Source organism: Macrobrachium rosenbergii, chromosome 6, assembly GCF_040412425.1.
Source record: "Macrobrachium rosenbergii isolate ZJJX-2024 chromosome 6, ASM4041242v1, whole genome shotgun sequence".
NCBI classification, from domain to species: domain Eukaryota; kingdom Metazoa; phylum Arthropoda; class Malacostraca; order Decapoda; family Palaemonidae; genus Macrobrachium; species Macrobrachium rosenbergii.
This window is the reverse complement of record NC_089746.1, coordinates 42,250,261-42,351,632: the sequence shown is the minus strand read 5'-3', so window position 1 is coordinate 42,351,632 and position 101,372 is coordinate 42,250,261. Positions and strand designations below refer to the sequence as shown.

Sequence of the window (101,372 nt, the reverse complement as noted above, 5' to 3'; positions counted from 1 at the left end):
TGGTGATATATTTCTATATTTAAGTCTCCTTTTAATAGGCAGCTAATGAACTAAATTGGGGTGGGAATGACACCCTCTGGAGGCTTATTCATATTAAGTTGGCTGCCTTGTTGATTAAATCTTGTGACTTCCGTCAGTACTAATTTGGTTGATTTTTATGAAGTTTGTCAAAATAACCTAATTTTGTGATGGCGTAATAAGTACAACTAATTTTAAATTATCCATATTTACAGTGTTCATTTGTGACGGGTACATTTTCTTTAAGCAGACCGGTTTTCTGGCAAGGCATTGGTTCTTTCAAGGTGTTAAAAAAATGCTGACGGTTCCCCACTGTTTACGTTATTATCAATGTATATGACAAGTTATACATTGTTCACTATGATTTTATGGCTTGTGTATTTCCTTTATGCTTAACCGCTGGGTTTATACCTAGACATTTTCTCAGGGGCCGGATGGTCATGTTGTGTAGGCAGCTGTTATAAACTTTCCATGGTTTATCATAAAAATTCATGACCATTTTCTTCAGTATTATGCTATTGCTCCCAATAGAAAATGGACTATAGCTCGTTTTTTTTTTTAAGGATAACCTCACAATTTTTAAGTTTTTGCATAATCAGTCTGACAGACTGGATCTGTTTAGACTGATTTCAGACTATACGTTTTCCATTAAATAAATCTGTCAGCGAGTTCTTATTTTTCCTACTAATCCACTTACTTACAAAGTATGCCGCTTTTTAATGTCAGTTTTAGCTTTTGGTGTATTTCTCAATAGAATATTTTTGTGCGCGTGTGTATAGTAAGCTAGTCGCATTTCTCACTCTCTTAATTATTACTCGTAATCTACTGTGTTTTTCCTTAATGAAGAGAGATTTACAATACTCTTGCCTGAGCTGTTAAAAATGCCTACGTCAAGTAAATTAATCCCTTTGAGTATGCACATTTAAATTCATCAATAGTGTGAAATAAAAGTTTTTTACAATTTCTTGCTCTATGGAGTGCTTTGAAAAACTGGTGCTTTGAACTTGTAGCATTTCAAAATTCAAATTTCTAAACACTAAATTCTGATCAACAGAGCTAACATAACTATACCGTAGTTACATTTGGTGGGTGACAAGTGGTTTTCTCAACGTGCTAAGGCCACTGACTGTTAGGCCTAAGCCATAGTCCCTGAACCAGGCCATGCAAACATCTTCACTGCAAGTTGGTTTGTTAGATTAATAGGAAAATACATTCCTTTGCATTTATTCTTTAGCTTGCTCTCTGCTTTTGTAATTCCATATTTCAATCATTACTTTTCATGTGGACCTGATGTGGCAATACTGGAGAGATTTCTTTGCTTATCCAGTGAACTAGTTTCATCATGTAGACTTATTGCTAGAATTTCTAGACCACTGTGTCAAGTTTTGTATGTTAAAAATATTTCTGATGTAAATATTGTTAGATTTACTGCTTCCTTTTTCTCTGTTGAGCAAATACAAATAAGATCATTCAGCGCTGAATGGAGAGCCGAGAGTAAAATTTTACAAAGGTGTAACAATTGCTAGAAAAGGGTGGAAAGTACGATGGAAAGAACAAGAATGGAAGTACAGTAAAAGGAATGAAAGGGGTTGCAGCAGCTAGGGGCCAAGGGGCTTTTCTTTGTAGATTTCAATGCAAAAATTTAAGCCTTTGTTACTGAAATCATATAAACTTGATAAAATTCCTATAAAAAATTATCTTTCAAATAAATACCATACAAGACATATCTTTGCGTCTGATTTGTATATTATTCCTCTCTTCTTGACTATTGATAGAAAACTGTAACCATCCTTAAGGTACCATATGTATTCTCATCCCTATACAGTAAGCCATTCCATGCTGTCACCAAAAATTTGCCTTCATGTTTTACTAATAAAAAATCCAGATATCCTAGACAACTGCCGTGAAGACCCAGTTTTCCCATAAGTGTATTTTGTTTAAGAAGAGATAGATAGGTGTCCCTTCTTCCCAACCTGTACCTTCATATTTTCTTTCCTCAACTGTACTTTTTCAGTTGAGCTGAAATTACGTAAAATGGCACCTGTTCTAAAATGCTGGTTTTCTTAAACAGCCTTTATTTAACCCAAATGAATGTTTGTTTAATATGAACGGTTACAAATACTACAACAACGAACACATTTATGAGTAAACATTAATGATGTACTTACCTTTTCACAAACTTTACCTTGTACTGTATTGCCTTGAGGAAGAGGTGTCACATTGACAAGAGAAGATACTAAGATTTAAAGAATTAAAATGTCTTAATTGCATGTCTGTCCTGTCCCCTTTTTTCGCAGCAATCCATAAACTATTGGCTGGTTACAATAATATATCACAAACACAACTGTTCAACAAAGTATGCACAAAGTACTGTAAAGTATGCAACATATTCGATAAATAATAGATAATAAACACCATGGTTAAATAAAAGAAATGCACCTAGACTACTGTATACCTATGTTCATCCACTAGGCCAGGATAGGCTACCCCCAACCCAAAGGTAATCTTCCTATTTTTATTTTTTTACAGCAAGACCCTCTTTCTGTTGTATGTACACACTAAATCATTAAAAGCCCATTCACAAAGAAATAAGACTTTTTTTTTTTTTTTCCCAACCAATGCAATAATGTTAAGGAATTGTTCTGGGCAAATTATCTGTATCATGGCAGCTTCCAGCCAAAAGAACAAAGCTCAAAATTACCTTAGACAGACAATCAGTAAGGTAAAAATACAAGCACGTATTTATTAAGCATCTGATGACTCAAAATATAAAACTGAAGATTACAGTTCGTTTTGTATATGTAGGGTACTTATCCCTTACTCGAGTCTACCCTACCACAAAATTTTACAACTGGTGCAAGTACTGCTACATCCCATTTATATAAGAGAGTGCAACCCAAACTGAATTCAACATGGCAAAGCCTACTGTCTTTCAGCAAAGAGACGTACCAACGAAGCAATTTTTTTATGGTACACAGTACATACTATCACTTGCAGCTCAATACAATAAATACATTTTCACTTAAAATTCCTCCATGCAGTCATGTTAAAGAAGTGTATTAAGTGACACATTCATAACCATTGTTCATTAACTGAAGGACAGCAACTATATACAAAAAAAAAATAATGCAATACAGTAATATGTTTGTTCTCCACCACCTATTCCTCCTCAGCAGACTGTGAAGGCACATGACTAGGAGCAAGAGTGACTTTAGTCAGTCTCGAGGAATCCTGAGTTCAGTGTCTGATATGGAAGATTTCCTGGCAATGGTTGAAAAATGACAAAATTTTAAAGCAACTGGTAGTAAACCAAGCCTTTGAAGTAGTACCAAATCACATAACCCTATTCTCATCCAACAAAGAAAGTATAGCCGTTTGGCTACAAAAGGGTCACTCAACACCATAAATTGAATGAACCATGAAATTTAGGCTATAAAGCCAAGCACTGGGGCACTTTCAGCCTATCAGTGCTTAAGACAGCAAAAAGAGGGAGTTAAGAGTAGTTGGACTGCAATGCAGAGATCCAGATAATAAATGAGATGTACAAGGATCTAAAGGTGAAACTGAGTGAGAAGCCCACTAGTAAGAAATACTTTGAAGTTGGGCAGCATGATGGAAAAACAGAAGCAGAAATGGACATTTAGGTAAACACTAAGAAGTAGGTGTGGTCAGGGACCGAAGGGATGCTGCAGACACAATAAACTGGACAGTTTTGTAATAGGTAGAAGACAGAATACTGTACTGTGATTTATTATTTATGAAAATTTAGCCACAAAGACAAGAGCTGAGGTACATCCCACCATTTAGTGCTTAAGGCAATGAAGAGAGGGTGGTGGATTGGTTGGACAGCAAGGTGGAAAAAAGAAACCAGGAATGGACGTAAAGTGAAAGGCTAAAAAGTGGGTGCAGCTAGGGGCTACAGGGATTCTGCAAACAACCTATAGTAATGCCTACAGTGCACTATACTTGAGGTGCACTGATGGAACTAACTCCCTATGGGAGGCAGCATGTAGTTTATTGTATTTACTTGCCACTGATAATACTTTGTCAAATTTCAACCCATAATACCAGAGGGTATTACACAGGAAGTAATACTGCATTTGGTAGTTATGAAATTCAAGCCTGTTGGACCTGACAAAAGTCTGGCATCTTAAGGGTACAATGTGACTGAAGCAATAAAATTACCACTAGATAGTTTATCTGGACCACAAAAATAAAATTGTAAGTACAATGGAGAAATACTTAAATCTAAAATTCAAGGAGAAATAAACAACGATTAATCTTGAAAACTCTATTCACAATAAAAATGACAAAATAATTTAGCAGGCTTGTTTAAACAATTGATCCACAGGAGAAGGGTGGCTAATGAAAGTATATTTTTACGCAGGATTAACTGAGCAGAGCCATTTATTCACATGCCCAATAAAATTTGCAATCTGTAATATATTTTATTTTATAAAAAATTAATGTCTAAAACATTAACATTCCTTAGGCTGCAAGAATAACACTATGCCTGCAAATAAACAACCTCTTTTCACAAGTATGTCAGGCAGCACATTCCATTATGAAGTGGTTTAATCAAACCACAAAGGAAAACAACATATGGGAATTGAAGGTTAATGCCAATTTCCTGTACAGGCTGTATACCTTTTATCCGAGAATGAATGACATACAGTACTTATTGTTTGTTATTATTATTTTGGCATATATAATATTCTTAAATGATCAACAACCTGGTACAGTACTGTATTCTCAAATCTTACAAGTGAGTTCCAATGCTGCTCTCCAAAGAAATCATGAACAGCAGGTGAATTTTGGAGGCAAGGGGACACCTAATAGTACGATGGACATACTCTTAAATTATGAATCTCTCTGGTAATCCTGTCAAGGTATATCCTCCTGCTTTGTTTTCACTTTCTGCTAACCAGAGTAAGATCAGTGGAGCTCCAAAAAAACCAAGCACCAGTGAACTAGTGAGGAGCAGTCCATACTGATAGACTCATTAGGCCAAAAAAAAAAAAAAAAAAAAAAAAAAAAAAAAAAATCTACGGTAATAGGGAAGAGTAGTGGGTGATTACTTACAAACATCTCTGATTACACAAATCTACAGTCTTTGCCATTTAATTGTACATTACAGATTTCCAATACTGTATGGCTCAATAGGGCAATGGTTCAAAGGTTTATATATTCACAAATGGAAGTACAGTATTGAAAAGAAATATGCAATTTTGTACAGAAGAAATTTCAAATTTATGATGAAATTCAAATAAAACCTGTCTCCAGTATCATAAAAAAAATATGTACAGTGTACTGGCATTATAATTTAAGAAATACAAAGCTAACTCTAAGTGGCTACCACCTACTTTTGGCATAAGACTGAGAAGCTACAAAACAGTGCTATTTTTTAGCATCCTTGCAAGTTATAATTTTATTTAAGACTACTGAGCCATTTAAATTGTTGTTTACCTAAATAATTGACCTCCAAAAATGATGCAAGCCCAAGCCCTAGTCAGCAAATTGATTTTTAAAGTTACAGGGAATCTTATATAATGAATTTTCATTTAAACTTTCTGACGTTTTCACAAAACCAATGGGTCACACCTCAAGACACTATTAGAGTTCCCTTGAAAGATTTGTTCTCAAATGAGGAAAAAATTGAAGGAAAGTAAAGTAAGAAGAGACCACAGGGAATGAATGGGCAGCAAAAGGCTAAGAGCAATGAAGTTAGAGTTGACGAGACATTGCAAAGAACCTTTAGAACCATCTAATAAGTGCCTTGTATAAAACACTTTTCAAGTGGTAGCCCACATGAGGATTTCTTCTATGTTACATACAGAGAAGATTCTAAGAGGGTACAGTAATTTTGAAAGCAATCAAGAAAGAACCACCTCTTCCAACATGATGCAACACTTGTTCCTTGCCTAAACAACCTGACTGTAAAAAGGAAACTTTGATGCTGTAACTGATTATTGATACTCTTCAACTGACAGCTTGGAATATACACTATTGGTTTATGGTGAGACATCTTGAAATTCAAGACCTTTTCGTTCAAAAGCTTTAGTTGCCCACAGAAACTCACACACCAGAAGTATTACCTTACCACACATATCTAAAACGAAGTAAAATTCTGGCATAAAATATATATAGGCAACCACTTTGCAATAATGGGAATGTAGTAAGAGAGCAAGTGGCAAGGCTCTTGTGAAGTGGGGAGAGACTGCTGGCTTGCAGGTAAATAAGAGAATATCATCAACAAACTAAGCAAAATTCTGGAAACATGTATTAGGACAGTAATTTTCCATAGATCAGAGGTTTTGAAAAGATGTGACAACAAAATGCCAAGTATATCACAAATTAGGAAGTTGCTATGAGATGTGATGCACACAGAACTGAAAATGGACTGAGATGGCTCAAGCATTAACCTTTACAGGCTGGGCTAAAATATATATTAAGCACACCCCTAGACCACGCAAACTTTAAGGTTGGCCAATTTAAGAAAAAACACATCAATGGAAAGAGGATGAAATGCAAATGCACATGGGAAGTCGAAAGTGAATATTTCCAACCCTGTGTGGGGCCTGTTTTCCAAGACACTCATAAAAATATGATAATTTTTTCTAATAATCTTTTTTATTTTATTTTGTAACATTATAATTACAGCTCACACAATGTCATAACAGATAAGAACTAAAATCAGTAACAAATTCTACGTATACAGTATACCTTTTTGTAAGAAATACATGTTTTTTCTAATATTTCTTTGCACTTTATTTTGTAAAATTACAATTATAGCTGACATACTATCATAAAAGATAAGAACTAAAACCAACAACAATCCATGGGTATATTTGTGATAAAATAAATAAAAAGATGTCCTGGGATAGGGAGGTGCAGTACATTCCCCCCTGAAATCTCAAGTCATACTGATCCACCTCTACCCTGTACTTAGCTACTAGAGTTGCCGTAAGAGTTACCGTAAGTCAGTTATGGCCCATTGACGTGATATGAAAATTTCCCCCGCAAAATTTGTTAAAAATGTATGGTGCATAACATTAAGTCTAACCTGAGGCAGTCTGCTCCCCACTCTAGAGCAATTACAGTATTATGCCTCACAAGATCATGTCTGTCCAGTAAGGGTTAAAGAAAAGGAGGGAGGAGGAAATAGCCAGAGAAGTAGCAGACAAGAAAGTACCATGAAGATAAGGAGGAAGTCCTAGAAAAATCACAGAGAAGGCAAATAGGTGACAATTTGGAGGGAGGATCTAAGCGTGGAGAAATCTCAATTCATGAAAACCTGACAGGAAACCTTAATGACAAAGACGATTTATATACACACCTGCTGTTCTACTGTCACCTTTGGGAATGTTCGTTTTTCATGTAAAGATGATTCTAAGGTTACAAGCCATACCCTAGCTCCTGTATCATCAAAGCTAAACAACACAGGACTTGTCATTAACATATACAGAATTAACGAGAAGTAAAAAAATTCTGTTCAGTCGCATAAAACTGCTTATAAATATCAATTTGAAAATAAAAAAAAACTATTGTCTCTCTCTACTTCACTTCAATCTCACAGATTATTTTCTTCTCATTGTTGAAAAGTTCTGAATATTAAACAACATGATTACTGAGCTATTTCTTATTTAACAGATAAAGCAGTTTAATGTAGCACCCTAATTTACATGTCTATTTAATAAAAATGCCTTGATACGTTGTGCTGTTGAAACTGATAAACTATTTACAGAACAAGTAAGAAATGACAGGAAAAAATCAGAATGAAAATCATTTGTTAATATTATGCATGAAAAACAATGTTTACAAAAATCAAGATATGTATTTACACTGAAAAACTTCTATGGTTTTCCATGAAATTTAACCTTTCCGGTGTAGGTACCAATTTACATTTTTAAATCCATTTTTAAAACTGAATTCAGAACAAAATTGCATTCATAAAGTTTTATATGTAAATAACTTTAGGTTATACAGTAAAACCATAAAATATGATTCCAACAATGAACAATGACTTAGTATTGCAAGGATGGAAGATTTGACACAAAGCAATCCAAAAATTTAACATATAAACAAAACTTCCTTCTTTTATTTGGAAATCACACCCAATTTATGGGAATACAGTAAAAACAATGGGTCAGATTCATTGAACCAATAACAGTTACTGTATTTCCAAAATATAAAGTGTGATAACAAGAAAATATGTTTTTCTAACCACTCCTAATTGTTTGAAGGTGAAAAATATGAAGCCATGAACTGTAGGGTCTGTTTTTTATGCATGTCCCCTTCCCTTAAGTATAATTAAGGAACTTAGAAAAAAAAACTCACTTTGCTAAACATGAACACTGAGTATCATTACTTACTGTATTGCATGTCAATTATCTCATTAGTAAACTGTGCCTTCCTTCAAATATCTCTGTTCAGGATTGGCTTCTCATAGCAAAATAGCAACATTTTATGTATATGGTATTAATTTCATTATCACATTCACTGAAATCTACCATACCTGACTCCTTTAAGGTTGGTGGATGCCGCTTCCTAAGTAATTACAAGAAATCTACAAAATACTCCAGGAATGAAGCTAAGCGAGACAGTTTTCAGGAATTTATTGCTGATACAAGCAATACTGAGGGCATTCTCAAGGTAGTGAGTGATACAATGAAAAATTAAGTTATTATTGAATAGTTTAGTCAGACTACCAAGCCACTGGAAGGGTTTGCTTATCAAAGGCCTTGTTTTATATGAAAATAGCAAAAGGCAAAAGAAACTCCAAATTATGCTAAGTCCTATAAGAGAATTTGCATCAGCACCTTACTGGAATATGCTCAACCTGCTACAGTGCTTGTAATAATATCACAGAACTTCAGGAACAGAGAATATGGCCACTCCAGTTCAGACTGAGAGAAAGGATTGGTCATACTCAATGAATAATATTTTGACCGCCATTAAAAAACTTCAATAAAAAAATTTTTATATAAGAACATAATATTACTTAAAAGGAGCACCATGAATAAAAGATTATTCACATTCACTACACCTCTGTCACAGTACCAGATGTGAATCATACATGAAATTTTTCAAAACTGCTTTGATAACCCATAAAGATAAGGTTATTACTGCTATACAGCCCTAACACGTACTGACGAGAATTAAGTCTTAAAATTACCAGACAAATCAGTCCTAAAAAGTTACGTGAATCAGACCAAACTGAGTTTTACCTGAGGGCACACTTCATGTTTAGCAAAAGAGCTCTTCTTTCCATGTTTCTGTACTTTACTTTAGCAGTTATCCTGAATATTTGATTAACAGACTAATGGATGGCATCCTTTGCTCTGAAAGCTAACACAGACAAGCAGTTTTCTCAGTGAAGGAAATGAAATTTCATTAGTTTTGACACAAAACAGACCTTCATGAAATAATAACCTACATTTTGAGTATAATAATACTGCATCCCTTGCATGACTAAAGGCCTCTCTTTGCAAGTACCAGTTTATGCATGAACAAACTACTTGAATGAATTCTGAAGTCTTCTAAAAAAGTGAATTACCTTTGGTTTACACTATAAACCAGTTCTATATATATACACACACACACACACACACACACACATATATATATATATATATATATATATATATATATATATATATATATATATATATATATATATATATATATATATATATATATATATATATATATATATATATATATATATATATATATATATATACATACACAGGCAGTCCCCAGTGATCGGAGGGGGTCTGTTTTGACAGTGTGACGATAAGCGAAAATTGCTGATAACCAAAAATCGGCGATTTTTGGTGCTTATCGATGCCGATAACTGGTGATTGGCAGCTCTGATTATCGGTGTCGATAAGCAGAAATCGGCACCAAAATCGCTGATTTTTGTCGCTAGAAAAGTGCTGTAAAACCGGATCGCTGATAACCAGGGACTGCCTGTGTGTGTGTGTGTGCTTGTGTATGCACATATATATATATATATATATATATATATATATATATATATATATATATATATATATATATATATATATACACACACACAATTGAATTCTTCATCAGCTCAGAAAGACAGGAGTAAAATATGAGAGGAATACAATACATAATTCAATGACTAGTCAGACACCTCAGATTTTAGTCATAATAAAATTCGTAAGTTATAAAAACAATTACTTTACAAACATCACTGATATAAAAGGCCTAATAAAGTCTAAAGATTCTTTTTTTAAAAAAAGTACCTTAAGTACACTACAAAATAAAACAAATACTTCTTGCTTTTCCTAAAATGGCACAGTGAAGCAAGAAAATGACTGCACAAACTTGAGCAAGCACAGATGATGTAGTGTAAATGCACTGGTATCTAAAAAACACACTGTATAATTTATAAAACAAATATATAAAAATAGAGTACACAAACCTATCAATATTTTACTTTTAAACATTTTTTCTTTTCTTTAGAAACTGACTATCACCTGCATGCTTCAAATCAAAAGCAACGGAACACAATAAAATGAATCCATTCCATATGCAGGAGTTTATAAAGATCTCACTTGGAAAAACTCCAGCCTACCTTGCTCCAAATCTTACATTTATCCCTATTTAAAAATATACAACACTATACAATATAAACCGAGTGAAATTCCTATCTTACCTGTTCCTCACATGATTGGGTCAGTTCTGACATATTCTTTGGGGAAATATCCCATCTGGAAAGAAAGATAAAACCAAAGCACTCTGAGACTACAGTAAAAAGATTTACGCAAATACAAAATTCACACAAAAAGTAGGATGCACTTATTACGTACCTATATCCACCTTGCCAATCACCAGGGAAGAAAGAATATTTCAATTGCCAATTCCCACAATTAGGAAGTCAAGGAAAAGAAAAAGGGGGGAATGAGAGCAAAGTAAATTACTATTGTTATCATTCACAATTACAACACAGTCACTCAGTATCCATAAGTCAAACAGGGACCTCCTTTTCAAGATGTTATGATACCAAATCTATGTCTTGGTTTGAACTGTGAGAACCACTATAACGCTACTGTGTGCTTCAACTGTATTTAATTTCTTGTCAACATACCAAGCCTGTCACTAATCCATTACAAGAGATCTTACCAGTGCTAGATTCATATCTATGAGAATTTTTATGATAGATCTACTCGACCTGCAGTTTTGGCTGCTTTATCTGCATTATGTTTAATGGAAGACTTCACTTGTTTTAAGCAATAATCTACACTCAGTTTAACTGGCCCTAATTAAGAAGCATTTAAGGCAAAGTGAAAATAAACAGTTAGTGATTGAGATCAGTTACCTAATTATATCATACATACTGGACTGTTAATATTCTCACAAGTATTTATGTATGTGCTGTGTATACAATGTCATGTGAACTATAAGCAATTAAGAGTGCTTTGTGCTTTTGAGTACTGCAGGCATTAATAATACCAAGGTTTTCAAAACAATAAAAAAATGTATGGTACAGTCCTATTAAACAACTCAGGCACATATCTAGAAGACAAGTCTGTAAGTAATGTAACTAGATCAAACCTACCAATTCCAATAAATAACTGACACACCTATCATTATAATACAAAAATGGTGGGATCTGTTGAACAATGAAATATAACATTAAACCCACAATAAGGCTGCGGCAGTCATCAATAGAAAAAGGAAGAATTGTACAAGTGGTACGAGCCTATCTGAGAACTGGGCACATTTGCTGAATACAAGGTTACTTAATGGCCCACTCCTCATGTGCTAGGGTCTCTTTGTTGAAAATGCAATGCAACACTGATGATAAAACATATTCTGTATGAATTTCCAAATTTAAATAGACTAAGTAATTTTGTCATGTTCTTAAAACATTTACAGTCTACACAATTACTGTATGAAGTTTTTATGAAGCTGTAATCTATCTGATAAAATCTGGCAAGTCTACTTAATTCCTGTTATAATTACAAATCCTGTAAGACAGCCCAGTAAGATTAAGATTCTTATTTTGGTTGTCCTAGTAACTTACTTTTTTATAACTATAAAACATTAAAGTAAAAACATTACTGTAAATGTAACCATATACAAATTCAAAACTCACCCTATTGCCAATACGGCCTTTCCACCAACCCCGGCTTTCCCCCTCTCTGCTTAAGATTATGACACGCTCACCCTCCATTAGCGATAAGTAAGTACGACTGCTTCCTTCGTATGGATACTGAACAGTAGCTGTGTCATAAATTGGACGGCGCAGAACACAATCCAGCCTGTATATACAAACAAACATGACAAATTTTAAATAAATTTGTATTTTTCATAACTAACAAACCTTCAGTCTTAACATAGGAATAAATTCTCTGGAGCCAGCTGGAGTCCAGTTAATAATTACACAAGGAATTTGGCGTTAGCCAAAAGGGAAGAAGGAGGAAGCTACATGATCTGCTTTACCCCCGCTATGCATCATCATACCAGTTTCTCTCTGAACTGCCTTCATAGCAAGACGGTTTGGTTCAGAACCCATCTTTCGCAAGAAGCCGGTTATTTCACAGGATTTCAAATCTACAGGTGAACACCTTGAAAATTTAAATAATGTGAAGTACTCTGAAAAGGAAAGGTTAGTTTGTTACAGAACTTAAGAACTTTGTTACATTTCAATCCATGCTTAAGAATGGCGAATGTTCTATTATCCCAAGTCCATCCTTTACAGTATTCTTACATGTACAACCACATGTGCAATGTACAGATCTCTTCTCTCATCTTCATATGGTTGCTTGAGTACCTTTTGATGTTATTTGTTTAATATGCTGAAGGATTCTTTCCTGGATAAGACATATACACCCATAATGACAATTGATACATTTCTTTCTTTAAATCTTTGGCTGAAAACGCTTATGAATAGTCATACACTATGATCCCAAAAGGGCTCTGAAGGGAAATCAGCCTGCAGAGAAAGACAAGTTTTAGGAATAGTGATATATAAATAAATATAGAGGAATGGAAAATAAGACTGATATACAAGAATTCCGGGGACATCAGCATAGAGAAGGAATGAATTTGCTCCTCGTTTAAACATTTGGTCAGAAGATTCCACAACTACACTAGACAAACTATTGCACATTTTAGTTGTAGCAAATTTAAAACTCACAGCAAATTAAATAGTATTAAAACCGATACTAGAAAATAACACATGGCCAGCAAAATGCTACTGTACAGTGCTGCAGAAAAAAAATGTTCCTAACTTTCTATGGAATGCAACATATTTAGATAACTAGAAAACTGATAAATATTCAGATGTGTGGACTCATGAAGGAAGAATGTCAATTACAATGATGGCTCTTAAACCATGGTGCTTTACTACTAGTAGTACAGTCTGTCGTACATATGCCCTAAAACACTGGCAGTGAACATATACCTATATTATTATATATTATAAATTACTGACTTCTGGGCAAAAAGTCATGGCTCGGCCTATAACACGTATACACAGTTATTTCTTGCTGACTTTGTTAAGCGTTCAGACACTTTTTTTATATTTACCTGAAATTGCTCTGAAAGCGAGAAAGTTCATAACAGTACTGGTGAGCATTCGGTACATACCCGATGAAACTCTCAGAAAGCGGAGAATAACTGTGAAAGTTGATGAGGTCTGGAATGCTACTGAAATAGTGTGCCTCACTGAGGAAAAAATGGTTACTTTCCATTATGTAGTGGACTTTCATATGCTTAGTCTCGCCATTTGCCCTGAAAAAAAAAAAAAAAAGAAATATGCTTAGTCTCGTCATTTGCCCTGAAAAAAAATAAAAGAAATAAAGATGAAAAATTCTTTTAAAGCTAAAAAATAATTTAAATTCAGGCATTCAGGCAATGATAATCCTAATTCATATTTGTGGGTTTACTAAATCCAGGAAATTTTGAATAACTGCAAGAAAATAAAAGCAAAATTTTGAAAAAACTTGTATATTTCATAGATGCAAATCTCTCATCTTTACTTGTGTGTAATCAAGCAATAAAAGCAGAAAATCTGAAAAAATGCTACTTAAACCAGGCACCATGAATGAGGTAATAATTCTGTGTTGTAATAAATGCCCAAAACAAAAGGCAAGACGGTTGGCAAAAATGTGAAATATCCAGAGTGTGAGAGGTCCTATATATGCATCCCAAATCCATCCAACTTGTACATCCAAGGAACTGATATGATACTGACCCAAAGATAAAATGCCCTGACCACTGATCAGTCTTAAATAAAGAGAAAATGGAACCCACTTACCTTAAGGACAACACTGGCTTTCTGTGACGGTCTGACCATCGAAGAAGAAAGGTTTCTTCTTCAGCTTTTGATAAAAGATGCTCAGCGTTGTCGCGAGACATTCTGTCGGCCCACCACGGGTATTCCAAGAGGAGATTCAAGTACCCCGGATACTATGAGATGTTGAAGATAAATAAAAAGTAAATTAGCAAACGAAATAGCTAATCTGTGCATGCTGAAAATATGACATTTTTATGATAAAATAAAGTTTTATATATACAGCCGACCCTTGTTAAGCCTGACCTCATTAGCCTGGACATCGGATAAGATGGACACCGAAGAGGGTCAGCTGATTGAAAATTCGTAATGTTCGACCACAATTTAAGATAGCTACTGTTCCTCTGCTTGTCGTGTACCGTTTTCCTTTTTATTTACCAAAGGTAAATAAAAAATTTTCATTTCTATTTTTATTTTATATATATATATACTGTTTTGTATTTATACTGTACTGAACTGAAATGCTTTTAACTTGTAACCAATTTAACTTACGCACGGTATGTGCCATCATTAAGAAATGCTATTGTCTGGAACGGTTGGAAGCATTGTAGCCAATCACTGAGCATTAACAGTTTTACCCATCTGCTGCCCGACTGGTAGCTACAGTACAATGCTTTGTATGTTTTGTAGGAAAGAAAAGACATGACAAAGGTAAACTTTATGAAGACAAAAGCCGAGTTACTGAACAATACTTGTGTTTATGTAGCAAATGACAGAGAGAGAGAGAGAGAGAGAGAGAGAGAGAGAGAGAGAGAGAGAGAGAGAGAGAGAGAGAGAATTGTGCCAGTTCCCCCTATGCAGCGTAATTCTATCCTCGAGAGATCAAAGAGAAGAATTTTGTTTTATATGTATGTCAACGCAGCTTTCGTAAATATCTTCCGAAGGAAAGAAAATTTATATTTTGTTGCTGAAGAATCTCTGAACCAACAATTTTGCACTCAAAGTAATAAGAAGGAATTCATTCTATTTTTCATGTAACCAGTAAAATACATACACTACTAAAAACTAAGTTTTGTATTCAAAATACATGCACTTATGTCATCGTCAGCTTCTCTAAGCAAAAGTTCTTTCTCAGATAGAATACAGCTAAAACCTAATTGGCTGGCTGGTTGCCATGGAGATCTGCTAGCCAATGACAGCCCTCTACTTCTGTTCTATTTATAGACATGTCGTGACCACACTAAGTTTGAACGTTGCCATGATCGTGATTATTTGACTGCTGATGGCAAAAATTACTCAATAATTTGCTTTACATAATTATTTCTTCATGAAAACATGAATTCAACAATAATTTCAACTTTATTATAGTGGTATGAAAAATCCCACAACAGTCTGTTGTGGTGAAGCGTCATCACTTGCGAATCCTATTCCCGGACCGTCCTCAGATTTACGACTGCAAACTGATAACGACGTCAGTAACAATAAAGAAACAACCCTCTCCAAGATCGATATGATAAAATGTATTTTATAGTCTTACTTATCGTTAAAATTTACAAGTTGAATTACAATCATTTTGATCTTGTATACTTTTGCATTTTAAATGCTTTTCTTAAAAACAAAATGTGTTGGTGAACTTATGGTCTTAATTGTCCCACTATTTCATTACTGATGATCTTAATCATCTCACATTTATTTAACAGTACATTAATATAGATAATAATAAACTATAATGAATAAATAACTAAATTAAAAAAACATGAAAAAACAAAAAATCTTTCTCTTCATTTTGGAGACTCTACTTCATTTTGCTTACCAATTATGCGTTTATGTCTCGGCCTAGGCATCTACATATGCGGCTGAATTCTATCATTTTGATCATGTTTTATTCTTCATTTTTCATATTTTACCATGAGCTTTAATTCAAACATTTCTACATTGGTTTATTATTCATACCTTTTATAAAAATAATGAAATACAGTATATTTATAAGTATATAAATATATATCTCGCCGGTGAAAGCGGACTTTTGGCTAAGACGGAAACCCTGGCCCCCCAATTAGTCCGTCTTAACGAGGGTTGACTATACTTACCAAGTAATATAGTTATTAGTTTCTAACTATCGCGGCAGCTTAAATTTGAAATTCGTGGTAGCATTCTACTGTTTTGGTGTAAGTCACTTGCCCTGCCTACTTTCGGGGAAGGATAGGTACAACACAGCTGAGGAGCCCAATTCGTTTGTGCCCTATGTCCATGAGAGGGAAAGAGGGAGGACTCTGATCATGTAGTTACTTGGTAAGTATATATAAAACTTTATTTTATCATAAAAATGTCCTTTTTATATAAATAACTTACCAAGTAACTACATAGCTGACTCCCACACTGACAGGAGGTGGGATACATGGACATACAGTAAACCTCCCGTATTTGCGGTCTAACGATTCACGGACTCATGTATTCACGGATTTCTCTGTGGAACATATCTATCCATCATTAGCAGAAAATTCACCCATTTGCGGTATTATTCACTGAGAAATATTCACTAATTACTGTATTTTCATCTCCTTGTCATGACTAAAAGCACTTTTTGTGATAAAACTATTAAAATACTCAGGTAATGCTCGAGTTGTGATAATTCACATTATCATAATTCGATTTTGCAATGCGGTAAGCAATTAATACTGATAAACAAAATTGTTTATAAAATATTTTTAAATTTCACGCGGGCACAGGCAGCAGCATAATCAGGCAGTGAGAGAGACCAAATTACAATAGACAACTTTTCCTCCATCTCTTTATCTCATCTTCTAGTTAAAAAAGTAAAAGAGAATGATAAAAGTATTGTTAGTAACGTTATACTCTTGCGTAAATGTGTACAGCCATAAACAACCAACCGAAAACTGTTGTTTTGCTTATAACCGAATCGGATAACAACAGCTGTTTACCTGGTATTTCAACCATCGTACAGTAATAAACAATTACTGTATTGTAGCTTATAGCACAAATGATGTTAAGTTGAATAGGACTGACATATTTTTACATTATACCCTTATTCGGTATGGATAAAAGATTGTCAAGGAAATATACTGCTAAAATTTAAGCTGCAAGTTGTAGCTGAAGCTGAGAAAACAATGTTCAAGCTGCTAATGACAATACTGTAAATTATCGTGCATCGGCAACATGGATGAAACTCGATCGTAATTAAAATTGGAGAGTAAGTATTTTAATCAAAACTTCTGGGCATGAAAGAACACATTACTGTTATCTTTACGCCGATAAATGATAAAAGCTCGTATTATGATGAAATAAAGTGAAAATAGTGAATGGAATCTTGAATTTTTTTTTTACACAAAACAAACATCCCCAATCGGCCATCATCATCTATTAACGAAAAAAACAGATAAATTAATTTCACAATGAGACGTATTTTAGTTACATTTCGACTTAAAAACACTTCGTATAACAAGAAATAACCTTGCCCCATATAAATAAAGTATCTAGAGATTCATTTACGCTAACCAGAAGCAAGAAAGCACTCTGAACTGAATTAAATACGGCAAATTATCATAAGTATCTTTGCATGAGCCTCCAGAATTAGCGGATATTAATAATTACTATACCATGTATGTACAGAATATACTTTATAGTGTAGGCTAGGCTACCATATATGTATACAGTAATACCTCGAACTTGCGCGATTCGAGTTGCACGAATTCACAGACACACAAATTTTTTTATTGGAACCTAACTAATGGTCATACACGAGTTTTTCACAGACACGCGAACATTTCCGTACACTGAGAAACCCAGCAAAAGTGTTTAATTTTTTTATGTAATTTATAGGTTTTCAAGCTTTTATGGTGCATGTAAACAGGTATGTTTATTTGTATGATAAACAAACTTTTTAAGTAATAATATGTACTAATTCTCAAATATTAATAAGATTAATAAAATTAAATAATAATAATAATAATAATAATAATAATAATAATAATAATAATAAAACTGTAATACAAAATTTGTATTATCTTGAACAAAAATTCTTCCCTCATCTTTTGTAAGAAGGTGGAAGGCAAAAGCTGTCAGACATGTCATTTAACATGACAAGAATGAGAGTGTTGCTAATCAGTGGTCAAATTTTTCTTGTAATTCTCTCTCTCTCTCTCTGTCCGTAATAATTCATAAACAATTTCACTCTCTTAAGTAAGGACAACTGTTATCTCTCTCTCTCTCTCTCGTTCGAAGTTAGCCAACCTACGTATTACAGCACTGTTTCTCTGTATGTCTTTAACTGTACAGTAGATAATTTTGAATTGATCTAATTTTACCTGTACCGTTTACAAACTGTAAATGCGCAATTCTAAAACATAGAGAGACAGAGCATTTCAGAACAAAGAGAAAGTGACAGAATAAAAAAAGTTTGTAAAAACAGGGTTGAGAAGACTTCTAAAAATAGACTGGTGGAATGGGGGAGAGAGTCACACTATATTCTTAAGTCAACCACTTATTTCTTTTTTTAAGGGTAATGTATTAAGCTAACTCTCTCTCTCTCTCTCCGTAATACTGTAATTCATAAATAATATAACTTGACATTTCAAGTAAGGACAATCTCTCTCTCTCTCTCTCTCTCTCTCTCGTGTTATTCTCTCAGTCTCCGTAATAACTGATAAATAATTTCACTCTCTTAAGTAAGGACAACCCTTGAACCAGGCGATTTTTTACCGTTCGTGTTGGTTCTCTCTCTCTCTCTCTCTCTCTCTCTCTCTCTCTCTCTCTCTCTCTCTCTCTCTCTCTCTCTCTCTCTCTCTCTCTCTCTCTCATAGTTAGCGCTCACACATTTTTACAACTTATTAATTCTCTGTACATCTTTACCTGTACAGTAGATAGTTTAAATTGATCTAATTTGACCTGTATCGTCTATGAAGTTTAAATGCACTAGTGTTGCAAATACGTTCTAAAACACAGAGACATAATAACTGAGAGTTGTATTAGTCAAAATATAAAACATTGTTTGTTCACGAAAAAGCATTTCAGAACAAAGAGAAAGAGACGCAGAATAAAAAAGTTGCTAAAAAGAGGTTGAGATGATTCTAAAAATAGATTGGTTGGAAGGGGAGAGAGAGAAAAATCTCTTACAACTCTCAATTTTTATGTAAACCATTTATTTCTCTTTTTTTAAGGGCAATGTATTAAGCTAACTTTTAAATGAAATTACAGTAACTTTAATTCCATTTAAAAGTTAACTTAATAATTTGGGAGCATGATTAGGGTCATATTTAGTGTTTAAACTTTAGAAATAAGCATTTATTAGCATTTCTAGAGACCATGCCAAACTTACGCGAAAATTCACCCTGCGCGAGGGGTTCTGGAACCTAACCTCGTGTAAGTTCGAAGTATGACTGTACTTCTTCTTTTAACGTGCTTTTTTCCAATTTTTGTATGGGGTAAGCACGATGCCTTCTTTTGAAGGACTTTGATTTGGCTTTGGGGTAGACCCTGGTCTCAATCGCTGCCCTGCCTGACATCTCTTAGACCCCGGTAGCGCATGTACAGTACATGTCTTATACCAGTCACCAGCGCCCTTCCTCCCAGCAGCGAGAAGTTACCATATATGTATACATCGTACCGAATACCCTAGTATAGGCTAGGCTATGTCCGAGATACGTTTCGGTATTTATGTTTTTTCCAACAAACGATGGTTTTTTTGGAACCTAACCCCATCGTAAGTAGGATAATACCTATATAAGCATTTTTAGTTTGTTTTGTGTCTGTCTGAACTATCAAAATAGGCAGTTCTATGTGTTTTTAGAAGGGTTCTAAGTATTCGCAGGTTTTAGCTATTTGCGGGGGTGTGTGGTACGCATCTCCCGCGAATACGGGGGGTTTACTGTATACTACTCAAAAACACTCAGTAATGGATAAGAATTTGGAATAGGAAAGTAGCTAGCATTGGTAAAAATGCTTGTTGTAACCTTACCTGGTGAGAGAGCTACAGCAGGACAACACTGCCTCTGGTCGGTGCTCATCTCGACCCGTAGTGGCATGGTGGTGAAGCCAAGTGGCGCCTCTACTTCAGTGGGTGCTTTGCAGCCAAGGAATACTCCGATGGCTGCTAAAGCATTATAATAAAAACAAGAAACCTTGCCCTGGGCGCAGTGCCACAAAAACAATCAGATAATTAAGTTACCCACACACCACATAAAATCAATTAAACAATACCCATCAATTAAAATACACAACAACTGGTGGGTACTCCAGGTACACAGTACGCCCAGGCTTCCCAAAACTCAAAATGTACCAAGGTGAGGAGAATGTGGAATAGAAGTAATACCTCCTATCCTTCCCCCAATACCATCCCAGCCACGGATAACGGACCTATGGTACTGCAGTTATCACATACTGTTTCTACATCACATAAATAAAAATGGGCAAACACTGACTTGCACCTCCAAAAGGTGGATCACACAATCATGGAAAGAGATAAGTTGCGTTTGAAGGCCAACAAAGTGGCTATTGTCCTAATCTTGTGGGCTTTGACATTACAAATAGGAAAGTCCTCTTCTGAAGTTTTCGGGTGAGACTCAAAGATTACATCCTCCAAGAAAAATACCAAAGCGTTCTTGGACTGGGGAGGGGAAGGATCCTTGACTGAGTACCAGAGGTTAGGAGATGTACCTCTGATTCTCTAGTTCTCTCAAGGTAATGTCTTAACTCTTACCAGACAAAAAGCTCTCTCTTGGTCCGCTGGTCCGAGGATGTCCGTCAACCTCTTGATCATGAACGAACGGGGCCAGGGATTGGAAGGAGTTTTGTTCTTCATTAAGAAACCCATAATGAATGAGCAGACTGCATCTTGCACAAAACCCACTTTCTTGTTCAAGGCCTGCAGTTCACTAATCCTCTTAGCCATAGCCACAGCTACCAGAAAGAGGGTCTTCCTAGTTAGATCCCTAAGGGATGAGGGTTGAAGAGGCTCCAATGGGGGGCCCAAACACCATCTTGGAACAACATCTAAATTCCGAGCTGTCTTCTCGTTTCAAAGTGTCTAAAGACTTAATCAGATCACTGATGTCTTTACCAGCAGACAAATCTAATCCTCTATGCCTAAATAATAAGTTTAGCATAGCTCTGTAGCTCTTGATTGTAAGTGTAACTAACCCTCAGAAGAGAAGAGAGTCAGCTATTTGCACTACAGAGGTAGAAAGAGAAGAGATGTCACGTCTTCTACATGACTTAGTCTGGTAGCCCTTAGAGGAAGACTGGCGTCTACACTTTGCAATCACCTCTGCACTGGTCTCGATAAGCCCTTCATTCTGACAAGCTTCCTGACAGTCTGAAGCCTGTCAGAGCAAGAGGGGATAATTCTTGGCGGAACCAATGAAAATGCAGTTGCCTGAGTAGACAGTTTCTGTGGCAGAAGTCTTGGGAAATGCACCAGTAGACTGAGAGGGCCGGAAACCACTCCTGCAGCCAAAGGGGAGCTACCAGGGTCATCGACATGTTATTGTGTGAGAGAAACTTGTTGATGACATCTCTCACCATACTGAACGGTAGGAAGGCGTATGCATCAAGGCTCGACCATTCCTGAGCACTGCATCCGTTGAGAGGGTCTGGGACTGGCGAAAAATACAAGGGAAGGTGATGATTCCTTGACAATGCAAACAGGTCTATCAACAGTTTTCCCCACCGTTTCTGCAGGTCGGTGCACACCTGCGGATTCAGTGTCCATTCCGTAGGTAGGACCTGTTTGCAACAACTTAATTTGTCCACAAGAACTTTTAATTTGTCCTGGATAAATTGTGACAATCTTGGTGTGATTGCCCTGTGCCCACAGGAGGAGATCCGATGCATCTGAGTATAAGGTGAGGTTGGAGCTCAGAGGATGCAGGGACTTCCCTTCTGAAAACCTTCCTTCTACGAGCCACCATCGAAGGTCCTCCATGATCTCGGGTGTGATCAGGGAAAACAAAAGAGTCTGGAAGTCTTCTTGCGCCAACTGGCCTTTAGGAAGAATTGCAACGCTCGTGTGGAGTCTCCCTAAAGGCATGAACTTCTCTATTTATGAGAGAGTGCCCAGCAAACTCATTCATTCATTGGCTGAGCATGAAGGGACAGAGAGGAAGTTTTGAACTGTCCCGAGGCAGGACTGGACTCTTTTCTCGGATGGAAAAGCCCGAAACCTCAGGGATTCAATCTTCATTCCGAAATAAAGAATTGACTGAGTCGGGACTAACTAAGACTTGTGCAAGTTGTTTAAAAGGTCCAACTCTTGGGCCAGGAGAATTGTCTTCTGAAGGTCACCCATGGATCTTTTTCTTGAGGGGGAGCATAGGAGCCAATCGTCTAGATATAGACAAGTGTTGATCCCCATGAGATGGAGCCACTTGAAAAAAAAAAAAAACTTGAGGAGCTGTAGAGCAGCCGAAGCAAAGGGCCCGAAATTGGAAGACTGTCCTGGAACACAAACCTTAGATACTTCCTGGAGTTCAGAAGAGAGGAAGTCGGTGATTTCTGGAGGACGCGAACAAATCTATCATTGGTTTCTCCCAGAGCTTCCACAGATCCAGACAAACCAACAGGTCTAATGTCCATTCTGTGGAGAGGATCTGTCTTTGATGACTCAATTCATCCGCGAGAATGTTGTCTTCCCAGAATAAAATGCGTTGTCACTCAAGTTTCATTCTGGTGCAACCGAAGAAGTATGTCCCTTGACGCTTCATACAGGGAGAAAGATTGGGTTCCTCTTTGTTTCTTGATGTACGCCAGTCCCGCTGTGTTGTCTGAATGCACTGCTACTGTCCTCCCCTGTATTTCTGAAAGAAAGCACTGTAGGCCCAGAAATACTGCCTGTAATTCCTTTACGCTGATGTGCCAGTTTTGCTCTTCCTGGGACCAGGTTCTTGACACTTCTTTTAACCCCAAAAGAGCTCCCCAACCTACGTTCGTCGCATCTGAAAAGAACTCTAGGCTGGGGATCTGATGATGAAGAGATTTCCTTTCTGATAGTCTCTCCCTGGAATTCCACCACAAAGATCCTCCTTGATTTCCATTGTTATCGGGAAAACAAACATGTCCGGAGACTTTTTCCCTGTTCCAGCTGGCTCTGAGGAAGAACTGGAGAGGTCTCAGGTGAAGTCTTTCCAGAGTACAGTAACAGATTGTTCCATGGATGAGAAGGTACCTAGAACTCATCCACTGATCGGCCGAGCAACAGTTTAGATTTGGAAATTCTTCTACTGTTTGGGGTAGACCAGATCATTCTAGAAACATAAGGTAATTGTACCACTGTTTAATCCAACTTGACCAACGCCAATCTTTGCTTTTACATTCATGGGTATCATGTCAAGTAGTAACACTACGGTTGCAGGCTTGATCAAGTTGTGGTTTTAGTGGTCTGTAATAGAAATGAGGTAACCTTTTTTGAATCTTGATTGCCGATTCCTAGGTGTTACAGAAATTCTTTCTTTGTTCATTGTCAGTGTATTTGGTTATGAACCCAGATAAATCATGCATTACCGTAATTTGTGGTTAGTTTGTAGTTTGTAGTAACGTAAGTTCAATAGCTTGGGTGTTTTTCTGTGTTAGAGTATTTTTTTTAGTAAAACTTTTAAAAATGAACTCGTGTTTGTGTAGCCACCACCTGTAGTGCTGGTTCGAAGTTGGAGTCTCTTTTACACTGTGTATTAGGCCCAGAACAGCAGGCAAGAGCCAGTAAAATGAGTTGTCGCCAAGAAATTTTCGAAAAGTGGTATGACATTATGGAAAAGTGGATGAAAAGCATTTCACTAATGCTGGGAAAATATTTTACTTGTCTGAAGTTTATGTAAGGTATGCTGATATCAATCTCAGCACTAATATTAAATTCTCAATCATTATAAATGCAGAAACACCCATATAATGCTGAAACAAAAATTCCATGTGGATCTACATAATGTGTTCTCATTTCCATGTAGGAAAATAACAAATGAATATTTTTGTGTGGTACAGTAGGATATGTTCTGTACCTATCGTCTCTACATATTCGTGCCTTACAAAAGATTCCCTACAATCCACGCAGAGGACAATCTACGTTTATACTGTAACTCGAAATGTGCGTACCACATCGTTCAATGGCCCTCTATCTATGAGTGGTGGAGGTGGGCAGCCCTGACAACGAGTAACTTCTCCAAGGCAATTTTTATGGACGATCATCTTGCAATTAGCACACTGATAACCCTGAGAAGAAAAAAGGTACAAATGAATAAGGATAAAAAAAAAAATACACAAAAGTAAAATGCAGCCTGAATAAATAAAAATGTCAGATTTCTTCTCTTCCACAATTTCTGTAACTTGAATTAACACTGGTGCATTCCAAAGGTTTTATGCCTCTTTTAGTGAAGCCATAAATACTGTGCATTTTTTATATCCTCTCTCGAGACAAACAAAAAAATTGCAAAACTTAATGAATATTCAAGTAAAAACTTCCGACTTCAACTGAATGCATGGTAACGAAACTGTTAATGTTTCCAATAATTTTATCTCTCATATCTAAAGAATTATTTCTGGATGGAAATTTGCTCCCAGCGTTGCAAAAACAATCACATTATATCAATCTACAAAAGCTGACCCTTACCTGAAAAATGGAGCCCTTGAGTAGTTTATTACACTTTTCACATCTAGTATTGGGTCTTGGGAATGTGGTGACAATAAATACATGATGTAACGATAAATTTTCTGGAGGATTCAGGAACTCTCTGAGAATGAGATTATTTACAGACGTCAGTATCATAATTACAGAAATATTCTGATGAAAGTTACATTCCAATAATCAACTGTAGATGTATGAAAATAACTGACAGGTTTTGAAATTTGAAAAGAAAATTTGGTGCTTAATCAAACCTTTACAAAAATGATTCTCAAGTATGTACTTAAAATATGATCATGAGGAAAACTTGACAAATTAAAACTAATAAAAGTAACAGTAGTGAGTACAGTAATTTTGAAAAATAAGTAGCCAAGGTCAGGCATTTCCAATAATGACTGAGCCTTAATTTTGTTGAAAAATGTGTTCAAAAGTTCTGATACGCCAAGTACCACATCAAAATAAATCTTTCTCGCAACAGACATCATCAAATATACATTGGCAAATATGCAAAGTGCTGTAGTAGGCCAACCATACACTAGGGCAATTAATTTGATTGTTTAAACTCACATGGCTTCACTAATACTCTTCATCCACTTCTCTTTAGCATCACTGTCTTTGGTGATGATGGTGTAGGCTGCCTTGTTCTCTCCCAAAACTAAATAAAAGCTATTCTGCTTGTTTTTTGTGATTCCGCCCCCACCAGTGACATTATTGTCGACCTTACAGCAGTCCAGGCTTACCCAGTCCTTGAAGACGTATTTTTCATCCTAGAAATGGAAAGTAAATGTATAACCATATTATTTGGTTTCATTACTGAAATCATTGGTTTTTCACCATTAAGTACATCAAATCACTGACAAATATTGTTGGTCACCAATGTTTATTCCAAATATTAGCAGCTATGATCTAACATTCATAATGTGCTACTTTGACAAACAATGCACAGATGAGAAACATATGATTCATAAAATAACTATTTCTTTAGTTATTACCATATCCAAACCTTCTGATTTTAGCATAAGAATTCAAGTTCCTAATACATGTTGTATCAAATTCTTATTGCTAAGCATATTAAAACTTCAACAAATGTTTTGTATCACAAAAAAATAACAAAGGAAGTAATATGTCTACAACAATTTAACTGCATTTGAAACATTTTTCTACAAAAATTCAGTTAAGAAACTGCAACTGAAAATAACATAGCATATGCAAAAACATCATGCATTGTTATTGTGCATACAAAAACATATATCACTAACACATTAAGAAATAACAAAATAATCTTTGCAAAATATAAATCGAATCGCTTCTACTTACAACTTGACTAGAAAATAGGTGTAAAATGTGATCCGAAAACAGGAAATAGGAATTTCAAGATTTAATAAAGTTGGTTATGTCCTGTGTGCCAATTCTTGCAGGCAAGCAGGCACAGAGTTGTGGTGATGGATATAAAACCCTTTGTATCTGTGCTTAGTTACTTATCCTTACCATAAATTTATTATTAATATTAGGAATTTTCAAGGGACGAAATAAAATTCAAGAGGTAACTATAGTTACATGAAATATAATCTATATATATTCTATATATTTTCCAATCCTTTAACATGACTATCATGATAATCCAAAATTACAATCGGAGTAGGTTCTCAATGACCATACCATGAAAAAATGAAAGTGGGAATACTTGGTAGGAAGAAGGAAACTCATTAAGAGTAGAGATAGATATGAATGGTGCAAAGGGCTTTATTGAATTACTAATAACCTTTCTAACACTGCTTATAATGGGCTGCACACAGTACAATATACATGGTTATCCAATTAAGTGAGTTGAAATATTAGGCAGACTCAGTTTGTACAATGGGACCATCTGTGTATTGTGTTTATTAAAGGTTCACCAGCCCAAAAGTCAGTTGGCAGAGGCAATTCCAACAAGTGAGTTCACATCATTGCTGTAGCTATTTTCAATCTCAAATGATTTTGATTTATGAAAGGTATGCTGGAACCCAACTCCCACCATATGCAGACGTGTCCGTGTTTTAAAAGAGACAAATGGAAAAGGAACAGGAGAAAAACAACTATTCTGAAAACGATAAACAATACACTGTTCTCAAGGACCTCAGAATTCAAGCAGTTTAGCAAAAAAATAGGCATTTATGAGTATTAATATCTGATACACCTACAACGTATATCCAGACCTTGAGATCATGAGCCTCTGTAGAACAGTTCCAAAGTTTTCAGTATAACAGAAGAAACTTTGGTGACTAAACTCTCTCCACTAACCTTCTACCTTTCATGCAAAACTAAATCTCAAATACAGGATATCCATTGTAATGGAAAACAGGTACAACAAAATAATAAGCAGCACTGCTAGAACCAATTAAAGTTCTTGCAATACTTGGAATAAAACTCAAGTTACAAATTTACCCCAAGAAGCTTGTCCATAATCTGAGACAGACATGAAAGAAAGGTTGAAAATAATCATTCATATGTAATCTTAACTTAATATCTACTTACTTAAAAGTCTTAAAATGCCAATCTAGCCAAGTAAATGTGTCTGCAAACATTAATATACTGCATAGATGAAATAAGGGGCTTATTTAAACTATGATTATTTACATATAGTTCTCTTGATTATCTAAATTTAATCTAAATGGAAAACTACTGATTTCAGTATAATTATTAGGCAGATGTACAAGACTGATGTAAAGCCTTCACCTTCATTCCTACACACCAACAAAAAATTCTATTATTAGAGTCCACAATTAAAACGGACTGGTAAAAGTAGTACAGTCACATAATTTAGTAAAAATATACAAAAAATTCAAGGAGAAAAATCCACCAGTTCTATAAGCTTTTCACTGTTAATAAAACCTGAGAAAAAGTGTGTGCAGTCATCAGTTGAAGAATGAAAACAAGCTTATTGATTTTTCTCCACAGACAGTTCCTTAACCTTAAAGAAAATTGTACAAAAGAAGAACAAATTTACAAGGTGGTCATACCCACATGAGAACACAGGAATTAAACACTTCATAGTCATATGAACTCTCAATAACTTCAGTGTCTAGAAAGGTGATTTCACTCACTCTTCATGATGACTGGGACAAGCAAAGGTTGTTACTTATTACTGATAATGTGGATAACCAACTCTAAAAGAAGGGAGCCTTTGTCTTACGCATTAGCATGTCAATTTACCACCATCATATTTTTTTTTACTAGGTTTATAATTTAATGGGTTAGATGTCTGACAAGTCCTTTCAAGTATTTTTTTTCCCCCAAATTTTCCATTCTCTTCTATCTTATGCATTTCCCAACTAGTCTAATTCCTAATTTATAATGTTTGTCCTTAATTGCCTGGGCCTTTCCACCAAATTTGTTGGAATTAGAATATAAAACTTAGGTCAAAGGCCAAGCACTGGGACCTACGAGGTCATTCACAGCTGAAAGGGAAATGGTGAGTAACAGGGTGTTAAAGGTGTGACAGGAGAAAAACCTCGCAGCTGCAATGTGAAACAATTGTTGGGAGGGGGTAGAAATTAAGATGGAAGAGAGTGAATATGAATAAGGGTACAGTAAAAGGAAAAAAAGGGGTAGGGGCTGAAGGGATGCTGCAAAGAACCTTAAGAAAAGCCTACAGTGCACTAAGTAAGGTGCAGTGATGGCACTAACCCCCAACGGGGTTCCACAGATTGGCACCCTGTCACTTCCACACCCACTATTCATCTAGAGGATGGTGCTTCTCCTCCTCATCACACAGCAACACCATATGAACCTACCTCCAGTTTTTCAATATCACAAATCTATTCTACTGCCACATTTGATATATCAGGAAGGTAGGATAGGAGATCACCAAGCATGAATATAATTCTAAATGCATCATTCTGTGAAGTATAAATCCTTATTATGTTGATAAAGCATCAACAGAGGTAGAGATGTTTAACCAAAGGCAAAAACCCTGACTTGTAACAAGGCAGATGAAGATGATACTGCATGCTACTCCATCAGTGAATATGCTCTCTAGTAATATTCTCTGGCCCATGTAGGTAATGGATTGAAAAGCGAGTCTTTCACCCCTAAGTCCAGTACAAGAGCTTTTAAATTCCTTACCACAAGACAGTATAGAATAATGAAGATTGATACTGGAGGAGAAGATACATAAGTTCAATAAATATTTATTTCTGATACAGTGTTTCATATCTTCTGCAGTAAAGGAGAATGGAATTTACCATCAAAGCAAAACAAGGAGCACAGGCTAGGGATGCTTGCAAGACAAGGACACTGGGGTTTATAAACTGACTACACAATTAAAAAACCAACATGTGTATACAAAATTATTATTCAACATTAAAAAGCTAGGCCTTACACAGGTGAAATCATCTGATCATTACACAATGCTGATCAAGAAGAGTGACATGTAGGTAATCCCACGAAAACGTTTACCACTACCACCCAAAGAAAACCTGCTGGTAACACCAGCAGAAAAGAAGGTTTACGTGAGGCAGTAGGCTCCCTCCTCTTTATGTTTGAATTAACCACACAAACAGTAACTGCTCTTGGTAACCTCCACCTACCCACCAGTTTATCAACATTGAACAAGTTCTCTTTGTTTTTGGCACAAAAACCATAACTAAAATACTGGTTGTCTCAAATTATCTTATGACTATTTCTTTACAACTGATTTGTCTTGAACTATATTTTCTTGGACTGTCAATGTCGCGCAGTAAAAAAAAGGAAAAATCTTTATATTTCATAGCTGTACGAAACTGGACAATGGGACTTACTTTGATCCCTGACTTGCTCATGGAGTAACAGCTGCATACACCTAATAACTACAACCAAGTACACATGTGACTTAAAAATCACTTGGTATTTTGGCTTAGTTTTATAACATTAAGGTTATGGTGCAAGAACACCAGACAAGTGACAAAAACAAATGAGTGAATTTCAGACACGAGTACATAGTGCAAAACACCGTGGAAGATTAAATCTAAAAGACTGAGGCAATTAGGTCTCAACATGAGACAAAGCAATTTGGTTAAAGATGGCCATATATGATACAGGGTATTGAGTCATGTTCAGTTGGGTATAATCATTTAAAATGACTCCTATGTGAATGCAAAATAAAAAGAATATTGGACTACAAAATTCTCACTCCACTAAAGAAAAAAGTGACCCATTTTATGAGAGACACAAAGCACAAAATAACATTAGTAACTACAATAATTACAAGTTAAAGGAACACCTCCAACCATGATTTCTATTTTCTTATTGCAAAATACACTTTTTAAAATTGGTGACTTAAGAGATTTCTAAGCCAGTCAGTTGTGAATACAACTCTACAGCAATTTCAAAACTAACATAAATCAACAATACCACAGTCAGTCAATGTGAAGTAACCATATATAGTATTACTCTCCTGAAAAAACACTGAAAGCAAAACAGACTACATTGCACAACCCAACATAATACATGAATACAAGTTTACCAAGATATGAGGTCTACTCAAACCAACAATAGCTCCGCTATAAAACAATTTTACAGATTATCTCTTTATACATCCTTCCCATATCAAAGAGGAACGAACTCGTATGAAATACCTCTCATTTTATACAAAGGACAGTTAGGACAAATTCACAATACACAGTAACGATGAAAAAGAATGTACTCATTTTATACCTCTGTTGTAGAATCTCCCAACGACCATCTATTGGGATTATTATTTGCGAACAACTGCGATATTCTCTGCCAAAGAAGATGCTTATTACTTGAGATCACTGAGAGGACAGAGCACCATTTATTGCTTACAACATGAACCTTAAATTACAAATGTGAAACTGAACCATTTTACAATAACGTGTCAACTATTATCCCATAGCAAGTTGTTACTACAGAAAACATTCCTAGGATTGAAAGGCCTTTACACTTTCTCCAACATGTGATTATTAACAGAGAGACATCAACGGCACAAAATTTGATTAAATATTTCTTTGAAATACCAATGCCTTTTCTGTCATATCAACTACCTTCACATAGCATGTTAAAACAGAAAATACCGTTCTAGTAGCAAGATGAAAAATAGAACTGGAAAAACCCTTGAACCCTAATCTACCATAAACTGTATCTTCTTGACTGTAGCAAGCATGTCAAATACCAAAGATATAAAGACTGAATACAATTCTCTAGAGCAGATGAATAAACACTAATGAGATGGGAAAGAAAGCTGCATATAGGAACTGTCTTACCAAAGCTATACTGATGATCTAAAAGACGAGAGAGTTAGATTCAATGTGTTTACAGAATTGAGTGTCAAGTAGAGTTTTGATTACTTTGGTGGTCACGGACGTTAAGGCATCAGGACTGTAATTGGAATAGAATGACATCTTCCAATGGATGGGCTAAACAATTACATATTACTTAGTAAAAGGGTTAATGCATCCAACTCAATTATCTCACACTTTATGATTCAGGACACATTTGAAAAGACTGCCTTATGAACAGAATAGACTTATTTCAGAGCCATGCACAGACCTAGACATAATCTATTCTTTACTAAATTTACTGCTCCCTGCAAAGAAACAAAATTCATCAACTTTGGCCTTAAATCTTCAAAGATATGGACTAATGGGGTGGAGGAAAGTCTTTGCAAAGATTGATAATTGGCTAGTCTATTAAATCATAATCTCGCATTTTCCTGGAATAGGCACTTTTAAAATTTTAAGATGAATTTAAAACTTACTTATTTGCCTAATGTTTTTACCTTTTATTCACTATGGTTTAACAATGATACTTGACAGTAAGAAATCATGCTGACTATTTGTTACTTAAAGTTTGGCCCTGTACATTAGTTTTTCCTTACTTCTATCTTTATCCTTAATTACATTTTGTTTCTATATAAAAAAAACCCACACAAGTCTGGAATTTCATGAAATTAGGATCTTTTTAGATTTACTATCATGCAGGACAAGTCACTAGGTCACTCTGGTTAACCTTGTCTCTCCCACATTCAAACATACAGTATACAATATAAACGAAATAAAACTCTAGAAAACAGTAGATGAAAAGAACACATGGTCAAGAGAGTTGCTAACATCTAGTCCTCTTTAAGAAATGGTAGCAGATTTATTACAAGTTTAAAATGAGAAACAGTATAATTCTTCATGGTTTCCTAAATGTAATTGTAATTGGAACTTTTATCTTGGCAGTGGCAATGTGGACATTTGTAGTTATAAAGTGTCTTTTGTATAAATGTGAATTCTGTTAGCCAATATCATTCACTACCAATCATTCACTTAAAAGCAAGATTCTCTGTCGAAGAATATCAAATGATCTTTATTTTTATGAAATCCTACAGGTATTTAGAGCCGTTATTTTTCATCTCTATTAAATGAACGAGTTACCGCTGCTGATAATAAGCACGAACTACAGGAGACCTTGTAATGCAAAACAATAATCTACTAACCATCATCAGTATCTTGCAATCGACCTGAGCCACAATTTCCAAAATTCTGACTTTGTGAGCATAATGTGTTAACAGACAGCAATTTATACATTGGCAATCTGTACTGCCCAAGAGCAGCCATCACCTCTTATAGTTTTGTTGCAACTACAAAAGATGCCAAAAGGTTACTGTACCCATTTTACAATGAAATATGCATATTAACCTCAAGAAGTTTATGCTGCAAAAAATTAAAAATGAAACCACAGAATCATTTCTTAAGACCTTTACGGGGCTCACTCAATAGACTGTTCTTAGACAAGAACTGAATGCCCAAGCAAGGTAAAGATAAATTAGTTAGACAGTTAGCAGTGCCTCTCCAAGAAAAATATCACAAGCACCCCTCACATACAGAACACCACTAATGTGGTATTGTTTTTGCAATAGCATATGACTTTGTTAAATCATTATAAGAACTGAATAAGGGAAAATTCAACTAAATACCACAAATATTACTGCTGTACAGCTGTAGTGATCAATTTTACACTTAACCCTTAAACGCCTGTTGGACGTTTTAAACGTCGTCAAAAATTGTTTGTCGAATGCCGAGTGGACGTTGCAAACGTCGACTGAAAATGCTTTTTTTAAATATTCGCGGAAAAATAATTATAGGCCTAGTTTGCGGAAGATTTCAAATCACGCGCCTTGGCGGATGCTGGGAGTTCACGGATCCAGGTGTTGTGTTGTTTTTGAGCATCACCCAGACGCGCATGCGCGAATTCCCTCCTACGCACGCCAGATAGCATCAGCGTCGGGCCTTGCGGGATCGATATTTTGACGCAGACGTGTTTTGCAGAACTTTGGCGAGTGTTTGCGTACTCGTGCTGCAACAGGACGTTTGTAGATATGTCACAAAGGCGTCAGGACCATGAAAGGCGCATACTGCCTGTCGGAAGTGAGCGTGTGAGGCGAGTTTTAGACTGGGATGCTGGAGAAGGACCCAGCAACCAAAGTGAATTTTAACATTCGGTCAACTTTGACTCGACCGAAATGATCAAAAACGCATCCGTAAGCCATAATTATTACATTCGAGTAACAATCAATCATTTACCTTCATTTTTCAACAAACGGAAAGTCTCTAGCACAATATTTAGAATTTTGGTGAATTTTTGAAAAAAATTTTCCTCCGCTCCCGCACGCCTAACTCCGCTGAAAATCCTGTCATTTCTTGCGCTAGCTTGTATTAATTTTTTTCATTTTTTCATATTATTCGTTACATAAAGTGTTATACAACAAAATGTGCGCAATTTCATGTAGAATACAACAAAAATATATCATTCCTTTAGCTCACAGTTTTTAATATTTTCATTCACAATAACTGACAAAATTTTAACATTCGTCAACACTGACTTAAGCCATCATTCCAGTAACAATCAATCATTTACCTTCATTTTGCAACAAACGGAAAGTCTCTAGCACAATATTTAGAATTTTGGTGAATTTTGAAAAAAATTTTCTTGAAAATCCTGTCACTTCTTGCGTCAGCTTGCAGTAATTTTTTTGCCATTTCATATTATTCGTTACATAAAGTGTTATACATCAAAATGTGCGCAATTTCATGTAGAATACAACAAAAAATATATCATTCCTTTAGCTCTTAACAGTTTTTTAATATTTACATCGAAATCACGATAACTGACAAAATTTTAACATTCGGTCAACTTTGACTCGACCGAAAATGATCGAAAAACACATCCGTAAGCCATAATTATTACATTCCAGTAACAATCAATCATTTACCTTCATTTTGCAACAAACGGAAAGTCTCTAGCACAATATTTAGATTTTTGGTGAATTTTTGAAAAAATGGCTTCCTCCGCCGCTGAAATTCCGCTGAAAATCCTGTCATTTCCGTCAGCTAAACGAATTAGTTACATAATGTGTTATACATCAAAATGTGCGCAATTTCATTTAAATTTGTCATTTCTTTTAGCTCTGAAGCTTTCCGTGAAAACAATCAATTTTTTCATTTTGCCAAATTTCATTATTATTTTTGTTTTGAAAAAAAAAAATTTCATAACTCCGCTGAAAATCCTGTCACTTCTTGCGTTAATTTTTTGCCATTTCATATTATTCGTTACATAAAGTGTTATACATCAAAATGTGTGCAATTTCATGTAGAATACAACAAAAAATATATCATTCCTTTGGCTCTTAACAGTTTTTTAATATTTACATCAAAATCACGATAACTGACAAAATTTTAACATTCGGTCAACTTTGATTCAACCGAAATGATCGAAAAACACATCCGTAAGCCATAATTATTACATTTGAGTAACAATCAATCATTTACCTTCATTTTGCAACAAACGGAAAGTCTCTAGCACATTATTTAGATTTTTGGTGAATTTTTGAAAAAAAAAAAAAAATTCCTTCGCTCCGTGTGCGCGTACTCCGCTGAAAATCCTGTCATTTCTTGCGTCAGCTTGCCGTAATTTTTTCGCCGTTTCATATTAGTTACATAATGTGTTATACATCAAAATGTGCGCAATTTCATGTAGAATACAACAAAAAATGTCATTCCTTTAGCTCTTCACAGTTTTTTAATATTTTCGCCGAAATCACGATAACTGACAAAATTTTAACATTCGGTCAACTTTGATTTGACCGAAATGATCGAAAAATGCATCCGTAAGCCATAATTATTACATTCGAGTAACAATCAATCATTTACCTTCATTTTGCAACAAATGGAAAGTCTCTAGCACATTATTTAGATTTTTGGTGAATTTTTGAAAAAAATTTCCTTCATTTTCTCTCCATGAAAATCCTGTCATTTCTTGCGCTAGCTTTTTTTGATTTTTGGTGTTATACATCAAAATTTTTCATGTAAATACAACAAAACATATGTCATTCCTTTAGCTCTTCACAGTTTTTAATATTTTCGCCGAAATCACAATAACTGACAAAATTTTAACATTCGGTCAACACTGACTCGACCGAAATGATCGAAAACGATCCGACTAATTATTACTTTCAGAAAATCAATCATTTCCTTCATTTTGCAACAAACGGAAAGTCAGCACAATATGTAGAAATTTTTCACCTGTCATTTCATATTATTTTTTCACCGTTACATAAATAAAGTTTATACATCAAAATGTGCGCAATTCCATGTAGAATACAACAAAAAATATATCATTCCTTTAGCTCTTCACAGTTGTTTTATATTTACATCGAAATAACGATAAATAGAAAAAATCAACCTTCGGTCAACTTTAACTCGATCGAAATGGTTCAAAAATGCAATTGTAAGCTAAAAACTTACAGCCTAGTAATATTCAATCAATTTCCTTCATTTTGGCACAACTGGAAAGTCTCTAGCACAATATTTTGATTTTTGGTGAATTTTTGAAAAAAACTTTTTTACATCCGCTCATTTAATTCATGCATCATTTTGTGATAATATTTTCTCTGTGTTGCTTTAATCGTTTTACAATCTGTTATATACCAAAATCATCGCAATTTAGTGTACAATAGAACTAAAAAAATGTACTCATTAGCTTCAACCGTTTTCCTTACAGCGCGATTTGTATACAATTATATACGAGTTTTTTTTTTTCGCTGTCATATATTCCAATATTTATATATGATAATGATATCTTTTTTATTTCTGATGGTTGCATACTAAACTTCAGGCAATGAGAAAAAAGGAGCCAAAAATGAACTCTTAATCTTGAAAACTAAAGCGCTGTGATTTTTGAAAAAAACTTTTTTTCCGCTTCGGCGCTACCTCTCGGAGGCCGCCGGCATACGGGAGACGTTTTTGAAAATAGGGCTTCGGCGTTAAAGGGTTAAGAGAAATATTAAAAACTGTAAAATAATTACATAAATCAAACATTCCAAATATTTTTTTTACAAAACATTACGCAAAGAACACCAATGAACTCTCACCTGAACTCAAGGACTAATTTCAACTGGAAAGAAGTTTTTAGCTACACATTAAGTGTGCAGTCAGCCATTTGGAAAGACGAGGTAACAAAATAGTAAAATAATATCCACTAGCACCAAAGTCTGAGTGAATTTAGATATGCTGCTAGTTACAGCAAAATTAACAGCACCTAAAATGGCAACCCTTCATATAAAATTAAAATACCTGACCTGCCAACAGATGAAAATAAAAATTTTTGGTAAATGTGAAAAGAACCAATATTAACGACTACACTTACTTTCGTTTGCTTGCACATGATCATGACCTTGTCAAACACAAACACGTATCTGAAATAAGTAATTGTTCAATATATTAATGAATGGAAAGTTCTGCTAACAAATACAGAAATTAACAAATAACATGACAACATAATCACCACACATGATCGATCAGAACACAGTTGCTGAGAAAATCACAGATTGCATTTGAAATGTAGCCTACGAGTAGAGAGCTTTAATTACACATTTCTACTTGAGCTGGAAAATAAACTTGCCTTTTTTTAATTGGGTGTGGGTGACACTCAATTCTTATATCGCCGTCATGTCTGAGTTTTCCTAGGTCTTCCATGTTACTGATTTCTGAAGGCATGTCCATTATGCTGTTCTGTAAGTAATAAATTACCAAAATATGTTAGTTTCTAGATGATCTCCTGGCTTGTATCCTGAATTATGGATGTTGCTTAAAATATTAACTGCCAACTTTGTTGTACAAATGACAAAACTGTAATGATATTGAAAAGAAATTAGGCTTGAGGAATCAATTCATTTCACCCAATACAACACAGCCAAAACTGCAGAAAGAGCCATTGATATAACAAAGCCCTTAATAGCAATCTCAAGTGATTTCACATGAAGCTTACATTGCAAACGCATTCTCAGTCTTCAGACATACATTAATAGGATTACCTGAAGGTCCTTTATAATCTGCTTCATTTCACTATCCCTTTTCACTTCATTGATAAAATCAGACAAATCCATCATGGCTTCGTGGGCTCGTTGTAAGTTGTCATGATCGCTGTGGGTCTGAATGAAGAAAGTGACATAAAGTAAATTCAAGTAACTGATAATTGTTAACTAACAGTTCAACCAAACCACTGAATCAACATTATAACTCTCTGTGGCTGGGCAGAAGGGTTTGTTCTTGTTTTATAAATGACAACCCCGCTAAAAATGTTACAATTGCACAAACTGAAAATGTTGAAGATTCAGAAAATTGTTCTTTTTAGGATTTGTTTCCAAAACACACTTGTTGTGCAGTGAAAAATGAACAGACACATAAAAAATGTTCACTTGAGAACTGTTATGCATTCTGGGGGTGGGTCAAGTGGGGTTACTGTATTCATTAAATGTCTATGGGTATAACATTTATAACCAATTTGAAGCAGGATGATATTGTTCAAGCATGGATTTCTTGTCAGAAAGAACACCATCAAAATCCAAAAAGAAGTTTAATCTCTTTGAATTTGTATTTGATTTGTTATACCACAAAGCTTGACAATTACTAATGATGACGGGTTTTAAAAAAAGTAAAAAATCAGTGACATTTGAACTACACATTAGGAGTTGCTTTGGCTGCATTATCAAAACAAAATTTATGTTGGCTTTAAATAAAGAAGAAGAGTGACAATTCACCACCTTTAATTTGTACAGACATGTTCGGGGTGCACTTGGATGTACCAAAACAGATTCGCTATGAAGTGAACATAAGCTTTTCAACATTGTGTCTTAAGGCTAAGCCAAGAGCAAAGGACAATAAAACTGTCCATCTAATGCTCTTTTTTAGCATATGTCCTGAGAAAATGCAAAATAGGCAAATGAAGTAATAAGGTTGAGGCTTAACCACAATGGAAGCAATACAAATCAACCTTTTACAAAACTGTGTAGCAACCAGATTACCAATGAAATACTTTCCCTATGCTAAGTTATACATCAAAATGGAAGTATGTATGCAAAGGGAATGGCCATACTTGTACTTGTATCCATTTCTTTTGATACACTACCTTCCAGATTTATTTGTACACAAGAGACCTGAAATATTTTTTCTCCTTCATATGATATGCAGATACCATTTTTATATTATATTCTACATGACAAGTAAAAAATAATAATAAAAATAAAACCATAGTTGTTGGGAATTACCTGTGAAGTAGAGCGAATGAGCTCTCGTAACAAGAGGTGATACTTCAGAATTCTCTGAAGAGGAACGAGTAGGTATTCACGAAGCTGATGCTTCCCCTCCTTGACATTATTTTGCAATTCCTGTAATAAATCAAAGCCAACCATGTTAAAAAAATCCTATGGTCAAATGCAAAATTCGTCTTAATTCATTGATATAAACAGCAGCTAAGGCAATACCCTCAACGGAATACTACATGCAATCAACTAATTTACTCGCAATAAAGAATTTCCCATAACTCCATAACATACTACTTATTTTGGCATCCTATTTATCGTGCAACTAAATGTTTCCCTACACAAATACATACATATGCAAACTGCAATCAGTAACTCTAAATATGGCAAAAAATTTGAAAATAGCAAATTTCAACATCTGACTTTAAAAAGCATGTTTTGCAGTTAAGACTGAGGTAAATTTTAATATTTTTCTTGGCAGACAACAATTAATTACTGAATGTATGAAATTCTGTCTATAATAACATGTGAGAGTAATGTACCTCAATAACGCCTTCAATTTTCTGTTAGAGACCCCAGAACATTATACTGTTTGTATATACTTTACCTGAATTTTATTTTTGGCTGAATCATTATTATTCATTAGGTCCTCTAGTTCTTGCTGAGCAATGGAAAGATTGGCACAGTATTCACCATATATGAGTAATTCTTCTTGGTTCGTTAGGAAGACCTGAGATACACTATAATTTGCTGGGTTATTCTGGGCTTTTTTGAGGCCTTGGTGGAGTATTTTATGAATTCTGACCATTTTCTGTAACAAAAAATAAAAGAAAAACAATAGTGTTAAATATAATTTTCTTGGTAGAATAATTTAGCTTTCTGCAGTAAACCTGAAACTTTTTATCCTCTGACAATGGGAACAAACTATATATTGTTACTTACAGGTGTTCATTACAATGCGTTATAAATTAACATTTCCTGAGTAAGCCTAAGCTTTAATGGATGGTAATAAAAACAAAAGTATTACACATTATATAAAAAAGATCAAGTCAGGACTTACAATGTTAACAATTTAAATGTTCTGGATCTGTGGTATGAATTCTTCATTACAAATTACTACTGATATCAAAGAATATACTGTACACTGATCCCTTGACTACAGAAGATACAAAAAGGGGGTTCAAAGCCTTAAGTTAGAAAGGGGAACCAACTGATTATGTCGTAAAGATTTATATATTTAGGATCCTGCTACATTCCGTTTTATAAAGTATTCAATAAGGAACATGTTCTGAACTTGTAAATGAAACTTACGGGTATAGTACTGAATATCCTTTTACACTGTTCTTCTCCTATGACTTCTCTTAAAGGTCTATAAAACTGATTTGTGAGCATTTCTAGTGCATCTACATAATTATGTTCGGTTTCCACTAACTCTTCCAAGCACAAATCTCTTTTTTCTCGTGGTTTATTCACAGGGACGACCTGAAAACGCAACGATGTTATAAAGGTGTTACTTCAAGGTTTACATGTATTAGCTTTATTTCACAATATATCAAATGTTCACGTCTCAACTCAAGATATCAGAGATGAGGTAACTTATAAAAGCTGAAACATTGTGGGAAATAAAATACCCACAAACAGCATGCTTGGATACAGTCCAATTACTAGACTGTAGGATTAAAAAGCCAAGAATTGCCATAAGAAATACTGTAAATTTAAATAAAATTGAAAGAAAAAAGCAAAGCAAACAATAAAGGTATACAGTTTGCTAAACTGCAATGATTTCACTTGGAATGTTTTACTCTACTTCTAATGACTGAATAGGATACCACAAGGAGAAAGGCATGCATCAAAAATACTTCAGTTAACCATGCATTCTTAAGCCTAGCCCTCAAATTCTTATACAGAATGTGTGACATTTACATATATAAGAATAAGTGATCTTAACAGGGTAAGTAAATCCGCATTCATTTAAAACTTGAATACAACTGATTTAGTTTAGTTCCTTTAGTGTTCTCATCACAGGCCTGAAACTTTTCAGTCCACTTCAAGTCTGTGAACAACAGGTCTCTCAGTTGCTTCATTTACAATAAAATCTTCCACTTTGCTTTTCAGCATTTTGTTCTACATAATCTTCTATTTTTCTCGTATATACAATACAGTAGCACACCAAGATAACAGACTGTGGTATACTGTACCTCTAGATATATTGGTGCAAATTGGAAATACCAATTTGAGAGTTTTCGCCTCTGGATCGAGCACCGAACTGTTTTTTCAAATTACACGCCAAAAGGAATGCTGGGAGTTTGAGCGAGAGTGAAAGTACATCACCCAAGCTCTCGATGGGTCACTTGTTTGCCAGCATTCCTTGTGTTAACGCGTCTAACCTTCTATGTGCAGTATGTCGTGTTTTTTAGCTTTTTCGTGATTTATAGTGATTTGTGCAATGGCTCCTACCCAAGAAAAGAGTTTAAGCATCCAGGAAAAGCTGGATGCTACTGCAAAAGTAGAAAGAGGTTGGTCGCAGAAAAGTGTGGCTGAACTTTATGGTACCGGGGCACAGACAATGTCTGACATTAAAAAAGCTAAAGGTAAACTGACAGCATTTAAGAATAAAGACTATGATATTGAACATGGAGGGGACAAAGCTGGTGCTTCTTGAAAATCTATGAGGGTATCGAAAAACGACAAACTTGAAGAAATGGTACTGAGATGGTACATGCAGCAGCATACAGCAGGAGTCAGCATCGGTGCTGAACAGCTCATCAAGGCTGCCAAGAAACTGAGTGTTCATGCTGGACTAAAAGAATTCACAGCATCGACTGACTGGCCTTTTCACTTTAATGGAGGCATGGCATACGGCGAAAAGTAAAAGTGTCAGGAGAAACACTGTCTGCTGACGAAGATACTGCTGCAAACTTCCAAGAAAGGATTTGCCAGGTGATTGAGGATGAAGGCTTGCTGCTATCTCAACTTTACAACGCCGAGACTGGCCTTTATTTCAAGAAGATGCCTAATTATACATATGTTATGCAAGAAGAAAAGAGGGCAAAAGGCCACAAGATAAGCACAAGAAGAATTCCCATCCTTTGTTGTGCAAATGCTGATGGGATGCACCGACTCAAGTCTTTGTGTGTCGGCAAGGCAAAATGGCCACAGTGCTTCCGAAACATTAACATGAATGACCTGCCCATTCTGTACGATTTTTCGAAGAATGCATGATTCACCATGTGTATCTTTTAGGCATTGGTTCTTCAATTATTTTATCCCTGAAGCCCATCGAGTATCAAATGAAGACCCTTAAGATTTCCTGGGACCGTGTTCATTCCCTGCTGATCCTTGATAATGCACCAGCTCATCCTGACATAAAAGAATTAGTCAGTGAAGATGACCAGGTTGATTGTCTTTTATTTCCTTTGATATAACTTCTTTGATCCATCTAATGGATCAAGCAATAATTGTGGCAGCAAAGAGACTCTATACCGAACTCTTCCTGAAGGAAGTGCTCTGTGTGACGGAGGTCACCGAAGAAACAAGAGGACAACAGACTCTTGCCAATATGAAGACTTTCAATCTTCACTCTGCTACCCATGATTGGGTAAAGGCGTGAAAGTATTTACTCTGCAAAATGGCTGGAATAAACTGCTGAAGAATGAAGATTCCATCTCCAATTTCCATGGGTTTGAGGACGATGTCATCCTCGACCAACTTTGAGCAGCAATTGAAGAGGAGTTACAGGTCGAGGATGTTGAAGAGTGGATGGAGGAAACAACAGCTGATTCAGGTTATGTGACACTAACAGAGGAAGAGATAGCTGAGCAGGTAATACATGAAGTGCTACTGCAGAAGGCAGCGACGATGACAATGAGGAAGAGCCATAGCGAAAGAAGGTACTGCTGGGTGAGATGGCTCAGTACCTGGAAGTATTAATGGGCTTTGTGGAGGACCTAACTGAGCCACACGTCTCCAGCCTCCGCTACCCCCTTCGTCAGCTACAAGATTTTGTGCTTGATCTACATCATAATGCTTTGAAAGAAAGCAGACAAGGATCAACACCTTTTTTAGGCCCAAGACACCGATGCCAAGTCCTGCTGCTACCATTTCCTCCACACCCCCAGCATCCACATCCTTAGCCTTGTCACTGACAATGCCGAACAAGAAGACTACTGTGAGGCCCTCCCTGAAACGCTTCAGGTACTCTGAGGGCAGTGATTCTGAATAAATTGCTGCCCTTCGCCTGCCACTAACACATGGGAACTTGTTCTTCGCCTGCCACTACCACATGGGAATTTGTCCTTCGCCTCCCACTACCGCAGAGACTTAAGATCTTCATTCCACTTCCAAAGTGGGTATAGCCATTATAAAACAGCCTAGGCCTAAGCTAATTTCATTACTGTATATACTCGCTTATCATGCGACTCAAGATATAAAATTAGTGTATGTAATACTCCCATATTAGTATCATATTATAAAATACAAACATAACAAATATGCATCTTTTCCATGGCTCTTTTAAAAAGTTATGCTTTACTTCACTGTATCCAGTAATATTGTATCTATCCATATTACTCTTGTGTCATGAAATACAAACATAGCGATCAATGTTTTGGTTTGAAATCAGCTGAGGGTGATTGCGTAAAAAATATCAACAGATTCCCTTTGCTATTTTCACTTGATTTCATCATATATTTAGAGATTTACGTAATTATCTTTTATCAGCGTGAAAACAACAGTAAAATGTGTTCTCTTCTTTCATGCCCTGTAGTTTTGATTAAAATACTTTCTGCAGTTTTATTTATGGTCGAGTTTGATGGCATATCGAAGTTTACAGGAATTTTATGTGTTGCCGACACACGATAATTTAGTCATCAGCAGCTTGAATATTGTTTTCTCAGCTTCAGCTACAACTTGCAGCTTAAATTTAGTATGATTTACTTCACTTTATCCAATAATATTGTATGTATCTCATATTACTCTTGTATTATACAAACATAGCACTCATCAGCTGAGGGGTCATTGTGTAAAAATATCAACAGATTCCCTTCGCTATTTTCACTTAATTTCATCATATGTTTATGAGCTTTACGTATTTATTGTTTATTGGCGTGGAAACAACAGTAAAATGTGTTCTTTCATGCCCTGTAGTTTTGATTAAAATACTTAGCTCCAATTTTTATTTACAGTGGAGTTTGATGGCATGTTAAAGTTTACGGGAATTTCATCCATGTTGCTGATGCACGATAACTTATTGTCATTAGTAGCTTGAACATTATTTTCTCAGCTTCAGTTACAACTTGCAGCTTGAATTTAGTAGTACGCATATATTTTCTTGCTGATCTTTTCTCCATAGCGAATACAGGTATAATGTAAAAATATATCAGTCCTATTCTATTTAACATCATTTGTAACGTAACTACAGTATATGGTAATTGTTTACAATACTAGAAGATGGGATAAATGGAGGGAAAGAGGTTAGTACAAGAGATAAATGATAAAATCATGAGTGTATACAGTAATTTTTATGTTACTTTACTCAAATATTTTCAATGTTTATTGTACAGCTAGGTAAAATTTGTTACTGTTACTGTTTCTTTATTAATTTACACTGCTTTGAACTCTAAAAATTATACTAAAGCTTTTACTGTCCTGCAGTTAACCCTTAAACGCCGAGCCTCTATTTACAAAATTGTCTCCCGTATGCCGGCGGCGTTCGGGAGTTAGCGCCGAAGTGGAAAAAAAGTTTTTTTTTAAAAATCACAGCACGCTTAGTTTTTAAGATTAAGAGTTCATTTTTGGCTCCTTTTTTTTTGTCATTGCCTGAAGTTTAGTATGCAACCATCAGAAATGAAAAAAAATATCATTATCATATAAATATTGAAATATATGACAGCGCAAAAAAAAATTTTCATATATAATTTTATACAAATCGCGCTGTGAGCAAAACGGTTAAAGCTAACGGGTTATTTTTTTTCTTTGTATTGTACACTAAATTGCGATGATTTTGGTATATAACAAATTGTAAAACGATCAAAGCAACACAGAGAAAATATTACCACAAAATGATGCATGAATTCGTAACGCGTGGACATAAAAAAATATTTTTTTTCAAAAATTCACCATAAATCGAAATATTGTGCTAGAGACTTCCCGTTTGTTGAAAAATGAAGCTAATTGATTGAATATTACGAGACTGTAAGTGTTTTAGCTTACAATTGCAGTTTTCAACCATTTCGGTCGAGTTAAAGTTGACCAAAAGTAGAATTTTTTCTATTTATCGTGATTTATATGAAAATATTTCAAAACTGATAAAAGCTACAACCATGAGTTATTTTCTATTGTATTGTACATGAAATTGCGCACATTTTCATATATAAAACTTTATGTAATGACTAATATAAAACGGTGCAAACATTACGACAACGTGACGAAAGAATTTCTGAGATGTTCGGCCGAGTTACCGCGCGGACGTAAGGAAAATATTTGTTTCAAAAATTCACCATAAATCGAAATATTGTGCTAGAGACTTCCAATTTACTGCAAAATGAAGGTAAATGATTGAATATTACTAGAATGTAAGTGTTTTAGCTTACAATTGCGTTTTTCGACCATTTCGGTCGAGTTAAATTTGACCGATGGTTGAAATTTTGGCAGTTATCGTGATTTATGTGAAAATATTTCAAAACTGATAAAAGCTACAACCATGAGCTATTTCCTGTTGTATTCTACATGAAATTGCGTACATTTTCATATATAAAAGTTTATGTAACGACTAATGTAAAACGATGCAAACATTACGACAACGTGACGAAAGAATTTCTGAGATGTTCGGCCGAGTTACTGCGCACAGAAGTAAGGAAAAAGTTTTTTTTTTTTCAGAAATTCACCATAAATCGAAATATTGTGCTAGAGACTTCCAGTTTGTTGCAAAATGAAGGTACATGATTGAATATTACTAGAATGTAAGAGTTTTAGCTTATAATTGCATTTTTTTACCATTTCGGTCGAGTTAAATTTGACTGAAGGTTGAAATTTTGGCAGTTATCGTGATCTATATGAAAATATTTCAAAACTGATAAAAGCTACAACCATGAGTTATTTTCTGTTGTATTCTACATGAAATTGCGTACATTTTCATATATAAAAGTTTATGTAACGACTAATGTAAAACGATGCAAACATTACGACAACGTGACGAAAGAATTTCTGAGATGTTCGGCCGAGTTACTGCGCGCAGAAGGAAAAAGTTTTTTTTTTTTCAGAAATTCACCATAAATCGAAATATTGTGCTAGAGACTTCCAGTTTGTTGCAAAATGAAGGTACATGATTGAACATTACTAGAATGTAAGAGTTTTAGCTTATAATTGCGTTTTTTTACCATTTCGGTCGAGTTAAATTTGACCGAAGGTTGAAATTTTGGCAGTTATCGTGATCTATATGAAAATATTTCAAAACTGATAAAAGCTACAACCATGAGTTATTTTCTGTTGTATTCTACATGAAATTGCGCACATTTCCATATATAAAACTTTATGTAACGACTAATATAAAACGGTGCAAACATTACGACAACGTGACGAAAGAATTTCTGGCGCGGACCGCAAGAAAAAGTTTTTTTCAAAAATTCACCATAAATTGAAATATTGTGCTAGAGACTTCCAATTTGTTGCAAAATGAAGGTAAATGATTGAATATTACTAGAATGTAAGAGTTTTAGCTTACAATTGCGTTTTTTGACCATTTCAGTCGAGTCAAAGTTGACCGAAGGTTGAAATTTTGGCAGTTATTGTGGTTTATATGAAAATATTTCCAAACTGATAAAAGCTACAACCATGGGTTGTATGTTGCTGTATTTTACATGAAATTGCACACATTTTCATATATAAAACTTTATGTAACGACTAATATAAAACAGTGCAAAACTTACGACAAAATGACGAAAGAATTTCTGAAATTTTCGGCAGAGTTACTGCGCAGGCGTAAGGAAAAAGTTTTTTTCAAAAATTCACCATAAATTGAAATATTGTGCTAGAGACTTCCAATTTGTTACAAAATGAAGGTAAATGATTGAATATTACTAGAATGTAAGAGTTTTAGCTTACAATTGCGTTTTTCGACCATTTCGGTCGAGTCAAAGTTGACCGAAGGTTTAAATTTTTTGTAGTTGACGTATGGTACGTCCACTCGGCACCCAACAGACAATTTTAGTCGACATATGATACGTCCAGTCGGCGTTTAAGGGTTAATATTAACAATAAAGCTTTTATCTTACTTTACGGGTGATGTTTGTTTATGTAAATAGTATACGCTTTATCTCAACAAAGAAACGAAATGGTACTATGAGACAAAACAACTACGCTTACATATAAAGGGGTAACTTAATTAGGTGCTAGTATACAATGAATTGGGTGTTTTGGGGGTGTATTTTTGTTTGAAATGATTTTAAACTGTTTTAGTATATTTTTGTTTTAACTATCAAATTAGACAGTGAACTCTTAAAATAAGCAGTTATAAGTGTTTTACAGTAGTTTAAGGGGTGCATGGTATAAATATAACTGTACTTTATAGTAAAAACACGCATTCACATATATATACAACGAAATATCAGTTTCTTTTGTAGCGGGGTAGGCTTGGATGCTTTAATCCACTATCTCGGTGAGCTACTGTACATGCAAATGCTCATGCCTATGCTTTGTAGAGAAGCACAGTTACTACAGTTCTTGTAAACAATTTTACTGTTTACTCAAAAGATTATCTTCCCAATTAGTTTCAGTTGATTGCCACTTATTTTTTCTGGTCTTTCCTTACTGCTGCTAAGGAATCAGAAATGATTTACTGTAAATTCTTAAAGTTTAAGTAATGCATAGGATTAATATGGGAATCTTATCACACTGTATATGCCATATAACTGTAAAATCTAAAAGGGCACAAGAAAACTTACAAGCATACAATAGTACTTACCATTTACATATTGTATGTTTGCCCTGTTAACATTGATAAAGCAATAAAGGATGTGTACAATCTACAAATTGCTAATGAAAGTTTTACTATTATAATTTGTTTGCCTCTTGAAAGTAAAGTGCCTAACTAAACAGTAAACAACTTTTTAATGAAGTGTCTACTACCTTACACAACAAAAAGTGCATTTATGGGACCCAACATAATTCTTAACTGAATGGATAAACCCAACATACATATGAGAGAGAGAGAGAGAGAGAGAGAGAGAGAGAGAGAGAGAGAGAGAGAGAGAGAGAGAGAGAGAGAGAGAGAGAGAGAGAGAAACTATGCCACAGAGATGGAATGACATGAAATTAATCTGAATAAAAAACTTCTAGTGTCATCCTGTTAACCATGATAGTAGTTGCTTATTGAAGATTATTCTAAGAAAAAAATAACACAAAAACTTTTATCTTTCTTATTACGAATATGAAAACTACAAGCGTAGCTGACATATACAGCTCCATGTTATGTAATGTACGATAACTAGCTGTGAGTAAAATTGTGAAATGAGGCATTCAACAAGTATCAAACATTTCATTTCAGGAATGCCTACCGTGCTTAAAGCAAACACAGTTAAAATAAAAAGCTTACTAATACTGTAAATCTGCATGATTTACCCCATCATTAAACACTGATTACCCCTGACATCCTGAGAATTTGAATAACATGACCAACCTGTTGTAATGCCCTGGTGTTTCCTATGTTTTTCCTAAGTTTTTATTACCTAATATTTTTGTTTTAACACATATTTTGTTTTTCAAATCTGATTTTCATTTTAAAATTTGATTTGTATAAATTTTGGATGTTTTGTACATTCTGTTGCATTAAGGGCGTCCTGTTCTCAGCCAAGCTTTCCTTTCCTTGCCGGGATCAGCATGATCATCTTTGAGGAAAAAAGAGTTTTCCTTATTTAGATTGTAAAGCACAGTACCTTCTCTCATAAGGACACTTTACTTTGTCTGTGGGGCAGAATTTGCAAATGGATTTTAAGGATGCAGTTGAGGGATGGCTCTTGATCTTACTGGAAGTGTTCATGGATGCACTGAGTAAATCCTGAACTGGATGATGGTGCAGGAGTTTTATAACTTTTTATAGCTTATTGTTCAACACAAGATGGAATTACTAGCGGGGAATTTTCATGTGAGAATTTCAGCACACTGTTTTTGTGAAAGTACTGTACTAGTGGTTTTTCTTTCACAACTAAAAGAGTTGAGAACAGGGAAAAGAAATAAAGTGATTTAGTAGTAAGTGAATCATTATTCTATGAGGGACAGAAAAAAAACATTATAAATTTTTAAATGTAGACCCAATAAGAATTATTTGAATAACTATATGGTATAATTGTATTTATTTGTAAGCTATGTGCTATTTTTGTATTTAAAAAGATTTGAATTCTTTTAGCTAGTTTCAATACACTGTATACCCCTTGTGAATATTTGGAAATAATTTACACTGAATCCTTAAGAAAAAAGCTAAAGATGGATAAAAAAAAAAAAAAAATTAAATGTCAATCAGTTGTTATGGGGCTACAGAGAAGCCAGTTAAGACCTTTAGACCATAAAAAGATTCAAGTCTGATCCTAGGCAGAAGAAAATCTCATTCTTACCAAACCATATCAGTGGCAAGTATAATCCTTAAGCAGACTGTCATCAAAAGTAACTATGAAATAATCATTTATAAATGAGGGAAGTATGATTCACATTGGACACCCCATAACTATCTTCCTAACCGGTCTTCTTTACTTGTACGAGGCAAACGAGTAATAAATAAGAAAAAGCACTTGTGAGGTTTTTATAGGGGGGCAAAATAAAGAAGCAAAAGCACACTACAAGCCAAGTATACCTGCACTAACTGTATTTCATCAATAATTTCGCTGTAATAGCTCTCTTCGCCCCACTATAAAGGAAAAACATGCAATTATTACTATCTTACACATACAGAAAGGTATTATAATGAAAAACAATACATAGAAGAAACCTTCAACTCATGCTGGTCCAGAAAAGTCCAAAATATAAGCATGCAAACTATACTTTACAAAAAATGCCATACACATATACAAATATAGAACTAATGTACAAACAACACACTTTAACAGTGAAAAGTTTCCTATCAATGACCATCTAGCAACACTAAACACTTACGACTTCTCCCATGAACAAGTACACGATATCCTAGAAAGTAGGATTAAACCACTCTACATCATGAGTCTAGGTTCTTCATTGGCTTCAAAATACAATGTATGCTCTCTTTTCCTTTTAATTTTATTCTCTGTCCTTCAACATTAATCTATACTATGGTATAAATCCAGGAAAATAAGAGGTGCTTAGACTAAGCCACGATGACCTGAACAATTATATTTGCTTTCTTCAAATGGCATCTTTCCCCAATGTTTCAAAATGCAGCATCTTTGCTACTGATCCCAAGAGATATTTTAATTTTGATTTAAGAATTAAAAACCTTTTATTACAGTATACCAAAATTGTGGTGAACTTGGGGATACTGGTAAAAGATATATATGATTAAAGGGTAGGAAAAACTTGTTATAAAAGCATAGTACTTTACATAAATCAAAGTTTCCTTTAAACAGTTTTCCATACCAATTAGGCTATCTATCAATTAAGAAAGTTCACATGCCTCAGTGCCTTGCCTTTATTCTTATTTCTCACTCAAACAACCAATCAATCTCCTATTCACTGTAACTTACCATGTCAAACTGAAGGCATCCAATGCTACAGCGTAGTCCTTCTTATATAATTTTTTCTTCCAGTAATACATACTAACAGAGTTACAGTACAAAACAAACAAGAACCAAACTAAACTTGGAAGAATAACTATACAGAACAAAACCACTATACCAACAATGAAGAGATGAAAAGATAAAGGTGTATCAATAAAGAGAGAGAGAGAGAGAGAGAGAGAGAGAGAGAGAGAGAGAGAGAGAGAGAGAGAGAGAGAGAGAGAGAGAGAGAGAGAGAGAGAGAGAGAGAGAGAGATAAAAAAATATAAAAAAATATATCCTTCAATGACTTCCTAAGAACACGAACAACTAAAAGAAACCTTCTAAATGAGGAATACCAACAGTAAAAAAAGAATGATCTTGAGAAGCAACCAAAAGTCTAAGAAGAGTGCGCTGGTCAACGGGAGTAAGAATAAGGTAGAAATTAGATCTACTAGAATATATTTTCTTGAATGAAGTCAGTACATTCATATCTGGCACTTTGTGGCACCAAAATCTTGGCCAAATCACTGCTTTTTTTCTCATTAAACTGTTATGTGGTTTCAATGACATTTAAGTTTCAACACTCTTTCTACCCTCTGCAATTTGAATCTGATAAGAGATCTGAAAGACATAATTCACCTAAACACAAGGAAACTCATCAATTGAACTGCCTTTGATTTAATACTATCTAGGAGATAAGACACAAAACACAGCAACTCAGAAGATGAGAGCAATGTTCCATATGAAGAAATGAGCTAATGACATCTGAATAACAAAATTGTTAGAGGAAACCCAACAATATTTTTTAGAGGAAATTCTATAATATTTTTATAACACATTTTTGATAGCGTAGTTGCCTGTTTTGTCCTCAAAGTGTTACCTTCCATGGGTCTGCCAGAGCTCCATGGTGACCAAACTAATATTAAAGAATTCTCTTTTGGTTGGCCTCGTGGCCAGGTATTGTGTTGTAATGATAAACACTATAACACATGATGGAGTATGTAATGGACTCATAGATAAGAGGGCTCTTTCCCTTATCTTACAGTGAAGCTGTACCCTGCTCTTTCCTTCCCCAAAACTTGCGAGAAGAGGAAGTGATTAATGCATATGTGCAGTCCACCATATTGTCGACAACGGACTGGCGCAGAAGAGCAGAAAACAATTGCTTTCTGTGGTCACTTTGGATCAGTTTCATTTGTCAGTGCTCCATATTTCATAAAGGAATCACCTATAAAAGCAAGTTAAGTGCCTAGTTTTAAGTTCCAGTTAGAGTTTTAGTTTTAAACTTTTTGGAATTAATAGTTACTGTAACTTGCGCCTAGTTTTAAGTTCCAGTTAGAGTTTTAGTTTTAAACTTTTTGGAATTAATAGTTACTGTAAGTTGTGTGTGAAAGCCAAAAACTCGGCTTTTTTTGCTAACACATGGCCAGTGCTTCGTCATAATCACTTACTGTTAGTTGTGAAAAGTGCATATTATTTAAAAAATGTGTCATTTCAATTAGATGTTTTAACTAAATGAAATATTCGAAAATTTATCATTAATATAGAAAATCTGTTCAGATTATATGATATCTACAATAATCTAGGCAGTAGCCTAGATCAGATTGAGAATAATTTAGACTGGCTTAATAGATGTTGCCTGTACCCTAGGATCACATATCCTTAAGTGTGAACTAAATAACCTAGATTTGGTAGTAACGTAAATTAGGATAACCTTTTAAGAAATATCATATTATGGGCCTAAACAGTAGCCTAACTTAGGCCAAGGACCCTAGGATTAGACAATATTCTGGGCAAAATAAAATGGTAGCTTAGCAGCAAGGCTACATATTAGTAAAATTTTTCTTTTTATATATAGCCTATACACTTAAGTGTGATCTAAATAATCCAGATCAGGCAGTACCTTATATTAGGTTAAGTGATAACCCTCTACGAAACATACCATTATTGGATTAAGTGTTAGCCTAGACCAGGTAGCCTAGGGCTAGATGAAACATTAATCCTGGCTAGATTAAATGGTAGCTTAGCATTAAGGCTACATACTAAGGTAAATTTGTTTTATGTAACCCAGACCTTTAAGTGTGAATTAAATAACCTGGATTATCCAGCAGCCTAGATTAGTGTAATTTGGGCTACAGAAAATGGTAGCCTAGCTATAAGGTTACACACTAGTGAATTTGTTTTATAAAGGCAATAACCTATACAGTACTGTATTAGGTTAAGTGAGAACATTTTCAAGACCCCTTATTATTAGACAGTACTGTACTAAGTTGAGCAAGAACATTTTTAAAACATCTTATCATTAGCCTAAGTAGTATCTTAGACAAGGAAGCCTAGGATTAGATAAAACAATATCCTGGGCTGGACAAAATAGTAACCAAGCTATAAGGCTACATATCAGTGAGTTTCTGTTTTACATAGCCTATACATTTAAGGGTGATCTAAATAATCTGTATTAGGCAATACCCTATACTAAGTTAAGTGAGAAAATTTTAAGAAATATCCTATTATTGGCCTAACTAGTAGTTTAGACCTAATAGCCTAGGATTAGATATAAACAGTAACCTAGGCTAAATTAAATGTAACCTTTACAGCTCGGTAGCCTATTTGTAAGGCTACATATTAGTGGAGTGTTATGTAACCTGTATCCTTAAAGGTGATATAAACCTAGTCCAGGCAGTGGCCTAACTAGATTAAATAGGAATCCTTTTAAGGAATATCCTATTATTAGCCTAAACAGTAGTTTAGATTAAACAGAGCAGTGGCCAAATATTAGATAAAAGTGTAATCTCGGCCAGATAAACCAGTAAACCAGATTATAAGGTAGTTTTTTTCCCATGTAGTTTATATCCTTAAGTGTGATTTAAATAAGCCTAAACTAGGCAGTGGCCTAGAATAGGTTAAGCGAGAACCCTCTAAGAAATCCTCTATTCTTAGCCAAACGTAGATTATGCTGGAAACATTAACCTAAGCCATATAAAACAGTACCCTGGGTTAGGTAAACAAATTAGTTTATAACAGTTAGCCAGAATGGCAAGGCATTCAAAAAACTAAATTTCACATAGCCCTTGCAAAGGCCTAACAATGTATAGTAATACAGCTATATACTCGTGTTAAAATTAACCTAAATCTTAGAGTGTTTAAGCTAATATAGATATTCAACACATATAACAATTTGGTAAATAAAATATTACAGCTACACACTTGCAATCAAGTTAGCTGTAATATCGAATATACTATCTCTATAAAGATTAAAGACAATTAGTACTAACAACTAGTTTACAATAAAAACTTGTTTTATATCATTAGAGGGCTGCCATTATGCAGGACCCTCAGCTCAAATGTTCCGCAGCAAATTGCTTGGTTCATTTTTTGCCAATGGGTAGAGGCCATAGCCCCTGCCATTAGCCTAGTCCTTGAAACAAACACCAGATATGTGCAAAATTTGTAGTATTCTCCTGGCAGCAAGTTTTCAAGACAAAACAGCTCGTTTTAAGGTGTCTCAATGGGTCCTAGGGTTCAGTAGGGATGAGGAAGGGGGAGATTATATCTTTCAGGCAGAACTCCAGCAGCAGATATGTAACCCTTTTCAGAACAAGATCTATGTTTGGGCCAAAACCCAGTAACATCAGTCCTCAGTACCTCCCAGGTTAACCCTGTAGAGAAAACAGAGGAATCTTTACGTGGGGGTGATATCCTTACTAATGAACATGAAGTGGACACTGCCACTGAAATGGCCCTGCTGAACCCAGAAGGATCAGGGACACAAATATCAGCTAATCATGGGGGAAACTTTCCAGAAGGAAACCTATCCCCCATGCAGCTATCAGGTGCTGAAGAGGATCTTTCCCCGAAAGGGAAGACTGTACTAAGATCCACCTAACTGAAATTACTATATTCTCGGAGGGGTAGAGTAACTCACCTAGAACTTCTGGCCTTGGTTAACAAGCAGCTACAGTTTAGTTGTTGAAACTCAGTCACATCGCACAAACTCCCCCAAAAGGGATACACGGTTTGCGATATTTGATCAATTCTGTAAGGAAATTATGGGTAACATCAAAGATGTCCTTGACACAGAATGGCAATATATAAGGGACATAATACATGATTCCGAAAGGGAAATTAGATCAGTCCTGTACACCCCAAAGTATAAGAGTACTGCATCCTGTAACCGAAAAGTGAGAGCGGATACATTAAACCCTCCATATTCGCGGGGGATGTGTACCGCACCCCCACGCAAATAGCTATACCCTGCAAATACTTAAAATCCCTCTAAAAACACTTAGAACTGCCTATTTTGATAGTTTAAACACAAAAAAAACCCTCTAAAAATGCTTATACCTGAGTATTTTAATACTTTTATCACAAAAGTGCATTTAGTCATGAAGATGATATGAAAATACAGTAATTCGTGAATATTTCTCTGAAAAATACCGCAAATGGGCGAATTTTCTGCGAATAATGGGTAGATACGTTCCACAGAGAAATCCGCGAATACTTGAGTCTGTGAATAGTGACCCCGCGAATACGAGGGGTTTACTGTACAGTCTCTGTCCAAACCAGGTCTGTTGCTAGAATTCTGACTAGAAACAACAAAATGGCCAGTTTGGATTACAAAACTTCATATCAAAACATAATAGGGGCTCCAATATTCACCCCTGATGATACTACTGTTAATCCTTGATGAGATGCCTCAATGTGCATTTTCTCTCCCGATGGTAAGTATCTAATTAATGAGAAAAAACCATAATCAAAGTTATATGTGTAGAATTTAGAGACAGGGCAGCATTCCCTAATACAGAATGGTGCCTGGTACCACCTTCAGCAGACATTGACAAACCACTAAAAGAAATGGTTCTCTTACCTGTGTCTATAGCATTTAAAGCTATAGAAGACACCCTTTACCAAGTCAACGGAAAATGGATAAGACCCAAACTGCTCACCGAGTAGCCCAGCCTTCTGTCCCTTCACTTTTAAAATAATTAATCATGTGAAGGCAGATTTTCAGAATATTGCAGTGACTAGAAAATGAGAGGCAATGGCAGAATTAAAGCTATTTGCCACGGTCATCCCAGTCTCGGATAATTCCACCAAGGAAGGGGCAACACTTCAACTCCTTTTTGAAAGGAAAAAGATCCCTCTAGATGTAGCCACTCAACAGTTTGGGACCCCTGAGAAAAATCTCAGAGGGGACAGTCTCGGCAGAATTTCTTGCTAGGATCTGCCTCCTTAGTATTATATCCTCTACCACCTTGCTGGAAGTTGCCACCAAAAGGCTTCCAGAAGATTCCAGAACAATTTTTGCTGTTGTGACCAAAAGTCTTATGAGAAACCTGTGGGAAGCATTTAGTGACTTTCTAGAATGGCGCATGAAAGCGTGAATGGAAACACTGGAGGACTCTAGCAAGTCACTCCCCAATGTCACTTCATTATAACATTCTAACCCTTTCTGCAAGGACCTGTCTGAGGAGTCTGTTGTGGCTCAATTAGTAAGCTGGCCAACAGAACTGTACAGTGTACACTCTCCTGGGAAAAGGGAAATTCATGAAACAAAAAACCCAAAACTTCTCTTCACCCAACCCAAAAAAGGCCCGCTATGAACAAAAATCATATAAGCCTTCAGTCACCCCCCAAAAGTTTTCCTCAAAAACAGGTAGGAGGTCAAAGGGACAACTTCCTAAAAAGGGACAACAACAACAGCAAGGACATCCCTTTCACAGGGGCCAAAGACACTCCTATAGGGGAAAAGGAAAAGGGCAAAGGAAGAGGAAGAGGTGGATCCCAATAGGAACTGGACGGTCCGGGGTCGACTTCGACGACACCACAGCATTATTTTCAATGGGCTGGGGTAGAAATGGTCTCATTACCCCCTTTCTTGAAAGGGGTTCCTCCAAAAACCATACCCCTCTCTGGAAGATTACACGCAGCAGGCCCTGTTAAAGGGAACCATGGAGAAACACATGTATATTCGCCAGCAAGCACGTCTCCTCAGTGATCCCAAAAAGGATTCCTCTGAATGAAGAGTGATCCTCGATCTACCAATACTGAACAAGCACATTGTTTGCCAAAGGTTTCAGATGACTACCGTTGCCAAAGTACATTCAATCATTCGACAAGGGACCTGGACAGCTTCTATAGATCTGAAAGATGCATACTGGCATGTCCCTAGGGTTCAGGATAGGGAAAGATACGTACAGGTTCAAAGTCATGCCCTTTGGGCTAAACATTGCCCCCCCCAAAAAGGATTTTGATAAAATTAGCACCAGTAGTGGTTTGAGAACCACACAAGAAGGAATACAACTAATAGCCTACCTAGACAATTGGTTAATCTGGGGGCCCACAAGAAGAGAGTGCTTGAGAAACCTAAGAGCAGTGGTCAACAGACTCAAGTCAAAAGGTTTTCTATTACAGTAATTGGAAAAAATCCCGCTTCACGCCCAGCAGACGTTTTCAGTGGCTGGCACCGTGTTGGGATTCTCTCTATGGCCAGCTGTCTCTCTCCATTAATACTCTAAACAGAATAAGGAAAGACCTCAAAACGTTTCTTGCGCAGCCCAGAGTTTCCCGACGGCAATTAGAATGTATGATGGGCCTGGTGCAGTTCGCATCATTAATACAATATATCCAATACTCAGATTAAAAAATGTAAACAAATTCAGGCTATCACATGCAAGAAAAAAGATGCAAGACCGACCTCATCAAAAGAATCAAAGAGTTCGGGAGATATTTCAGCCTTGGACCTGGAGGAGTCTCTGGCAAAACAGGTAACCCTGACTCCTCAGTCTGTACGAGTGACAATACATATAGATGCCTCGTTGACAGGTTGGGGAGAACATTGGGAGGATTGCCAGGTGGCAGGGAGGTGGTCAACTACTCTGAAGCATTATCATATCAATTTTGTCTCTCAAAAAACTCAAACCTCCAAAAGGGACACATTTTGTTGGTTCTAGACAACATGACTGCAATGTTCTGCATCAAGAGATTGGGATCACGTTCGTCTCCTCTCAGTATGTTAATGCTAGCCATCCTTCGGATGGCACGAGCAATGAAGTGGCACTTGCCTGCAATTCATCTCACAGGGTCTCTCAATGTAATAGCAGACTCTATATCAAGGAAAAAAACAGAGTCAATAGAGTGGATGTTGGACAACCACTCCTTTCAAACAATAGCCAACAAACTTCCACAACTGGAAGTGGACCTGTTGGCCACGTACGAGAATCACAAACTTCCAGTGAGCGTGTCTCCGAACTTGGACAATCAAGCAACAGCAAGAGATGCCTTCCTACAAGACTGGAATAAATGGAAGACAATATACCTTTTTCCTCCACTGTCCCAGATTTCGAACCTTCAAACGAACAGCTTATTTAATAGCCCCAAATCGGCCAAACAGGCATTGGTTCCTATTACTCCAACAATGGGCAAAGAGATCAATTCCAATACCGTCCACTGTTCTATCCCAGACAGTAGGAGTGAAAGTCGTCTAAGCATCTTCCTTTCAGAGACGAGACCTTCATGTGTGGATTTTTGAAATATTGTCTAACATGAAAATAACTCACCCAACATTGCTAGGTACCTGGTGCAAAAACTATGGACACCATCTATCTGACCATACCAATCTGTATGGAAAATATAATTAGATTATATCCATGCTGAGAACCCAGTTGAGATTTCTATGGAAACACTTTTAAATTTTCTCATATACCTTTTTGAAGACAAATGCCTTGCTCTTACAACAATCATGGCATAAAAGGAAGCATTAATGGAACCCTTGCTTTATGGATTCTGGATTGACTCTAGTATAGAAATTGTCACTTCCCTTCCCCGGACTTTCGCATTACAAAGACCTGCTCCTGACAAGTTTCCAATGGTCCTTGAATAAAGTGCTTAGGTTTCGGTCAACCCCTCAATTCAGCGGACCCAATACAACCAAAATCACATTCTGCAAATGGTGATCTTGATTGCTCTAGCACCAGGAGCTCATATTAGTGAATTGGGCTCTCTTAGATGGGGGTGATACATCACTCAAACAGCTGACTATCAGTTATTATTGTCCCCTGACCCATCACTCTTAAACAAGAATGAGAATCCTTCAAGAAGAAAACCTATTTTAATAAGAAAACTCAATTTAGCTTACAAGACATGATGCCTGGTTCAAGCGCTTACGGTGTACCAAGAGGTTATAGCAAACATCCCAGAGGGTCCTATTTTCCTACACCCTAGCACAAACAAACCACTCTCTCTAATAGGGCTGAGAATAATTTTAGTGCCCCCTCATTAAAAGGCAAATCCACACTCCTTTCCTAGGTCACATGATATTAGGAAAGTAAGTTACGTTGTTGGCCTTCTTCAGAAATCTCTTTCAAAGAATCTCCGAATTCACAAGGTGGTCATCAGAAACAGTAATCTTAAAATATTATAGCCAGAAGCTCATACAAATTTGACTACACTGTGTATCAGTAGGTGGTATGGTTAGTCCTGACCCCATAGGTGCTACAGTGGAAAACCAGGGGTCTTCTTTATGGGTGGTTATGCTAACTATTCCTGGGGAAAGGTGTGACAATGCTGCAACAAAATCCAGTATGCTTAGGTAAGTAACTGTAGAACCATATCCTAAAACATAAGTTCGTGTTTAGTTTCTTGTTCTTTGTTACCAAAACCTGAGGGGTATTTGGAATAAAGAATGGGCCTGGAAACTTGTGGCTTGACCTGAGAGCAGAAATGTTTTTTTTTTGGGTTGTTTGGATTAAAATTTGAGAGCTTAAGCCATTTCATCACCTGTCAATTTCTTTTTAACGCTCCTTGAAGACGATACAAGTGACAACGCTATCAAAAATAAGATTTTGATGTAGGAATAACCCATTTTTGGTAGTCGCTGTTGAGTCCTTAAAACCCACCCACTTCCCTGACAAAAAGGCATGGAATTTGGGCGAGGGATCATCTTGCATTGACCAACAGAAAGTAATGGTTTCTTGGTCTTCCGTGTCAGTCTGTTGTTGACAACATGGTGGACTGTACATGCACAATAATCACTTCCTCTTCTTGCAGGTTTTGGCGAAGGAAAGAACTAAGGTACAGCTTCGCTCTACAATAAGGAAAGAGCCCTATTATCTTCGAGTCCATTGCACACCCCATCATGTGTTATAGTGTTTATCATTGCGACACAATACCTAGCCACGAGACCAACTAACAGAGAATATTTTGACATTAGTTTGGTCACCATGGAGCTCTGAGAGACCCATGGAAGGTATTCAATTGACGACTCAACAGTGACTACCAGAACTAGGTTTTCCTACGTTAAAACCCGTCTTTTAGTATGTATTACTTTTTGCAGTATGTCATGAAGAGGAAAATCATAAATGTGTGGTAAAAAAACAAAGGAGAGCAAAAGAGTCAATATAATTGTAAAAATTAAAAGACAGCAAAAGAGCCAATACAATCACATTGAAATAAAAGATGCATGAAAGAAACTACACTTCTCCACACAAGAAAAGTGATGACAATACCATTTGTAAGCTTGCAAAATCCAAATCACTTCACATCTGTACTGAATAACCCTACATCAATGTACTTAATTTATGTCATTTGTGATTCACTGTGATCTTACCCTATCTAAATCTTGGTTCTTATAGTACCTTAAAAACAATGGTTCCCAAATTTTTTGTAACTACTTCAATTTGTAATACTGTGCATTAATTTAAAATTAAGTTTTAAATGTATGCAATATGGCACATTTAAAAATTTCCTTGAGTAGTACAGTATAAAGGAAACTAACTGCTTAAGGCATTAGAAGGGGGGAGATGAGAAAACCAAAACTTACTCTCTTAACAGCACTAACATCCATTCTGATTACATACCCGAGTATATAAGAACAACCTAAGAGATGTACCTAGACATGAGGCCATACCTGCTGTTGGTGTGATGGCCCAAGCCTGAGTTCTGTGTATATCTCCTCTCTGAAACAGTACGCCTCCTTTTCATTCCAGTAAGTGTTCTCGTCATCATCTCGCCCACTGCACAGCAGAGCAAAACATCAATAAAGGCAAACAAAACTAACGACAACAAATAAGAGGGACCATATGGTAAAAGTAATGATGTTTGTATTCACACGACAGTGCAATACAGTAAATAAACTAGTGAGAAATTTAACTGTACACAAAAATATACAACGCAATTTACAAAAAAGCAAAAGTACTGTAAATGTTCAGCCCCAAGTAACATGAAGTTACAAACTAACAGAACAAGTATGACACATGCACGTACATAAAAGTTTTATATTTACTGTACTGTATTTTACATCTGCACTTGAGAGCATCTGACTAGTACTCAAAATGAAACAATTAAAAAAAGTAAAGATTTTTCTTTTACTTTTACCATATTGAACATCAATCAAGACAGTCCAAAATTACATGCAGATACCGTATTAAGCAAGCCAACCCATATTTAGTTAATTAAATGTACAAAGGCTAGTTTTTCAATGATCCTTTAATCTTATCATTCCATAATAATCAGACAAGACCTGAATAGAAGCAAAACCTCTTCACTCACCAGAGCTCATAACCATTTTCCACAGGTGAAGAATATACTGAATTAGTTTGACTTTCCTTTTTAAGATAATCATTTAAAAACATGAAAATCCCATATAAGAATTGTAACTTATATCAAGATGACCAATAACATATATAAAAGTATATACCTGTATATATATATATATATATATATATATATATATATATATATATATATATATATATATATATATATATATATATATATATATATATATATATATATAAAAATCTGGCACCTTGTAAAGACTGAATTTCATAGCATGTAAAAACAGGCTAATGGATTTCAAATTCCATCATCCTTCTTTTGTTTGATTAAAAAATAACAAAGCCAAATAAGGCATTGACAACCATAAAATGATGTACTGGAACCAGTGAGTGAAAAAGGTCTGCCATTATCTAAAGAAAATAAAACTATATCTGATTATGCAAAGTTTCCATACTGAGCAGTAAAGAAAAAATCAGTACAGAACTCATTAAAGTTTACTACATAATTGCACAAAACACTGTCACAAAAATAATCTAAGGTAACATACTAAAGTCAGCAAATAAATTAACACAAACTTGGAGAAAATTACCATACTCATAATAGATAAAACCACTAGGAAATTGATTACTGTACCAACATAAAGGATTAAATCTTTAAAACCTGTAATACACATACAAAGCACATACCAAATAATTTATAATTAGTTACACAAAAATCTATTTGCATTAAAGAAACCAAAGTCATGATTACATACCACAAAATTCATAAAAATGACACCATGTTACTGTTTTTGGAATATGCAAATATTTATCATTACCCAAGAACAGCCTAATACTACAAAAAAAAAAAAAAAAAAAAAAAAAAAAAAAAAAAAAAAAAAAAAAAACCCATAGAACACTCGTGCGCCGAGTCAGACCTGCAATTTTTCTCAAAAACCCATAGAACAAGGATTTGCTGAGAGCAGAAATATACCTTATCTTGTAATGCCAACCAATTAACCCTTAAACGCCGAGCCTCTATTTACAAAAGGCGTTCGGGAGTTACCGCCGAAGCGGAAAAAAAGTTTTTTCAAAAAATCACAGCACGCTTAGTTTTTAAGATTAAGAGTTCATTTTTGGCTCCTTTTTTTGTCATTGCCTGAAGTTTAGTATGCAACCATCAGATATGAAAAAAATATTATCATATATAAATACTGGAATATATGACAGCGCAAAAAAAAAAATTTCATATATAATTGTATACAAATCGTGCTGTGAGCAAAACTGTTAAAGCTAATGAGTTATTTTTTTTCGTTGTATTGTACACTAAATTGCGATGATTTTGGTATATAATAAATTGTAAAATGATTAAAGCAACACAGAGAAAATATTATCACAAAATGATGCACAAATTTGTAATGCGCGGACGTAAAAAGTTTTTTTTCTAAAATTCACCATAAATCGAAAGATTGTGCTAGAGACTTCCCGTTTGTTGCAAAATGAAGGTAATTGATTGAACATTACTAGACTGTAAGTGTTTTAGCTTACAATTGCATTTTTCGACCATTTTGGTCGAGTTAAAGTTGACCGAAGGTTGAATTTTTTCTATTTATCGTGATTTATATGAAAATATTTCAAAACTGATAAAAGTTACAACCCTGAGTTATTTTTTGTTGTATTCTACATGATATTGCGCAAATTTTCAAGCATAACACTTTATGTAAGGCCTAATATAAAACGGTGCGAAAATTACGACAAGGTGACCAAAGAAATTCTGAGATTTTCGGCCGAGTTACCACACGGACGTAAGGGAAAAGTTTTTTTCAAAAATTCACCATAAACTGAAATATTGTGCTAGAGACTTCCAATTTGTTGCAAAATGAAGGTAAATGATTGAATATTACTAGAATGTAAGAGTTTTAGCTTACAATTGCGTTTTTCTACCATGTCGGTCGAGTCAAAGTTGACCGAAGGTTGAAATTTTGGCACTTATTGTGATTTATATGAAAATATTTCAAACCTGATAAAAGCTACAACCATGGGTTGCTTTTTGTTGTATTTTACATGAAATTGCACAATTTTCATATATAAAACTTTATGTAAAGGCTAATATAAAACGGTGCAAAAATTACGACAAAGTATCGAAAGAATTTCTGAGATTTTCAGCCGAGTTACCATTCGGACATAAGGAAAAAGTTTTTTTCAAAAATTCACCATAAATCGAAATATTGTGCTAGAGACTTCCACTTTGTTGCAAAATGAAGATAAATGACTGAATATTACTAGAATATAAGTTTTAGCTTACAATTGCGTTTTTCAACCATTTCGGTCGAGTTAAAGTTGACCAAACGTTGAAATTTTGCCACTTATCGTGATTTATATGAAAATATTTCAAAACTTATAAAAGCTACAACTATGGTTTTTTTTGTTGTGTTCTACATGAAATTGCACACATTTTCATATATAAAACTTTATGTAACAGCTAATATAAAACTGTGCAAAAATTATGACAAAGTGACGAAAGAATTTCTGAGATGCGTCGCTGATGCTTTCTAGTGGGAGAAGAAAGAAATTCATGCATGTGCAGCTGGATCACGCTTGTAAACAAAACAACAGCGTGATCCGTGAACTCCCAGCATCCCTCAAGGCGCGTGATTTAAAATTTTTCGCAAACTAGGCCTACAAGTATTTTTCCGTGAATATTTAAAAAAACTTTTTGTAGTCGACGTACCGTACGTCCACTTGGCACCCGACAGACAATTTAAGTTGACGTACAATACGTCCAGTCGGCGTTAAAGGGTTAAGAAACCCCAGGTATTTCATTTAGAACAATAACTGAAATTTTCCTGTATTGTGAATACACACAAAATCACAGTACAGTAGGTAATGCTGCTTTTAACCAATTTTCTCTTAGCCATGCCTAGCGAATCTAGGCTGGTCTAAGCTAAGTCGAGAGGTTGCACAGCCTAAGCCATCAAAGCTAGGCAAGACAGAGTTGGAGAAGTATTTTTTGTGACTAATTTGGTATGAAATGACAGTAATAAGTTACTATGTACATAATATAAAAATAAAGGATACAAAATTTACTGCACTTCATGTAATTTTAACTGTAGGATGTTTAAGGAACACGTAGGTAATTTTCTAATCACTCCCCAAAAAAGTTAAAACTACCAAACCAACCAGAAAAAGTTTCCATGGGTTTCCTGATACTGAGAGCACATGAATCATACAATTTATTTTACATAGTAGCCTGGCATTCTGATATAAAGAATATCATATATGACAAACACTTTTTGTATATATGTTACACAAATTTTTGTCCATCTAGTCTCCTAGCTGAATCATGAAAAAATCTATATTCTTTTATCAACACAAAGGGAAAATCTTTGAAGTCCAACAAAATACCATACTTTACTACCAACACACAAAGTTCTCTTTGCACCACGTAAATAAAATGACTAAGGAATTATCAGTAACAGGGAAAATCTTTGAAGTCCAACAAAATACCATACTTTACTACCAACACACAAAGTTCTCTTGTACCACATAAATAAAATGACTAAAGAATTATCAGTAACTTCCATGTACAGTAACAATTATGCTTTCCACTATAAAATGACCAGACAACACATAAAACGAAGAAAAGCAAATAACGTCGTCAATACATTCTTAATACAATAGACTGGAATTTTAAACAAAATATTACCATTCCAAGATACACATGTACTAAAAACAAGATTCTACAAAATCAAAGCGTGTTTAGCCATGCATGCAGTCAAAACACCCACATGAAAACAGTAAACACATACACTCACGCCCAACATAAAAAACAAATACATGAAAAGCAACACAAAAAAGTAAAACGAATTAGCATACATTCCCCATCATACAATAAAATGTACCTCCTTGGGTTTGAGTGTCACATAACAGAGAGATTCATAAACAGCCTCCTCAGAATTATGCCTCCTACGAAGAGGAAAACCCAAAGCCGTGTGATCACTTCCATATCGGACTACGTCATTTTCATTAGAAGCCATGGGCGATGCATTTGAAGTCTCCACATTGTGACTGTTTTATGAAACAAATTGTAATGTCCTCCACGAACAGAAACCATATTATTGCATATATAAAGTACATACCATTCCACTACCAACAAAGACATACAACAGTTTTTTATTTTAGTAACATATACTGTAAACTTACTGGTAATATACATACACTGAGATAGGAAAATCTGACTAAAATGACAAGAATACGGTCATCAAATAATAAAAAACTGCTAAACCAAAGGGAACACAATAAGAAAACAAGGACTGTGGAAGTATAACTTTCATAAAAAATATACAAACAAGTTTTAAAAATAGTAATTTTTAAAGTGCACGCCCACCCTTCATTTACAATAACCCATAGTCACTGACTTCCCAAATCCTGGACATATCATTTCTTAATCAAAAGATCATCTTGTGGCTGGGTGGCCATCACAGGACACAAGCCCCAGGGGATCCTGGGTTCCAGTGTTCATGTAGTCTTGGTTATAGCTGTGAGCAATCAATGGGTCAGGAGGTAGGACATTTGATGTAAAAGGGTTTAAATTGATTTTGTTTTAAAAAATACATTTGTATCATAGTAAATCCACCATTTACACTGGATAAAATTATAATTGAAGCAAGAGGAACAAGATGCTTTATAAAACCCATAGAACACCTGACTGGAGCCAATGATTTAATTTCAGGCTCATGAGATTGACATTAGTGAGGAAACCAAAGCTCCAAAGTGAACAAGGAGTTATAAAAGAGAGATTGAAACTCTGCAACAGACATTACATTATGAGTTTGTAAACACAAGATAATACAGATCTTGAAGAAATAAAATGATGCACTATACAGAACTGTGCTACTATCAGGTTGAGGCAAAAAGTATCTGACTATCCTTGCCTTGAAGGATGACATCCCAAAAAGAGTGGAGGACTAAACAGATCAAGATACTGAATGACTATGACCATTTCAAATTGAAGCAGGGAGAAGATTAAATTCTGCTAGATTCAGTGTTAGTGTAGGTAACAGTCTCTTGTTCATACTGCTGCATAGGCATCTCCAAACTAAAAGATTCCAATCTCTAGTTCTGTATGACTTTTAATGAGTTGGTTCCTGCCATCACATTTCAACAGGCACTATAGTTCCCACTGAGCAACAAACGAATATTAGCAAAGAATGGGGCAGCACTAATGAGTCTAACACTGGTTAACTGTTAACTTATAATGGGCCAGAATTCATAAAATCCAAGATGACAAAGTAAGCAGGTATAAACTCCATCAGTCGGAGACAGAGTCTACACCAGAAAAAGTTGATATCTTACAAATTACTCTCCAGGAAAAGCATGAGTGAAATAGCAGAATATAATAATGAAGAAATTAATAGTTGCATGATGAAAGTATTTACTGTAATAATAAAAAAAAAACTCAGCTATGACCACAATCAGAGCTTACGGTCACAATGTACGTACATCAAAAAGTGAGGTTATTAAATATCTGAAACTTAGGGTCCATAAGGGTGCATATGTGGTAACATCCATCCAGCCAGCAGATGAAGATCTTTTGAAATGAGAATGTTGCATATCAGATTCATGGCGACAAGAGTGAGAGCTAAAGTAAATCATGGGGTTTGTTGTGAAACAAGAAAAGACTCACCAATATTAAATACATCATTACTGTTCATAAAAGATACAAGTAGGATAATATATCCCATTTAAAAAAATATAAACTAAAGGCATGCAATATACCTCATGATGATTAAATCCTTGAGAAAAAATTCTGAAATACTTGAAATCTAATTTTATAACATCTTTAATTAAAATTGCACAACACTCTTCCCACAATGGACAGCTAAACCTAAACTAGACATATGACAATTCTACGTTAGAATTTACAACCAACGATTCATTAAAAAATTCAAAAGCCTAAAACATAAAGGTATTGTTTTGAAGGCCGAGTGGTCATTTTAAGAAATTATACAGTAAAAAAAAAAAAAGTTGAAACTCTACCTTCTTGCCTAAAAAATTTGTTCTTGAAGAAGAACTGAAAATTGACAACGTAAGTTGAATAAGTCAGACAACTAAGTGGGAAGGGAACAAAGTATATGGATAAAATGTCATGGTCAGAAAGCAAAACAGTTGGGGGTTGCAAGGCTGCAGAAAAATACTGAACTAAAGCAACTCAACTTTTAAATCACGATTAGAATTTTATTTTTTACTTATGCAGCATACGCAGTCCAAGATGGACAAGAAGTGAGTGCAAAATGACTTTTAACATCAAAGTGGTGATTTGTGATGGGAGAGACCTTGGGCTCCACACTAGAGATGTAACAAGTCTCCTTTGCCAAGCACTCATCCTTTAACTCTATCCAAGATGCAGAGATGCATATCAATCTAAAGGGCTGAAATGAGGAACTCTGTCTCAGACCTACTGCCAGAAACGGGAACATTTAGTCCCAACAGTTGCTCACATGAAAGCCATAGGTGATTTTGACATGTAATACAAGGACCAATTCCAAGTATGGGAGGTCTTATGTATCATTCAGTAACTAAAACCAAGCATTTAAGTATATATAATTATAAGAGAATTTATAACAAAAAATCCTAAATCTACGGGAAACATGACAAAATACAAACTCCTATTTAATACTTCATAGAAAATATATTGTCCACAGTAAACACCACAACATAAATTGGAAAAATGACTCTCCAACTAAGAATAAAGTTTTGGAGGATTATCAGTATGGTTCCTGCACACACACAAAAAATATCAAATTGAAAACAAAATTCTGGAGTAGTATGGTTCCTGCAAACACAAAATAAAAAGGCATAATTTTCAAATAAATAAGAACACAATGAATATTTCCTCCAAGATGCAATACTCACTTCATAATATCTCTTGGTAGTTCTGAATAGATGTCATCATCATCTCTGCCATCTTGCTCTGCTGGAAAGCCTCTGGAATTGAGAAAATAAAAAGCATATAGTGTATACCATGAGAAGACAAATGCAGGGTCTTTTATAAATACATTACAGTATAGCATATATAATGATAAACTAATTGTATATTTAAAGAAATTTGTCTATTTTCATGGCTTTTCAAGATTGCAGTCCCAGCTGTTTAGGAAATTCTTCAGTAATTTATATTATTTATGAGAACTTGCTACAAATTTGATACACAAAGGTTAAGTGTAATCCACACCAACACATTAACAATTACAAAAACTGACAGATAATTTGGATAAAAAGGATATACAATTCAAATTCCGTTGTCCTAATAATCAAACTGGATAGTTACCTACAAGCACAAACTAGAATCACTGTGGCAATATCTTCAATTTGAAATGAAGATTGCATTAATTCTAAATTGAAGACTGTATCAGTTCTATGTTTGATAGAATCTAGCTGTTTCATTAAATTTTGGCTGCTCTGTCAAGTATCACAATTTCCTTTACTCCTACAGAGGCAGAGCTCCAACACATTTCAGAACAAATATACTGATTGTACAACATGAAATGAATACAGTTTGAGGTGGCTCTAAAGGGCTTCAAATAAAGAATAAAAGAGTTTGAAGAATATGAAATTTCACTTACTCTACTTCAAGTCGCTGTGCCTTTGCAGATTTACTTAGCCTTGATAGAGTATGGAGTACCTGAAAAAGATAAAAATGACATTTTTATGATAAAGTTTTATATATACTTACCCAGTAACTACTTAACTAAGAGTTTCTACTCGAACGGCAGTTAGAATTCTGAATTCCGCGGTAGCGATTCTTTTGTTTTGTGTAGGTGACTATGCCCCACCCACTTTCGGGGCAAGACAGAGTAACAACATCACCACCACAACAATTTGTTTATGCAATCAAAGAGTCCATGTGCGGGGAAGAGGGTGGGCTCCATCCGTAATTACTGGGCAAGTATATATAAAACTTAATTTTATCATAAAAATGTCATTTTTATATTTGTAACTTACCCAGTAATTACTTAGCTGCTTCCACACTAAAACGTGGAGGGGAATCATGGACAAAAGCTTATGTGACTGATAATGAGATTATTGTTGTTCCTTACTTGGTGAGAGAGCTGCTGCAGGTAGCTACTGCCTCTGGTTGGCGCTCATCTCAACCTGTAGTGGCGTGGTGGGACACTTCGCAGCAAAGGAGTACTCCGAAGGCTGACGAAGTATAAAACCAAGCTTTGCGACGAAGGTGTACACCGAAGGCTGACAAATCATACATAATTGCCCCTGCCCTGGGTACAGTACCACAAAAAATAATACACCACAAAACAAAGTCACCTACACCATAATTTAAAAAATATAAATGATTAAAAGATAAAAAACAAGACCACTACCCAACACTAGAACTGGTGGGCACTCCAGGTACTTACTACCCTCCCAGGCTCCCCAAGAACTCAACACCATGTTCAAGGCGAAGAGAAAAGGAAAGGAAGGGACACTTCCTACATTTCCTCACCTATCACTACGCCAGCTAAGGACACAGGTCCCAGGGTACTGCATTTATCATAAACCGTCTCGATGTCCCACAAATAGTGATAGTGCATCGCGGACACTGACTTACATTTCCAGTAAGTTGCCTCAAAGATCACAGAACTGCTCTTACATCATGAGCTTTAACTTTCAATAGCGATAAGTCAGTCTCCGCTAACTGCGAGTGTGCCTCAATCATGAGATCTCTCAAGAAAAAAGAAATTGCATTCTAAGACAGGGGTCCGGAGGGAATCTTCACTGATCACCAAAGATTACCAAACTGACCCTAATCTTCTCCGTCCAATGTAAATACTGTAGTATCTGAGGGCATGTACTGGGCACAGCTCTCTCTCCTCCTCTTCCATGCCTAGAATATCCATTAAGCTTTTGATAGCAAAAGAAAGGGGCCAGGAATGTGATGGGTTGTAATTTTTTGCTAAGAATCCTAGCAAAAAGGAGCAAACTGCATTCCCTTCTGAAATACTGATCTTTTGTCTATTGCCTGAAGCTCACCTACTCTCTTAGCTGTTGCTAAGGCAACTAGAAAGAGTGTTTTCTGAGTCAGATCAGTTAGAGAGGAAGAATGGATAGGTACAAAATGAGGGTCAGAAAGCCACCTCAGAACTACATCAAGATTCCAAGAGAAGGCCTCCTTTTTCTTAGAATTAGAGATATTGAAGGATTTAACCAGGTCGGACAAGTCTTGATTATTCGAGATGTCTAGACCTCTATGGCGAAAAACAGAGCTCAGCATCGCTCTGTAACCCTTAATTGTTGAAACAGATAACCCCTTAAATGGTCTCAAATAGAGACGGAAATCTGCTACCTGAGCGACAGATGTTTCAGAGTTTCTTCTACGACAACTTCTAAAAAGTGCCCACTTGGCCTGGTAGAAATTATTGGAGGAGTTGCGTCTATATTTCGCGATGTCTATCTAGAAAATGCTTTCGCTCTCATGAATTTGTGCAGTTGAAATCCTGTCAGGGCCAGAGAAGATAGACCTTGATGAAGCTTCCTGACTTGGGGTTGTCTGAGAAGACTTGGAATCTTGGGAAGGACCCTTGGAAAATCTATGAGGAGATCAATCAGGTCCGGGAACCACTCCTTCTGTGGCCAGAAGGGAGCCAAGAGAGTCATCCTTACATTGTGGTGTGAGCGAAACTTCCTTACCACTTCTTGAATCATTCCGAACGGAGGGAAAGCGTAAAGATCCAGGTTGGACCAATCCAGGATCATTGAATCTGTCGCCCAAGCTAGAGGGTCCGGAAAAGGGGGGAGCAGAACAGAGGAAGGCAGTGATTCCAGGAAGTTGCGAATAGATCTATGGTTGGTTGACCCCATAAATTCCAAAGGCTGGAACACATGTGAAGATCTGTTGTCCATTCTGTGATCAGAATTTGTTTGTGGCGGCTCAACTCGTCTACCAGGACATTGCACTTGCCCTGTATGAACCGGGTGACTAACTGAGTCTGATTCCAATCCGCCCAGCACAGCAGGTCTCTCACTACTTCGCAGAGCGAAAAAGAGTGGTCCCCCCTTGATGTTTGATATATGCTAGGGCTGTGGCATTGTCCGCATGTATCGCTATAGTCTTGTGAACCTGCATTGCGAAGTGTTGCAGACCCAGATGTATTACCTTTAACTCTCTTACATTCATATGAAGTCTTTTCTCCTTACAGGACCACCTCCCGGAGACTTCCAGATTCCCGAGGAGCACTCCCCAACCTAGCTCCGACGTGTTGGAAAAGAAGTCTAGGTCGGGGCTCACCGGAAAAGAGAGATTTCCCTTCCGAAAGTCTTTCTGCGGTAGATCCTCCTTTATCTCCGGGGCTATCGGAAAGAAGTGGTGGTCCTGATGCACCTTCCAATCCCAGCAAGCTCTTAAATAGAATTGGAGTGGTCTCATGTGTAGTCTCCCCAGTCTTACAAATTGCTCCAGAGAAGCCATCGTCCCTAAGAGACTCATCCACTGGGTGGCAGAGCAAGAGGGAAGAAAGAGGAAGAGGTTTACCTTTCTCAGGCAGTCTTCTAATCTCTTGAGTGATGGAGAAGCCGGAAAACTCAGAGAGTCTATCAGAACTCCCAAATAAAGAATTTTCTGAGTGGGGTTCATTTGAGATTTCTTGAAATTCATTAACAGTCCCAATTCCTGGGTTAAAGGAAGTCTTCTGCAAGTCCTCCATGCAAAGTTTCTCCATGGTCAAATGAATAAGCCAATCATCTAAATATAGTGCGATACTCACTCCCGCTAGATGTAGCCAACCCGCCAAAGGAGCCAACACTCGAGTGAAAACTTGTGCTCGAAACTGATAGATCTGGTCCTCGAAAATGAATTGGAGGTATTTCCTTGAGTCCAGGTGAATCAGAATATGGAAATAAGGTCTTGCATGTCTTGGGAGATCATCCAATCTCCCTGCCAGATGGAAGTAAGAACCGAATGGATGTCATGTTGAATTTTGTTTTCTCTAAGAAGACGTTCAACGCACTTACCTTGAGCACTGGTTCAAACCCCCTAAAGCCTTGGGCATACTAGAAGGCGATTGTAAAAAACCCTTCGAGTCTACCTTCTTTATGACTTCTATGGCTTCCTTGCTCAGAAGAGAGGACATTTCCTTTGACAGGGCCGAATATCTCCCTGATCCTATGGAGTAAGCCGTCAATACACTGGGAGTGTTGGTCAATGGTGGATTCTCCCTGAAGGGGATGGAGTATCCCTCCTTTAAAACTTTCACAACCCACTGATCCGCTCCTCTTTGCTCCATCTCTCCCAGAAGAGACAAAGCCTGGCCCTCACCAGAGCATGGAGGACTGAATGCTCACTTGCGAGAGGCTGACTTGGAAGAAGATTTCTTGATTGCACAGGGCACAAATCTAACTAATCCTTGGAACCTGGAGCGGGGTCTCTGATTCCCTCCATGAAAAGGCTTTGGGTGAAGAGGAGATGAGGGTTTAGCTGAGAAAGCAGACCAGTCCCTCTGGCATTTCGTTGACTGGGTCAGTAAATCTTGAGTCGATTTCTTATGCAGGCTCGATGCAATCTTGCTTACGGTGGATTGTGGGAACAAATGTTCCTTGTCCAGAGGGGAAAAAAGGAGAATGATTTCTGTGGGGCCATAACGCCCTTCGATGTGAAAAAGACCCAAAGTTCACGCTTCTTGAGAACGCCCATGGCATAAAGGGCAGCTAATTCCTGTGAGCCATCTCTAACAGCTTTATCTGTGCAGGAGAGGAAATTAAACAGGTCTGAAGATTCATCACACAAAAAAGCTGGATCTTGAAGCTTCTTGGTAACTGCTCCCACACACCAGTTGAGAACACTCAACACCTTGAAGGAACTTGAACAAACTCTTCAAAAGATGGTCTATCTCCTGGGTGGAAAAGATGATCTTGGCCGAAGCGAGAGCCAACCTACATCCCGTGTCGATGAGCGCAGAGAAGTCCCCCTGGGAGGAGGCAGCCACTCCCAGGGAAGGAGGTTTTCCCGTCGCATAAGACAAGTACCGCATATGTGCAAGACAAGAGGGTGGAATGCTAAAAACGCCTTCGCCTGATCTCTCTTCTCGGAAAGCCAGTTCTCTACCTGGCGTAGAGCTTTCTTTGATGAAGAAGAGAGAACCATCTTGGGAAGTCTTGTCGAATCTACAGGCTGATTACTCATCAAGAGAGACAAAACTGGTGAGGAAGGAGCAGCTGGTGTAAAAAAATAAGGGAACTGCTGCAGAAGGAACTTGAGGAATGCCGCATATGGCGTAGAAGACAAGTCCTGATCCCCTTCCCCATCTTCAGAAGAGATCATAGACAAAACCAGGTCTAATTCAGGAGCTGCCTGCACTGCAAGTTTCTGTAAAAATTGAAGGATATTATCCAACTGACATTCCAAAGGCGCAAGAGCTGGGTCCAACGCAGGAGAAGGGTTATCAGAAGATACAGGGCACTTGGAGTCTTAAGGGGGCTCAAGCGCTAGAGGAAGCTCGGAAGCTTTGGGGCACTCCGACGAAATAGGGCATCTGGTAGCCTCAGGGCACCTGGCTGCTGCAGGGCGCTTGGCTGCTTAAGGGCGCTTAGCTGCATCAGGGTGCCTGGCTGCTACAGGACGCCTGGCTGCTTCATGGCGCTCATCAATATGTTCCCCTATACAGGACACTCAGAAGGAACAGGACATTTATGCAAAGCTGGAGCTGCCCACTCGAAAGGTGCAGAGCTAAATCCTTGCTCCTAGCGCTGACGAGAGAAGTACTCCGGATGTCCCACTTCCTACATGAGGGCTGATGACTGAAGGAAGGCTCCATCACCCTTTTACAAGGAAGATTTGGGGACTGATCTTTACCTGAGAAACGTCTCTTAAGCAGGCAATATTCAACGGGGAAGCGACAAAAGTGGCTCTTACGAGACGAGGACTCCTCAGAGCTTGACGAAAGCCAATGCACTTCCGAGACGCCTTTCCAGTGGCTGTCTCTAGTTGCAATCTGGGATGCAACAGGTTGGACTGAGGGGACAACTGCCCATGGGCAGACCCCACTAACCTCCCTTAGGCTACTGGTAAGCCTCCTCCCAGGTAGTGGGGAGTATGGCAGGGACAGACACCTAGGAGAATCAGCAGGACGAGCAGCTGCCGCCTCCACTGACACTTCACCTTAGCACTTTTTTCAAACTTGTCCATCAGGACAAGCACTGAAGCTCCTAACTAGGCCACTGTACTCACTACCAGATTTAATTGCTGCTCAAATTTATTCTCAAGGTGGTTTAGGAGAATTAATTGATGCAGGTGGGGAAGGGTTAACAGTTGGAGAATTAACAGACATGTCAGCCATATCAGATTTAGGAGTCAAAGCCTGGCTAGCTAATTTCCCAGTAGCTTTAGCGGCTGCTTTCCTCTTCTGATCTCTTTCTAACTTAGCTAAATGTGAAGTTAAAGTTTTCCATTTCTGCTCCCCCCAATCCCTGCACTCATCACAAGTCAAATTAATCGAGCAAACTTAGCGGCTGCTTTCCTCTTCTGATCTCTTTCTAACTTAGCTAAATGTGAAGTTAAAGTTTTCCATTTCTGCTCTCCAAAATCCCTGCACTCATCACAAGTCAAATTAATCAAGCAAACTTGTCCTCTACAACTGGAACACAAAGTGTGAGAATCGTAACTCAATTTTGTTATCTGGATATTGCAGCCTTTACTGCAATACCGGAAACTAGACCTACTAGTGTTAGACATATCTAACTAACTGAAAAGGCAAAATCATGAAAAGACAATTCCAGAAAAGCCAATATCAAGAAAAAATGCAGAAAAGGCTACGCAAATACTTCACCAAGGAAGAAAATAACGAATCCAAAATTCTAAGCTGCTATAACAACACCAGGTGCTGACTCTACAAGCAGCAAAAACAAATTGTCATGTTGGCGATGTTGTTCCTCTGTCTTACCTTGAAAGTGGGCGGGGCATAGTCTCCTACACAAAACAAAAGAATTGCTACCGTGGAATTCAGAATTCTAACTACCGTTTTGTAGAAACTCTTAGCTAGGTAATTAGTGGGTAAGTTACATATGTAAAAACATTATCTAAATCAAACTACAGTACTTATAAACTGATATGAATGATATATCATATAAATGTATATATACAGTTCTGAGACATGCACCCATTTGAATTACATCCTGTTCTCAGGAACACAACATGGACATTATTTACATCTTTTATGACAAATGGCAGGTATAACAGGTAAACTATATGATAGTTACCACATGGGTAACGAAGACCTGCTGTCCCCATTCTTAAATACATTAAGAATTTCTTCTTTGCGAGAATGATAAACCATTACTTAATAAATGACTGCAATTCTTGTTAAAGCAACAATCTTACAGATAACAGCAAGAGTCTGTTCTTTGCAGGGATGTTAAACCACTACTTAATAAGCAAACAGTATTTCCTGTTCAAGCAATAATCCTGCTTATAACAGTTATAACTGCAATAAAGAATAAAGTAAAATTAGGTAAGAGACTTACAAACTTGAGAATAGGTATCAAAGCACTTCAAAATGTAATACTGTAATGGACTCACCTTTCCTATATCTGACAGCTCAAAGAGCATTGGAGGTTCAAACAAGTCCTCTTTATTAAGGTCAAACTTTCTTGTACATGTCTGTAGAAATATTCCAATGTTCTTCATACACAAGAACTGAAAAACAAAAACAGCAATCCATAAGTAAAAAGAAAATTTTTTTTTTTGTTCTTAATTCAAGAACTGCACGTGAAATGGTCTTAATTTCTGCTAAGTGGGAAAGTGAACATGTGACTAAATTATTTATCATAATCAATTCATCTTGGAAAACCCAACTACATAAAAACCTACTTGGTAAAATCTTTATAAAATGCTACAACATGGATGGCAGAGATTTTTTTTTCTTTCTGAAATTCACGTATGACAGTCTACCCTGATAAGCATGTTTGTGATATAAGACTGCTGATAAATGCAACAAGCACTCTTTAGTTTCCTCTGGTGAATATTTACAAACAAAGCTCTACCCTTAAAATGAAATGTCCTGTAGGCTACATAACAGCCTTGAATTACATAGTGTAAAGGAGATTCTGTGAAAATGAACACAGCTAATGCTGGAACAATGGAAGAAAAGTGTACACAGGTGGTGGAAATGTTGACAAGGAGAAAAATGTACTTTGCAATTTTGGAAGTTGGGCATAAAACAACAAGAACAAAAAAACAATCAGTACTGGCAGATTTCATTTTGCTAAGATAATTAGTTTACCAAGACTGCTGAGCCATTTCCTGTCTCCTGCCCCAAAAGACTAGGTTCTGAAATCATACAGTACATGTAGCTGAAAACTGAAGAATGGTAAAATTAAAGAAGTTGGAATCCTTGGTGAGAAAACAATAAGGGGAACTAATGAGCAAAGCAAAAGGCTGAAAGAGTGAGGATGGGGGTCAAGGAATGTTGCACAGAACCTCTGGCACCATCAAAAGTGTTCCATTCTAAGCAAAATGTCAGCATTAACCCTTTCAGAACATTAGTAACTTGAAAAAATACAAGTTCTCTTGAAATGGGGGAAAACAAAGTAACTTCTGCAAGCGTTTAAATGCTGTGAAAGAGACTGCCAAAATGAGATAAGGAGAACAATCATCTTGGTAAGGTAAAGACACAGATAATTTTAGTTAAGATGCAATTTCAGATGGAAAGGATACAGGGCAGAAAACAGAAAAGTCAGTGGATATCTAACCCCATAAAGTAAAAATCTGAAGAAAAAAAAAAAAAAAAAAAAGAAAAGAAGAAGAAAAGAAGAAAATTTCAAAACTTTTATTCATAAGATTTGTGACAATGATCCCAATATATTCATGCATATCAAGTTTTACTGCTCTGCTTTCTCTACTCTTCAACTGATACAGGGAGAAAAAATCACATAAAAGCTAACTACACGCAGAGAGATAACATGACAGGGGGATAAACATTTCACCTAAGTATGTATTACATTTTTGTTCTTGACATAAATATATATATGCAATGGCCAACAATTACTCAAACCAATAGAAAACGAAGCAAACAGTATAAAACATCAAAATATGTTAGACAAAAAATCACTGCCAAAATTAAAATGGATTACCAACAACTAAAAAAAGAATGGAGTCAGTAAACTGTCAAAACAAAGTGAACAACAGCAATCATACAATGTAAACATCATGCTGTAACTGTGTAAGAGCTAAAAATGCATCACAGACATAAAAAAAAATATTTATAGTACTAATCTCTTACAAGTAATTCGCAAGTTTTTTCACCTGTATATAAACAAACTCAAAAGACATACTGAATGTTTTACTGTGCCTCATAACAAGTTTTCAATATTTTCCAAATTCACCTGCGGTAAAAAAAAATAAAATATACCTAGTTTTATTTAAAAGGAAATTACTATTCATGATAAGCACATACTCATATAAAGGTTACTAGATTGCTAGGGAAGATTCCAAAGAATAAATCGTCCATACAGTACAAAGAGAAATAAGTAGCAAACAGCAACAGAGTCATATACTACAGTATAAAGATTAAAAACATGAATGAAGAAATCAGCAAAGGTTAATACAGTATTAGTTAAGACAATGTGCACATCGTTCCAATGTAACTTCTCGAGTATACCTTTAAAATTATGATCATCATTTATGATCATCAATGTTCATAATGTATAAATAATGTAACTAATAGTACAGTCATTCATTTTCCTGATTTGCTTTATAATTTACTGCATTACTGCAACTTTCTCACAGTCAAACATATCTAAAATTCTAGCCATAAACTTCTAAACCCAGTGAGCTTCATTTTAATCCGAACAGTGTCTAGCACTTAGGTAAGTGGTTTTAGCAGTGTAATAATATGGAAGTCAGTTTTATAAAAATGCCACTTTTACTATCAGTCACCATTAGAAAATGTTATAGACTTAAAGATTGTTACTAGGAATAGAATGGGCATCACAACAATTTCTAAAACTGATCATAGCCATTTGAAGAGTTTTTCAATCAAAGCAGAATGTCTGGCCATTTTGCAAACTTCTCTGTAATGTAATGTAAAGGCATCAGCTTTACATATACTGTACCATATGTTGTTTGTTGCTTGTCAGCTGAAATTAAATATTCAACTACAAACTTTTCTAAACAAGATATTTTTTGTTTTGAGATTTAGTTTCTATTAAGGCAGAAGAAACATCAACTGAAAGTCAAAATGAAATGTTACTGTGAATGACAAACAGCACACTGTCCCTAACAAGTGCTAAATCTGTAAACAAATTTCTTTCTGAATTTCAACTATTTGATGAAACTTTGTATAATTGCTGCAACTGAAAAACAAAGTAACACTCAATGACATTCATTCACTGATATGAGCAAATTTTACCTTGAAAAGAATGGTACATAAGGAAGTGTTGTTAAACAAGTGCAGTACAACAGTTTTGTCTTTCTGGTTGACTTCCTAAGCTGTCATCATTACCATGTGTTTTCATAATCCATCTCAAAGGAAGTACAGCAATCAACGCTGACAGTATTCAAGATTCTTATCAGCAGCCTTTGAACAACAGCTGCATTATTTACTAATTTACTTGTCATCTATTCAGTATGGTCTCCTTCCACCTAGCTAACTGTTCAACTTCTTTAACTAAACTTTTATACAATTTTCACATATGAATTATGTTTATATCCTCTGAACAAGCTCTGCAAGTTTAGAAAACAATTTTTTCAATAATAATATTAATACAGAATCCAAAAAATCAGCAGTAAGCAAACTATGTTTACAGAAAAAAGGATAAAAGCATGAGAAAAAATTATAAACAAAAGGGAAAAACATTTAAGCATCAGTAAGTAAAAAAGGGGGCAAGTCTCTACATTACAAAATAAACTACAGAGCAGACTGGATTTTAAAAAAATGGATGTGAGAGCACACAAGGACTAAACAAAAACCAAGGGAATACATTAAAAAAATAAATAAATAAAAATTGAAAAAAGAGGAGGGTACAATTCTCTGCTGACTATTGTAAAGATGTGTTCATTACAGTCAATGCAGAATATAAGGGAGACTGTGGGAAGGTGAAGCCAATATATATCAGTTCTTTGTTGTCAATTTAGAATTTACCTTTAATTCCCTCTGCTACCGAGTTTTAACATACTCCAATTATGGCTGTTATTAGTCTGATACACGCTAGCTCTGGAGGCTGCTCAGAAGTAGAAAAACAGAATAGAAGAGAAACTTATTCTTGTGAATCATATAGGTATGCAATAAAATTATATGCTTATGTTGTAATGGGACTTGTTAAAACAAAAGCAGAAAAGTCATGGTTTCCAAATTCTTAACCTTCAAAAACCTGTATTAACATTAACAATGTAACAAGATACCACAGACCTAACATTTTAGGCTTTGTAAAAACACTTGTTTAAAAGAAAACCATTTTTTAATAAAATGCTTTTCTTCCCTGATCTAAATTGCTCAGCCAATTAGAGAATTCTCATTAAAGTGCCAAACTGGCTGCTTCATATAGGCTAAATGACTTAGCTCACTCTGCACACCAGAAAGCGACATCACTTCTGTTGCTAAAAACTGGAAAGGAGTGGCAGTCAATTAATAGGGAGGAATTTTGGACAGAACAGTCAAAACTAAGATAAAAGGCAACTGCAGCAGCTAAACTTTAGTTGCATTACGAAAACTTACTTGAAACCTAGGCCGTATTGTTGTGTCTCATTATGTGAAACTATTTTCCATCACCAAATACTGTACTGCAGTACAGGCCAGCATGGGTGCGTTCCCACTTGTTAATGCACAGTATTTAAGGAAGTGGGTCTTAAATATTCAGTAAAATGAAAGCGTACACAATTGTGTGACTCAGGAATTATAAGTAATCATAAAATCCTACAGCTGACAAACATCTGACAAAAAGTTGTAGACACTTGTGAGAAACAACTCTTAATACAAGACAGTGAGAAAGTGGATAGCAAATTCCAGCTGTCCGCTTTTCATTTCAAGACCAACCCTAAAAGCTCATACATTCCTGGTCAATGGAAATTAACCTTTGCAAATGCAGTATTATCTTTGGTAGGCTTGAAAAATGTTCATGAAGAATGTGCACCCAAAAACCCTGAGGTGAAAAGTTACAATATTCACCTTGCTCTCATCTCTATATAATACCTGCAAGAAAGAAACAGTAGACGGCTAAGTGACATTATCAATGTGGCTTGGATGCTGCCTGTTTGTAACATCCACAGTAATGGCCAAATGCATCAAGCTCCATTCCAAGATGCAATTCACTTCTACAGAAAATCCCCAAAGCTCGGTGACTGTCCTCGCTAAATAAAATCATTAGGAACATCCTAAGCATTAGGTCTCATTAAACCATAATAACATGCTAAAACCTAACTTTGAGAGAGGTTCCCTCTAATAAGATACTGACAAACTGGCAAGGTAGTGTAGCCTACATGAAAAAAGAGACACTAGAGGGGTCATCAACAATATTCCTTAACAGCTGAAAGGAGATTCCTTTATTTAAAAAAAAAAAAAAAAAAAAAAAAAAAAAAAAACCTAAGATGGAGACAGCAGGCGGAAGTCATTCCTTTTTATGGTACCAATCACAGCTGATGACACACAGGGTCTGGTAGAGATAATGCACTAGTTTCTTACTGGTTGAAGAAGTGCTTTTGGCTGGATCCTGTATGGGATTCTTTTAAGACGACTTATATTTCATTAAAATACCACTGGTGAATTACATCAGGAACGTGGTTAACAAAACCTTGCCATTCAGAGTTGGACTTAGCAGACATGTGCAGTCTGAAGATGTTGGCTATTGTTTAACTGTTAAAGGACATAGATGGATCCTTAGTGTTAGCTGAATCCATAATTATGAAAGCATAGTTCAATAAGCAATTCAACACATCCCTCCTATGGACATAAAATGTGATGGTACACATGGGTAAGTGGGGAAATCCCTCTAGAGAATGTGTGTATCACTTACTTCACTAAGCAAACAAGGCAAAAATGGCAACTGGCCTTTCCATCAATGCTACAGAAAAAGGTTATGAAAATGAAAAAACTACAGTTTTACCCAAGAAAAAATAAAAAGTATGAATACTACTCTGAGTTACAATCTAAACTCATTCATCTTGTTGTCAAGTCTGACCATTAAATTACATTCAATGGACATTTCAACAACTTGCAAGAAAATTACTGAATAGTTTTTAAGTTTTAAATTATTCAATAAATAGTATCATAGAAACCACCATTTTTGCATCTGCCTTTTTACCAGACTGTCATTAGATGTAGAGCTTATAAGTACAGTATCCAAAAGTTCATGTTAAAGCAGATAATAATTAACTTGTGCTTTACATTGTTAATATCTAAACTCTTTACCAAGTGCTTTACTACTGTTAACTGGTAAACTTTTACCTGATGGCCATAATTACTCATGTCAATACTGTATTTTCATTTCTAATTTCATCAATTTGAACAATTTTCCATATATATATATATATATATATATATATATATATATATATATATATATATATATATATATATATATATATATATATATATATATATATATATATATATATATATATTTATCTTTGTGGCAAATGAAGTTACCAAAATATTGTAGCCAACTATGCACAATTATGACTAGCACCATATTTAGCATCAAGTCAAAAGTAATTTAATGTGGGCAACACCTTTGTAACTTTTTCAGAATGACAAATATTTGATAAGAACTGAATGTCAACATAAAAATCAAATGGTTCCATGTTGCAAGCAATTTTTATAAATGCTTCTTGTGACAACAACAGTCAACTTAATGTGTTATTCTCCAACTTGCCCTTCCTTAACCTGACCTAAAATAAGGTGCTGAGTTCTACCAGATCACAGAGGGTAGGAGGTAGGGAGTCTGGATCATCGTAACTTTGCCATGGGTTACGTCATAATTACAAAAAGGCCACTTAAAAGACCACTTACAATTCTCTAACATGTATGGCAACACACAAGAAGAAAAATTAATCATAATTTCTGCACAAAAACAGTACCCTTGTAGGGTAAACATGCATTTCTGATGCTAGTGGCATAGAAAATACAGTTGACCCCCAATTATTCACAGTTCAGGATTCGCAGATTCACTATTCATGAATTTTTCTGTGGAACATGACTCCAAGTAATTCGGGGAAAACTCGCCTATTTGCAGATTTTTTGTAGAGCATATGTATCTAAAATATTCACTATTATTTTCATCTTATGTTCGTGACTAAATACACTTTTCATGATAAAAAAATTATTTACTAATTTTCAAATATTAATGTTAATGCATACAACAAAATATCAATAAAATGTATTAAAAAAAAACATTTGCCAAATGATGCCCAAATTCCAGACACAAAGATCCTAGGAAAGAAAATGCAGCTTGGGAAGCTGAAATACCTAGGCGCAGTGCTACTTGACATGCTACTGGCTGGTGTTTGCATGCCAATCCAGGAGTGCCATTCATTTTCCTTGGTGCTGATCAGCTGTACAACCCGCCAGGGCTTTGTCTCATGGAGATGTGCTGCGGAAGCCCGCATCTCTGCCAGTTCACCACGTAGACCTCTGCTGTTAGAGTGTTTCACTGTGTATCTGGCAAAGAGCCTAAGAGCCAGAAGAAGGTCATGATGCTCCAGAAGGTAGCACTTCTGAAAATGTTGAAGGAAGGGAAAAGTTACGCCGCAGTAGCCCATTATTATGGCATGAATTAGAGTACTGTACTGTGCAGTACATCAAGAAGAAAGAGGTGGAGATAAGAAAGACCGTGGATGTTAGCCTCTGCAGTAGTGAGAAGACGGTTTCCACTGTGCGTGATAAGAGCACAGTGAGGATGGAGTCTCGAAAGCTCTACCAGCAGTTTCTGACTGTTATGGAAGGCGGCAACGTACAGGAAGCAGACTTCTCAGGCTTTGATGACCCCATCAAAGAAGAAGAGGACGAAGCAGGACCGTCAGCTCCTGAAGGTTTTCAGACCAGCAAGGGGTGGTTCCACTGTTTCCAGAAGTGGTTCCACCTAAAGTCTGTTTCTCTGCATGGGGAAAAGGTACTGGCAGACACAGAAGCGGCTGCGAAATATCCAGAGACCTTCAAGAATATCATCAGGGATAAGGGCTACTGTCCAGAACACGTGTTCAACATAGACAAGACTGGCTTGTTCTGGAAAAAAAATGTCTTCGCGGACATACCTCATGAAAGACGAAGTCAGAGCCCCTGGGTTAAGGCACAGAAGGATAGGGTTACCCTCATCATGCGCGGCAATGCTGCTGGCTTTATGCTGAAACCAGGCCTCATTTACAAGGCTGCAAACCCCAAGGCCCTAAAAAATAACAAGAACTTGCTGCCTGTGTTTTGGATGCACAATGCCAATGTCTGGATCACGAAAGTCCTTATGTCTAACTGGTTCATTCAGAGCTTCATCCCTCAAGTTAAGGATTACCTCAATGACTTGTGCATGTAGTTCAAGGTGTTGCTGATTATGGATAATGCTGGTGGCCACCCTCTGGACCTTCATTACGAGGAAGTCCAGCTCAAGTTCCTCCCTGCCAACACCACCTCTCTCCTCCAGCTTACAGACCAGGGCGTGATCTGTACCTTCAAGGCACTCTATACCCAGAATTCCCTTGAGCACTTTGTGAAGGCAATGGACACTGACAGTGAATTTACGCTGAACAAGTATGTATTGGCGTAAATTCATGACTGCCACGTCTGAGTGTCATCAGCCGATTGTTGAAGGGTATGAAGAAGGAGACCCTTAATGCATATTGGAAGAAGTTGTGGCCGGGGTAAGGACGCTTGGTGGAGAAGGCTTCAATGATTTCACTGAGGATGAAGTCGGCACCCTCACTGATGCCCACTCTGACCCTCTGCTGGGCCAGGATTTGGAAGAACTGACGAAGTCTGCCAGCGAAGAAGACATGACAGGTTCTGGGTACAGGAACAAGGAGGGCAGCCAGGAAGCTGCAGGAGATGACTGGGGCATGGGATCCTTATATGGAACTCTCCATAAAGTTTTCAAATGCCCTTGATGGGATTTTGGGGCCTATAATAAGCTCCTCATCAGCATGAAGCAGCAGCAACAGCAGCTGTCTATTACCATGTTTCTTGAGCTCATAAAGAAGGACCCTCCAAAGCCTCCCGAAGCCCCTGAAGAAGTACAATTGGTGGGAAGAGGCACCCCATAGGAAATGTAACTCCTCTGTTTTACTGTGCAGTCATATCTTCATCATTCATCGAACTGCACAGCTAAATCATCATCATTTCAATCAACATTTATCACTGGTGAGTACCCTTATGATTTACGTAATCTTAAAATCATTATTTTCTATATATTTTTAATGCATTTTTAAATAATTAGGTACAGTGCTTAACTGTTCCCTGTACTTAAGAATGTACCAATGTTATCCCTATCTACTGTTGTTAAAAAAAACGATATGGCTTGAATACTGTATGAATGAAAATGTGCATGACTGAATATAGGGGTAACTTGACTAGTTTTCACCTTGGTAAGACTAATACTTGTAGGAGTGTTCACGTGTAGTTGTAAGCCATATATTTTTAAGGGTAATGTTGTAAGATGACTGAAATTATATTACAGTATTTTAGGATGATAGTTTAAGGTATATGTGGTGTCTGAACTATTAAAATAGGCAGTTACAAGCATTTTTAGAGGGGGTCTCAAGTATTCACGAATTTCACCTATTCACGGCCGGTTGTGATCCCTAACCTCCCCGGAGTACTGGGGGTCTACTGTATGTTAAAATCCACTCCATAAGAAGAAATGATAATATAAAAACACAGGTGATTATGGGTGCTTTGTACAAGAATACCACAATAATCTACAGTTAAATACGATGGCACATTATTTGTTATCACGTCTATGAAATAACCATGCACAAAATCATGGATAAATTATATGTGGCCAACTGGTTAAAGTAAAATGTCCCATTATTGCACTGGTGTATGGCCAAAATGTCTCAAAATCATAGGAGAATATGTAGTTCATAAAAATCCACAGCAAACACAACAGCCTAGCCTGCAATTGTGAGGAAATCTATGGAAGGCTTCAGCTGATCTCTGACAAGGCCTAGCCTACAGCAGCACAGAAGGCACTAAACTATCTAAAGTCAGCCCAAAAACAGGAGTTGAAAGGAGTAGCTCAAAGCGAGCACAACTTAAATAACAATGGTAATTACATGAATAGGGCCTATATCCTGACCTAACCCAGGATGCTCTAGCCTACCTACCAGACCTTCAGATCTACAATATTTCTTACAACAGGTACAAGCTAGGGCACAGTATACTTCCTGGCCAATACAATATGCAATGATATTAACAGAGATACATCCTGGCCTAACATGGTGTCTCATCTTATGCAGCATATGATCCAATAATAAATCCTCATTCTATCATACAAAACTAACAGTTTGCAATTGGGTATATCTATGATTCAGCTGGAGGACCTAGCCTGCAGACTACTTAAACTATGCCTAACCTAATTTGCATTTCTAAAAACTACAGGAAGAACCTAAGATGCCTGTAAGCTAACTTGCTTCAATTTGCTCTTTGGCTACAATAGTTTTCTGTATATACCTTTGAAATATTTTTACGTTATGTTTTTCAGTGAGTTACTTTAAGACAGGCTCTGAACCTCACCTAGCATAAACTAACCCAGGCTGTGGTACTTAGACTGCCTAACCTATGCTACTACTACACAATACCTTAGGTTAGGCTAGCTTGCGGCACAGCCTAGCCTAGCCTAGCCCAGCAAATGGTCATATGCCATGATGTGAAAATTAGCCAAATCTTGTCTCTATTAGCAAAACAACAACCAGGGTTCCTCAGTTATGCTACAAGAGTTGTCCTCGACTGAGGGGGGGAATATCCTAGCTTACGGCAACGTATCCTACTGACCTGGCTGAATCCTGTCTCTATGAATGAAAGGAATGGGTATCCTATGATTATTCTACAGGAGTCGTGCTTGACAGAGGGGAACATAGCAGACATATCCTAGCTTATGATGACTTATTCTACTAACCTAGCCGAACCCTGTCTATGAACGAAACGATGACTGGGTATCCTATAGTTATCCTACAGGAATTGTCCCCCATGAGGACATATCCTAGCTTATGATGACATATCCTACTGACCTGGGCACTCAAGTGCTAGTTAGCCTATTCCTACAAGTCAACCTTAATCAAGGAAGGCATTCCTAATTACATCTGACCTAAGCATTCTAGGGGCGTTAGTTTACTCTACCAGACTCATCACTGTCCACGGGAGCACATCCTAAGACAGCACATGGCAATGTATCTTACTGACCTGGGCATTCTAGGGGTGCGGGTTTATTCCTACTGGAGTCGACCTTGATCAAGTGGGGCACATCCTAGGATGACATAGCTCACGATGGCATATCCTACTGACCTGGGTATTCTTGGGAGCTAGTTTATTCCTACAAGAGTAGAACTAAGCAAGAGCTCCACATTGGGTATTACTTTGGAAATGCTTTTTCCTATAGTATTTTGATTGCTTATTAAGAATTTACCATTATTTTTTGTCGGTCAACTGTAATTAACCCGTAATTAACCTCAGAAGTTGTACGCTGGCCATCCTGGAATGCTATCGTGCATGCGCAGTGTTATGGGGAGCTTTTGGTAAAATGAGGAGTTTCCTTCACAGCGAGGTACGGGGACAGAGCACCCCAACTAAGTAACGCAGCCTGCTAGGTTTGGTTAGTATAGTTCTTTTTATAATAGGTTTCCTTAGCCAATCCTTTCTTAAACATATGGCTCTCTGATGACTTGCGCATGCGCAGAACCATTCCATGACAACATGGTGGTCCGGTCTTTCTGCCATCGTTTCCAAAACTGCGCGTTCCCAAAGGGTCTCCAACCATGTTGGATAGATGTGAGGTTAATAGGTAACAGTCCATGCGCAGTTTTTGCTTAGAAATACCCCTACAAGAGTTGCCCTTAACCCTACTTGGCATAGGATGGTTCACGACGACATATCCCACTGACCTCGCCGAATCCTGTCTCTATTAATGAAACAACAATAGGGTTTCCTAGGTTATCCTACAGGAGTCGTCCTCGACCAAAAATGGCAAATCCTAGCTAACGACTACACATCCTATAGATCTGGGGACACCAGTTTATTCCTACTATGATCGTCCTCGTCCAAGGGGGGCACATCCTTGGAGGGCATAGCTCACGACGTCGTATCCTACTGACCTGGGCATTCTGGGGAACTGGTTCATTCCCACCAGAGTAGCCCTCAAGAAGGCCATATCCTAACTTACGACATATTTTACCAGAGTCATCGACCAAGGGGGACATAAATGACGTATCCTAGCTCACGACAGCGTATCCTACTGATGGGACACCCGGGGGGGAACTAGTTTACTCCTATCAAAGTCGTCCTCTAGGACGACAAATCCTAACTTACGACGTAGGCTATTCCTACTAGAGTCGTCCTCGACTTGGAGGACATAGGACTGTTCACGTCGGCGTATCCTACTGACTGGGCATTCTGGGGATCCTATTTATTCCTACCAGAGTCGTCCTCAAGGATTACATAGCCTATCCTAACTTACAACGCATTCCCACCAGGGTCGTCCTCGACCGAGGGGGCGACACAGAATACGTATCCTAGCTCACGACGGCGTATCCTACTGACCTGGGCATTCTGGGGGCGCTGGTTGATGGTCCGCAAGTCTATGGAGTCCTCGTCTAAAATGTGGAGTATTTTGCAGATCATGACCCCATCCCTGAGGAACTTGCAGAGGTCAATGAGTTGGGCATTGGGCGACCGCAGGAGGTGGTCGTCGCGGATCAATCGGATTTTAGAAAGCCACTCACAACACTCTCGCCAACACTCCTCCACCCCCATCGTGTGGACGACGAGGAGAAAGACAAGCACTCTCGCTCTCTCTCTTTCTCCTTCCTCACCAAGCCACCTCCGAAAAGTCACTAATGCTGAACCTCGCCTCCTCCTCTCTCCTCCGCTGTGATGGGGTTGCTGCTGCTGCCTCGGGTGGTTGTGGTGGTGGTAGTGGTGGAGGTGTTGGCGATGATGATGATGATGATGATGGAGAAGAAGAAGAAGAAGGAAGGCATCGCCGCCGCCGCCGTCACCGCTGAGAGAGAGAGAGAGGGGGAGGGAGGGAGAGAGATACCAGCAACGTAGCTCCTCCCTCACCCCCTCCCTTGGTCCCATGGGACATCCCTCCCTCCCTAGAACCTCCGATATAGAAGGGGCCTAGGGGTACGTTTTTGTCTGGGGGGCGGGGTCCGGTCGCCGCTGCAGTGTAGCCACATGCGCGTGTTTGTTTATCTCCCCTTGGCCTCCCTCTCTCTCCCCGTGTATTCATAAACTCATCCTGGCAGATTCCATTCACTTCGGACCCCTTTTCCTCCTCTCGGGGCCTTTACAAGAATGGCCACTTGCTCCACTCTTGCTGTTTTTGTGAATGAGATTTGGGAGCGAGATTCTTTTACTATAGAACTACGTACCATTGATACGTCGATGCATTGTGCAAACCCAAGGTGCAAAGGAAGTGCCTCATTGTAGAGGCATCCTCTGCAAACGAAGATTCGCCGATAATGATGAATTTTAAAGGCACAGAGAACTCAGGTGATGTCTTTGCATCTAAAACTGTAGGTGTGAAAGAAGAGCCTCGTTTGAATCTCTTGTATTTGTGACGAGGCAATGTTGAAATCTGGTGTAAAGTGGTGCATACCAGTGCCTAGAGCATGAATATTTACAATTTGGTCAGTTCCATAACATCTCTCTCTATATATATCCGTTTGGCTGAATGAAAGTGCACAGAAGTAAAGCAAAGAAGTGCGGCAGTACGCACTCTTTGATTGTGAAAACCTCAGTAGGACACATGAAAAATTGTGTGTGAGAGAGAGAGAGAGAGAGAGAGAGAGAGAGAGAGAGAGAGAGAGAGAATGTGTCATTATTATGCCTTGACAACCTCCTGCTGAGTAGAGCAACCTATCGGTCAAGAGTATGATTATTTTTCAAATAATGAAATTTCTGCCAAGAATTTCTTAGAAAGCCTTAGAAATGCTCCATAGCATGTTGATGACAAGAAAACAACAAGGGAGAATGGCAGCTATATACAGGAAAATCCAAGATGGCTGACTGGTAGCACTGAAGGTTCACAGTTTGAAAAAATCTTGCAATGACTTAGGCGACGAGAATTTGAAATGGCCGTGTGTTGAGAGTAGCCTTCCCACAACTAAAATGAGTTTGCAGATATTTCCCTCACTTATTGTAGGGCTTAAGCATGGTGAGCTTTAAGTGTACGGATGACAGAAAAGTCTTGCTTATTATTAGAAAGAAGATTTTAAAATGGTTTTCGAACTGCAAATATTATGAGAAATAAATAACCATAAAAATTTTTAAAGGGAGCGTTTACACATTCCACCTGTTTAAGTACGTCTACAGTTTAAAAGTATTGTTGCCACTTATGCGAAGACAACAATAACAAAAAAGTTTTTTCTGACCTATTGTGTGGGAATCTCTTGTCCGTCCTTTTCAATAGTTTTCAACTTCACTCTTTTTTAAATGTTTTCAGGACCGTCGGTGAGTGATGTTTAAATTTCCAAGCGACTTCGCACTAAATGTTCACTGGCACTAAAGATTCAACTCAGTGTTCCTAATTGTTTCCATTACAATAAATAGGAGAGATAAAACACCCGGTTGCTTTTATTAGCTTTCATTTTGCCTTTATTACTCCAAAGTCATCAAAAACAGAGAAGTTTCCTCCGGAGTAGGTTAGGTGTGATAGGTCTACCGATTATCTTTTATCCAGGCTTTCTTAACTATCCTGTTCTCTGCTGGTCATTGGAGACGTCTGAAACTTATTAAATGAAATGTGAACATTGGGATATGACAAAGCTAGGTAAGTTGGACAGCTGGGTGAAAACTCGGAGGCAACAGATGTCATGTAAAAGAAAGAAGCAATGCAGTTGGGAGTCGACGAGACTTTGTTACAAAGAACCTTCAGCATCATCTAGGGCAGCGGTTCTCAACCTTTTTTTGGCCCATGCACCCTCTCACCATATGTCAGAATGTCATTCCCCCCAGCCCTTTCCAAAATTGTCTGCCTCGAATGGTGCATTCCAGATAACATTCAACAAAATACTAACACAAACACAAGCTAGCGGAGAGAAAGCCCAGCGTGACCTCTCAGTAGTGCGAACCGATGCACACTGCGTTGCGTGTAGTCCTAGAGCCAGTTTGAGCCTGCCAGTCTGTGGTCACAATTCCCCCCGAAACTGAAATTCCCACCAAAAGGAGAATTCCCCCCTGGTTGAGAACCACTGAATTCTAGTGTGTCTTTCATGGCATACTGTAGGCAGCATGTATTTACGTCTGTCAAAAGTGCTGGAAAGAGGTCGTATCTTTGGAGTGGTTAGCTTGTTTACCTATTGCGTGTCCATTTAAATAAGTTTAGGCCTATATTTACAGCTCCATAGATTTGGTTACCGTCAAAGGGTTTCAGAGGATAATAAAGATTAAAAAATTGGTCTCACTACGGAGTATTTATTCTGTGACGGATGGAAAGTTTTTACCTTGTGTTTACATTTGATAGAAGTAAGTAAATGTCCAGTGAGTGAAACGTTTGCAAGTAGCAAACAAAGCTTTAAATACACTTAATTTTGTAAAAATAAATATAGGACAAAGCGTATGTGAGGACTATTCACCTCTTGTTTAGCATTTGAAGGAAAAATTATTTTTCCTCCAATAATGTGTTCAGAGAAAAACATGAATCATTTTTAGGAGGATACGGGAATTTGGAGCTAAAAAAAAAAAGATTCGGATTTCCGACTGGAACCATTGGTATCAGTAGTACCAAGATAATAATTTAGTGTAGTCTGATCGAAACGTTTTCAAGCTACAAAAGAAACGTAGCTACATAATAGATAATAAATATATGAAGAAAACTATTTTGATTATTTTAATTTTCAGTGTAATATATCATGATCAGAACCTCAGTGAAAGATAAGCTTAAAGACGTTACACTCACTGAAAATAATCATGCTTTTCATATCTTATACCAGTGAGTAATTAGCAACAGATTCCTTTTTTAGGCTAAAAGATGAAAGAGAGCGTTTTGAGGTGGTCTGGTCATCTGGAGAGAATGCAGGACGATAAGTTGGTGAGTTGTGAATCGGAAATGTCGGACAGTAGTGAAAGAGGTACTGGAACGCATTGGTTTTTATATACAAGCTGGAGTGCTCACGCAAGACAGAGGCATCCTTATAGAACGAGACATGAAGACAGTTTTAATAATAATAATAATAATAATAATAATAATAATAATAATAATACCTTGACCTCTTTCCTCAACGAAACGAAAGAACCGAGCGTAGAGGAATGGCGGTCTGAAGGTCGCTCAGTCGCGATCGTCGGAATATCGGAATAATTACAACTTCGCGTTGCCGTAAATCGCCCCGTAGTGATATGTCATACGAGGGGCACTCTATATGGGATCGATATCCGAGCAGACACCTCAAGCCTGACCCTTTAATACTCGGCTTTTGAGGCCGTTTTTCACGGTGCGACAAGTGGCTTTCACGCCCTCGGCCTTCATGCACAAACGACAAAAAGTTTATAATGAGTGGCTTTTGTCAAACGACATCGCTCTAATGCATTTCTGCATTCGCTCTGTATTATCTTCGATTGATCAGAGGTCTCGCCAGTGCATTATTGCATACGATCGTTTGCATTTGTCCGTTCATGCGTGACTTCACGTGTATGAATGTGAAGAGGTGCTGCTGGCATGGGAAGGGGATGGGATGCGGTGGTGTTGGGGGGGGGGAGCTGATGTTGATAGTGATATATGCGTCATGTGGTGTTGTGGCGTGTTGCAGGGGCCTCGTGTGTAGTTGACTGGACTTGGAAGAGAGATCGTTCAGTGTTAGCTGAGCTCCTGGAGGGATTGTAAGGTTGTGGTATAGTAGTGGTGGTGAAGGTGGGGGATGTGCTTGCGAGCGGCCACGGCTTAACGATCTCATAAGTACTAAGGTCTGAAACATCAAATTACCACGAAATACACGAATCGAATTAACGAATATGACCTGAAAATAATTTCCTTTTTTGTTAATTTCTTTACTGATGCAAAATAAACGAAGTAACCGAATTGGTTTTACGAATATGACCTGAAGTTATTTTCCTTTGGAGATTACTTGCTTGGTATTATGTTCGAAGTGTTTGGATTAGTCTATGAAACACTCCAGAAACGCCGATGACTGCTTTTAGCTAGCCGGGCGAAGAAACGACGCCCAATTCCCAAACAGAATGGTGTGCAATTATTTCGCTACTGCATGATTGCTCGCCTGCCCATTGTGTGATGTGAAACCCTGCCATCTTGGTCGGGTGGAGGGGTGGGTGGTGGGGAAGACACTTTGAGAGCAACGTGAAAAACCCAAAAAGTTTGTGTGAAATCTCTTGAAATCTCCGATGCAAAATAGATCGTACTGCTGGTCATTAGTCTCCGCGCTCAGATAAAAAAAAAAAGCTTTTAAAAAAATGTAGAGATATGATAGCTGACGAGGAAATATATTATCTGTGTTATCAAGAGGGGTGAAAACTGCGGCACATTTTCCTATAAGGCTGCTTATCATCGTGACGTAATTTTCATGTGAAGACGAGAGGAAGAGCGAAAAACGAGGAAGAAGATCTCCCGAGGCGAAAGGCGCAGATTGGAGAAGCCAAGACTGAATTCTTTTTCGTAAACAATTTTATTGAAAGAATACAGATAATGCTAGGCTATGATTTAGTAGTTCATATTTAGTTTTTATTTTTTTTATTTGATGAACATGCTTATTCTCTCTCTCTCTCTCTCTCTCTCTCTCTCTCTCTCTCTCTCTCTCTCTCTCTCTCTCTCTCTCAATTTTAAGGAATTTCTAGAAACGGCAGTTATGACTCACCGAAGTGTTATCATATTTACCCTTGGATGTACGATAACATGACAGCAGATAACTCTCTAGGAAACGAGATATCGATAGGTCATGCTATCAACAAAAGGTTTCAATGACGAAAACAGAAAAACATGTGATGACGTTAATTATTATATCCCTTTGACATAGAACTTTAAATAAATGAGCTTTTTATGTCTTGAGCCCAGTTCCTAATTCCATAAAGCTTAAACTGAGCAAGATTCTGCATTGCATAACGGCTGAAAAGTATTTCATAATAAGAGTAGTCTCCTCGTTTTCTACACCTCTCGTCAAAGGTGCGCTACTCCGTTTTCTATTGCCTATCGCATGGAATCACTTTCATCAACAGAAATTATTTTTGAAGACTGTAATTGCACAGTTTCTACGTATTTGAAAGGACGAATATTATACAAAAATGTTTACACACACGTAAGGTTACTTTGTCAACACTTAGCTCTTGAGAATCTACCACTGATAGGACGTGAGAAATCAGCTTAAGGGTAGCACTAGACCTACTGTACATTACCTTTTCAAGTTAGAGAATTATGTAGCAAATGTTATATATGTTTCTGTGATTGTTGCTAGCTTAGAGATCGGATGCCGTGTTACCTAGACTTTTACAGCACTGACTCGTAAAACTTCGGAAAAAATGCGTTTCCTGCTCTGTTAAATTATTCAGAATCGGAGAAAATTTCATAGTGACTTGACAGACGTGAGAGAAACTGATCTGGGACAGTTTCTGTCGGAATACTTTTTATAAAGTTGCGATCTTGAAAGAGAATCTAGTTAGCAGTTTTAAGAAGTCGTCAGTTGCATCTGGTTCGTCATTAGCAGAGGCCATCTAATTTTGTTAAAAGTATCGGCCTCGTATCAATTTGATTTCAGATGAGTGCTTGATGAACTAAAACGAACATTTACGCTTCAGAAAACTGACCACACAAAGGACAAATTTCTTTCATTTGACGAGACTACCCAAAGCAACTTTAGTGCTCATGGAAGTGCCCATTAATTAAAGATTTCACAAGAAGAAAAATAAGACGGGTAAATCAAAATTTTGGCGTAAAGTATGAATCTGAGCAAGAGAGAACAAAAAGGTAAAAGAGAAGGATAAGCAATGGGAAAAAGACCACGAAAATAAAAGATAACCGAGAATAAAAGACGGAACACAATAGTGAAATATTATTATCATTGTTATACAGAAGATGAAACATATTCATATGGAACAAGCCCATCAAAGGGGCCACTGACTTAAAATTCAAGCTTCCAAAGAACATGGTGTTCATTTGAAAGAAGTATCAGAATGTAACGGGAAGTACAGAAAGAAGTGATCACTTATTAAAAAGGAAAAAAAATTAACAAATAAATAAATATAAAAAAAGTATGAGAATGATTAAAATACAAGGAGAATTCTATTAAGGTAGAAATGCATTGTATCTTCGCATGAACTTGTGAAGTTCCAATTGCACGACATCCTCAGGGAGGATGTTCCACAGTCCAACGGTGTGAGGCATAAAGGAACTCTAGGACTGGGAAATTCGACAGCGAGGCACATTTACTAGACTTCCACAGGAGTCAATGTCTAGCTGACAATGTAGTTTCAGAAGGCGTAACATAAATGTGAGAGAAGAAGCATGCTGACACTCCTGGTAATAAGGACAACGAAGGAAGCGTGAACACCAAAACAAAAGACGCACAAAACAATGGTAAATATAGCATCACACAAAGGCTATACAAGCAACGTGCACTAATCAGGAAAACAAGAGAAAGTTCGGGAGGGCCTGCCATGAATAAGAATCTTGTGGGTGAGAGAGAGAGAGAGAGAGAGAGAGAGAGCAAGTGGAAAGTAATTTTCCCCCTTCATCGTAAATCGATACTTCAACCCGATGACCTGACATTCAAATACGAAAACGTTTGTACGTACATTGTCTCTCTTTTTTAAAGTGATGACCTCTAAGCGGAAATGTTTCGGGGACACGCTCTACTGAGATAGCATTGAGTTTCGCTGTTGGGGACACCGAGAGAGAGAGAGAGAGAGAGAGAGAGAGAGAGAGAGAGAGAGAGAGAGAGAGAGAGAGAGAGAGAGAGAGAGAGAGAGAGTTGAAGGCAACGACAGAAATCACCAATAAGACTTTAATAATTTTAAATGTTATTTTTTCTTTTTTATTAAGTGATTCTTCTTTCTGTATTTCCCTTTACCTCCTGTTACTTCTTCCTATTGAACGCCATAATATGCTCTGGAAGCTTGAATTTCAAGTCAGTGGCCCCTGTGGTGGACTTGTTCCACATGAATAGGGTTCGTCTTCTGAATAATAATAATTAGATTTTTCTCCTCTAGATTGAGAACGGGATTTGCTGTTTATCAGGCCCACAATAATATTGTGGTGAATTATTGCTGATTTTATAAAAACGTTGCAAAAGCTTTCGAACCTTGTCCCGGATTCATCTCCAGTCTAACTGAAATCATTGATACAACAAGTAAATATGTAAGTTCCAGTTTTAAGGATGGAACCAATGGGCGACCTCGACGATATGTTTTGTTTTTCTACCGGACGAGGCGACAAGCAGGACGGTCAACTATCCACGTATAGGTGATTGCTTCTCCTCTTCTTATTTTTCGCGTGGCTATCCTTCTTGATCTCCTCACTTGTTGTTGTTGTTCTGCATGTAATTCATCGTTGGCGGTGACATTCTCGGAATCCCGGCTGTTATAAGGTGTCTGAGGGGTGATGTCAGTGATAACGGCAGCATCAGACGAATGAAAGACAGAGCCTGTCCTAACATTAAAACCTTTAACAAATGTTTTGATTACATGGAAGTTAACTAGTGGGTCCCCGTTAACGAACGACTTGTTCCCCTTAAATGATTATCCTATATTTATGGCGGCGCCCTCGACTAATCTTATGTTTACGTTGTCACTTTTGCGAATGACGTTAGCTCTTTTCCAATCTGGTCTATGATCGTTACTGAATGCGTTTGGGGTGGGGAACTACTGCACTGTTTTGAGAATGTAATGAGAAAGCCCGATTATGTTCCCCTAAACGTGTTTCTAACCCTCTACCGCTTTCACCGAAATAATTGCCTTTGCAGTCTTTACATGGTATTTCGTATACTCCTGGTACTATGGGGTTATTATGATCGTTGTTGTTTTTTATTAGGTTATTTCTTATCGTGTTGGTATATTTGAAAACAAATTTAGTATTATCCTGGCTATTATGTACATATGTTATCTATGTTAGGGTTAAAAGGTAAGGTTAAAAATCTATTCGGTTTTCTTCTATTGTTATTATCTGTAGGGCAATAATAAGTCTTTCGGGCCCCGTGAGATATACCCTTTTCAATGAAGTGGGAGGGATACCTAAGACTTCTGAAAGTTGCCTTAATGTGATGTATTGCGTCATCAATGTATTCTGGATCACAAATCTTTAAGGCTCGTAATGCGAAGTTCATTATTACATTACTTTTGATATTATTATTATGAAAAGAATAAAAAATGTATATAGCTTTCAGAGTTGGTTGTCTTCCTATATACTGTGAATTTCAACTTTTGTGTACTCGAATCTCTGAAGATTAATACGCCTAAGAAAGGCAACTTGGAGTCAGTTTCTACTTCTACGGTAAATTTTATTGACTGAAGGATGTCAGTTGCTGTTTCTACTAATTTAGTTAAATTTCTTTCTGTCCCTCTGATAATAATAATAATAATAATAATAATAATAATAATAATAATAATAATAATAATAATAATAATGAGAAGATATAAAACACCAAGAGATAAAGGGCACGATCGGGAAAGAATATATGCAGAGACTTAAGGGGATACTCCAGTCAAAACTCAACACTGGAAACATGACGAAAGCCATAAACACATGGGCAGTACCAGTAATCAGATACATAGCAGGAGTAGTGGAATGGACGAAGGCTGAACCCCACAGCATAGACCAGAAAACTAGAAAACACATGACAACACACAACGCACTACACCCAAGAGTAAATACAGACAGACTATACATAACACGAAAGGAAGCGGGGGAGGACTACTAAGTACAGAGGACTGCGTCAACATCGAGAGCAGAGCAATGGGGCAACATCTGAAAACCAGTGAAGACGAGTGGCAAAGGAGTGCATGGGAAGAAGGACTGGTAAAAGCAGACGAAGACCCAGAAATATGCAGAGACAGGAGAATGAAAAACAGAACAGAGGAATGGCACTACAAACCAATGCACGGACAGTACATGAGACAGACAAAAGAACTGGCCAGCGATGAAACGTGGCAATGGCTACAGCGGGGAGAACTCAAGAAGGAAACATAAGGAATGCTAACAGCGGCACAAGATCAAGCCCTAAGAACCAGATATGTCCAAAGAGCAATAGATGGAAATAACATCTCACCCATAAGCAGGAAGTGCAATATGAAAGACAAGACCATAAACCACATAGCAAGTGAATGTTCGACGCTTGCGCAGAACCAGTACAAAAAGAGGCATGATTCAGTAGCAAAAGCCCTCCGCTGGAGCCTGTGCAAGAAACACCAGCTAGCTTGCAGTAATACGTGGTACGAACACCAACCTGAGGGAGTGATAGAAAACGATCAGGCAAAGATCCTCTGGGACTATGGTATCAAAACAGATAGGGTGATACGTGCCAATAGACCAGACATGACGTTGATTGACAAACTCAAGAAGAAAGTGTCACTCAGTGATGTTGCAATACCACGGGGCACCAGAGTAGATGAGAAAGAAAGAGAACAAACTGATAAGTATCAAGACCTGAAAATCGAAACAAGAAGGATATGGAATATGTCAGTGGAAATTGTACCCATAATCATAGGAAGACTAGGCACGATCCTAAGATCCCTGAAAAGGAATCTGGAAAAACTAGATGCCGGAGTAGCTCCAGGACTCACACAAAAAAAGTGTGCTACTAGAAACAGTGCACACAGTGAGAAAAGTGATGGACTCCTAAGGAGGCAGGATGCAACCCGGAACCCCACACTATAAAAACCACCCAGTCGAATACGATGGACTGTGATAGACGCCCCCCAAAAAAAAAAAAAAATAATAATAATTAATTCCATTCTTTGATGGGAGAGATTAAACCTGACTACTTACGATAAGCTGTTTAGAGTTTATAACAAATTTCCTTATATTTTATTCTCCACTAGTTTGCATTTCTCACCCACTGAAAGATCTTTACAACGTACAGAATTTCACCGTCACTGACTTTATAGAGAAAAATATTTCAGTAGATGAAACCTATTCACATACAACAAGCATACAGGGGCCACTGACTTGAAATTCGAGCTCTCAAAGAATGTTCGTTTCAACCTCCCACCGCAGACCTCACACTGCAGCAGGAACTGATCATGATACAGAGCCAGTGATTTTTAATCGCACTGGGGAGACGCGAACCCGTGACATCTGAGTGGCATGTCACGACACTAACCACTATACCAGCGAACCAGCTGCAAAGTTAACTATGAGTTGAAAGCATCACAAATTTTTGAAGTTTCAGGTAACTTCTGGTAATTCGCAAAGGAAAACAAAAATAAAAATAGTTAAAACTTATGTTTAGCAATGGAATCAACGTATCATCACTAAATGAGAGAAATTATCTGCAGTCACGACACTCACATGTAACATCAATGCAAAAGATCCGCGTCTTTCTTCTCATAAATGTCCGAGTCTTCGCAGTGCGAGGACTTTTCCTTGTAATATCTTCCATATCCGTAAGAATATCCGGCAAGTTACACTTCGAATTTTCTTCATGTCACCATAAAACACACAAAAATTACAGAAAGAGAGAGAGAGAGAGAGAGAGAGAGAGAGAGAGAGAGAGAGAGAGAGAGAGAGAGAAACAAAATCCATTAACACTTTGAGGTTATACCTGCACAGTCGTCACGAGGCGTCACAAACTGACTTGCAGTGTGCTGTGTGATCGGTTTCTCTTCGCTGTGCGATTTTTTTCTTAAATGAAATGCACAGACGCCAGGTCCCATCAAATCACGAGTGATTTACGTTACGTCTGTCTGTCACGGAAAAACAAACGATTGTCATTTGAGGATAGCAGGATATAGTTAGTAATGTGTCACTGACACAAACAGACAAACAAGTAATCAAAGTCTTCGTTCGTTCTATTTGAGCCTGCAGTAACTCCTAAGGCTTCCCATGATCTTACTGGCCATAAACACGAAGGAAGGAAGGATGATAATGCCATTAAACCTCCACACACACACACACACACACAAGAAGTAATGCGAGGTATTTCTCTGCATGATGAATCGAAAAGAGCGCCTGAGCATTAGTAAGCTGCGGCAGTGATATAGCACGCTTTCTTTTCTGATCAGAGGACGTAACGGGTTAGGTGCAGAACGTGATGACAAAAAAAAAAAAAAAAAAATAATTGAGGGCGTGCGCGCGCGTGTGAGAGAGAGAGAGAGAGAGAGAGAGAGAGAGAGAGAGAGAGAGAGAGAGAGAGAGAGAGAGAGAGATTCTGTTTCACTTAGAGCGTGTCAAGCAAATATCTAAACCAGAGAAGAGAATTATGTGCACCCTAACTGCGAGTCACACAGTCTATTTACTGCCAAGAAAAACTTTCTTTACCGGTCACCAACTTATATTTTGATTATAAGCCTTCACGTTAGACTCACTCGTAAGGAGAAAAGAATAGAATTACCGTTACTAGTACTAATAATACACTACTAGTATTACCAGGAATGACAATAGTGTTTTAAGCATTGCCATTAAAGTTACGAACCTTCCCAGTAAGAGAAAATACGAAATAATGAACATACACAATCAGGTGGTCTTGTATGATTGAGCTCTCTCCCTCACGAAAGGCACAGAAGAGGAAAACATCGATATAAAGTATTCCCAAACGGAAATCACCGAAGCTATCCTTGCAAAATAAATCTGAATGCAGCAAAGCGCAGGTTCCATATTAGGAACGACGTTTAATCTTTTACAGACAGAATTGAAAGAAAAATCAGTTTACTGAGGCACCACTAATCCTACACATTTCTGGGAAAGAAGGCCAGCCAAATTTCTGGGAGAGAAAGTTACATTTCTGGGAGAGAAGACCGGCCACATTTCTGGGAGAGAAGGCCAGCCATATTTCCGGGAGAGGTCACATTTCTGGGAGAGAAGGCCAGCCACATTTCTGGGAGAGAAGGTCACATTTCTGGGAGAGAAGGCCAGTCACATTTCTGGAAGAGAATATCACATTTCAGGGAGAGAAGGTCACATTTCTGGGAGAGAATGCCAGCCACATTTCTGGGAGAGAGTGTTACATTTCTGGGAGAGAAGACCAGCCACATTTCTGGGAAAGATGGTCACATTTCTGGGAGAGAAGGCCAGCCACATTTCTGAGAGAGGTCGCATTTCTGGGGAGAGGGCCACATTTCTGGGAGAGAAGGCCAGTCACATTTCTCAAAGAGAATGTCACATTTCTGGGAGAGAAGGCCAGCCACATTTCTGGGGAGGAGGTCACTTTTCTGGGAGAGAAGGCCAGTCACATTTCTGGAAGAGACTGTCACATTTCTGGGAGAGAAGGCCAGCCACATTTCTGGGAGAGAAAGTTACATTTCTGGGAGAGAAGGCCAGCCACATTTCTGGGAGAGAAGGCCAGTCACATTTCTGGGAGAGAAGGCCAGTCACATTTCTGGAAGAGACTGTCACATTTCTGGGAGAGAAGGCCAGCCACATTTCTGGGAGAGAAGGCCAGTCACATTTCTGGAAGAGACTGTCACATTTCTGGGAGAGAAGGCCAGCCACATTTCTGGGAGAGAAAGTTACATTTCTGGGAGAGAAGGCCAGCCACATTTCTGGGAGAGAAGGCCAGTCACATTTCTGGGAGAGAAGGCCAGTCACATTTCTGGAAGAGACTGTCACATTTCTGGGAGAGAAGGCCAGCCACATTTCTGGGAGAGAAAGTTACATTTCTGGGAGAGAAGGCCAGCCACATTTCTGGGAGAGAAGGCCAGTCACATTTCTGGGAGAGAAGGCCAGTCACATTTCTGGAAGAGACTGTCACATTTCTGGGAGAGAAGGCCAGCCACATTTCTGGGAGAGAAGGCCAGTCACATTTCTGGAAGAGACTGTCACATTTCTGGGAGAGAAGGCCAGCCACATTTCTGGGAGAGAAAGTTACATTTCTGGGAGAGAAGGCCAGCCACATTTCTGGGAGAGAAGGCCAGCCACATTTCTGAGAGAGGTCACATTTCTGGGAAAGAATGTCACATTTCTGGGAGAGAAGGTGACATTTTTGGGAGAGACGGCCAGTCACATTTCTGGGAGAGAATGCCAGCCACATTTCTGAGAGAGAAGGCCAGTCACATTTCTGGGAGAGAAGGCCACCCACATTTCTGAGAGAGGTCACATTTCTGGGAGAGAAGGCCAGCCACATTTCTGGGAGGGAAGACCAGCCACATTTCTGGGAGAGAAGGCCAGCCACATTTCTGGGACAGAAGGCCAGTCACATTTCTGGGAGAGAAGGCCAGTCACATTTCTGGAAGAGAATGTCACATTTCTGGGAGAGAAGGCTAGCCACATTTCTAGGAGAGAAGGTCACACTTCTCGGAGAGAAGGACAGTCACACTTCTGGGAGAGAAGGGAAGAGAAAACAGAAGAACAGTTTCCCAGTCCAGTAGAAAGTAGGGAAAGAAGG

General features: G+C 37.1%; 1 protein-coding gene across 10 annotated transcripts; it reads right to left on the bottom strand.

Moving 5' to 3' along the window:
- Positions 1–10,527: 10,527 nt before the first annotated feature.
- LOC136839474 (protein vav-like) lies at positions 10,528–87,904 on the bottom strand. Of its 10 annotated transcripts, XM_067105557.1 has the most exons (21): positions 87,433–87,896; positions 75,282–75,398; positions 68,341–68,399; positions 67,634–67,705; positions 60,091–60,196; positions 49,310–49,363; positions 39,781–39,951; positions 39,077–39,280; positions 38,476–38,595; positions 37,243–37,359; positions 36,831–36,940; positions 36,576–36,624; positions 30,585–30,650; positions 27,336–27,356; positions 25,479–25,678; positions 24,900–25,020; positions 24,386–24,502; positions 14,315–14,466; positions 13,645–13,788; positions 12,149–12,314; positions 10,528–10,760 (listed from the first exon to the last, which is right to left on the bottom strand). In XM_067105557.1, exons 1-21 carry the CDS (start codon positions 87,643–87,645, stop codon positions 10,713–10,715), a joined length of 2,427 nt encoding a protein of 808 aa, XP_066961658.1. In that variant the 5' UTR covers positions 87,646–87,896; the 3' UTR covers positions 10,528–10,712. The 10 variants fall into 10 exon arrangements, with proteins under 10 accessions (XP_066961658.1, XP_066961657.1, XP_066961660.1 ...); XM_067105556.1 differs by lacking the exons at positions 49,310–49,363; positions 60,091–60,196 and adding an exon at positions 64,621–64,786 and having other exon boundaries at positions 87,433–87,897; XM_067105559.1 differs by lacking the exon at positions 49,310–49,363 and having other exon boundaries at positions 87,433–87,895.
- Positions 87,905–101,372: the final 13,468 nt, after the last annotated feature.

Coding starts and splice junctions, on each gene's coding strand:
- LOC136839474 (XM_067105556.1), bottom strand. CDS start 87,645: ATGGGGGTGGAGGAGTGTTGGCGAGAGTGTTGTGAGTGGCTTTCTAAA. Junction 39,952..64,620: donor TGACACTCAAACCCAAGGAG/GTACATTTTATT, acceptor TTGCGTTTTCAG/GTCGTCCCTGTGAATAAACC. Junction 36,625..36,830: donor CCACACCCAATTAAAAAAAG/GCAAGTTTATTT, acceptor TACTTATTTCAG/ATACGTGTTTGTGTTTGACA.